General features: G+C 41.2%; 1 protein-coding gene across 1 annotated transcript; it reads right to left on the bottom strand.

The window, feature by feature from the left end:
* Positions 1 to 22,749: 22,749 nt before the first annotated feature.
* LOC145400835 (tyrosine-protein kinase fyna-like) lies at positions 22,750 to 103,623 on the bottom strand. Its single transcript, XM_080273271.1, has 13 exons — positions 103,568 to 103,623; positions 89,928 to 90,071; positions 74,602 to 74,667; positions 64,859 to 64,900; positions 58,041 to 58,167; positions 54,990 to 55,088; positions 52,389 to 52,515; positions 50,957 to 51,083; positions 50,186 to 50,350; positions 48,986 to 49,245; positions 44,840 to 44,993; positions 43,126 to 43,257; positions 22,750 to 22,973 (listed from the first exon to the last, which is right to left on the bottom strand). Exons 1-13 carry the CDS (start codon positions 103,620 to 103,622, stop codon positions 22,750 to 22,752), a joined length of 1,722 nt encoding a protein of 573 aa, XP_080129397.1. The 5' UTR covers position 103,623.
* Between the last annotated feature and the right edge of the window lie 15,514 nt (positions 103,624 to 119,137).

Raw genomic sequence — 119,137 nt, 5'->3', positions numbered from 1 at the left:
TCGGCATTCAAGATAGAGATATGACAATTTTGGGCCAAGTTAAAGAATGGAATAATAAAGATCTAGACCAGGCCAGAAAATGGCTGTCTGGAGCTAAGGTAGAAAGAAGTTGAGTCGATGTTGACAGTCGGCACTGATAGATGCGACGTTTGTACAAAGTCGATGTGGATGGAGTCAGCGCGCTGTCTGGCGCTGATAGCGTCGATAAAGTCGACGTTGACAGAGTTGGCGTTGATAGATCGCTGTTGGGAGAATCGGGGTCCATAGTGTCTGCGTTGGCAGAGTCGACGTCGAAAGAGTTGGCGTTGATAGACTCATTGTTGGTAGATGTTATGCTAGGTGTTTTTAGGGCGACGTCTCGTCCCTGAAACAACAGCGATAGAGCCGGGGTCTTCTTTCGAGACCGGAGCTAGAATACACGAGAAGAGCAGGACATAAAAACTCTGGGCAATAACCTTTCACGTGTATGAAACCTTCGCTCAGCATGGATGGGAGTTGTACACGATGCACTGTTTATTATCAGCTGTGCTGGACAGTGGTTTCTGGGTATCACGCAGGATACTAGCCAGTCAGAAGGACGCTGGACGGACACTGCACAATAAAGGATATTAGATTTCACACAGTTTGTTACTTGGGCAGATATCAGACTGATTATAAATGTCTTACCATATATCACACAGTGGTAAAAGCACTGGTACAACACAGTACACACGCAGACACATAAGCATACTACATAGTCACTAGGACACTAGTTCGACACTATACAAGTATATATATCACGAGCACTATAGTCACGACAGGTCTGGACAGTCAGTATTACACTGGGCAGGCCGGAGGACTCTGGCTAAGCTGCAGGAGCCGGGTGGTCTCAGGTGGTGTCCCTTCCCTCAAGGGCCACGTGATGACCCTCAAAGGTGGCTTCGTCTGCTGGGAGCTGCGGTTGGCCGTGGTGGGAGGTCCTCTACTTGTGGGCCCTGGCGGGGTAGTCAGATCCTCGGGGCTCGAGCCAAACAGCGCGATAAGGCGCGCTTGTCTGCGCCTACCCTGGGGAGGAGGTTAATGCCGTCGTCTAGGGCTGGAGAGGTTGCGCCCCGGGGTTGTAGAGGCGCCGCAGGGAGTCTGGCGCCTGTGGTCTCCCTTCCGTCGGGCCGCCTTCAGGGTCGGACTGTGGCGTTGCCTCCGGCAGGAGTCCATCAGTTGGTTGTCTCCCACAGGCGCCGGCTGGATGTCACACACTCCCGGGGACAGCCCAGGACCTCGCTGCATTTCTTTCAGGCAGGAAGGTTCCTCCTGAGGGCTGCCTTGGTAGAGAGTGGCTGAGGAACATCCCGCTCGGCTACAGGAGGGGTTAGCAGAGCAAGGGTCGTCCTTCGCTGGGGAAGTCTCAGGGGTTGAGAGGCTTTGGTGGTGATGCCTCTCCCTGGCGCCTCTGGAGGTCGTTGCCGAGGTCCCGTAGGCAACAGGAGGAGGGCAGCTAGAGGCTGTCCCTTCCCTGTCAGAGTAGCTGGAGGCCATCACCGAGGCCCGACTTCCTAGCAGGACTGTGGGCAAGGTGCGGGCAGAGGCCGCCACCTGACCACGGGTGCAGCTGGAGGCCGTCACCTGTGTCCTGCAAGGGGAGTGACATGCAGTCGAGGTGCAGGCGGGGACCGTCACCTGCTTGCTGGTGCGGCTAGAGGCCGTCACTGGTGTCTTACTCCTGCAGGCAGCTGCAGAAGGAGAGGGGGTGTACCTTGCTCTCCCCGAGCGCAGCTGGAGGCCGTCACTAGTTTCTGCAGGAGAGGGGGGGGGGTCAAGCAGCACCTGAGCAACTGGAGGCCGTCTCTAGAGTTGTGGGGCTGGAGGCCATCACATTTTTGGTGTGTGGCTGGAGGCCGTCACGTTTGGTATGCGGCTGGAGACCGTCATGTTTGGTGTGCGGCTGGAGACCGTCATGTTTGGTGTGCGGCTGGAAGCCGTCACTAATTTGGAGCGGGGATGAGGTTGGGATTCTCCCTGTGACTGGGGCGCCAGTGGGTGGGGTGCGCCCTAGGCAGACTGGGTGCTGGGATGGGGCTGGTGGGGGGCATAGGCGGACGTAGCTTGACTGGGGGAGCCGGAATATTCGTGGGAAACTTTTTTACCACCTTGATTTGCTGGGGTGAATGGCGGGAGGTCAGGAGGCGGCGTATCAGTTGGATATTTTTATCCATGTCTCCGGTAGGGTCATGGACTGTAAAGTGCTCCTTGAACATGCTGGGGAGCACTCTCAGGAGAGTATTAAGGGTGTGTTGCTCCCGGGTTTCATCATCTGCCTCCGGGTAGGCAGCGCTGACCGGGCGACTAGCCTGGATTAGAGTATCATCCAAATTGCCATCAAAAATTAGGCTATCCAATTGGGATAGCACCACAACTTTACCTAGTGATGGAGTGATGGCTTGAATCACGAGTTTCGTGAAATTCTGCCAGGTGAGCCCCGGAACGATCTTGGGTGCTATATTAGCTGCTGCTTTGCCCAGTAGCTGGAGTGTGACTACAATTTTTTGCTTGTTATCCTTGAACCTGGTTTCTTGCAAAGGTTTAATAATTGCCAGGTATGTGTGAACATCATACTGTTCAGGGTCGAATTTAGGTAATTGCACATGCGGCTTGGTTGTCATTTTTCCGGTATTTCCTGATTACCTCTCTCGTATGCCCGGGTCTAGAACCACCGCTGTCCACCAGTGTAATGCTAGGTGTTTTAGGGTCGGCTTCCCATCCCTCTAACGCCTAGTGTGTAGCTGGGTTCTCTTTCTAGACCGGAGCTTAGACAAATAGGAGAGAGGCAGGACACAAAAACTCAAGGCGACAACCTTACATGTGTATTACTAAATTCTACGGCGGAACGGGTAGATGTCACGAATACAGATATACTGGACAATTATAATTCTTAGGCCTAGATATGGGTCGTTAGTATCGGGCAGGATACTACTCAGGTCAAGGTCGGGTAAGGTGAATATCACTTAGGGCAGAGGGGTTATGCACTATTATTGCAGGAAGTCCAAGCTTTATATATTGGTGGAACTGGTGGTACTATCTCACTGTGGGTAATTATTACTTTAACACTGGGGCCTGCATATGATCTTAGTGTGGTGCAGCGTTATTATTTGGTAGCGTATTCACTGTGATAGACCCATATTTCACTGCCTTGCCTTGTTCACTGTTACCTTACTTATTCCACCACTCTTTTATATTGTCACTGATGCTTTTCTCACTGACTTCCTTTATATTGTTAATTCACTGTTCTGCCTTTACTTCACAATGTCACGGACACAGTGCTTTCACTGTCACTCCTTCCGGGTCTGGGTGTCATGGCGGTCAGGTACAAGGGCGGCGGAGGTGACTCTGCCTCACTACTGTCGGGGCTGGTTCCGCCGGGGGCCTCTGTGTTTAGGGGCCACGGGAGCACGTGTAGGGGTGTCCTCTCTCGCCCGGGGCTGCTGGTGGTGAAGGGTCCAGCGCTTTTGGAACTTGGGGCGGGAGTCTAGCCCTCGGGGCTGGAGCTGAATAGCTGCCTGAACTTCTCGCTCAGGCGCCTGACGGAGGACGAAGATCTCTGGAGTCTGAGTGTAGAGAGGTCCCACCCGGGGGTCCTGGGGACGGTCTGGAGGTCCCAAGGGCTGCGGTCCCCGGTGCTCGGAGACGCCGTCAGGAGGGGGCTGCGGCGTCGGCCTATGTCGGGGTCTGTCAGGCGAGTCCTCTCAGGATCCGGCTGCAGGAAGAAGAGCCCGGTGGTAGTCATGGGGCCTCTCCAGTACTCCTCCAGGCTAGGGGCTCCCTCTGGGTCGTAGGTTGGTGAACAGGAGTCAGCACCTGATGGAAGAGCAGCTACCGGCTGTCTCCTGCCGTAGGGCCCGGTTACTGGCTGTGGCCTTCTGGGGGCGCGGCTATTGGCCGTGGCCTGGGGGAGGGAGCGGCTACAGGCTGACTCAGGGGCACCTTCAGAGTGGCTACAGGCCATCTCCTGATGAAGGCGGGAGCGGCTACCGGCCATCTCCTGGTTCCCTCTGGAGCGGCTGCAGGCTGTTTCCTCTAGGAGGGTCGAGCGGCTACAGGTCGTCTCTCGAGAAGCACCTTCAGAGCAGCTACCAGCTGTCTCCTGACGAAGGGAGGAGCGGCTACAGGCCATCTCCCGTTTGCCGCCGCAGCGGCTGCAGACCGTCTCCTGTAGGAGGGTCAAGCAGCTACAGGCTGTCTCGTTAGGGGCTCCTTAAGAGCGGCTTCTGGCCGTCTCCTGATGAAGGCAGGAGCGGCTACAGGCCGTCTCCTGTTTGCCTCCAGAGCGGCTGCAGGCCGTCTCCTGTAGGAGGGTTGAGCAGCTACTGGCCGCCTCTGGGGTGCTGACTGGAGCTGGAGTAACAGCTTCACCCCATGGTTGTTGGTGGTCGGCTCGCCCAGAAGGTAGTCTCATATTCCTGCTATGGTGACAGCGGGCGAGCTCCGGGTCATAGGGGTGCGCGGCCCGGGTGGAATTATGTCCTTGTCGCCCGGAGTCCAAGCACGCTGTATATGCTCCTCGGTGGGCTCCTTCTGGGGGCGTTAGGTTGCCCTCCGTGACATTATTCTGCATTTTTGTTATCATTACAGTATTTTATTCTATTTTATGCTTAATTTTCAATTTTTACTCGTGGGAAGGTGTTTAGGATAGAGGGTCAAGACGTATAGTAATGCAATATCCAGCTCGACGCTAAATATTGAGCCAATTAGGGATACTGTGCAATATGCAGCATTTCATGTTATTCGGCATAGGGCTTGGATGAATTATGCTGGATAATTGAGAGTTTACTGTATTGTTAGGGCTGCCTCCGAGTCTTTGTGAAGCATGTTCAGTGCAGTGCTCCATTATGTGTGTTGTTGCATGGGGCATTCCTGCAAGGGTGGACATTATAGTCTGTGATCCACCCACCCCAAATCAAAGTTGGTAACTGAGGAGGGCTGGGGGTGTCCTGACCGATGCCTAGCTGAACTCAATTATCTCTAGTTAAGGATGTCTCAGATATGTGAATGTTGGGAGGGAAGTAAAATACTCCACTGCAGCAGGAATTTCTACTTCCAACAGATTATTTTATTAAGCTCTGTTGAGACCTTTCATATCAAAACGATGATAACACATTGTGCTATAAAGAAAACAATCTGAACAGACAGAGCACATTTTATTGTTTCAATACAATAATGTATTAATTACTATGAAACAGACATAAATAGCAGCAATGTGTGTACTGTTATCATATGTCTTGCTTACAATATAAAAAAGTTCAAAAGTATAAAAGTTTCTCTCAATCACATACTATGACCTGAAACAAAAGTAAGAGAGCATTTTATTTTTCTCTACAGAATAAAATTAAACATAACCACGGGGCTGGAGGTATCTGGTAAGTAGAGTAGAGTGTTGCCAGACTCGGATCAAGTTCATTTCCTGAATCGGTCTGTTAAGGCGACTAAATGCATGCTTAAAGGTGACAGCTCGGAAAAGTTACGAAGTGCACATAAGAGCGGACAGTATCTTGGATCTGAACATGATTTAAAAAGAAAAAAAAAATCCACACAAACTCTTCTTTTCCTAAACTGCTTCTACAATTACAAGATTTTTTTTTTACAAACTCCCTAAATATTTAAAGACTTGGACATTAGTTCACATGCAATCACCTCATATATGAACACCTTTCAGCAGGGAATTTATCAACAACACCTTTCAGCAGGTAAACTAATGCCAGGATGCTTTGGTTCGACCCCCATGACAAAACATTTCTGGATCCGCCCCTATACGTGAAACAGCAGTGATATGACTGATGTCACTACCTTAGCTTAACCCTTAAACTTTGGGTATTGGTCATTTCTTCTCTTTGTAGTAGTAGTAGTATTAGTAGTAGTAGTAGTAGTAGTAGTAGTAGTAGTAGTAGTAGTAGTAGTAGTAGTAGTAGTAGCAGCAGCAGTAGTAACGAGGTTCAACTGAAATGCGAACCCAGTGAATTGCAGGCTGATGCTGCCCTTCTCCTGCAATCCACCATCCACCTTCTCAGGTACAGGGAGGGAGTTGAGAGATGTTTGTAAAACTGAGCAGCACATACATACCCAGCTATACTGGTGCCAGCACACAAAGGCACCCCTCTTCAGCATCCCTTCCCTTCATATTCCTGCTAAGCACATGACAGCCTTGCAACAGTCAGGGATGTGTTCCAAGAAAATTACACCTTTTTCTATGAACAATTACTGTAAATTTGGGGATACCAGCTAATCAGCATTACAGGTAGCAATGGAGGATTGGTAGACATTTTTTATATTTTACTATGTATATAACAGGAGAGAAAAAAGAGAAAAAACATGAACTACAACATGTAAAACAAGTATCTACTATAACTGGTATTCAGCAACCATAGTTTATTTCTATAATTTCCAGTCAGAAATCTGCAACACTTGCTTAGATTATGGCTGTAAGTACTTTCAAAACAACTTCAGTCACATAAGAGAAAGTACAGAGGTAATTAACACTGAATCACCACTAACAGATCTACTGTACCATGGTTAGGATTTCAAGTTTTTGATAGGGAAGTCAGACCTGAAGAGTTACCAGCCAAAGTTTAAGGGTTAAGATGAGAGACAATGGATGAGAGGATGAGATGTAACAAAGACAACAAACAGTTACCTCCTTGACTCACACTGAATGACTTTTTGTAAACAATACAGACTCATGGATGAAGAAACTCAACAGAATACAATATTTGTGTAACATCTTGAGAGTGAAGACATGAACGATCCTCAGGTCCACGCACAAAGACCCAAGTGTCTGTTAAGTGTGACCATTCAATTGGCCAAGTAAACATGTCTGAAGCATCTGACTAGTTATCAGTGTGGAATCACTGTCAGTTCACTAGTGACCTACAAGAGAGAGAGAGCAAGAGAGCCAAAGGCTTATGGCCCTTTTGTCGGACCTTTATTTATTTACAATGACCTTAGTTTGCTGACAAAAGTAAGTGACCCTCACAGATGGGTCCTTTTGCTCACTCACAAAACATTGCAAGTTGAATCACCCGCAGGTAACAACTCTTGTAAAGTGGCTCGACACTGTGTGGTTTGATCTCATGATAAAAGCATGTACTGTACTCTGTGTGTGTGTGTGTGTGTGTGTGTCTATATATGTATCTAAGTGTATTTAAATGTGTGTGTGTGTGTGTGTGTGTGTGTGTGTGTGTGTAAGAGTTCTCCTGTGTATATTTATGTATGTGTGGCTTAAACAAGCAGCCTGGCTGGCAGTGTTATTGCACTCCAGGTACACAAATTCTCATAACACAAAACCTCAAATACAGAAACACCTACACTCATTACCACCATCCCAGTAATCATCAATAATGGCCCAATAAACCCCTACCACTGAATGACGTACTTTAATATTCAATTTGCCATCACCAGATTATTTTATTTAGTTTAGGAGAGACTTTTTGATCAAGTAGGTTAGGTACAGGTTTCTCTGATCTCTTTTACTATACTCCCTTTAGTCTAATTTGGCTGCAACTTATTTCACATAACTAGATGGCAGATCATGACACTACAGCTTTACATCCTTTCCACAGCACTTCTTGCCCAACACCATACTCTAATGTTAATCTCTTGTTGCTGTCCAGCATTTAAGATGGGAGAGATCGTGATTTTAGGCCAAGTTAGAGCAAAGAGAGTATACAAAAGGTCTCCTCTAAGATGGATAAAAGCATTTAAAGGCAGTAAGAATAAACCAACAAAACAGCTGTTAGACCTGAAGGGTCAGGTGATGGCTACAACGGAGTATAACCTCAACTTTTAACCTGCTGAGCCTGGGGATGCCTTTCATTTTATTCTTATCATTTCTGGATGAATTTATTCAGCTTTGAAAGGTATTTGGAACTGCATGGGATTGATATAGCCTACCTTTAATGAACCCCTTCAATACAAGAGACCTTGCACAAGATGAAAAAATTGCCTGGAAAAAGAAAAAATAACCCTAAAAGAACATTACCTGGATTTAAGGAGTTAAGTCCAACTTCCCATACTTGAAGATTATATACTTAAAGCCTTGTTATATAGCAAATAGATTTACAAAGGTGCAAATGCCTAATTGTTCCTTAGGTTTAATAGTTATGAATGGCACACCAGGGTCTCTATTCTTGTCGATTAAGGAGGACCCCCAATGCCTCTTCCTTGCATCTTCATTCTGTATATGGTCCATTAATACAGTATTTTTCTGTATGTTACTTTTGTCTAATATGTTACCTACAATTTACACAAAAGGCAAACAAGAGAATAATAATGAGTAATAAGCAAACTAAATCACTACTGAACAGTGGTAGAAGTAACTCCTGAACTCATAAATATAGCCCCAGATGTAAAAACAAATAAACTTTAATGCACCTTCATTTCATAAGACAGATTTACCTATTTCAACATGAACTTTCTTCAATATACACCGGTTACATTGTCATCAAAACCAAATTTCCCAAGTTCTGTGGTTACACAAAAAAAAATAAAGTAGCCTGGTTTCATTTTATTTTTATACTCTTTAGGGAAAAATATTAATGCCTAATGTAAAAATTTAACTTACCACTTCATTACCACATGGCAGTACCGTACTGTACAGTACATAAAATACTCATTTCCTTTTTAAGCACAAACATCATTTTGTCATCCAGCATTTGAAAACAGATGAGCTAGTGAGTGTGACCTCTTCATTTCCTGATACAGGACTTGTGAGAAATGAAAATGAATTTATTCCTTGACTTGAACCTTCCTTTTATGCATAAACATAATTCTGTAACACAGTATTTCAAAACCAATGATCCACTGAGCATAACCTTTCTGTTTCCATGTGCAGGTAAGTTCGAGAAAAGACTATGTACTGTACTGTATTTATTTCTTGATCTGAACCTGTCTAACGTGGCTGAGACACACCACAGTGCAAAACCAGATTACTCTACAAAACCCAAGTATAAAACCTTAATCTACATTAAAACAGTGGCTGCTTGTGAAGACTGTGAGGGCAGCATGTATACAAAACCAGACAAGAATTGAATGAACCCACAGAGCCTGTATTCTCATCAAGTCAGGAGACTCTGTAGCACCTCTTCCTTAACAGGTTATTTCTGAACATACAAGAAGCAACAGGATGGATGGTATAAGCACTGTAACAGAGAAATTTATGAGTTTTTTAGAAAAGAAATAATGAGAGGAGTGAGGTGTAGAATTACCGAATGGATAAAAGGAAACACTGAGATGGTACAAATATATTCAAATAATGCACATACACAGGATGCCAAAGAAAAATTTTGAAAGTGAGATTGTGGGTAGTGCTAGAAGAGGCATACCATTTGCGATACAGAAGAGAAAGAAGCAGTATGCTGGAGAGAAGAGAGGAAGAGGAGTGTATGAGAAAGAGAGGTATGTGAGAACAAAGCAGCCTCGAGGCAGTTCTGTAATGGCCATTCTCTGTTGGGGTTCTCAAAAGGAAGCAAGGCACTGGAAATAATGATGAAACCACTATGGAAACAGGGCTATGAAATCTCTTGAGCCAATGAAATACAAACCCATACATCACAATTCTGCTCCTGTTGCAGTCCAGTCCTTCCATTACCAAACTCCAGTTGTACAAACTCCCCCAGTTCCACATTTACAGGTAGCCTTCTAGCTTCGAGCAACGTGGCAGTGCTGTGTTTGTTTGATCTGAGTGGATGTATATTATGCCATCTAGGTAGCCAAGATTTCACTGAACATGGTTTCTTGACTAAGAAATTACTCAAAACTTGATGTTTGTCTGTAAGTGTGAAACTATAGTGGACTGCACACCTGGCAATACAAGTCTTGTTGCCTCTCCTGCTTCTCTGGACTTCACATCAGCCTCATAAATCCTAATCAATCAACAGTGATGGATATTTTTGGCCACTGATCACTGTCATTATTGCTGTTTGCTTAAGATTCACCAGGCTAGGTTTCAAAGTTCAAGGAGAGAAAAGCAGAAGAGTAACATGACTCTTGTTGCCAACAGTGTACTTAATAAGAGCAGATCCTTACAAAGACGTGCTGCTCTGTTCATTACCCTTTCACTGTACTCAACTCCTAATATCAGAACTTTATCCACCTGACGCTACATGATATGAAGAACTAAACTCAAACTACAGGCTCTTTCATTTCCACAGATGCACTTAAGTAATGTACTGTATTCAGTTTTACACAAGGAAGTTCTGTCAGGCTGAGAGAGATCCCTGCAATCAAAGACTTTAAAAAACAACCTTAATAAATCCTTTCATTAACATGGCTGCACTTACGTATTTCGTTCAGGCTAAAAGCAGACAACTCTATTCAGCTGAGATATTCGTGCAATAAAAGAATGTGAAAATTATTTTGACCTGTCATTTTACTACGATGGATGCACGAGTAATTTGTTAGGAATGACACACACCTGTCTTCAGCATCTACAAATATTTGCATCTGAAGGTTTAACGAATATAAACATACACTCAGCTGGATATGACATGTTCAGCCAAGTTAGCCACCAATACACAATGAGCTCTGCACTACGATGATGCAATATACATATTTTCTTACTACCTTCAGATGATTCTATTCATACTGAGAGCCTTTACAGACTGGAGGGGTTACATGTACCTTTCATTAACTCTTTCACAACCAGATGTCTCCCCTAAACTGAAAGAAATATGATTGCAAATAAGAAGAACAAAATGGAAACCTACATCGCTGGACTGAAGATGTTAAGTTCCATTCTCTTGACACTACTATGGCTGACACAGTAAAACCCTCACTTATATCCAACCACTGACAACTGCTCTGGTGAAGTCCAATGTCATGAGAATAAATTATGATAAATATCATAATTTTCTTTCAGGAGTCTCTGAGAGGTCATTACCATACATGGGTTGCAATAATCACAGTCATCATCTTAAACCAATTTCCCACTATTGGTTTAACAGCTGAACAGGATCTAGATGCTGGAAATGAAAATCTCTGAATTAGGGGATGCTAATACAAAACATGTTTCTCCACACAGTCTTTTAAATACAAGAGCAGCTCATTCATTACATTCAACAATCATCAGTCAAAGATAACAGCACCACACAAACTTTCAAATGATTAGAATATTACCAGTACATGTTTGTGATGCAATATGCTCATACAGAAGAGCAAAGACTGGGTACTGATTTGTAATGAACTGCAGTACAGTACTGTACTGTGCTGTTATGAAAATTTTTATAAATGGAGATGAGTACATAATGTGTACAGTATAAGGATTTACAGCTTGTGAATACCAGTGATGAAATAAAATACAAAAAAACTTCATAAAAATTACTGAAGTTCTAAATGCGTTTGACATATCACTGAAAAAACGCACAATACTGCCACTCATTACCAGAGTATAATACAGTCAGTCCTACATATACATCAGGGATGAGTTCCAAAATATCAACATTTATAATATAAAATGGTACTGTAAATTGAGGGAACTGGCATGAGTTCTACAGGTAGCTTTATATATATATATATATATATATATATATATATATATATATATATATATATATATATATATATATATATATATATATATATATAACAAGGACATTCTACATATTATAATCCAGAGAACCCCAATCCTTCATCAATGAGCATCCAGATCTGGCCTTCACACAAGCAGCTGTCAGTCAAGGTTATCCACATTATACAAAAAGTACATTCCGGTATTTTCCACAGCAAAATGAAGTAGGTCCTCATCAGGTGCTATCACAAGCAGAGGTTTGCTGATCATCCCCTACATGAATTGTGTCCTGTCTTCAATATTTCTCCATCCCTGAATATAAGAGGGTATGCTGCCTTCTCACACTCTAGCTGTGTGCCTCATGCTTCATATTGCTATCACATAAAAATACTCCATGCAACACCCTCTTCCTTCTCACACTCTTTTGTCATGCACTTAAAACACCATCATATAGAAATATTTCATACAACACTTTCCATCGCCACCACAGCTAGCAGGAATAAGTCAGCAAACTTTTAATCTTGATGGTACTAAAGAAAGAGCATCCCTGTATTTTCTCACAACAAAATGAGGTACAAGTTCCTCATCATGTACTTAACAGCTATTGTTCTCACATTTCAGTAAACTATTTCCACATTTTTACAGACTAACATAAATGTGTAAATTCAGAGCACCAATCTGATAATCAGACCTATTGTATGAATGAGTACAATATGTATGTATATGTGTGTATGTGTGTGTGTGTGTGTGTGTGTGTGTGTATATATATATATATATATATATATATATATATATATATATATATATCTATCTATCTATATATATGGTGTGTGTGTGTATGTGTGTGTGAACATTTACTTTATTGAGTAGAATTATGTGCGTGAGTATTAGTGTTGTCCAGTACTGTTTTACACTTTACACTGGCAAGGACTAAAGCAAAACCTACTTAATGATAAAAACAAAATAAAACATAAATCAGAGAGGTAATTTGAGCACTGAAATGACATGATATTATACACAGGCTGAGATTCACAGACCATGACCGACGACTACAGTGCCAACACGCTACACTCAAATACAAAACTGCTCTTAAAAGGGGCCAGGGTTAATGTGTAGAAAATGGCATAGTACAACCAGATTTTTAAAAATATTATATTCAAGGACAGAAAAAATGTACTTTCTTCTTACCTGTCCTTCACTGGCTGTGCATAAAAAATATGTTAGATATGATTTGGCTAGAATGGAGGGAACACTTTATTTTGTCTCCCCTGTAAAAAAAAAAAAAAAAAAAAAAAAAAAGGACACTATTCTACAGCTGAAAATATACCTGTGAAAGCTAAGTATTAAATATCTTATAAGCCAAGCCAAATTAATAAAATTTCTAAACTGGCCATGAAAAAAAAAAAAAAAAAAAAAAAAAAAAAAAAAAAAGGACTAATAGGCTTGGTTAAAAACTAAGACATGCTTTGCATCTGCAAACTCAGACAATATTTCACAAAGCTAAAAAATTATGAATACTGTAAATTAGAAGCTGAATTTAATTATACTAAAATACATGAGTCTGGCAGTGTTGTCACTAAAACTTTCATCTCCTGTCATGTCTGGGCTGAAGGAGTGTGAGAGAGAGAGCACCTACAAGTTCAGAACAAAGTCTCCACATGATAATAATAATAAAAAAAGAAACTCCTCTCATACACTTTCTGACTAAATGCACGTCACCACCTACCATTGGGAAACTTATGGTTATTATTTACAAGTGGGTGGGTGGGTGGTAAGTCTTTCAAGGGATCTGAGGGACAAGGGACAGTCCACAGTGCATTTATCATACGACTAACTTTCAGCAGCAACGAGGTGTGCTTGACCTAATGGGATCGGATAATGAAGACTGGATAATGACGTATTTTCTGAATTGGGGTAAGCAGGGAACACCACAAGTAGAAATGGACAGCAATACCTTTACTGCCAACTATAGTCTGTCCACCTTAACTTGGGAGAAATTTTCATCCTTTTGCAACTTACTTCCCACTGCTCTACTGTACATCCTTTCCCTAGCACTTCTTTATGACTAGCACTGTGTTCTGGTGTTAATCCTTTGTTAACAGTTCAGCACTGAAGATGGAGAGATGGCAAGTTAAACTGAAGAGAGTATAGGTATAATGGTTTTACTGTTCACCTCTACTCCAGCTGTTCTCCTCCTACCATGATTTATATTCCCCAGGAGCATTCCCATATTGGATTATCTGAATTAGCTTCACCCTTGAACCTTCCTCCGAGGGGAAAATCCTACAAGCTATTCTCCACAAGGAACGTACCTTTTCAGGTTACTTAAAGTATTTTCAACTTACATATTGTACAAGACAGCAACCACTCCATCTGGTTAGCTTCAGACCTCATTCTTGGTACATAATAATCTAACCATTAGATTTATACAACTGGTCAGTTGGCCTTACACTCTAATGACTCAAACGCATCATTTTCTTCAAAGGAACAAACTAAAAGCAAGTACAATAAAAGAAATGTGGTAGCTAATTATTTAAAAAAAAAAAAAAAAGTTATAAACTAAAATTCATATATAAAGAACTGGTGATCAGAAACAGAGATGCAAATACTGTCAAACTGGGGGGAAAAAAAAAAAAAAAAAAAAAAAAAAAAAAAAAAAGCAGAACATAACAAGACTGCAATGTAAACAAATGAGTGACACGTGACTCTGACTTTCACAAAACAATCTAAAATATAATACTACATGAACAAGGTATATGAAAGCATCTGAGGATCACTGAGCTCTGCAAGTTCATACATACACCTCAATCAAATGTTTCTCTGTGGTAAAAAGTAAGAAAATGTACGGAGTGGGAGAGACGGCCCGGTGGGATGAAGGAAAGGAACCACCAGACCCTACAATTCAATAGCCCTCATTCTTGTCAATTGGGAAGGATTGCCCACACCTCTTCCTTAATGACTAACCTCTGCATATGGCACTTAATATTCTCTTGCATGTTCTGTTTTTGTTTTGTCTTTGTTCTTTACAGTACATGATGGTAGAGGTGTCACTCCATATGGGACAAGCTAACCACTACATCACTAGGTATAGTCTGTCATTAAACAACACATTAATAACATACAAAAGAGCAGTAAGGAGTAGTATACGAAACAAATCACTAAGGAAGAGGTGCAAGAAACCCTCCTTGTTGGACCAGAATGCGACCCCAGAATCGGCAGCACATGTAACTTATGAATAACTGCCTCTCTGGCCTCACTCCCATGTGGCATACGATTGCTACTGTATCTCTCAAATGTATAAACAATGACACCTTTGGTAGTTATGACTTAAATGTACAAACTAGTGATATACTTTACACAGGCTGGCAACCCCTCCAATCCAATGACCTCATTCTTATTTCATTCTTGCTACCTCCAAACGATTTTATTTGGTTTAAGGAAAGACTTTCTGAAACGGAGGGATTGGATAAAGTCTTCCCTAACTCCATGCATGAGAGATCTTTCTTAGCATGAATAAATGTCTGGAGGCAACAAGAATAGAGAGCAAAAAATCATCATTGGATTCCTGGGGTTACAAAGGAGGAGCAAAAAGAGAAGTCATGCAGGTTTCACCATCCTTCAACCCTAATGTGAGTGCACCATTTCGAGGTTCAACACTAGCAGCTCCTATAGGGGTTCAGTCTTGCCGTTACCTTGTCCTGAAGAAGTCTCCTTGATGATGAGTTCCACCCTGTGTTGCTCCTTACAATTACAACCGACACGAATGACTGAACACCCCTTGCTCAAAGATACAGACTGAGTGAGGGCAGGTGGCCTAGAGAGGGATGCAATGCTATATGTATAATATATATATATATATATATATATATATGTATAATTTGTTATTTTTTTTTAATATATATCATCCTGACCTCTGTTCCACCGAGGGATGGGGTGGGGTCATTATGGATGAGGTGTATTTTTTTTAACAATCTTTTTTTTTTTTTTCCATGTGCAGTGATAAGAACGTTGAGCTGTACAGATTCCCTACACTCTGGGTTTAAAGCAACCAATGAGATCAGTACCCACTCTACATAAACACTCACTGTCCTTCCATTATATCGCTTACTGTACAATGCAGTCTCGCTAGGCAGGTAAGGAAGACTCGCAATTAAAAATAGTACAGCTGTGATGAAACTTCCCTATGCACCTATGGTCCTAAATGCTGCCTACTTGTGCACAGAAAGCAATCATTTTACTGAAGTTTATGTTCCAAAATTTCACAACTTTCTCCATGTAACTCATACTGTCAATCTGGAGAAACTGGCAGTTTGGCTTTACTAGTACCAATTGAGCATCAATACGCATTCCTTCTGTAATTTACTGACAACTTAACAGATGAAAAGACTGTTGAAAAAGGCCAGTTATAATAAAGACTTGCTGCAGCTACTAAAAAATATTGGTAAAACTCAATTTTTAAATGCAATTTTCACTCAGTGATGCTATGAGTATTCTGAGTTGTAAAAAAAAAAAATAATAATTAAAAAAAAAAAAAATAATAATAATAATAACCATCACCATCTATTCCTATGTTGCCTCATGAGGAGCGTACGAGCCTGTGGCTAGGTAAGTTGGTCCTGACATTTAAGATAGGAGTGAACAGCCTCACTCATCCCCGAGTGGCATTAAGTGAGCAATAAACCCCAACAATCCCTTGGATATAAACCTTCTCTGGCTCAATCCGACTGGAGCGCCTTAATTACCCCCTAAACCACCAGGTGCCATAATGTGGTTATATGGTTACTACCCAGCGTAGTAAATAGTTTCCACATGTACAGGAAACCATTTGGCTTGTCACTCAGTGTAGTGTCACCTGTAGACAGGAGGAGGAGGAGAGAATGAAGGAAAGAAAGAAGGAAGAGAGGAAAGGGCTGTCACGCGAGAACAGCACTACACGAGTGAGTTGATGGTGAGCTTACTAATAATAAATCAATCCCATATTAACCCTCTCGGGAATGATGATGACAAATTGTGTCATATCAGATTTGAGCTGATGAGTAACTGATGACGCAATTTGCATCATTATCAGTTTTGGGCTGGAGAGATACTGATTAGGCAATTTTTGACAGACATATTCACCAAAAATTAAGTTTTTGCATGAGGTACATCAAACCTTGGTGAGTCATAGGGGAGGGTGTCTATTTCAAGGCCAACACTCTCAAATAGTCGGTGTCCTCAGGTTTCGGTGGTGGTGGTGGGGGGTGTGCACATGATTTTTGGTGATTTACTCAAAAACTACTGGTTGTATCGAAAGTCCGAAAAACACCACAACAAATCTCGTAAAATTCTGAATCTAGACGCATAATTTGCTCTTGCACAGTGTGGACAAAATTTTGTGCTAGGAGGTTCAGAAGCTATTTTTACTCTGGAACTAGTTTATTCTCACTGCATTTCGGTACTTTTACTCATCAGTTTTTTGCATTTTTATTAGCTTATCTTATAGTACACTGTACAGTATAAACATCAGCAAAGATGATGGTATACAATACCAATATAACCAATTTCTGGGGCAAATAAAATCCATGGGAATGTTTTCCTTTGTGGACGGTCAGAGGTTTGCCTTCACTCAATTCTCTCTGATCATGTCATAGACACTTACAGAAACTTATGGTTCCTGAGAGGGTTAACCCTTTGAGGTGTAGGTTGCTGATGTCCAGTACTGTTAAGGGTAGATCATCAGCCTGCCTCCCTTAATGGCAATACCTGGCTGAAAAATACCGCTGTACTCTTATTACTCTAACTTGGTTCACATTTTGTCCCTTGACAGCTTATTTCATGTAGCTCATTGGCAGAAAAAGACATTACTACGGATCTATGTCCTTCCCATGCCGTACTTCGTGACAAACATCACGTTCCTGAGTTACTGTATTTTTACAACTCAGCATTCATAATAAAGATGACAATTTTAGACCAAGTTAGTGTCAAGAGAGGACACCAAACCCTTGGGGATCAAATCTGTATATCAACATTACTCTATCTGGGTCATTTTAACCACTAAACCACCAGGAACTTATAAAAACAGAATTCCAATGATGATGCACAAGTAGGCAGCATATAAAGCTAAGGATGCAAGAGGAATTCCAGCCACAACTTAACGTAAATGAAGCACACTGGTAACCCTGGTGTCCCATCCAAGTGCCATGCCGCAGGGTGGGTGCAGGGTTGGGTGGATAAGATGAACACCACTGATAGCACTGTGTGAGTCTTAATGTCTAACTTCTTCCTGTGAGATTACTTAATGACAACAACCTCCAGAGCCGTACTGCAAATGGAAAACAATAAGCAATAACTATTTGGTGTAACATAAAGTGCTGTTCCACTGCATCTTGCACACATACGTTTCATGCCATTTAAGATTTTGAAATGCATTGCAATGATCCACTGAGGCCAATTTTTCACATACCCTACTGATAACATGTTCTACGTATCCATATCAGATGACTTGTTTCCACATGTTCCGTGTATCCACATCAAGTGACTTACTTCCACATCCTCACACATAAATATCCTTAAGTGACACTTTCACAGTCCTGTATCAGAAATAATCACATTGGCAGACACACAATTTTTAACTATCAACACAAGAATAACTCCAAAGTTTCTCAAGAGATACGCACTGGGAGCTAAGTTTCACACACCGAACAAGACCCCTTGGGCTAGTTCTGCGTCCATTCCACAGTTCTCAGCCCCGCCAAGCTAAATCAAGAGTTTGTGTCCTTCCACTTCGTCGATAACTGCACCCTTTGTGGGAAAAACGAGTAAAAGCTCCTCAAAGATTTTAAACAGGATACACTCTAGGTGGACAACACTAGAAAGGAGGCAGAGTTGATTATGATACCTAGGGTCGATTGACAGTCGGAAGTTTGTTATTGTTGTTGTCGGTGAAGTGGGTTTCCGAGGGTACTCACTGGGGTGCAATTCCAATCTCTTGCTTGCTTTTATTTAACCCCTTCAGCCTGAGGATACCTTTTGTAACTAGTTCTTGCTACCTTCAAAATGGTTTTGCAAAGCTTTGGAGACACCACCTGTGGCAACATGGTTAGAAAATCTGAATAATTATATGTCTGAACCAGTCTCCATTAACTCCTTCGCAACCTGATGTGTCTGTCTCTCCCTAGTGCTGGAGAAGGACACCTGTATATGGTGGCAATGATATAACTGGACAGCTCCACTGCCCAGTTATACAAACACCCCTCAGTTCCTTCGCTATCCCCCCAAAAGAAGGAAGGTGGACTGCAGGAGGAAGTGACCTTTAGCTTACAGTCCACTGGGTCCACATTTTAAATGAACCAGGGAGTACAGCTACCACTGTGTCTCTCCTTAAGTTTAATAAAATCATCTGAAGGTAGCATGAATAAATTATTCATCACCAAATTCAGAAGTTATTATACTTGGCTTTAAAAAAAATAAAAAAATAAAAATAAATAAATAAAAGCTTAATCTTTACCGTAAAAACATCTACCCTCTTTACACTTCACTTCAATCAATGTATCATAAAAATTTCACTAATATTATGAGATTACAGTACTTTACGCTACTTATTTTACATTATAAAATCTTTAAACTCCCCCTCGTGCAAGTCATTATACAACCCAGGTTCAGAACACATGACTGAATGCAAGAAACTCATCATCCAATTGTTATATACAGTATAAACAGGATTTTATTTATTATAAACTTTTTTTAATATGAATTCACAAGTTATCAATATCCTAAGTCAAATAACATAAATGCAACTTTAACTTCAATAACTATAAGCACCACTGACCACTTAAGTTGACTCATTGGATGGTGATGAGAATATTACGCTCAGTCTACATGAAACCAGACCGACTGTGAACTCTGACAAGAAGAGGGTCACAGCCGGCTCACTAGACATGGTAAACTTCACCACAATTCAAGTTCTCAATCCACCACACTTGCCAAGGTCTGTGATTTAATTCTCACAACACTGATGTTCATTCATGCCCAAATGTTCCCTCCAAACTGAAGAAGATAAGGAAGAAGGCTTAGATTTATTGCCTATTGACTGAACAAGGGTCACAATTTTTGCTAAGTCCTAATCTTCCCCTTGAATATAACCTGTAATAGTCAATGTTAAATTAAATCCCCAACTGTACTCTAAGGATATCAGGAAGAAGGCTGAGCATTATTAACTCTCAAATGAACAAAGGCCACTGAAGCATGCAATCAAATTATTTCTAAGTTCCAATTTTTCCCTAGAAATGGACCTGCAAGTCAATGTTACATCAAGGTCCCCAACTCTACTGCTGGGTGAAGAGAACAGGAGGAAAAAAGCTTTACTGATGAATCTGACTGGTCCTTGAATTGAACCTGGATTCTTCTGTTGGAAGCTGGGCATCTATACTGCTTTTACCTTAACCTGGCCCAGCTTTGTCTTTTTGCTGATTATTTCACACAGCCCAGTGGCATAATATGCTCATACTATGGCTCTACATTCTTTCCATTGCACATCTTTGCAACTAGCATCATATTCTATCATTAATCTTTTGTTATAACTCAATATTCAAGGAGGGATGGCAATTTTAGGCCACCTTAGAGGGAAAAAAAAAAGAAAAAAAAAAGGGGGGGGGGGATAACCAATAACACCATCAGCTCCCCTCTCAAATCTTTCATCATACAAAAGTTCTGCACACCTCCTGGCAAATTGGGTGGACTAAGAACTGATTAAGGACAAGTCTGCCAGATGCTTCTATAAAAGGGGATTATATTCTGTATATCAGAGCACCAGAAAACTTTGGGAATGTTGACCAGCTAACTCTAAAAACCAAAACTTATTTCTCATACATATTCTTCTGACAGTTACAACATACATACACAGTCTTCACACACATGCATGCATCCACACACACACACTTACAACATACATACACAGTCTTTACATGCACATAATTTTAGTGTACATATGACACTGCACATTACACTGAACAAGCACATACATAACACAACTTACAGCATACATAGGCAACATGGTACTTCTCACATATAAACAGCCTCTGCAGTCACATAAAACTTTCAGCATAAATAAAAAACAATGCCTTCTAATACATACATGGACAATCCACACACATATATATACACACAGTCAGTACCAGCATGCACAACATCATTCACGTTTGTTACTATACTCTATTTACATTAACTTGGCCCTGATTTTTGTCCTTTTGCTGTTTATTTCTTGTAACTCAATCACAAAATGACATTCTTGCACTCTACAGCCTTTCCATAGCGCTTCCTCATGATTAATGCCATGTCCTAGTGCTGATCAACCATTACACCCCAGCATATATGATGGCGAGATAACAATTTTAGCAACATCCATTACAATTAGTGGAATGCTTATTAACATTTATATTCCCTCCCTGCTATTTCATCCTTGGTAAACTTTTAACTCGGGTGTAGATGTATTAACTTGGTCTGGTACTGGGGATGGATGTCTTCATGTGACAGTACTTGTTATGATGGGGTGGCTCTGCTGCCTGGTTATACAAATGTCCCTCATGTCTCTTCTTGTCCCTCAAATGAAGAATGGTGGACCACATGAGAGGGATAACTTCAGCAGTGTAAGACAGACTTTTTGAAATGGAGGGGTTAGGTGCAGCTTTAGTAGTAGTTGCAACCCACGGCTCATCTGCATGTGAACCCAGTGGACTACAGGCTTAAACTGCCCTTCTGTGGTCCACCATCCTCCTTTTGGGGATAGAGAGAGAACTGAGGGATGTTTGTATAACTGGACAGCTCCACCACCCAGTTACATTAGTGAGACTGCATGAAGGCTTCCCTCTCCAGCACAACAGCCTTAGTAAACCCTTTCAGTAAGAGGGGCTTTTCCCCAAAAATCACTCAGACAGAAGTTAAGGACTGAGTAATTCTGCTATTTTCTACCATACTTCTCTACATATGCTGTAACTTAGGAGACACAAACACATACATACAAATATAAGCACAAACACACAACACAAACATTTATGCAAGTAAACATATATATAAATATACAGCACACACACACACACACACACACACACACAAACCCTCCATATGGGCAAATACAAGCACAAACACACACATTCAAGCACATACACATATACAAAACAGCACACACACACACACACACACACACACACACACACACACACACACACACACAAACTAACCTCCACCTTGGCTGAGTCTGAGCTCACAGTAAAACTCTTGAGACCATACACCCACTTACTCAGGCATCTTCCTAGTCCCTCTTCTTTAAAAGTTTATTCCCTGTATGTAATTTATGCAATCTGTGTTAATACTGAAATCATACAAATAACATACATGTGGATATTAGCCCTCCCATGGTCAGTACAACTTTAGTAATTCACCGCAACCGATGTGATTATTCAGCTGAGATTGGGTTATAGGAACCTGAGTATTAATTTTTTCACCATTAACCCTCTCAAAATCAGGACAACTCTAATTATTCCAGCTGTTGCCAGATGGTCTTATTAAGCTACAAGTGAGTCCCAGGAGCCTGAGAGTAAGGTGAGAGGCATATTTTAGGTGGCATGACAGGCCTCGTACCACCTCATAATCAGCCATTTATTTTGCATATTACACCTTAAAATTCTCTTGTATTTTACTTATATCACTTTAATATCTACTGTTTGCCTTATGAATGTATAAGAGGCTACTGAGGTGTCCTGTGCAGAATAAATCACTAAAGAGGAGGTATTAAGAAATCTCTAAAGCCACTTAGAATACAAGAATGAGGCCCTTAACTCACAGAGCCACACATCATCTCGTGTCTGTTGAGTTTACTGTGACCTATCTTACAGTCTCAGCCTTATTACCAGTGACTTGTGGACTAATACAAGACACTGTACCATCACTACTATGATAAAAAACAAATCTTGAAAATAATGTTTGCTCTCTACAAGCTTCAGAAAATCTTATCTAAGTCTGCTGCAACATTACAAAAGATCAACCTTGTTATTTATACACATAAAAAAAAAAAATCTCTTGAAATGTGCACATGTTTGTATAAAGATTCCCTGTACATCCATACATTAAGTCTAACAAGTGTGCACACAAAACCAGAAGGAGGAAGGATTGGTTTCCAGAACCTGTATGCGACGTAACCACCCGCCAGTGAGTACCCTCGGGCTGAACAACATGGATCCAGTCTTCTAGTAGCCAAGGGCTGCCTCGGCTGGGGCGTACTCCCGTTCGGTGGCTATGTCAAAGTCCGAGAGGATGTCACAGAGAGAGTCAAAGGTTGGGCGACGTGCTGGCTCCACTTGCCAGCAGTCACACATGATTTCATAGAGCTGATCTGGGCAGTTGTGGTTCGAAGGCTTGCCCATTCGGAACCCGCTAGGCACCAGCTCTGCAACCTCTCGATTGGTCATCCCTGCAAATACAGAGGACAGAGAGTATCGTTAGAGACCGAGGAGTTAGCTGGATGTTCACAAGGAGATCTGTGTAGCAATAAACCCTCCAGTATTAAAAATTTAGCAATTCTTTTATGTCTTATTCACTAATACCATGGCCTCGGCCTCCCAGGAGTGAACCATTGTAATCCAACGATGTTTACTCAACTCTGGGGATACTTTCTGAAGAGGAGTGGTTAGACAGAGCCTTCGCTGACCCCTTCAATAAAAGATGCCTTTCCTAAGTCAAAATAACATAACTCTGAAGCTGCAAGAATAAACCAATAAAATACACCACTGGACTGAAGGAATAAACTGAGCTCACTTTTCTATTACAGCTGTATTTTCACTTCATTGTCCTGTCACATCCATATGTAAGGATACACATGTACAGCAGTCATGTTGTCTACTGTGCACTGGACTGACGGAGTAAACTGAGCTCACTTTTCTATTACAGCTGTATTTTCATTTCACTGTACTGTCACATCCATGAGTAAGGATACACATGTACAGTAGTCATGCTGTCTACTGTGCTTCCCAATGGTGGTTGGATACAGAACTATTTCACTTACTGCCTGGTCTACTTATCTTCAGTGCATCAAGGAGTATATGGAAAGGCTCCATATTACAATGGCAGAGAGCACTATAATAAGACAATATCACCACATACGTATCATTACTTATGAACACGACCGTAAATGGAGTATTGGCAGGAACGTAAATTTGCTACTACTAGAGGGTTTAATGTACAGTCAGGCTCTGTGAAATTATCCGGTCTTCAATATGGATATCTGAACCCACATTACTGAAAAGTCCTCAGGGTGATGTACAGCTAAGGAAGAAAGTTCACCTAATATTCCACTTTATTTCTCACCTTCCTCTGATGGCTAACAGATCCTAAACTCAGTTGTTGTTTATGTGGCCCCTGCCTCAATTGAAAATGAACCTGGTGGACTGCAAGCTATACCTGCTTTTCACCTTCAGTCTACCATCACCTTTTGGGGGGACTGGAAGGGAGATGAGGGACATTTATACAAACAGGCAATGAAATTACCAGGGTATACTGACCTCATCACGTGAAGGCATCCCTCTCCAGCACCAATCCTATTCTACGAGAGGCTTATTATGTTTCTCTGCCCAGAGATAATTCTCTCCAGTGCGTTGCATTAGGGAGGAAAGTGATGAACATACCCTGAAGTGTAAAGCTGATGTAGTGGAATAGTAAGTGAACTTATGTCCCTGACTGTGCATGCATCTTTGACCATTCAGCTATTGGGGTTGCAGATGAGACATGTTCATCTATAACTAACACCATCATCATCACATACATGTATAGTACTTGTGAGACGTATGATGCCCTGTCTTATAGGGGATTGAGGGGATAAACAATTTCACTGAAGGAGGCTGTGTGGTTTGACACTGAATACTAATAAACCAACATCAGGGGAAGAAATGCATGATTATATAGCCAAAAAATCAGATAATCAATGGTGCAGAAGAAATTTTTGGGGAAAGTTCGATTTATTTAAAGGAGGTTGTGTGGTTTGACATCAAATACAGCACCGGTAGTGAAAAACCAACATCAGGAGAAGAAACAGGAAATTATACAGCCAGACAATGAAATAATACTTGGGAAAATCTACTTACAGTACCTTACCAGTTTAACCCCAACAGTATAATGATGCCTTTTTCTACTTTATTCTTGCTATCTTCCATTTTATTTAAACAGAGTCCTATTGTTGTAAATGGTCAAAATAAGGTTTTGCCAGTCTCCTTATGTTCATAAAAATGTCTTCTACACTAAATAAGATAGTCTTAAAATAGAAGGAATAAAATACCAAAGAAGTCTTTGGAATCAAGGGGCTAACCTACTCCTGAAACACAAAAACTGACTCTCAACCTGATAAGCTTGAAAATGCACAATCTGCCTTTCAACCCGCAAAACCAATGGCACAAAACATGCATACCCACACACACACAGTACATTCCATCTGCATATCTTCAATCCCTTCAGTCTGATGACATATTCTACTTGTTTTCAATACTGGTGATGGAGTGAAACACCTTCATGTGATGGCACTGATATGACTGGGTGGTGGAGCTGCCTGGTCATACATACATCCCTCATTCCTCTCCCTATCCCCTAAAAGGAGGATAGTGAACTGCAGGAGAAGGATGGCTTCAGCCTGCAGGCCACTAGGTTCACATTTCAGATGAACCTGGAGTTACAGCTACTACTACAGCACAGTGCTACCTCTAGCTAATCTTGTTCATCCTGGTTAAGACCCTTTTAATGAAAGGGTTGGTGAAAGCTAAATTCAGCCCCAAAAGTTTGAAAATTCTATCATATCCCAAAGAAAATTGTGTTGAGGCAGCATGAGGTGTAGAGGCAGTAGTAGCTACGGCCCCAGGTTCATCTGAATGCGAACCCAATGGATTGCAGGGTGAAGGCCTTTTGCAGTTCATCATCCTCTTTTCAGGGGATAGGGAGGGAGCTGAAGGACATTCTACAACCAGGCAAGGAGCTGCTCAGTTATATCAGTACCACCACATGAAGGCATCCCTCTCCAGCACCAGCAGTTAAATAAAGAGTAACTAAAGAGGTTTATCCTTCAGACAGAGGATACTTTTGTTTTCCTATCTTCTGGCTAGCAAACAGATTATTTAATACAGCTTAGGAGTGACCTTTTGTAGTGAAGGAGTTAATGAAAGCTACATCAAACCTCTCCAGAGCAGGATATGGATGCAGCACTGATGTAAATGGGCAGCTCAGTTGTCTGGTTATACAGCCGTCCCTCAACTACAGTACTTCCCTATCCCCCCAATGGAGGATGATGGACTGCAGGAGGTTGCAGCCTAAACATGCTGTCCACCAGGTTAACATTTCACACGAGCCTGGGGTCACACCAACAACAGCAACTACTGTAGTTTCTCCCAGTTTTCAATACCAACATAAATAGAAAAACTTGTGATATTCTGGATCATATCCCTCACTTATGATGACTTACTGTTTTATTAACTTAACTATCAATGTCTCATATGAAATTACTTATAACCAAAGGGGAAAACCTAACTTTGTTCTCCATTTAATCATCACCATTAATCTATCTATCTATCTATCAATTGCCAGATGCCTTAATCCCATATGGGGTGGCCACAAACAAATTACCTCCATGTCACCCTGTCCCCCACCACTTCACTGCCCTGCTCCCAACTCACATCCCCCTCTCCCATATACCTCTCGACTCCATCCATCCATCTCATCCTTGGCCTCCCCCTCCCCCTCCACCTCACTCACATACACTCTCCTTGTCAGTCTCTCACTCTCCATCCTCTCCCCATGGCCAAACCACCTCAATGTGTTTCTCCTAATGCTTCCTATCACATCCACATCCACACCATAATGCTCTCTCACATCCTCATTTGTCAATCTGTCTCTCCATGTGACTCCACATGCTCCTATCAAATAACTCATTTCCTCAGCTCTCACTCTTGACTTCTGTCCCTCCAACAAGGTCCAAGTTTCACTTCCATACATTAGAGTTAGTATCACAATACTGTCATGTAGTAACTTTTTCACTTCCATAAATGAGATGCAGTTTGGGTTTATGCCAGGTAGGGGGACCACTGATGCCATATTCATTGTTCGGCAGCTTCAGGAAAAATATACTGTATTTGGAAGAAAAGGGATCTGTATTTTGTTTTAGTTGATTTGGAAAAGGCCTTTGACAGAGTCCCTAGAAAGGTGATAAAGTGGACAATGAGAAAGCTTGGCTTGGAAGAGTGGCTGGTTAGGATGTTTATGGCTGTCTGTGGGTGCTCGCACCCAGGTAAGAGTGAATGGAGATTTGAGTGATGAGTTTTCCATGAACGTTGGTGTGCATCAGGGCTAAGTTTTGAGTCCTGTGTTGTTTATCATGGTACTTGAAGCCCTCTCACATGACTTCAGAAACGGACTCCCGTGGGAGATGTTGTATGCTGATGACTTGGTGTTTGTTGTTTATCATGGTACTTGAAGCCCTCTTACATGACTTCAGAAACGGACTCCCGTGGGAGATGTTGTATGCTGATGACTTGGTGTTGACTGCAGAGAATGAAAGGGAGGCGGAGGAAAAGTTTAGGAAGTGGAGAGATGGTATGGAGCACAAGGGCTTAAGGGTAAATGCAGATGAAACAAAAGTGACGATATCTAGGGTTGGTGGCGGTACTGTCAAAGACGAGGGAGAGTGGCCATGTGCAGTTCGCCACAAGGGCGTAGGAAGTAATTCCATCTTGTGCGGTGTTTGTGATACATGGGTGCACAAGAGATGTAGTGGTATCAGAGGTAGACTGTGAGATAATGCTGATTATATGTGTGCGGCGTGCCGGGGTGAGCAGGTGGAGATTGTCAGGTGTGAAAGAATTGAACTTGCTGCCGAATCTCTTGAGTGTGTGGAAGAGTTTTGTTATTTGGGAGACATGTTGTGTGCTGGAGGTGGGGCTGGAGCTAGCTCTGTGGCGAGGGTGAGAAGTGGTTGGAAGAAGTTCAGGAAGCTCTTGCCTCTCCTGACATTGAGAGGACTCTCCCTATGTGCTAAGGGGTCTTTGTATGCAGCATGTGCTAGGAGTGTAATGCTGTATGGTAGTGAGACCTGGGCAGTAAAGGAGGAGGATATTCGCAGGCCCATATGTACAGAAATGACAATGACTAGGTGGATGTGTAGTGTGTCCCTGCATCCAAGGTCTGGGGGGGGGAGGGTTATGATGGAAGAGTTGAGAGGTAAGATGGGACTGGAGTGTATTGGTGTTGTGATGAGGAGAGGTAAATTGAGATGGTTTGGGCATGTGGAGAGGATGGGGGATGATAACTGGGTGAGGAAGGTGAGAAGTGTTAATATTGAGGGTGGGGCTATGAGGGGTAGACCGAGAAAGACATGGGATGAGGTCATAAGTGTGACCTCAGGGTTATGGGACTGAACAGGGAGGCTGCAATAGATCGTGCAGCATGGAGAGCCACCATTAGGTGACCAAGGCTGATGCATGCAAGCATGTTGGAGCCTTTAAAAACGAAACGAATGCTCACTTCCCCGCTTCTTATCACTGCTTTCAATGAACCAGCAACCTTTCTTCCTTGTTGTACCCTTTTAAGCATTTCACCCTCCAAACTTCCATCCTTACTCATTATGCTACCCAAGTACTTAAACATACTCACATTTTCCATTTCCTCCTCATCCAACCTCACTGTACATTCAATGACTTCACTTCTCTCAAAGACCACAACTTTACTCTTCCCTACATTCACATTTAGATTCTGTTTCTTGCACACTATGCCAAACTCATCCACCAAGCCTTGAAGCTTCCCTTCGTCTTCACTTAACAACACAGTATCATCTACAAACAACAGTACAGGGATTTTCCAAACACTGCTCTCTCTTATTAGGGCCATTCCAACATCCACTGCCCTACCTTGTAACTCTTTTATAACCCCATCCATATACAGATTGAACAACCATGGAGACATGCCATATCCCTGTTTCAACCCAACCTTCAAATAGAAAAATTAACTCAATTCACTATCCACATGCACTGCAGCCTTAGCACCCTCATACATACTCTTCACAGCAATTCAACAACTTCCCATCTACTCCATATATTCTTAATACTTTCCACAATCCTTGTCTATCCACCCTGTCATATGCTTTCTCCAAATCCATGAAGACTGCATACAATTTCTTTCCCTTCTCTAGAAACTTTTCCACTAAAAATCTAAAAATGAATATCTGATTGACACAACCCCTCCCCTTCCTAAAACCTCCCTGTTCTTCTCCAACTAATTCCTCTATCTTTTTTTTTTTGTTTTTTTTTTAAATAACAGAACGGAGCAAGGAAAAACAAATGAAAAAAAAAAATAATAATCCATACACCAGATTACTGGTGTCCTCTGTCCATAAAATATCTGTAACAGTTAGACTTGAACAGCTGTAGGTTGAAATTTGGAGGGAAACAACTCTGAGGAAGTGAGTTCCAGAGAGATGCAGTTCAGGGAATGAAAGAATTCTGATAGGCAGAAGTTCTGCATTATGGCTGAGTGACATTCCAGTCATGAGCGCTACCAGATGCCCGTGTAGCACGAGGGAAGGCATGGAGAGGTGGCACTATGGATGCAACTTCGTCTGAGCATTTGCCAAAAAAATATCTATAAAATAATGCAAGGGAGGCAACATGTCTTCTTACATGCAGGGGAGGTAGTTTATTTGTAATGGCAGGGTTGTTAATAATTCTAACAGCTTTGTTCTGAATTTTGTCTAGTTGTTTTCATGCAACCTCTCCACATCCATTCCACAAGGGTGAGCAATATTCAAGCTGAGAGCACACACATGACTCTTATAAATTATAGCTAACTGCTCATCAGCGAAGAACTTACGGACTCTGTACAATAATCCAAGTTTCTTTGAGGCGGTTTTAGCACGTGATCTAACATGACAGGTCCAGCTGAGGGTATTGTTCAATGAGATGCCCAGAATTTCAATACTTTTGGAGATGGGAATACGGTATTAGTAGCATGATGGTAATGTACGAATCTGGCAATATCTGTCTATTAGTAAATTGTTGGAAGGACACAAGTCAAGAGTGAGAGCAGTGGAAATGAGTTATTTAAAAGGAGCCTGTGGAGTCACATGGAGAGACAGGCTGACGAATGAGAATATAAAGGAGCGTTGTGGTGTTGATGTGGATGTGATAGGAAGCGTTATGAGGAACACAATGAGGTGGTTTGGCCATGTGGAGAGGATGGAGGGTCAAAGACTGACGAAGAGAGTGTATGTGAGTGAGGTGGAGGGGGAAAGAGGGAGGGGGAGGCCGAGGATGAGATGGAGGGATGGGGTGGAGTGGTATATGAGAGAGGGGGGTGTGAGTTGGGAGCAGGGCAGTGAAATGGCGGGGGACAGGGCGACTTGGAGGCAATTTGTTTGTGGCCACCCCAAATGGGATTGAGGCGTCTGGCAATAGATAGATAGAAAAGAGACAAGGTTGTTTTGTCACAATTCACTGATTGTAGATAGGACTTGATTTATGGAGATGGCTGTCTAACTCCACCTCTTTCCAGAGCATTTCCTTAACTCTGTCAGTAAGTATCCTACCATATACTTTTCCTATTACACCATGAAGACAAGTGCCCCTATGATTACCACACACTTCTTTTTCCCCTTTCCCTTTGTACAAGGGAATAATTATACCTGACTTCCAATCCTCCAGGACTCTTACTCCTCCCAGGCCAATCTGCACATCTTCCACATCCATTCTACTACTATCACTCCCCCATGCTTCAGCATTTCACCACACACTCCATCAATTCGTAGGGCTTTCCCCATTTTGACTTTCTTCATTGCTTCCACAACTTCTATCCTACTGATTTCTTCCTGTCTTCTCACCTCCCTCCTTCTCCCTGCCATTCCCCAGCCACTTATACTCACATTACTTTCTTTCTCTATGTTCAACAATTCCTTGAAGTGTTCTCTCCATCTGCTCACTTTTCTCCCTTCTCCACTAGTAATCTACCATTTTTATCTTTCACTCCCCTACTAACTTCATTGCCACCCTATTTAACTCTACCTCTTTCCAGAACATTTTCTTACATTCCCTCCACTTTACAAATTCCTTCCAAATTTCTCATCCACTCTCTTCTTACTAATCTTTTCACCTCTCTCTTCCTTTCTACATATAACTCTCTCTCCTGTCTCTCAACTTCTTCCACGCCCCTGTTTCTCATCCATTCATTAAATCTTTCTTCTTTTCTGCCACAGCCTGTCTCACTTCTTCATTCCACCATGCTGTTCCTTGCACCCCCTTTCGTCTTCTCTTCACCCCACACACCATCTCAAATGCTGCACATATTTCTGTGAATATCTTGCACACACCTTCCACATCCCCCATCTGCTCCAATTCATATTTACCCGATCATTCCTCCACTTCTCTCTTATATTCTGCCTTTTTTTCATCCTCCTGTAACTTTTCCACTCTCCTTACGTCTGCTCCTTCCTCCCATCTTTCCCTTCTTCTATTCCTTCATTTTACTTGGACCTTGATTCTGACCACCACTTGGTGGTGGTCAGAAAGTCCACTCCCCCAACCTCTATATACGCCAGAAAGTCCACTCCCCCAACCTCTATATACTCTTGCATCCACTATGCACCTTTGCATCCTTTCATCCACATACACATAATCAATCACTGCTTTCCTTTCATTCAGTTCACAACCCACCCCTCTCATCACTCACCATGTATACCTGTGGATCATTTTGTGCCTGAAGAGGGTATTGGCTATCACCAACCCCCTCCCGGCACAAATGTCCACTAAAGCACTGCAATTCTTATCTATCCCAGCAGACACACCCCACTCACCAACTACTCCATCCACCTTCACATTCCCTACTTTACCATTCACATCACCAATCAAAAACTCTCTCTTTCCTTTCAAACTTTTCCATACACACTTCCACATTTGTCCAGAACTCTTCTCTCACTCTGCTTGCACGATCTTGCATTGGCACATACAAACATACAATCGCCTACATTTGTAGTCTAACTTTCAATTTTACTCACACAATCCCTCAGTCAACTGATTCATATGCTGTTACATTCTCCTTCCACCTGTTACTCACAACAATAAACACTCCTTCTTTTGCCCTCTCATTCTTACCTACTCCTGCACATATACGCCACCCATACTCCCATTCTCTCACTCTCTCCTCTCCACTTAGTTTCAGTTACTCCACATACATTAACTTTTGTACCCTCAAGCACCTGGATAATCTCCCTCTCTTTCACCTCATCATTTGCACCCCTTACATTCCATGTTGCCATCCGTATCGTGTCCTTTGTTTGGTCACCATTAATAATAATAATAATAATAATAATAACAATAATAATAATAATCATCTATAATACAATCATCTGATTTCTGTATGTTTGTTGGTTTGTCCGTCTGTGACCGTAACACAGCAAAAATGGCACATTGAAGTGCAATTTTTGTTAGAGCAAGGTAATACTGAAATGTTCTAACTTGAAGAATAAAACACTTTCCAATCCAATTGGGCCACCGGTTCCCGAGTTATGACTCATTTCTGGCCTTGTATTCAGCGGCCTTTAGGCAGATCACTTTCTAATTGGGCAATGAAGTTACTGTACCACAGCTGAAAGGGCAGAATGTAGTGCAATTTTTTTCATCGGACGGTATCATTAAAATGCTAACAGTTGAAGAATAAAACATTTTCCAGTCTAATTGGGCCACCACCAGTTCTCGATTTATGACTCATTTCTGGCCTTTTGACATTGAGTGGAAAGGCCACCGAAGGCGACCTTTAAGCGAGTAATAGTAATTGTAATAATAATAATAATAATAATAATAATAGTAATAATAATAATCATCATCATCATCATCATTATTCTTATCATTCTTAACTCAAGCCTCCATTATTTCAAAGGGATGGGTGGGATTCCAAATGAGGAAAATGTAAATACAAAACATGCTATCAAAAGTGTACCCAGTACATCCATTCACTCCTAAATCATACCTATAAGCTATATTTCTTAACCTCTTCAACCAAATGACATGTTTTCTTCTTTATACTTCCTACCTTGTTTCCTATTGCATTCTTCCTATCTTGTTTCCTACTGTATTTTTCCTATTTTGTTTCCTACTGCATTTTATCTATCTTACATCCAACTGTATTCTATCTTGTTTCCTACTGTATTTCCCTGTCTTGTTTCCTACTGCATTTTATCAATCTTGATTCCTATTGTATTTTTCCTATCTTCTTTCCCACTTTCTTCCTATGTCCAAACAATTTACTTAGGTGATGAGAGCCCCTGAGTAGCCAACGGGGTTAATGAAGGCTATTTTATCGAGGTTCGAAGAGCACCACAGCAGCAGAGGTTAATGAAAGCTGTATCTAATCCTTCCAGTATTGAAAGTCTATCCTGAGGTGAATGAAATTGACTGGAAACAGCTTAAAAAGGAGAGAGAGAGAGAGAGAGAGAGGAAAAAAAAAAGTGAGGATGGGGGGGGGGAATGTTAATCACTTCACTATGACAGACTTCTACATTCTATACATATTTGGTACCTCCAGATGATTTTACTCGGCTTAGGAGAGACTTTTTGAACAAGAGCACTTAGATTTAATTGTTATTAGTCTCTTAGGTATGAAAGACTTATCCTGTGTAGAATACAAGTGCCTGGAGGTAGCTAAAAATTACCTTAAGAAAAAAAAAACAAAAAAAACATAGGCGTCAAACTGAAGGAGTTAAATTTCAAACTCCACACAATCACATTTTCTACACTTTCCCACCAAGAATCTTAATTATCATTAATCAGTGACCACTCGCATAACATGGGAATATTGTTCCCTGAAGCTGCTGCTTCATAGGGCTATACTTTTACATGTTAAAGGGTTTCATGGTACCCAACCCAGCCTCAGGTTCACCTTTTGGGGCAATTTTCAGTTTTTTCCCCAAGACATTTACCTACCTAGTAAAGACTTCATTACATACAGACACTAAAGATTCCCCATCTTGAATGGAAGAGGTTGTGGGCTTGCTGGGGAGAGGTGAAGGGGAGTTCCATGGCCAAAAAAAATAAAAAGAGCAAAGATCACACAGTGCACATGTGCAGTCAGAGCAGAGAGAGAGGGTAGGCTCAACTGGGGCAGGAATGTTCAGTGGATCATGACGACACCCCGCACAGGCACGTGACAGCCATCCGTCATTGGCTAATGCAACCCGCGCTATGACTATCACTGGCCGCGGTATGTCTGTTCCCACTGCTTCATGACCATATTTTTCCAAGTTACGACTGGCTGAACCATAATCTGGGGCCTCTGGACACGGTATCTCTGTCACCGCAGCGTAGTACGGTTTTCTAAAAAATGGCCAGCATCCTTCACCCGTGTTGTCTTATCATTTTCGTGTTGTGACCATTTTTTGGCCTAAAATTTTGCTTTCCGTGTTATGTGAGTTTTGCACAGCAGGATCGCGCATTGAGCAAGCGGTGACTGTATATTTTAAAGTTACCATGCTCAAGTAGGTCATCCCTTCATTTCACACTGCTTTGTTTATAAATGCCCCAACGTGCTTGGATGCATCGGCCTTGGTCACCTAATGGCATCACGTTACTTATCTCTATTAGCCTCTCTATTCAGTCCTGCAACCTTGAGGTTACACTCTATGACCTCATCCCAAGTCTTTTCCAGTCTGCCTCTTGCAATTCTACCCTCAATATTTGTGCTGATCTCTCTCCATACCCAGCTGTTACACACCATCCTCTCCAACTGCCCAAACTATCTCAATATACTCCTTCCCAATACAACACTACATACATTCAAGTCTTCTTCCTCTCAATGCTTCATGCACAGTCCTAATCCCCCAGGCATACATTCCAGGATGCCCTATGCATTCATCTTATTATTCTTATTGCTGTGTGTTTGAGTCTACTAATATCCCCCTCCTGTGCTGCCCAAGTTTCACTACAATATGGTACTGCACACCTAACACATGCTGTATACAAGGACCCCTTAGCATAAAGGGAGAACCCACTCACACATCAGGACAGGCAACAGCTCCCTGAACTTCTTCCAACCACTCCTTACCCATGCTACAGAGCTAGCTCCAGCCACACCTCCAGCACATAACATGTCCCCAAAATAACAAAACTCCTCCATCCATTCAAGAGACTCTCCAGCAGGATTAATGACCCTGATTTGTTAAAAATCTTATTCTTGCTGTTTCCAGACAATCTTATTTATCCCCAGCAATAACTTTTCAAACTATAAGGGTTATATGTAGTCTTCCCTCACCCTCTACTTCTTGGGTGCTCTCCTAATGTAAGTGAAATTGTCTGGCAGATGTAAAAATAAAATGAAAGTGTCATCATAATAAAAGTTAACACAAATCATAGAAAATTATCAATGTCCGACGATCAGCCTGAAAAGGAATACACCTTATTATTCAAATTTTTGGAAAAACTTGCTAAATAAATCCAAGGCCAATATTCCTCAACCAGAAAATCAGTCACATGGCAAACACTAGAAGAGACACCAAACAGAGGCAAGTCAGGAAAGAAAACTAAGACTCATTTTCTGCAAGGCGGAGAAAATTAGTCTTGTGCCTCTGTGCTGGGACGTTCAGCTGGAAAATAAAACTGGAGGTCAAAACACAAAACTGATAATATATAAGCAACTACAGAGAATATCTAAAAAAGAGAGAGAAAAAAATGAAACAGTGTTGAAATGGCCCTGAAGCATGTGCAAGCAAAAACCATAAAGCATACATTACATGGAAAATGGTAGATAAACACAAATGAAATGAGTGATGGGTGTGGAAACCTCACTGAGTCTGAGGATGTCCTTTCCATTTACGTCTTGCCATCTCCTGATATAATTTCACTTAATTCAGATATACTTCTCAAACTGGGGAGGTTAAATACAGCACCAGCAGACCTACTGTATGTTGAGTAGTATTTGTAGTATTAGCAGCAGTAGTTGTTGTAGTCCTATGTTCACCTGAAATGTGAGCCTGATGGACTGTAGGCTTATGCTGTCTTTCTCCTGCAGTCCATCCTCCTCCGTTTGAGGGACAGGGAGGCTGTCATGGGACATTATATAACCAGACAGGTATGCTGCCTTGTTATATCAATGCCACCACATGAAAGCATCCCTCTCCAGCACCAACTTGAGTACAATTATGTGGTAGCAGCAAGAACTTACTAAAAATGACATCATCCAGATTCATGAAGTTAAGAATAGCATTACAGGAATAGCAAGGACAGGAAGATAGAAGGATGGGATGTGGCTGTGAAAGGAGAGGTGATAAGGGATGGGAATGGGTTGAGAGGGAACCAGGGGGAGGGGGGAACTAATGCTACTTCTGAACCCCATTTTTCTTAAGCATGGGGATGGCACAGCAAGCAGCCACACCCAGTCGAGTCAGCTGCCTCTGAGGGATGGTATACATGATGTGGATTTTTGGCTCGTATTGCAGTAAGCTTTCAAACCAGTATTGTGCGTGTTCAGAACTGATCACTGATTGTAATGCAAAAAGCTTTCTCAACAGTACTGTGTGTATTATGATTTTTAAAAATAATTCACTGATACCTAGACATCTGAGTCTTCAAGTTACACAAGGGATAAAAGAAGTAAATGCAATACCTTCCTTGGCAGCAAACATAATTAAACTGTTAAGTCCTTCCTCTTTCAAAGAATATTAGCAGAGCTATATAATTACCATCATTGTAGCCCTTTTTCCCACCTAAGGATGACATGAGGCAAAATTCAGAAACAGGGCAAGAGAAAGTACAAAAGCAGGAAAACTCCCAACAGCATGTCCAGTGGAATGGGCCACACAATCATTCACACATCGTACATGTCCCCAGTCGTAGCCCAACCTCACAAGTTTAACATCATCAAAATTTTGTTCTTTATTCTGTGTTATAAATGCAGTTCATCTATACCTGTACTGTACTTGCCTGGTAATAATTCTATCAACTAAGAAGTTAAAATGAAGGGTGTCAAACCCTTGTCATTTGCTTCTCTATACATACTTTGATCAGCCAACTTAATCTTTGTTCCTCATCAACTGTCTCTGCTGACAGGGCTACATGTTCTTACATAGCCAGTTAACGTATTCATCTACATTCTTCTTGGATGACCACGCTTCCTTCCACCATCCAACTAATTCACACATGCCTGTTTCACCAGCCGACCTATATCCATCGCTTCAATATAGCCACAGCATCAAACCACACACTCTCCTACTCTGCTACCAACAGATTTCCTTCCTTCACATCTTTGTAAGTCAGTTTCTTGTCCTATCCACTCTATACTAGTTCCTCAAGTCCCATTTCCATTATTTTCACTTGCATTTTCCACACTATGTCATACCAGTCTTACCTCCATAAGTAAATGCAGGCACTTGCATACTGTCATGAAATCTTCCTCCACATTCAGACCTGTTTCATATCAAAACTTTCATAGGAAGTCACTTTCTTCCTCTGCACCACTATACCATCCAATTTCTCCGCACATTTACTGCTCTTTTTCTATTACTGTACTGTGGTATTTATATTTCTCCATCAATTCAAGTTGCTCTCCATTCCCAATTACAGTAATCCCTTGGTTATTGTTCATAACTGGCACCAAGCCGTGTCCATGATAACGAAATTGTGTGATAGTGAAAGCACAGAACCTATTGGATTTATCTTAGCTGGTACCAGGCATCCCAAATGCAAGCACAAAATTTCCCTCTTACAATAACTTAGACCAACTACAGTATATACATACAAACTGTACTGGTATCAGAAACACACACAGCCATAGTTACGTTAATGAAAAGTGATAAAAAAGGCACAATAAGGAAGAATCACATACTTGAGATGGGCTTGATGTGAGTGGTTTTGAGACTAGGGGGTGGAGAGTTAGCGGTCTCCACCACCTGAGATTAACTCCTTGAGTAGGGCCTCATCTTTGAATCCCTCAAAGCCATCAGAAATCACAGATACTGCACCATTATTATCAGCAGAAACCAGCTCAGGTGTGCAATAACAATATTTTTGAGCCAAAAAATGTGAGATAATGGCAGGAGTGAAGATTTTCATCTTGCAGTGATAACAAAAACTGCTATAACCAAGGGATTACTGTACATCATGCTAATTTACCTTCTCCAATGACCATCACTTTACTATTACCTACATTTTAAGTATTATATAATGCTGCAAATAAAGGCAAGAGCGATATAAAGGGGTTCTACTATGTAGCTATTCCACATCACACTGTATTGGTATGGTGTTTGAAAATTTCTGTTAGAAGTACAGAACAGAAACATTTTCAGGAGCCTTCTTTCATTCTGCTCACTGAACCCACATGTATTAGTTTAAGTTTGCTTTGTTTCATTTACTGAGGCTCCAAAGTGACTGCATAAGTCAGCCTTGTGCTGCTCAATCATGTGTACAGGAATTTAGTGCAATGACAAAACTGCAGTGGAGAACAAGCTATCAACCATATACAGTAATGGAAACAGTCATAATCTCATTTCCTTTACCGTACAGTTTAACTGCACTTGTCCACTAATAACTTTTTCCAATAATCAATAGTGTAATGTAATTTCCCTATCAATCTACATATGGTGCAGTATCTTTTTAATGTTAAATTCTGAGGTTTCATCCAAAACTCACTATCCCTAGCATTCTCTTCTTCATCAATTCTCAATCACTCACATAAAAGCAATACACTCTCCCACTGCATGTCACACACTCATATTCATGACTCCTTATTTGTAGATCATTTTTAAGCTCCACTAGCAAAGTAACACCAAGGGAATAAAATGACTACCTAGAAACAAAGTGTAAAACAAAACAATGATCCCTTGTACTAAAGATCATTCACTTGGGAGTACTGGTATACATACTGTACATACATCAAGGGCATTTCAATCCTTACCTGAATGAATCTTTAAGTGTAGAATTCACAGGTGATCTCTTATATGGTGAACATCATCATCACCAAAATTCTGACACTTTTTCCTACCTGAATAGTAAGTGAGATAACACCTGCACAATACTGAGGGGGGTTTTCCATATGAAATGAACACTTTATGCCAGACCATTCCCTCTATCATCTCCCAGAGCAACTGAGACGAGATCCCAGGCAACTGCTTCAACATACGCAGGCTGCTGTGGCCATCCTATTGCTTAAGAAAAGTGAGCCTGTGTATGTGTGTTCACTGTTTGTATCTCCAATTGGGCTTCTGATAAGTTTTACAATATCTTTAATTTACAATATCTTTACTTCCAATTAATGAACTGACTTGTAAAATAAACTCTAGGGGGTAGTTAGTTGTCAGTAGCTTGCAAGACTTACAGGTTATTTTGCTAGTTAAATTATTCTGTGGGGTCAGCAATAAATATGATAAAGTTAAATTAGCTAAATTAGAAGGGTTAAATTTATTACTGTACTTAAAACTTATGGGACTTACAAATTAGTAATACTACTGAGCAAGGGTCAGTTACTTGGATACTTAATTCACTAAGGGCCAAAAAAGCTTTCTCTTTACTGATAATTTAGTGGGTTAGTGATGTGAGGGGGCTACTACTTGAGAGCAGAGCCAGTAAGAGCTGATGCAGGACTGAAGCCGTTCACAGCAACAACTACACCATGGGTCGGGAGATCTTGCGTGTGTTTCTAGATACCGCTACCCTCCACCAGAGAGTTAATAAAAAGAGTTAACTTTGACTTTTCGTTTTTTTTAAGAGGTTCTGCAAAATTTTACTGAACCACAACCCAGCTACATTATTCTGGGTTTGACCAATCTTTTGGTTTTTAGTTCAATCTTCAACCAAGAACTTACTGACTGACGCCACCAACCCTGGCCAGGCAGTTGTGAATTAGAGGGTGGAGGTCGGGCGGGGGGGTACTGTTGTTGTTGTTGTTGATGTATTAGTCGTGGATGTCGCGATAGGGTATTTCGGAGGAGACCTGGAAGTCATCGAAGAAGTGGTGGAGGAAGTCGAAAGTGGGGCGGTGGTCGGGGTCCTTGTCCCAGCAGTGCAGCATGGCCTTGTAGAGCTCATCCGGGCAGCGAGGAGGCTTGGCCATCCTGTGACCCTGTTGCACCCGCTCTATCACCTCTCGGTTGTTCATCCCTGTAACGCAACAAGGCTAGCAACACAAGCAACAGCACAGTGGGAAAGAAGTGCTTATTTTGGGACTGGTATAAGCACTGCTTGAATATTGTAGCCTGAGCCTTGTCTGGATAGCTGTAGGCGCTTTTTGAATAATATAAAGCCTTTCTGAAGTGATGTATGCAAGTTCTGGAGCAAGGTAGGCAATTTCTGGGGCAGTCTGAGCTATATTTGGGGTGGTATATAAATTTTTTTAAAAGTGTTGTATGAAAGTTTAAAGCAGTGTAAGCAGTTTCTGGAGTGGCATGACCAATTTCTGAAGTAATGTAAGCAAGTTACAGAGTAACATTATTACAAAGCATACAGTACTGTAGTGTTGGCAATTACCTTAGTGGTGTATGGAATTTCTTGAATGGTGACAACTGGTGTGGGAATGTTTTTGGACTAATGTAAGCAAGTCTAGGATGGAATAAGCATTTTCTGGAGTAGTGTAATCATGTTCTCGAAAAGTCTAAACAGTTGGTGGAATACTGTAATAGCTTGAAGCTAGCATAAGCAGATTTCTTGAGTCTAATGATCCAGCAAGATACTGGATGTCATGTGAATGACACTGTTGTATGTGTAAATAATTACATCACTGTATAATCAACTGAATTTCCACACATTATAAGGACAGAAAACAGAGAAACCCTCATCTGTATGTGTGATATTAAAGATTAGTGCAGTGACTCTCTCCTTCCCTCTCTCTCTCTCTCACGATTTGCATTTACTTATTGGTATTTCAGGACAGTATCTGTGGTATGCTAACAAGTGTAAATATATTATCCTGAAGCATTAGTTCTGAAATATAATCTTCTTAAATAAAATTACAAAATAATATCATCAGTAACAGCAAACACAGCTGGCTTTTGTTTTTAAATTATGAACCTAAGCAAGCATAGATAAATTCTATGTTCTGCACTTCATGATAAGCATAAATGTAATCAAAATTTTCTGAGCATGGTAATTTCTGTGACAGGAAAGATAGTTATGAATGGCACTACTTGACTAAATGATGCCGGCTTACTTAACCCCTAAAGTACTAAGCTCGTCGATCGAGCATTTTGCGCAGTTTCTTAAAAGGATGAGCAACGCTGATCATGCAACATCTACAAAAAACTGGCGGCAGCTGGTTCCACCCCAGCTGTGACGAAGATGGGTTCTAACCAATCGGAACTAAGTGCTGGACACACCAGAGGGGGACACCCAGGCCTGTACCCAGGAAGTGGGGAGTGTACCCCCCACCTCCTTCTCGCCACATCCCTCTACCCTACTACCTTGTTACTACCCCACCTCCCACCATTCCTGCCACCACCACCACCCCTCCCACACCCTCCTCATGCATCCCCCCCCTCTCATGTGGATCCCCCCCATGTCCTCCCCCCAGTCATCTTGGGAGAGGGTATTTCCCCCCTACCCTCCCTCCATGTCTTTGTACTCCACTGGGGCCCTTCCTTTGTGTCTGGTGGTAGTCTCCTCCCATCCCTCCATCCCCATACACCCCCTCCTGGCTTTACCACCTCCCACCAAAACCCCCCAACCCCCAACCCCACCCCCACCTCCTAGCATGCAGTATCTTTACCTCCCCAGCCTCAAATATTTTGTGTATTTTTTAAGCTTTATGGCGCGTTTTTGAATCATTACCTGTAATTTATTCATATCTTTGCATACAGATATGCACACCACAATTATTGTATGTTTTATTTTGTGTGTGTGTGTGTGTGTGTGTGTGTGTGTGTGTGTGTGTGTTTTGGGGAAAATATCCTTGTTATCTGCCTACTTTACCTGCCTATGGATATAATTGCTTTTTACTATTTATCATATTTATTGGGGGGGGTTTGTCACCATTTTATTTTTTTCTAAGCACATTACAATGGTTTATAACATCTATTTTTGTGAAGAAAACAGGTGTGAATGGCGTATTTTCTTTCTCGCCGGGGCTGTGACGGGTAACTATTATCAACTTTGACGGGCCATAGCTCAGTAACTATCGGGTCTAGGAGGGTGGGGTTTGCACTTTCAGGTGTGTAAATTCAAGCTCTATAAATTAGGCATAAAACTTTTAACCTTTGAGAAAGTCAAAAAATAGGCCTGTTTTTATGTCCTGGGGGGTAGTCGAGGCTGGAGAATTGCATACCGTACCCTAGGGGTTAAGTAAAAATAATTAAATAACTAAATAATAATAATAATCACAGCACTGAGTATGGGACCATCTTTAATATGTTACTTCTGCCATTTCCTGATGATTTTATTCAGCTTAGGACACTCTTTGTGCCGAAGGGGTTAGATAATATTGTACTCCCTTCAGTATGAGAGGCCTTTCTTTAGTTGAATAAAACTGTCTGGTTCCTGCACAAACTAACACCAATGGATAGCCTGTATTCATGAGGTTAGTAATCTCCAGAAGCAAGGAAGCATACAGAGAAGATCAGATACATTTTCCACACCTGACATACAACGACAACTTACTGTAGGTTGGATTCTTCTATTAATTCAGAATCCCAAAGATGTAGGGTAATTACTGTGCATGACTGTACTGTACCTGGGTTACGTGGTGGTGCTGTAGATAATGACCTCCATGATAACAATAAACAAAATTTTAATCCGTGGGCACAATTCCTCTGTTCCTTACATCATTCGTTTAAAACCCTCAATATATAAATTAATTCTTGAGTGAGACTTCTTGGGCAAGAAATACAAAAGCATAATAATAACAACAAAATAATAACAACAACAATAATCATCATCATCATCATGACCATTTTTTCTCATCCACAGATGAGGTAAAACACGAATAAAATTACTTGAAATATTACAAAACAATAGCTCTTTCACCTTAACTATCTATCTATCTATTGCCAGACCCCTCAATCCCGTTTGGGGTGGCCACAAACAAATCTCCTCCATATCGTCCTGTCCCCTGCCATTTCACTGCCCTGCTCCCAACTCACACCTTAACCTGGGCCAAAATTCATCCTTTTGCAGTTTTTTCCACACAGCTCAGTGGGAGAAAGACACAATCCTATGACTCTACATCCACTTTATAGGGCTTCTTTGTGACTAGAACCATGGGCTAGTGTTAATCTTTTGTTACAACTCAACACTCACGATGAACAGATGGTTATTTTATGCCAAATTAATGTGAAAAGCATGCAGTTAAGATTTCCAGATATGCAGAGTAGTTACTGAGCATACCTGGACAGTTCCTGGGTAAGAGATTCCATTACCGGCCAAGTTAAAGTGAATGGAGTATAGTGCGAATTCTGCAATGTAGGGTAGTTAGTGAATGTTGTACAGTACCTGGCAATGGGTTGGTGCCACAGGTGATGACCTGTTACAATTCAACATTCAAGATGGAGAGATAGCAATTTTAGGCCATGTTAAAGTGAAAAGAGTACAATATAGAATTCCAGACTGATACAGAAATTACTAAGTGTGCCTATACAGTACCTGGGTAAGGGTTGGCGCCGTATGTGATGACCTCCATGAGAAGGACACCGAAAGACCACACGTCAGACTTGATGGTGAAGCGGTTGTACAGCATCGCCTCTGGGGCCGTCCACTTCACAGGGAACTTGTTACCTGATGAAGTATCACACTCTTAAATCTGTCACTACCGTGATAATATATTTAAACTTAAGTACCTACAACTGGCCCATTAGAGTGGGCAAACTTAGGCTGTCTGGATGTTGCTACTCCTCACCCTGCCCTAGGGTGGGAAAGGAGGTCTGGATGATGATGATGACCTACAGCTGATTTTGACACTGCAGAGGGATGCTTTCATATGGTGGCAACGATTCTGACTGGACAATCAAGCTGTCCTGTTGCACAGATGTTTTTCAAACCCCTCTCTATCTCCGTAAAAGAGTATGGTGGTCTGCAGCAGAAGAGCTACCTCAGCCTACAATCCATTGTGTTCATGTTCAGATGAACCTGGGGTAGTAAATGCTACCTTTTCTACTACTAATACTAAAATTTCTACTACAACTTCTACTACTACTGCTACCACACTACTACTCTATTACTACCACTACAACTGATTTCACTCAATTCCTCACTCTGGGTGTCTGAACCTCAGGCAGGAACCACCTACTGAAAACTCTTTATGCTTATTTTTGTTTCTATATCTTACTTTGCATGACAAACCATGACATTTCATTTAAAAGTTATCATTTAATGTAAAAGAAAAAAAGACAATTCTAACCATCATCATCATCATCCTAGCCTTGTTTCCCACCTAAAGCTGGAGCAAGACAAAATCCAGAAAACATGGAAAGTACAAAAGAGTGAGAACTACCAACAGCGAGCCCAGTTCTTGTTATGGTTGTTGATCAACTCCCAATCTGTCTGGCTGAGTGGACAAATCAACCACATGCAAAAAACTGCCCCTGCAGTGAACCAATGTTCATTTGCGGTTGAAAGCACCTCCGTGGGAAAAGTGTGGAGGTTTGGTTCCTGGTTGGATGTCACATTTGTGTTTCTCCACCACAGTAGGCTCCACTTCGCCCCGTGAAATAGATCAAACACTTATTCACACACCACTTGAGTCCTCAGTATACTGGCTCTTAATCCCAAGACAAAGAATCTGAATTTTTTTTCCTTTTTAACAGACGCATTCCACCTTAACTGCCAGACAGTGAATATCAGCCATCAGGATATGAAAAGGCTGCCAAATCCTTGAACTGTGCTTTTCTCTACATAATTAATTCAACTTGATCCCCTGTTAGTTCCTTTGTCCCATAAATTCCTTATCATGCTTTCTTACATATTTCCTTATCACGCTTTCTTACATATTTACCACATCCATCCCCCTACTTGGCCTAACAAGCCTCCTCTCACCAAGGCACTGATATACCTGGGTAGCTGAAGTACCAGGTTATACAAATGTCCCTCCACTGATTACTCATCCCCCCACCCCCAAGGAGGATGGTGAACTGTAGATGGGCAATTTAAGCCCACAGACCATCGCGTTCAGATTTCTGATGAGCTATGAGCAGAAACAAAAACAACAACAACAACCCTATCTGCATCCATTCTCTCCATGCCATCTAAGCACTTTCTCTTCTCCTTTACTTTCAACAGCAATGATAATAAATAATGAATCAAGCAAACTGTCTTCTACCCTACTATTAACAGAAATGATAATCAATAAAAAGTGTCTTACATGTACTAGGGCAGTAGTCCTCCCCCTCAACTATCCTGGCCAGTCCAAAGTCCGCCACCTTACACAGCAGGGACTCCCCAACCAAGACATTACGTGCCGCCAGGTCCCGATGCAGAAGCTGCTGGCTCTCCAGGTACGCCATACCCGCTGCTACCTGTATGTACAAGGAAAAATATAAAATGAACAGATGTCTTGATTTCTGTGCTGCATATTGTAGAAATGAAAGGGTAACTCCCTCCTCTGTCTTTCTTTCCTTCATTCTTTCTCCTTCCTTCTGCCTATGGGTGACTCTACACTGAGTGACAAGCCAAATGGTTTCCTGTACACTGGGAAACCATTTACTATGGTGGGTGGTAACCATATAACCAAATTACAGTACCTGGTGGTTTTGTGGATTATTAAGGTGCTCCTATCAGACTGAGCCTGTGTAGGTATATATCCAAGGGATGGTTGGGTTTATTGATCACATAATGCCACTCAGGGATGAGTGAGACTGGCCACTCTCATCTTAAATGTCAGGACCAACTTGCCTAACCCCGGGCTCCTCGCTCCTCATGGGGCAATGTAGGATTGGATGATTGTCGCGTGGCGCCGAACAGCTGGTTTACACCACGGCCCCCTCACCCCTTCCTTCCTCCCCCCTTCCCCCTCCCCTCTCAGGGATGCCATTTGGTATTTTTCATTACCAATTATGGGCCAATTTGGTAATGAAAAATTCGTTTGGTAATGAATCAGAATAATGCATTACCAAACGGATTTTTCACATGTATGAGGATACACAGGATGGAGATGGTGGATTGTTTGCTCTCTCTGATTAATCTGCTAGGCAACATAGCATGAAAATAATCAACATGCTGTTAATTATGAGAAGAGTGATAACATGTATTTCAACCTGTATATATAATTAGTGAAGAATAAATGCTAGCTTTATGAATTTGGTAATGAAAACTGAGGAGTTTGGTAATGTGGCCGTTGCGATTTGGCAACTCTGTTTCCCCGTCATCAACACTCCAACAATTACTGCCTAACTTCGATGGCGAGTAGATGCCTATTGCAATGGAAGCCACATGTGCTCATTTTTTGAGAATAAACAGTGAATAAACTGCAATACCTCGCCACTAGACCACATGGGAATTTACAGTGTTAAGAAATTAGAATTTAGAGTGCAAAGGATTAACTGTGGAGTGCAACTTGGCGATTGAAACTGGCATGGTGCAGTTAAGAACAATGTGCAGTGTTAAACAATTATAACTCACAGCGCAAAGAACTAAGTGCAGCACAACACTGGATTACTGTAAGTGCTTCAAGAGCATTTTAACCACTGCCAAAACCTTAGAAAAGCCGGCCATAAACGTGCTGTAAGTACCCTGGCTGAGGTACAGTCACTTCTAATTCCTCATTCTTTGGTTCCTTTTCATTTATATCATGCTTTATGTCCATTATTGGTGTGAATAGGGTCTTAAACAGGTTTAAATAGGTGCTATGCATGTCCTGTAGGGAGTTATTTAGGTGGCTTTTAAAGTTAGGCTGGGTTAGGGTCCTTAAGTACCAGTCCAGGAGCTAGGGGCCCACTTTCCGGACATGTCTTTGGTTCTATTATTTTGGATAGTAGAGGGATTACTGTATATCGAGAAAAGTCCAAGGGTGACGAGCAATAAGTGAAATTTACAGAGAAAGTGAACATCTTTAGTTTCTAAGATGGTAAACAATAAGGTGTATAAAGTGTACAGTACAGTATTTGAAAAGTGTTTAAAACAAAGCTGTAACAATAAAGTATTTTCTAAGTGCTTCCCCTCTCCCTAGGTTAGAAACGAGTGCATCTGTACGGAGATGTGGTGATGTATGCAGCTCTCCTGGTCCTCCCTCCAACCCTTCTCTTCTCCCCCCATCCTTCCTCCATCCCAGCTATGGAGGCTTCTGCCCAGGCACAAAAAAAAAAAAAAAAAAAAAAAAAAAAAAATCCACAGACAAATTTGCCCCTAAAAATTGGATACAGTGGTATTTGTATACCATCATCTTTGGTGGTGTTCATACTATAAGATAAGCTAATAATAACACACAAAACTGATGAATAAAAGTACAGAAATGCAGTGACAATAAAAGATGTTTGAGTGCAATAATAACTTCAAATAAAGTCCCAACATCCTAGCCCAAAACTTTACCCACACCGTGCAAGAGCAAAGCATTTGTCTACATGCAGAATTTCTCGAGCCTTCTTGTGGGGTTTTCGCAATTTCAATACGACCAATAGTTTTCAAGTAAATCGCCAAAAACTAAGAAGAAAATCGCTGAGCATGGTGGGGGATGGAGGAGAGATGAGGGGAGAAGAGGGAGGGATGGAGGGGATATGTGTGTGTATTTACCTATTTGTAGTATACAGGAATTGAGCAATGCTCGTGTTGTCCTGTCTCCATATCCACATTTATTTGGTCTACCTTTACACACATGAATGTTTTTCTCATGCACCACCTCTTTGTCTAAGTCGTTTCAAATATTTAAGTATTTAACTAATATACCTAATTGTGATATACACGGAATGTACTACGCTCGTGGGTTTCCGTCGCTGTTTCTCAATAAGTCAAATTTAGCTTTAAGTTTTTAGACTGGACGATCTCTTTGTCCAGGTTATTGCATAAGTCTATACTTCTGTAAGGAAAGCTATGTTTCTTGATATCCTTCAAGCAGCTTGACTTTTTCAATTTCATTCCGTGTCCTATTGTTGCTCTCTTATCCAATAAAAACAGATCTTCTTTGTCAATTTTATCTACTCCCACCACGGTCCTGAACACCGCAATCATGTCTCCCCTCTTTCTCCTTTCCTCTAAGGAAGGCAAATCCAGCCTCTCTCTGTATGACAGGTCTGTGTGTGTGAGAGAAAGAGAGAGAGAGAGAGAGAGAGAGAGAGAGAGAGAGAAAATGAGTGTGACAAAGAGTGAGTGAGATGGGGGGGGGGGGAATAGTAGGACAGTTTGGTTTTCATGTCTCCCTCCCAGTTCCCCCACCCTCCTCCACTCCTGCTTACCTCCCTCCCCATCCCCCTGCCCTCCCTCACCCCCACCTGTCTCCCTCCCTGCCATCCCCCACCCCTACTTGTAACCCTCCCTGTCCCCTCCCCCTCTCCCACCCCTGCTTGTCTCCCGCCTGTCCCCCTGCCCTCCCCCGCCCCCACGTAGCTCGCTGCCGTCTGCCTGGTTGTAACCTGTCTGTTGCACTCCCACCGCCTCACCTACCTGCATGTGATGTTTGCTGTCTCAACTTTTAGCAATAGTACTGTTTATCAGGATAATAATACTGTATTACCTACGATGTTTCTGTGTGTATGAGAAACTATTAACTCCTTCAATCAGTGCAGCTTTATCTTATTCTTACTTGTACTAGATGATCTTTTTCAGCGTAGGAAAGGTCAACTGTAATGAAGGGAATAATGGAGGCTATATCTGAACCATCCTTCTTGAAAAGTCTATCCGAGCTGAATGAAATTATCTAGAGACAGCAAGAACTATGCTGTAAACCTTCCACTGCAATGAAATGTTGGAACTTTTTTCACACAGCTCAATGGCAGGAAAAGACAATAATATGGTTTTACATTCTTTCCACCATACTTTCTCATGACTAGTGCCACATTCTACTGTGTTGTTTGTACACTGAGCATTTAAGATGGAGGGATGGCAATTTTAGGCCAGTTTACAATAAAAGTAGTATGTGTCATCGAAAGGAAAGGAAAAATATAACAGCCAAAGAAATCATGCATCCACTGATTCACCAATCAAGCCTTCAAAATTTCTGATTCATCACACAAGCTCATGTAGCTTCACTGTCACTTCACACTCCCAAGATTCTCTTAGCTGAATACGTTGCCTACCATATATAATGCTACAGTTGTTTTGGCAAAAAATAAAAAATAAAATAAATAAATAAATATGCAATATTTACATTTTCTGACTCTTAGGACTCATTCTCAGATGAATAAAGTCATCTGATGTATGCTGAAATAGAATACAAGATTTATCCCATCCATGATAATGTTAATGGTAACAGAATTAACACTCACAGGCTCTTAGTTGAATAAACCTGTCTGGCAATAGCTAGAATAGAAAGAATAGATATCCTGACCATGAGAGGATTACAATAATAAATTGCACCCACCTGTGAAGCAACATATATGAGGTCGTTAAGCTTGAGAGTGCGTTCCCCTTCGTTCCTGAGCAAATCGAGGAGCGCCCCATTGCACATGTACTCCGTGACAATGAGTATGGGCTCCTCCTTGGTGCAGACCGCATACAAGACCAGGATGTTGCGGTGCCGAAGTTTCTTCATGATCCGCGCCTCCTCCAGGAACGCGGAGGGGCTCATGGCACCCTGCTTTAATGTCTTGATTGCCACTTCCGTTGAGTTGTTCCACATACCTGAAAATCAAGTTTTGTTTAGCCAACAGACAGCTGGCATTTCTCTCAGCTGACAAGAATCATCTGCTGTTAGTCAAATATCTCTCTGCTGACAAAAATAATCAGCAGTTACAGGTAACTGAATTTCCCTCTGCTGACAAAAATCATCTGCTGTTAGTTGAATTTCTCTCTGCTGACAAAAATCATCTGCTGTTAGTTGAATTTCCCTCTGCTGACAAAAATCGTCTGCTGTTAGTTGAATTTCCCTCTGCTGACAAAAATCATCTGCTGTTAGTTGAATTTCTCTCTGCTGACAAAAATCATCTGCTGTTAGTTGAATTTCTCTCTGCTGACAAAAATCATCTGCTGTTAGTTGAATTTCTCTCTGCTGACAAAAATCATCTGCTGTTAGTTGAATTTCTCTCTGCTGACAAAAATCATCTGCTGTTAGTTGAATTTCCCTCTGCTGACAAAAATCATCTGCTGTTAGTTGAATTTCCCTCTGCTGACAAAAATCATCTGCTGTTAGTTGAATTTCTCTCTGCTGACAAAAATCATCTGCTGTTAGTTGAATTTCTGTCTGCTGACAAAAATCATCTGCTGTTAGTTGAATTTCCCTCTGCTGACAAAAATCATCTGCTGTTAGTTCAACTTCTCTAAACTGACAAAAAACATTTAATGTTTGTCCAATTTTTCTCTGCTAATAAAAATATTGTCAGTTAGTTGGATTTCTCTTCACGGACAAAAATGATCAACAATACCACCATCGTTCAAATCAACTTTAAAAAATTACATGAAAAAATCATCATCATCATCATTCCAATCTTAATTCCACTTAAAAGGTTGGGGTGAGTTAGGATCAATACCACATTTTTCATAACATTCTTGCAACAAGCAAACATCATTATTTTTAGGAAAGAAGTTTTATAGTACAAGGACTACAAAATCAAATGCAACTCACCATACCACACCTCTCCAAATGAGCCCTGACCCAGTTTCTTCATCATGGAGAGTGCAGATCGATCTATCTCCCACTGGTCCTTGGTCTCCCTTGACAAGTCCCACTTCTGAGGTGGTGGGCGTCGACAAGGATACTGCAGCAGGCATGCTAGACCATAGTTGTTTTCTGGGGTGGGGACAGATGGGTTTTCATATTTAGTATCATTACTGGTATCACACACGAACTACAATCATTCCGCATCACTTGAAGTTTCTCTATCACTGCTCCTTCCTGCCACTCCAAGCCTTTTTATCACCACTCTCTGCCACCACTCCAAGCCTCTATATCACAACTCCGGATCACCACTCTAAGCTTCTGTTTCAGCACTTCGAGTCTCACTATCACCCCTCCCTGCCACTGCTCCAAATATCAATATCACCATCCAAGCCTCGCTATTATCATTCCAAGCCTCTGGATCACCACTCCAAGCCTCTCTATCACCACTCAAAACCAGGACTCTCTATCATCACTCCTTCCCCCCACTCAAAACCAGGTCTCTCTATCATCACTCATTCCCACCACACCAAACCTCTCTATCATCATTCCAACTGCTCTAAACCTCAATCTCCACTCCCTTCCATCACTCCAAGCCTCTGCATTAACATCTTTCGATCTCATCCTCAGTCCTCTTCTCATTCCTTCACTAGCAAAAGGAGCAAGGCAAATAAAAATCATGACTCTATGCACCAGATATTCCCTTATGAGCCCCTCTGCTAAATCCATCTCACTCACTCTTGTAAGCATCGACGAGATCATTGAGGGTACGGAAGGCCTGAGAGGAGGTGATGTAGTAGCAGCCAGCATCGGTGACCTTGATGCGGTAGTGCTTCACGTGCTCTCCCTTGTGTTGGTCCCAGTCCTGCAGAAAATGAACAGATATTTAGTCTCACCTGAGTTTTCATGGCAGTACAGTGCAATTATTAAAACCCCAATTCCAAATCTGTGATAATACCAGTTTTCTGAAATAATTCTGGATATGGAGAACAAAACAAAAAAAACTATTAACAAGGTGCCAAATGACAAGGGTCACTCAACAATTCCCCCTTTATTCAAGCCTTCAATTCAAATATCATCATCATCCAGATCTTTTTTTACCTTTTAAGGATGGGGTGTGGTGGGGCCTGGACAGCAAGAAAAAATCTGACAGGAAAAATAGCCAAAACCTACCATATTAAATGAGACACAGCCATTCACTCACCATTCAAACCCCTAGAATCCTGACTCCAATTCATGGACATAAATAACCATACTTCAGTGTTTAATATCACTCACTGGCTTAAGTCAAATCCACTGACCATCACATCACTGAGAAAAAACACAGGTCTGAAACCCTTGTCATATAGGCCTACTCCTTCAAAAAAAATACTTCCAACCAGATTTAATTTTCATCACCTCATTATCATCTAATCCTGTGTTGCCCCATGAGGATCATAGGAGGCCAGGGCAAGGCAAGTTGGTCAATAAGTAAGTTATACACCGGAAAATGGAATTTATCCGTATATTTTGTATAGAGCAATACTTTATTTTACCTGATATTTCAAGAACGTTGCATCCGTTCATCATAGGTACATATATTTTTGGAAAGCAGTTTTTCATGCTTCACTCTCTCTCTCGCTCTCTACCTGATGGCTACCTTCTAAGTTGCATAGTCTCCTGCATCATCCCCAAGCAAATGATAATAGGTACACGAATCCTGAGCTTGTACATCACAAATGCATATGGTGTAGCGTTCACTCTGAAACCTAGGTATATTGTAGTTCTATTTGTGGGGGATATGCTTGGGATTGATGTGGAAACAATGATGCAAGCAATCTGGATGAGCATGTTGATGAATTATGCTGTTGCAATGTGTATCGACCTTGGTGCAGAGACAGTAACAACTTAATGAGCATGGTAATGCTGTGGGAGGTGTGTATATTACTGACTATGATGCATAACATAAACACTAGGACTACCTCATTCAGGATTGGTGTGCTGCTCTTAGCAGGGGTATTTTTATGACACGCAGGTGAGTCTTGAGGAAGATCTGCAAAATCTGCTTTAATAAAATTCACATCATACTGTTTCCTACCTCAGCCTTGGCTTGAACTTGCACCCTTTCAAACAGCTGACCAATTCTCTAACCACTAACCTCCCCCAGCGACCCACTTTTCTACCCACTGACCCTGATGCTGAGAGAGTAACCGTGGCTGGACTGCTCTGACATACGGATGAGGAAGGTCCCCCTCTGGTTGCCTTGGGTCATTAGCAACTTCTCCGCCTCCTTCCTCGCTATCTTCCCAAAGTACCAGCTGTTGGGGAGGGCAGCATTGATCAGAAAGGGCTGGGTGGTTTGTGTACAAGAACATAACAGGTTGTATTCTTATAAGCAATGAAGGCTCCCTAGAATTTCTTCCTTATTAATGTGTTTCTCCATACAACACATCAATATTCTCCTGTTTAGCATCCATGCAAAATCTATCACAATTATGAGGTTATAAATGCCATGCAAGAGAATAATGAATTGTAATAAACAAATGAATCACTAAGGAAGAGATTCTAGAAAGCCTCCCAAGCTAATAAAAATATAATCCAGAGAGAGGAAGTGGTTTAAACATACTATCTATCTATCTATATACCTAGGCTGCTTCCCCCCCACAAAAGAAAGCATGGTACAGATAGTCCTTATTATTATGTTACCTTTTCATTATATTTTTACTGTTATGTCAATAATAATTTAAAAATTGCATATTATAATTCTACAGCTAATTATACAGTTGATCTGCCTTCTCTCAATTTACAGTATTAGTTGTAGGGAAAATTACAATATTTTGGTAAACATCACCAATGTATAACAGAGGCTTTCTGTAGTTATCACAGAAATTTTTAAATATAAAGCTCTTAACTCAGCTCTGGCATTCCAATGATCGCTACTTCAGTAACATATATCTATGAAGGTAAATAATACTTTCTGATATTTATTAAAAAAGAAAAACTATTAAATAAAGTCATTTTGCTGTTGCTGAGGCACCAGGCTAATCTGACTGTGGATCTGGTGGACTGCAGGCTTAAGGTGCCCTTCTGCAGTTCACTATCATCCTATTGGGAGACAGGGAAAGAGCTGAGAAACATTATATTAAAAAGCAAATATGAAACTCAGCAATAAATGATCCATTACTTATTTTGAGAAATATAAGAGGCAGTAAAATATAAATATTAAAGTGATTATTGAGTAAAAAAGCATATAAATCCATCCACCCATCATCCAATCCAACGTTGCCCCATGAGGAGCGTAGAAGCCCAGGGCTCGGCAGTTGGTCCTGACATTTAAGATGAGAGTGACCAACCTCACTCATCCCTGAGTGGCATTACGTGAGCTATAAACCCCAATCACCCCTTGGATATAAACCTTCAACGGCTCAATTCAATTGGAGCACAAAAATTACCCACTAAACCACCAGGCGCCAAAATTTGGTTATATGGTTACCACCCAGCGTAGTAAATGGTTTCCTGGTGTACAGGAAACCATTTGGCTTGTCACTCAGTGTAGAGTCACCCACAGGCAGAAAGAAGAGGAAAGAATGAAGGAATGAAAGACAGAAGAGGGAGTGTAAAGTCACCTGCAGGCAGAAAGACATGGAAGGAATGAAGGAAAGAAAGACAGAAGAAGATGGAAGGAAAGACGGATGGAGGAGAGGACAGGGCAGACACCCGAGAGCAGCACTACATTGAATGAGTGGATGGTGGGCGCCCCCACCTACCACAAAAAAGCATATGAAACTGCCAGTAAAAAATATTCATTAATAAAAAAAAGAAAGAAAAAAAAAAAATTGCTATTGTTGTGGCCCAAGAACATGAACTCAGTGGACTGCAAGAAACCAGCCATTTCAGCTGAGTGCTCTTGGAGATTATTTGGTTTGGTTTTATGGATGCAGTGTGGCAGCTGACTTGCACATACCAGACAAGGGTTACCAGCTATACTGTGTACAACTTTGACATGTTTTACACGTTCTGAAAAGCAACTGGGCTGCAGGGCATGGAACACTACTTTCTGCTACTAGACAAGTGACCTGTCACCACCCAAGGCTTCACAGACAGGTTTAAGTATAGAAGGCTTATGGAGTGCAAGGATAAGAAGTCTATCTATCTATCTACAGCCAGACACCAGAATCCCATATGGGATGGTCATTTATCTTTGAGTTATATGTTTTACAGGGAAAGGCACTAACCCTCCACCAACCCACTTGTTGACAGACAGGGAACACGTATGGACTGGTTATATGGTTACCACCCAGCACTGTAAATAGTTTCCCGGCTTACAGGAAACCATTTGGCTTGTCACTCAATGTAAAGCCACCTGAAATGTAAAGAATAATAATAAAAAGTGACAGGAAAGTTGGGAGAAATAGGAAGAGAGAGGACAGACAAAGAAAAAAGAGTGATAAGGGTGAAGGAAGAAGTAGGCAGCACTACATCAACTGAGTGGATGATGGTTGCCACCACCTAGGGTAAGAAGTACACGTGGTAATTTGCCTTGGAGTGCCCATGTTCTTGTTATACCCCATGCTTATATGAATGTGAACATACTGGACTAAGGACTCTTCTCTTGCAGTCTATCTTCCTCCTCTCAAGGATGGGGATGGAACAAAGGGACAGTTATATAATTAGGCAGTGGAGCAGCCCAGTTATATCAATGCTACAACATGAAAGCATCCCTCCCCAGCACTGAAATTACACTACAAAAGCAATACACAAATTAAATCACAGTACAAAACTAGTGACTCACTCCTGGCATTCTAACGAAGATGCAGATGCAACGTAGTTCTTGGGGATGTAGCCTTCAGTGCCTCGTGTCAGGTGCCGCGCCAACCACCAGTCCGCGTCACTGCAGGGAAAGGGTAAAGGTCAGGATATTACTGAACGGCGTAAGGTGTTAATTGGGAAATATGGTAGGATAACTCCCAAAAGTTTAAGGCATCATTTATGAAATATGGTAGATGCAGGAACAAGCTAAAATAGATATCAAACAGATTGACAATGTTAAAGCATCAGTGAAGAGGTATGGTAGGTCAAGAGCCTGTACTGTGTGTAACTGTGTCATGATATCACAGAGCTGTAAAATGTTCAAATGAAAAAAAAAAAAAAAAAACTCACATAGAAACATTCTTCAAATATTTCTAGTGGTATGACTTCAAACTGTGTGTAACTGCCTGAATCCCTAGTGTAATATGCTGAATCTCTTGCACAACTGCTTCAATCCCTTGTGGAACTGTCTCAATCCCTCATGTACTGAATAAATTGTGTAACCATTTTATTTCTTTCTATGACTAAATCACATATGCACCTGTTTGAATCCTTTATGCAACTGCTTTAATTCCTCGTAAAATTATTAACCCCACGTGTAGAGTAACTAACTGAATCTCTTGTTGAAATGTCTGATACTGTACCTTGTGTTGAATTTGTCAGAAGCCCCTGAATAAATGTTTCAGTGAATTTCACACACAAACTGGAAGCTTGCTGACACTTTTTAGGATCTGTTTTAAGGATACACAGGAAAATTCTGTGTGTGCAAAATGCAATAATACGACTCTCGTGAAAACTTTATAATGTCTATATACAGTACTGTACTGATAATTACTAAGTGCATCCTTATTTTGAGCTGGAATGAAATTCTCACTATAGTCACGGTGCGCGACTCTGAGGTTGTTATTATCATGCCCTGGCAACCTACCCCTCAACAGTGCATCTGATTTCATGTATAATATGAGATGCATGTGATTTGTGTATGTTTGTGTATAAAAATATTCATGTATAATGTATTCATGCATAATAATATGCTTCATGTATACAATGATACCAGGGTACAATAATGACAAGCTCAGAGTTGTGCACCGTGACTATAGCAACTATCATGTCTAACTTTTTGTATGACTATCAGATCAAAATACAGTTATCAATGACTAGACCACATTATAGTCAGGGACAAAAGTTCATCAAATATTTCATCTCTTCTTTTTCTTTTTTCTAGACTTTCCTCTGCTGGGTATATTCCAAAACAATAAGAGGCTTGGTATATTTCTCTGGTCATAAATGATTCTCTTAGTTATGAGGCACAAGGAGGAAACTAACGGACATGCCCGCATTTTACAGTACATACAGTGGAATGGTAGGCACACTTATGACCCCAACTATATCTATTAGATGGATGACAGATGCAATTGGTACAGTACATTTTTTCAAATCTCACAAAGATCCTTGACCCTTCTTAGTTCAATAGATGGCCAAGTGTAGTGAGACTGGTGGAGGGGGGGTGGGGGTAATCTAACAACAGCAATAACTTACAGGTCTCATTCCTACCTAAAAACTAAGGCCCATAATTTTGTGTAATCAGAACTTGGCATTTATGTCAAGTCAGTGGTCATGTTCTATCAGATGAAAATAAACCTGCCATAACTATCAAAAATCAAATACTTTAGTACTGTACCTGCAGGAGTGTGTGATGCCTGCAACAACCTGCCTAACAAAAGCCAAAAGAGGCAGTATATTCATTGGCTGTGGCATTTCCCTGGCAGCTTCTCCTGACTGTACTCTGTTCACTTCTACGTGTAAAACTGTAATCTCTCTATCTTGCACACTGAACTATAACACAAGATTAATACTACAATATAGTCCTGGTCATGAAAAAATGCTATGAAAAGGATACAGAACAACAACAGAGAGAGAGAGAGAGAGAGAGAGAGAGAGAGAGAGAGAGAGAGTCGTGTTCAATGCTTCCCACGCTTCCCATTTGAGTGCCGCCATTGGCATAGATGTAAGCATTTATTCGTCACGACAAGCACTCTTTGATTATACAGTATACAGTATCATAATTAAAGCATACAGACTGATATCTTGTTGAACAGCAGAAAAGATTAAATATATTCTTTGTGTTTTTGATGAACAGCTTAGTATTTTATTCCCAGGAATACAAAAGGAAAGTATAAAAAAATAAATATTATTGATCATCTAGCGTCTGCTGCAATGACAATTAATGGCCAATCAGCAGCCGCAAATCAAACACACCCTACTTGCCCCATACATCTCAAGTGCATAAATCAATCAAGTAGGGTACGGTAGTTGTATTCTGTAATGGTATGTACTGTAGGAGGTGGTGGTGGTGCAAGATGAACCAGGTTTGTGGAGGTAAAACCAGAGTTATCAATTGCACTAGTACACTATAGTTGTGGTAATGATGGTAGATGGGACAATGCTATTCCTGTGAGTGTTGAATGATTTTTTTTTTTTTTCCCCTTAGCCCTAATTTTGAACAATGGTGAAAAGGCTTTATAAGTTAGGCTTCCATATGTGACCTTGTACAATGCATCCAACCTAATCAATCAACTCTAATGAAATGATAAACCAATCTATCTAAATTAAAAATAAGATTAATCCAGCATAATCAAACCAAACCTCACAACTTGAACCCAGCCTCCTTCAATTTACCTAAAAACTAATCAAAGCTTACGTAACTATGTAATTCCTTTTGCCTCAGGATGTATTATAATCTGCTGATACCAAGGGATTTTAATTAGCCCAGGAGGAACTTTTCAAACTGTACGGGTTATATATAGTCCTCAATGACCCATTCATTGATGGAGTATTTGTAAGCTTAACAAAATCATGTGGTACCAGCAAGAATACAAGAAATAAATGCAAAATACAATCATCCAGTTGGATAAAAAACAGGATACAAATTATATCTCTGGACTGAACGGGAAGGGCAAAGTTACACAGGGTTTGGGATAAGGATAGGAGGATTACCTTTACCTCCATCAACCTCAACTCTGAAGGCACTTACGCATCGTTGATGATCTCCATGCGGTCGGCCTTTTCAAAGCTGAGTTCACCCGCACTCCGGCCTCTGAAGGAGTACATGGCCACCACAATGCGACCACCACGAGAGGGAGTCGATGGGGTGACCGGCTCTGTAACAATGTGAGATTTGTAAGTTAAACTTGGGGTAGAAGAACTGTGTGATTTATGTGGTAAAGATTCTTATTGTTTAATAATTGGCAGGGAAGGCATAGCTCCCTCTCTCTCTCTATCTTAGTGGTAGAAATTTATTCAAGAATTACTAGTATTTTGTGCGTCATGGTGCCTGGGTCTGCAGGAATATGTAGGGAAGTGTTTGTTCTGAAGTTCAATTCAGGAAAAAAAAAAAATAAATAAATAAATAAATTACTTCCTGGGGGCTGGTGGGGTTAACCTTAGTATGGTGTAGGACTGTGCTGGTGAATTGGAGAAGGAGGAGTTGGTTACTGTGATGCTTTTGTTGGTTATTGTTATTGCTGTTGGTTATTGTTGTTGCTGCTGGTTATTTTTGTTGTTCTTGCTGTTTTGGGTTATTGCTGTCATGGTTCGTTAATGCTGTTGCTTACTGATGTGGTCAGTTATTGTTATTGTTGATTTTGTTGTTGGTCACTTGTGGCCACAGGCTCATCTGGATGTGGATTCATTGGACTACAGGAAACCAGCCACTCTCATCAAGCACTCTGAGAGATCTTCTACAAAGGCTATGCCAAAGGTCTGTTGTGTTGTGGGAGTGAGATGAAGTGGGTAAGTATTTTGTGGTGTGGGGGACAGAAATACAGTGAAGGAAGATTGGCCAGTCTGTGAAATACATTTTGAGTTGGTACTGAAGCACGGAAGGGTGGTGACCACATCGTGTTTCACTAGAAGGGGCAATTTCTTTGAGATATATACCTAGTGGAGTTCTGGAAGGAAGCTGTTTAGTTGAAGGTTCTGGATGCCATGTTGTGGTGTCCCCTGCAATATTACAATCAGGCAGAGGAATGCCTTCATGTGGTGGCACTGATATAACTAAGTGCATCAACTGCCTGGATATATAAATGTCCCTCAGCTACTTCCCTATCTCCCCCAAAAGAGGATGGTGACCTTCAGGGTGAGGGGTACCTTTCAGCCTGGAGTCCAGGGGGTTCATGTTTCAGATGAGCCTGGGGTTGCAACTACAGTAATCCCTGTACTTTCCGGACACCCCACTTACCGGACATTGTGGGCCTGGACCTTCGCCTCCCCCCCCCCCAATCCGATTTCCCCCCCCCCACCCGTAATTTGAAATTGCCATGTGGCACCGAACAGCTGTTACACCACGGACCCTTCACCCCTTCCTTCCTCCCCCCTCCCCTGTCAGGGTTGCCATTTGGTATTTTTTATTACCAAATGTGGGCCAATTTGGTAATTAAAAATTCATTTGGTAATGAATCAGAATAATGCATTACCAAATGGATTTTTCGCACGTATGAGGATACACAGGATGGAGATGGTGGATTGTCTGCTCTCTCTGATTAATCTGCTAGCCTACATAGCGTAAAAATAATCAACATGCTCTTAATTATAAGGAGAGTGATTACATGTATTTCCACTTGTATATATAATTAGTGAAGAATAAATGCTTCCTTTAAGAATTTGGTAATGAAAACTGAGGAGTTTGGTAATGTGGCCGAGTTCAGATCTGGCAACCCTGTTCCCAGTTACTGCCTAACCTTCGTTCAGGGAAGATGTCCATCGTAATCGATGCTGCATGTGCTTGTTTTTTGTGAATAAACAGTGAATAAATCACAGTACCATGCCACTAGACCACATGGGAATTTACAGTGTTGTGCAATGTTATGAAATTAGAATTTAGAGTGAAAAGGATTAAGTGTGGAGTGAGTGTGGAGTGCAAAGTGGCGGTTGAAACTGGTGTGGTTCAGTTAAGAAGAATGTGCAGTGTTAAACAATTATAACTCACAGTCCAAAGAATTAAGTGTAGCACAACACTGGATTACTGTATGTGCTTCAAGAGCATTTTCACAACTATCAGAGCCTTAGACAGTTAGAGGAGGCGGCCACTGATGTGCTGTAAGTACAGTATGCTGCTAGGCCTAAGTATTTTCCATACTCACTTCTAATTCCTCATTCTCTGGTTCCTTTTCATTTATTTCATGCTTTATGTCCCTTATTGTGTGAACAGGGTCTTAAATAGGTTTAAATAAGTACTATGCATGTCTGGTGGGGAGTTATTTAGGTGGCTTTCAAAGTTAGGCTGGGTTAGGGTCCATAAGTACCAGTCCAGCAGTCAAAGGCCCACTTTCCGGACATGCCTTTGGCTCTATTACATCGGACAGTGGAGGGATTACTGTAGTACTATTATGGTGAAGACGGTGAAAACAGAGTGGGTTGTGTGTGACTTGTGTTATGTATCAGTACAGGGGTAAAATGGCATTAAAAAGAAATGGAGAGAATAGGTGTAGTGGTGGACAATCCCTTTAAGTCATGGCAGTGACATAACCAGGTCACTCCATTATACAAACCTTCCTTGGCTACTTCCCTATCCCCCAAAAGGATGATGATGAATTGCAAGAGGTGACCAACATTTCAGATGAACCTGGGGCTATAACTACTTGTGCTACTGTATAGGTGTAGAGTGGCATGGAAGGGGACAATGTAAAGTTAATTCACTTCTCTATTAATAAAAGTATCTACCTATTGCCAGGCATGTAAACAGGCATCTTTAATGTATAAGGAGCAACAGTAAATAGTGTGTGCAGTGAAATTAAACAAACTGCCTTCTAGATGGCCATGAGAAAATCCATACTTATCTTTGCATTTTTGTTTTTCCCTAATAATGGTATCATGACTCTGGTGAAAACTATGACCTTCAGGGATCTCACTTTTTTTTTTTTTTTTAAATACTTTCCCAACAAGTTTTTACACTATCATACTATGTTGCAACAGATCTTTTACTTTCAGCAAGTCCTCACAGCATCTTCAGTCTCCTTTCTGGACCTCCTTTTTTGGTCTGGATGTACCTGCTAAGCTTCCATGCTGACTTCACACTTGCATAATGACAAACAAGAGTGTCAGCTGTGCTCAATACATCAAAATCATTTTTTTTTTTTTTTTAATAGCAATGCCAGAGACAGCCAGTGTATAGTGCTGTACTATCTTTCTTGTAATACTCAAACACAAACTACAGAATCAAATGTTAATCTACAATACATGTTTGCAGTTAGTAATTACCACCTATAAAACTTTCAACAATACACGTCAGGCATCTAACAGTTATTACCAGTAAAACTTTACCACTTATACAGGACTGTACATTAAGCAAAATCTATTGTCAATCTACTTTGTTTATAAGTACTACAGGGTGTAAGTCCCTTAAATATGGAGACATTGTACAGCAATCCCAGTTGAGCCACTGTAACTCTATTATTCTGCTCTTGAACTCTGGGTAGTCACATTTTTCCTGTACCTTCTCAAAAACTGTAATTGACAAATTTATTTAGACTGCAATTTACCTTTAGTATATTTCACACAAATATAAAAATACACATGAAAGTAGATTACATGAAAAAGTGATAAATAGCCAAAGTAAGTTTTTTTTTTTGTTTTTTGTTTTTTTAGAAACTAGGGGATTCCATAATGCCAACAGAAACTCCGTCTTGTACTGTATGTTGATGTAAAACTATGCCCCAGGTAAGTACAGTGGCAACAATACTAGGTGGCCGGTTAATAGTGCCCAATTATAGTTAGTTCGTTTTCATCTGACAAAGATCCATAACCCCTTTCAGCTCAGTTGATGGCCAAATGTACATTAAATGGAGGGTTGATTTGGCTACTAACCAAGAAGGCTCATGCCAATGTGGCCAAGTTCCTTCAGATGAAAACAAACAGACTAGAGAAATTAATGTGGTGATATCAAGTATATTGTGAGAATGGATAAATCTGCTGGTGTGGGTATGGGTGTAGCAGTAGGAGTAGGAAATGAATAAATACTACAGGGTAGACTGATAATGCTGATGGAGCTCTCCATGGAGCACACACAAGAAATCAACTGGTGGAGTACAAAAGAGGGGTATTATATATATATGCACCACCCTGTAGGCGAGCACACATGCACACACGAACGCACACACACACACATACACACAGTCTTATCAATTTAGAAGACTCTTAGCACCTCTTCCTAACTACTTTATTTTTGCATACAGCATATAAACCCTCTGGAACTGGATGATGTCCTTTTTACTTTATTCTTGCTGCTACCAGACATTTACACTCAACTCAGGAAAGTTGTCTGGTAACCATATAACCAAACTATGGCACCTGGTGGTTTAGTGGGTAATTAAGGTGCTCCAGATGGATTAAGCCTCTGTAGGTTTATGTTCAAGGGGTGGTTAGGGTTTATTGCTCACATAATGCCACTCAGGGATGAGTGAGGCTGGTCAATCTTAACTTCAATGTCAGGACCAACTTGCCTAGCCCTGGGCTCCTACACTCCTCATGGGGCAACAGAGGATTAGATGATGATGATGATGATGAAGAAAGTTGTCTCGTACTGAGAGGAATTATTAAGGCTGTATATGCTGGTAATCATTCTCTACTCTGGAGCTGGAGAGGGATGCCTTCCTGTGATGGCACTGATATAACTGGGTGGCTCCTCTGCCAGGTTATACAAATGTCTCTCAGTTCCCTCTCTATCCCCCATAAGGAGGATAATGGACTGCAGAGACAGTTTCAGCCTGCAGTCCACTGGGCTCACATTTCAGATGAACCTGGGGCTAAAGCTGCTACTACTACTGTACTGCTAATCACTCTAGTTCAGAAAGTCTACCTTTGTCTGACAGAATCATCAGCTAGTGGGGTAAAAAAGAAATTAATACTCTCATGTGATAATTTTGCAAACTATATCAATAACTGAAAATCTAAAAATAATGGAAAGAATATCTGTATAAATTCCTCCAAACACAAGACAATGTTGGGCAAATTCTTCCTATTTCCTGATCATATCATGCAGTTTTGGAAAGATCTCTTGTAATAAAAGTTTAAATGATGACTGCATCCACACATTCCAGTTTAAAAAGTCTCTCCTATGTTGGTCTGGAGGTAGGAAGACTAACATAATATACAGGGTGGTCCATACACAACTCTTCTCTTCCAGTGACAAGTGATTTCTAGCATTTTTGTGGGGACAGTTTGGCCACTGTCATAAATATTCATCCTGCATCACAACCACATTCACATCCACACCAGCAGACTGAGACATCCCAACAACACAAACAATACAACCAGGTGAGTTATCCTGCATCACATACAGTATTAGTTTCCTACTCCCAGAACCGCACCAACAGACACAGCCATCCCCAACACATAACATATGGCCAGTCTAGTTAACTTTCATCATACAGTTTATTCATTTCTTATTTCTAGAACCGAATTATACCTACACAAGCAGACTAAGCCATCCCCATGACACACGCTACTGGAAGATGAGTTTCTAGTGGGGTGTTAATTATGGACAGACCATCCTACACATCACCACAATGAGGTGACTAAGCTGCAATATGCATGATATGTCACTTTGGAAGATGTGATAAAGCCTTATTAACTCCACAAGAATAAGGCTGGTTTATTTTCATCAGGGCTGGACCACTCTCACAAGAATACCGTACTAAGCCGAGACAACATGAAATTTAACGGACCTAAGTTACAAGGTACAATGAGTCTTCTTGGTTACTAGTCAAATTTAAGGTTACCAGTCAAATTTATACTCCAGTTTGAATACACCTGACCATCACATGAACTGAACGGGGTTATAGATCTTTGACAGGTGAAAACAAACAGACTATATTCAGTGTCGTTACACCAGTTTACATAAGCTATTGTCAAGCGTTACTGGTGTTAATACAGTATCATAAGAAAATGCAAATCATCTTCATCCCTTGGCATGTTTCCTTACACAGCAACATATGTACAGTACACTAGTTTGGTTACGTAGCAAGAGATGAGATTCAGAGTGGTGAGCACAAACTGACATTAAACCACAAAAAAAAAATAAATAAATAAAACAGGAAATTCGAACAAACTGTGACAAACAAATCCAAATGCAAAATAATCAAGCATAGTGACAAAAAATGTCTACAAACACATACAAAAGGAGCATGTGTTAAAGAATGAGGCACACACAACAAACAAAGACTGAATATGTTCCCAATGCTAGTGACACCCTCAATATATATATATATGGGTGCTGCTTTTATTTATTTATTTATTTTTCCCAGAGTACAGTACAAAATGATTACAAACTACACCTCCACTGCTATCTATGAAGCTGATTTGTAATACTCTGTTCTAACTTGGCCTAAAATTACCATCTCTCCAACTTAAATGCTGAGTTGTAAGAATAAGTAACACTAGACTATGATGTTATTCATGAAGAAGTGCTATGGAAAGGATGCTGACTTTCCTTCTCATTCTGCCTTTGAGTTAAGCGAAATAAAGAATGAAATTTTTGGCCAAGTTAAGGTGAAGAAAGTATATGGTATTCCCTAATTCACAGTCCCAGCTATATGGGAAAAGTTGCATTATTCTGAAACATATCCTCTACTTAACTTATAAGGAGCACTCTCTATACACGCAGAGGTTGCCACTTGTTACAGGAATACATCACATGAAACACAGCAAAAATACAAAAATGAAACAAAGATCTCAAGCCAAGCAGAAAGCAACAGGCAGGCATGCAAGCGAGGAAACCAAACCAAATGCGAGTAGTGCCGACCCCAAAAGGTGAATACCGTGCGATACTGCCGACCCTAGTGAAGCCAACCTTACCTGGGGTGTTGGCCCGGGGCGTCCATCGATGGGAACACCTAACTGTACCCACCAACACCAGAAGAATAACACATGTAAAAAAAAATAATAAAAATGAGTAAACAGAGGGGGTAACATAAATAAAAAATAGCAGGAGAACATTCAAAGGGTCATTCCTACAAAATGGCTATACTGTACTCAGTCCACCTTAACTTGGCCTAACACTGCCATGCCGTCTCCCTAGCTTGAATGCTAAGCTGTAACGAGACTGACATCAGAATATGATAATATACTCTTTTACTCTAACTTGGCCTAAAACTGACTTCTCTTTATCTTGAATGTTGAGTTGTAGCCATAGATTAACCTGAGAAAATGATACTATTAAGTCATGAAGTGCTGTGGGAAGAATACAGAGCCATGGTACTGTCATTTTTTGTCACTGCGACATGCCAGAGGAGCTATAAAAGGCTAAAAAAATCTAGGCCAAATTAAAGTGCAAGGACTCTGGTAACAAGACAAGTGCTGTGGCATGGATGTATAGCCACAGTATTGTTTTAGTATGTCGCTGAGATACAGGAAAATGAATTGCAAAAGGACAAAAATCTTCACCAAGTTAAGGTGGACGGACAATAAGGGGTAAAAGGGCTATGAACATGTGGAAAACGAGCAGTAATGAACAATATAAAGACTTGTAATAAATTATTTTACTTCAGTCCAAGGATGATTTTTTTATATATTTTTTTTCTTTGCTACTGTCAGACAATTTTATTCAGCTTAAGGGTTGGCTGCTGGCTGTGGAAAGGATAATGGACAATACAACTAACTTCTTCATTACAAAGGTTACATTTTAAGCTGAATATATGTTGTCTGAAAGGAGGAAAAAGAAAATAATAAATAAAATGAAGACAACATTGGACTAAAGCTGTTACCACTACAGGGCTGAAAGGTACAGAACTATGCAGAGTGAACCAGAAGATGCAGGAGAGAGAGAGAGAGAGAGAGAGAGAGAGAGAGAGAGATAAGGGTAGTTAGATATTCATTTTGTCTATCCATACATGGTTTCTGATGATATCATCATGCAAGAGGAGGATAAACAATAGATAGATAAATAAAACAAAAAAATAAATAATAAAAGAGGTGCCCAAACATGATCTAGGCTTTGACAGCAACCCTGCCAATAAAAATATATCTTTCCCATCTTATTCTTCATGCACCACAGAAAAGACCCTCTCATTGTGAATAGTTGAACTATGCTATTCTCACTCTAACCTAAACAAAAACTGCCTCTTGAACACTGAACTGTAACAATAAATTAACACAAGAATATGAACTTGTCATGAAGTGCCAAGGAAAGGATGTGCAGCCATAGTACAGCTTTTTCTACTACTGAGCTGGGTGAAATAAGCTGCAAATGGACACAAATCTGTGCCACCTTAATGTAAAAAGGACTGTAGAAGCTGCAACCCCATGCTCAAGTGAACCCAGTGGACTGCAGATCAAAGCTACTGCTCTCCTTCAGTTCACTAGCTTCTTATCAGGGGATACAGGGGGGACTAAGGGACATCTGTACAATCGGGCAGGTCCACCACCCAGTCATATCAGTGCTCCACTTGAAGGCATCCTTCTGCAGCACCCATCTTACTGTTAAGGGGGTAGAACAAGACCACTAACCTCTTCACTACAATGACCCTTTCTCTGTTTTATTCCTGCTTCCACACGACAAATATATTCACCACAGGAGATCCCCCATCTAACTGAATAGGGCAGAAACACCCATCTTCAACCCCTTACCAGTTCTTCAACACCCTTACTACAATGGAAATTTTTCTATTATATTCTTGCTGTCACCAGACACATTCGAAGACCTGTATTATTAGCACAACGAACAATAATTAATATCACTCCCTGCCACTACACTGACCACTGGCATTGTAGCACTTAACAGAGGGGCTTTCACCAAATGAATAAAACTGTCATCTCCTGTTGCCTAAACATAATTCCCAGGTATATCAAATGCAAAGAAACATCTAAATGAAAATTCCCTCTCTCATTTACTGTACATTTGACTCCCAGGTTTTCTCTCAATTACGCAAAATCTTCCAATAACAGCTCAATAAAATACACATCAGCAGCACAAAGAGTAACGTAAAACTAGCATAAAATTAACAAATTTTCAATTCACTGTTGTGGGAGCTGCAGTGGCCAAATGGGTAGAAGATTCATTTCACATTGCGTGTGTCCAAGTCTGGGGTTCGAACCCAAGATATGGTGAGTATCTGAAGAGGGTGTTAATTGTATGCCCTTTCATATGCCTGTGTATGTTTGCACACTGCCACTTAAAAAGACGGCATATACCTGCAGAGACTCTAACACAATACAGCAATTACGACTCTGACACATGCATCACTCTTCCTACACATGCCCCTTCCCACTCCTACTATGCCAGTATGGGGAAAGGTTGATTCTATCACTCTTCCACTGAGAAGGAGGTCCAGCCACGAAGTAAACCTAATATGAACTGTTAGAGGAACCGATTACACACATAATAATTAGGATACAATACTGTATATTACTGGAGAAGAAAAAAGGAGAGAAGAGTGAAGAATCTTTCCATGTCTCTCATTCTTCCCTCAGATGGCTGGCTTTAGAGTGTAATTGTAAATATGCAGAAGGTGAGGGGTGATGCTCTGGAAAGAGGAAATTCTAGAGGCATAAGGCTTTTGGCCCAGATAATGAAGGTAATGGAGAAAGTTCTAGAAGGTATGATTAGAAAAGAGTGATTACTGATGAGACACAGTTTGGGTTTATGCCAGGCAAAGGGGACCATCGATGCCATATTCATTGTTTGATAGCTTTGGGAAAAATGTGTATGAAAGAAAAGGAAACTGTAATTTGTTTTTGTTGATTTGGAGAAGGCCTATGACACAATCCCTTGAGAGATTGTAGAGTGGGCAATGAGAAAACTTGGGATAGAGGAGTGGCTGGTTATGACCACGTATGTGCATGTTCACACCTACGTAAGGATGAATAGAGATTTGAGTGAGGAGTTCTCTACGAACACTGATGTGCATCAGGGGTCAGTCTTGAGCCCCTTGTTGTTTATTACGGTACCTGAAGCCCTCTCACGTGACTTCAGAAATGGACTGCTGTGGGTGATGTTGTATGCTGATGATTTGGTGTTGATTTGAGAGAATGAAAGGGAGGCGGAGGAAAGATTTAGGAAGTGGAGAGATGGTATGGGGCACAAGGGCTTAAGAGTAAATGAAGATACACCAAAAGTGATGGTATCTAGGGCTGGGGGCAGTACTGTCAAAGCAAAGGGAAACTGGCCATGTGATCTGCAACAACGGCATGGGAAGTAATTCCATTTTGTGCAGTGTTTGTGATAAGTGAGTGCATAAGAGACGTAGTGGTATTAGAGGTAGACTGTGAGATGATGCTGATTTCATGTATGTGGTGTGTCGGGTAGACATGAGGAGATTGCCAGGTGTGAAAGAAGTGAACTTGCTGGTGAGTGTGTGGAAGAGTTTTGTTACTTGGGAGACACGTTATGTGCTCGAGGTGGGGTTGGAGTGTGGTGTAGTTGGAAGAAGTTCAGGGAGTTGTTTTCGAGGGCTCTCCCTCTGTACTAAGGGATCTTTGTAAATGGCATGTGTTAAGAGCATAATGCTGTATGGTAGTGAGACCTGGGCAGTAAAGGAAGAGGACAATTACATCCCTGAGTGCGAGGCCTGGGGGGGGGGGGGCTAGGTATACAATAGAAGAGTTGAGGTAGGATCGGACTGGAGTGTATTGGTGCTGTGATGAGGAGAGGCAGAATGAGATGATCTGGGCATGTGGAAAGGATGGGGAATGATAATCTGGTGCAGAAAGTGAGAAGTGTTAATGTTGGAGGTAGGGTACCGAGAGGTTGACCAAAAAAGACTGGGACAAGGTCATTGAGTGTGACCTCAGGAATAAGGGACTAAACAGGGAAGCTGCCAGAGATCGAGCAGCATAAACAGCCTCCGTTAGGTGATCAAGGCCGATGAATGCAAGTATGTTGAAGCCTTCAAAAACTAAATGAAATGAATTAATAATAAATTTGTCTGTGAACACACAACCTGTTTTGAATGACGCAAATGGCTTAAACTCCAACCACTCATCCATGAATAATTTCAATGGCTAACTCCTTCAATGTGAGTTCTTTCCTATATTGAACACTAACTTCTGGAGGTTGCAGGAATAATACAAAATTTTAAGTTATAGTAATACATGGGTTGCTGGAGACTGCTTAACCCCTTGAGTAGTAAAGGTCATATTTATTATCATCATCATCATCATCATCATTACTGAACTTCTGATGTTTTGTTCCCTCCTGGGCACCTCCACATAGCAGATGGCTATGCCAGAACTGCCTCCAAGCTAATTTATCCTCATATGACTTTTCACGCTCTCCAAAACTCGTTCCAAATAAGTGAATAAAAATATCTGGAGGAAGTAAAAATAAAAATGAGTGTCATCATACCAACACAGTTAAGATTTGTTTCTCACGGGTTTAGCAAAAAGGCTTCAAGTTCATCCTATGTATCTGAGGTAGCTACATGAGTCAAGATACTTCATACTTTGACAATACATACAACAGGTTAGCTGAAAGACACACGTGCAGAGTTTATCTATATATTGTGAAATCTTTATACAGCAAAAGGAAGTTTATCTGATAAAGCACAGTGTGACAAAATTACAGTACAGCAAGTGCTCGCATAAGACACGATCACAGAGCGTGATCCTCACATAACACGGAAGGTGCCATTTTGTGTCCCAAAAATGTCACAACACGTGAAAAAACAGATATACAGTAATGCGGTCGGAGGGAGCTGATAATTTTTTACAGCAACTGAGTATGTGGTGACAATGGATGTAACATGGTGGGAGGCCCCAATTTATGTTTCAAAGCCATACTATGCGGCCTACACAGAACACGGCATGAAGCATAAAATTACAGCTGGAATTCACATGATGCAACAAGTGATGGACAGAGTGCTGATTGCATCAGCCAATGATGTACTGCTATCAAGTGTATGCGTGGGATGTCGTCACAGTCCACTGAGCATTCCTGTCCCAGTTAAGCCTACCCTCTCTCCGCGCTCTGGCTGTACACGTGCTCTGTGTGATCTTTGCTCTTTTTTTTTGGCCACCTGACCAAGACTGACCAAATGAACTGTGACCCTGCCAAACATCGGAAGTCTGCGACGCAGGAACAGAAGGTGGATGTCATCAAGAAGAAGGAGGACAGCGGAATTGTGACGCTGTGAAATTTTACAAAGTTAACGAGTCCACCATTTGCACGATTCTCAGCAAGAAGGAAGCCATTCTGAAGACAGCTCAGGAATATGGAGGATGACCCATGGAAAAGAGGATATGAGTGTCTGACCCTGCTCTCGTAATAAAGGAGAGGTTTCTGCTGATGTACTGCAACCAGAAGGAAAGGGAGGGTGTGCCAATTGACTCGTTATTAGGTAGGCAAATGTCTTGGAAAAAAAAAAACTGAAAATTGCCCCAAAGTCTGAACTTGGGGCTGGCTTAGGTACCATGAACCCTTGAACGTGTAAACATATGGGGCTATAACGCAGAATTCCCACTAAGCAGGAGCTTCAGGGTACAATATTCCCACGTTATGCAAGCGCTCACTGTATAGGCATTCCTCACTCAAAACTGCTTTTTGTACTGAGATTCATACATTATGCTGCTATGAATTAAGTCATTTTCACTTAAAAGTTGCTATGCTCACAATGATGCAGTTTATAAAGGGATCAGATAGGAATGTTATATGTGTTTATCCAAACAGGTACTTTATCTGTGAATCACAAGCAACAGTTTCATTTTTTAATTCAGGTTTGCGCTCCTTCACATAAGAGGAAAACTATCTATACTCTATATGTAATGACGACCAGTGCAAACTGGACCTACTACTTACACTGGGTTACAAAGTCTGTATATTTCATGCAGGTCCCAGTGACAAAAAGGAATAAATCTGAATCAATAACATTTAGAAATACAATGGGCATATATCAATGGAAAACGAATGTCTATAAAATGAAGTACATTTTTCAGTTTAAATTTACAGCCTGTTATTTTATTCAGCAGATGGACGATGTACCTTGGGGGGGGGGGGAAACAGGTAAGCAACAGCCTCTTTAGGGCTGTCTTACAGGTACAGTACAGAACATACACAGTGTAGGGATCCTACACCCTCTTGTGACAAACAGTGCCTCATCAATGTTGGACCAGGGTCCTTCCCCAAGGCAAGGTGCAGGTATATACGAGGAGATTTGGCTCCCAAGTGGTTGCCACAGCTGCACCACCCAGGGTGCACAGTGTCACCACATGCAGGTGCCCCATCAGTGCCCCCGATTTGTTTTTAGCAAGTAAGACTTCACTGCATCCAAATACACTTTAACAAGTCTGAGGAAAAGTCTATCTATCTACTGCCAAACATGTTACTCCCATAAGATGTAGCTACAAACAGGCTGCCTCCATGTCACCCTGTCCTCTGCCATATAGTTGCCCTTTCTCCAACACACACTCCACTCTCTCACATATCTCTCCACCCAATTGCACCACCTCATCCTGTCTCCCTCCCCTTTCCCCCTGGCTCACATACACTTTCTCAGTCAGTCTCTCATAATTTAGCATTTCTAAGTACTGTAAAATATCAATCCATAAAACCAAACCAAAAAATAGGCCCAAAGTTGTATGGTTTGAGATAAATTTGTCATAAGAAGAGTACATACCTGTTCTCAGGTTACCAATATTATTTAATTCCTTTTCTTTGTCAATATTAATGAATGTGAAAACTTTTTACTTATGCAGTACAGTAGAGTACTGGCACTGTATAAGTATGTCTATCTATCTATCTATTGCCAGACGCCTCAATCCTGTACAGGGTGGTCATAAACAAATCGCCTCCAAGTCGCCCTGTCCCCCGCCATTTCACTCCCCTGCTCCCAACTCACACCCCCCTCTCTCATATACCTCTCCACTCCATCCCTCCATCTCATCCTCGGCCTCCCCCTCCCTCTCCCCCCCTCCACCTCACTCACATACACTATCCTCGTCAGTCTCTCACCCTCCATCCTCTCTACATGGCCAAACCACCTCACTGTGTTCCTCCTATGTTTCCTATCACATCCACTGATGACAGAATGAAAGTAATTTTTCATAATACAGTACTGTACCTGTAAAACAGTCCAGTGACAATTAGTTCTTCAAATGTTGTTTCACTTGAATTCGTAGTATTTTGCCTGCTCATAATTTAGACATTAACCTCATCACTCAGAGGGCATCTTTTAACTTCTATTATGCTATCTTCAGACAGCTGAATCAAACTTACATTAAAAAAAAAAAAAAAAAGAAGGATTAGGTACTGTTTTCATTAACCATTTCAAAATATGAGAGGTTCTTCCTAAGCTCAGTTAGTCACGTGGTGGTAACAAACATAATGCAAAAATGTCATTGTAGTGAAGGGGTTAAGTGAGGAATGCTTGTCAAAGACATGCAGTAATGGCTGTAGCCACAGGTTCATCTGAAACATGAACGCAATGGACTGCAGGTTGAAGCTGTCCTTCTCCCGCAAGCCATCATCCTCATTTTTGGGGTTACAGAAGAAAATGATGGACACTGGTATAACTGGGCAGTGGAGCCGCCCAGCTATACTGTAGCCACCCCATGAAGGTGTCCCTCCCCAGCACTCAAATGTTAGCAAAGAGAAGAAACAAAAGGAATAAAGGCATTCTGAAACAAAAAACAGCCAGTTCAGAAAACAAACAAAAAGTCAAAATAAACATGTTAAACATACATAACATCATAATCCACTGTTAATATTTAAATATGCATTCCAGATACCATCAATAAACACATTCATTATACCACATAAACACATATCCAAGTCCAGTAAGTCAACAGGTACCCTTGAGAAAAGTTTTACATTATACATTTTTTTTTTAATAGTTTCCAATTCAAACCAATCACTGTGAAATATGTTCTAGCGAAGCAGTAGCTTGACACTCCCTTACCTGGCAACTGTGCTTGTGAGATGGTTGTGAATAGGAGAAGGAGGGACAGAAACCATTAGTTCTCCCTAACATTCCTCCTCCCATTACCTCACCCCTCTCATACACAGTTACTAGATTGGTGGGCACTTGGTTCTGCTTCACTGGCACCTATCTCACTTTTAGAAGTTCAAAGTGGCGGGTAACTGTACAATGCAGAACCTTCCTCATGTGTACCTACAGCGTCTGCCTCTTTTCCTTATGCAATTAATACAAATAACATTAGCCCTCCTGCGATGGTCACAGTCAGGGAATCTCTATTGTTCAATTTCAACAGTCACCAGATGATGTTACACAGCTGAGAGTTAGCCAACTCAGTCAACCATGAAATAACAATGTCAGTGTAGGTACCAATTAATGCAGATGAAGAAATATATGTATAGACAGAAAAACACTACAGATGACGAAAGCCATATATATAGTCATAATGTATTTTTATCATGATGTAGAGAAATGTCATATGATAGGTTTTCATGTTTCTAAGTTATGTCTGAGGTCGGCAGGCAAACTCAGTCACTATTGAAGTCAGAATCTAAACTCAGCCAATCTAAAGTGAGAAAACACGTACAGTCAGTCTGTAAGGTTGGAATATGTGTTCAGCTGATGACTGGGATCTGAGAATTAATCTAATCAATCCACAAGGACACAAGGTAAACACAGACAATCTCAGGGGTAAAAAATATAGGATGTCACTCTAACAGGCTAGACAGAAAGTTCTGTTAGTCTATGCAGTAATTAAATCTTTGAGGTCAGAGGGCAACCTTGAAATACTTCTGGGGTCTGATGAAGATTATGGTTGTAGTAATAGTAGAAGCAGTTGCAGCCCCAGGTTCATCTGAAACATGAATCACAATGGACTGGAAACTGCACTCCTCCTGCAGCTCGCCATCCTCCTTTCGAAGGACAGGGAAGTTGCTGAGGGATGTTTGTATAACTAGAGAGCTCCATCACCCAGATATATTGGTGCCACCACATAATGGCATCCCTCTCAGGCATCAAGAGCAAGGTAAAATTACAAAACTGGACTTGAAAGTCAGCTTAGAAAACAGAAGGCAGTTGGCAGTATGAACAGAGCACTCAAAATGAATCTGTCTTAATCTAAGTTACAACTCGAGCATCCACACAACCACAACAGCAAACATTCAATTATGGCATAAACAAGAGGCAGATGACAAGAAAAACACAGCACTCAAAAAAGTCAACTACCCTAAGTCATAATGCAAGCATCCACACCACCACAACACCAAACATTCAATCATATAACACAGACAAATACAGGCCCATACTCTTGCCAGTTTAGGAGGCTTCCGAGCACCTCTTCCTTACGTATTTCTGTATCTGGCAATTTATTACTTTCTTGCAGGTTACTTAAACAATCAATTTCACTAGTAAGAATGATATACAGCACACAAAAGAGTAAAGATGGCTGTTGTTATATGCCAAGTATGTGTTGCAAAATATCAAAGTTTTCTCCATATAACTGGTGCTGTAAACTGGGGGAAAGGGCAGAACAGCTTAAAAAAAAAAAAAAAAAAAAAAAAAAAAAAAAAACTATAATGGTGAAAAATGAAAAACTACTTTGAAAGACATACTAGAGTGCCTCCTAAACCAACAATTATACAGGTCACAGAGTCGAGCAGTCAGGAGGTACACACTGCCTTGGACACTACTTACCCGACTCCTTACGCATCCGCATGTGGCTGCCATGGTGCTGCTGGACCCACCCGTGAGCCGGCAGACCTGGCGAGAAATTGGAATATACACACCAGCACATGACACCATCCTCTGTCCACTTTACCTTAGGCCTAAAACTGCCATCTTTTCAGCCTGAATGCTGAGATATAACAAGAGGTTAAAATAAGCACGTGATAATATGTATTTTGAAATACATAGATATAGTATATGTACTAAGCTACAGTCAGTTCATTTTCATCTCATGATTTATAATGACCTTAAGCTCAGGTGATGGCCAGGTATAGTCAGACTGGAAGAAAAATGATACTATTAACCATGTGTTCAGATTGGAGGGTAAATTTTATTATTAACCAAGGAGACTCATCCTTATCTCATAACTAAAAAACTTCATATCAACCACAACTCAGTATTCATATTGTAAGAGTAGTCCAGTTCCCTTAAACAAAAATAAACTGACTACTGTAAAATAGCCGGTATTGCAACAGAGATGATGTCACTTCATTTCACTACTGGAAAGAAGTTCAAGACAGCAGTATCTGGAAATATATAGCTATCCATTTATCTACCTAAGGTACACCCAGATGGTTTAATCCCCAAGAGGTTGGCCACAAACATAACACTTCCACATCACCATGTCCTCTGCCATCAGACAGCCCTACTTCCATTCCAACTACTCTCATTCATAGATTTCTCCACCTCATCCCCCAACTTTATCCTTAGTCTCTCTCTCTCTCTCTCTCTCTTCTCCTCTCCCCTTCTACCTCACATACACTCTCTTATGTCAGCCAGATTTAAAATACTCTACATCTTCCTCACCCCATTTCACACCAGTTATCCTCTCTTTTACAAGCATCTGTAGATATACAGTACTGAATTACCACACTGACATCACAACAAACGCATCTGTCCCACTCATCTGATAATGATCCACTCATTTAAATATTTTCCATCCTTACACTTAGTTTATTATAAAGCTTCTTTTCAGCATTCATCTTCTTTAAAGACACCTTAATCCTACAAGGGGTGGCCACAAATGCATCACCTCCACACATCCCAATCCTCTGCCATCAGACTGCCCTCTTTCCAACTCACAAATCCCTCTCTCATATGGTTCTCCATCCCATCCCTCCACCTCATTCACATACACTCTCCAAGTCAGTCTCTCAATCTCCATATTCTCCACAAGCCTGACCATCTCAAGGTATTTCTTCTAATACTGTCCAGCACATTCACAACATTCACCATATGCACAATCAACAAAAAAGTATCAACAGCCCTGCATATGATAAAATAAACCTGAGTGTTATATCTCTTTCTGTTTTGGCATCTGGTAACTCCCAGGGTTAATGGCAACCAACCATTTACTGCCTTCATATGGTCATCCATCTACATAACTACATTACATGATCAAAGACTGTGGCAGGTGGCCACCATCCACTTATTTAATGTAGTGCTTGCTACTTCGTACATGACTCTACACTAAGTGACAAGCATAATGGTTTTCTGTAACCCAGGAAACCATACACAGCAATGGGTGGTAATCATGCAGCAAAATAATAATGGGGTGATGTGAAGCCTACTGTGGTGCCCCTGTTAACTTGGTGGATATGCAATTGCTGCATCCATCTAGGAACCAACCTCCACACTTTTCCCCATGCCTTGCTGTGGCAAGGCACTGTCCACCACAGGAGAATATCAGTTCTCTGCATGAGACAGCCCTGTAGGGGCAACTGCTTGCCTGCATTGATGAGTCAGCTTGGCCAGACAGACCTGGGTTACTCTGCTACTACTACTACTACTACTTGATCAAAGACCTCCCAGTCACCTCTTGGGAATAGAATCCATAAAGCTGAGGGAAGAATAATTCTGACTGGGGCATTCAAACCACTAAGCCATCATGAACAAAAAATCCAGCAGCCAAAGGCCCAACTAAGAGCCACTCATCAGGCTGCTCGGTCTCAGTCCTTTCACCAGCCTCAACAATGGTGTTATGACTGACATATCAAGGGAGGGAAGAACAATCACAAAGGCTGACCCACAACACTCAAACCTCCAACACACAAAGAGGAATCCTTTCAACAACACCCTTTTACGATGACTCCCTGTTTACATTGAATGGCTCCATCCAATATACTCTGTGTGTGTGGATTATTTAGCTTCTAAGGGGGAACCTGATGGTTACATATAATGGCTCCATCCAACAAACATCATGAAATGCCATACTGTGTGGACTATTTGGCTTGTGAGGTGGAACCAAGAATTTTGAAGGTTTGAATAATGAACAAATGGAGGTGTGACAGTTCTTCAGTTTTTATATTTTTCTCTTCCTGCTTCTGGAACACTTCTAGCATTTTTTCTTTTTTTTCCCTCCTTAACACAGAGAAGGAACACAAGCCCAGTGGGAAAATGGGTTAACACATCAGATACAGAGTAAACTGACAACCAGGCAGCTAAAATGATATCTACTGGTGCTAATTTGCAAAGCAAAACTTCAGATGACCTGGGCCAGGATGCACAAAACTCCCTCAGATGGCAGCCTTTAGGCTAGCCTTACGTTAAATATTTCAGGTGGTCCTATGACTGCCTCCAGGCCTGTGCATGACGTCTGGTCTTATTTTCAAGACTGACTTATCTTCTTCCTGTCAGCTTTACTTAAGGGAATGTTTGGGGAGAAAGTTCATGCACTAAGTGAGACCCTCTTGACCAATTGGGCAGCAGAATGCAGAAACACTGGACCAATTACAAGAGCTTCAAGTATCAATTGGGAGTCAGTGTGAGCTACAAGTGCCTATGCCATTGTCAAGTAAATTATTAAAAACAATGTTGGACACAAGGAAAAGACATCCCAACTTTGGTGACAAAGAACTGTATATAATTATCAGGGGAAAAGAGAGAGAGAGAGAGAGAGAGAGAGAGAGAGAGAGAATCACCACTACTTTTCCTAGCTCAAGGGTTCCCATTCCCCCTAAAAGATTCCAGTTGGGCCCAAATCATATTGAATCTAAACACTCTGACCAGGTATATCGAACAAAGGCCTTCCCCATGGTCACAACAGAGTCGGTTTGCTGGCATCTTCAAACAGTCCTGGGTTGCATCCCTAGATCTCCTTGATGCATACTGATGTGTCCTAATAGCTAAGTGATACAGGAAAGTGTCACTGGTGTAGTTATCTCAGTAGTGAACGGGTAAAACAGAAGATAAGGTGATAATGCAAGGAGACAGGTGAGCTGCCAAGATCAATAAATCTCTTTTTCCTATCAGTTTTGCTGGCTGTAAGGGTAACCCTAGACCTCAGCTGTATTTACTCAGCGGTCAACTTTGCCTTCTGGACTGACAACACACAAGTTGTTTTTCCCATAAATTGCACAGAAATCCCTTATGTCCTTGAACACAGCGGGTGTAACTTATAGTGTGGGAGGAGCAAAATGAGAGTACAGTACCTGTATTTGCCAACAGAAGTCTGAACAACGCTTTCTTGGCTTTCTTGATGGCACGCCATTGGTTTTGTGTAATATGTGTATGACTCCCATTGGTAGCAGGTGCCTCTAATGTCTGCAAGTGGCTGGAGATTGCACTTAAGACAGCCTAGTGGTTAGTTAGCCAAGAGAGGTGGAGTAAGTCTGCTTTATAAGCTCAAGGACAATGTGAGAGAGACACATTTGTTCACATACTGTCGTTTGTCACATTTTGTCACATTTTTTGTCACTTACTGTCACATTACACGTTTGTCACATTCTGTTGCACTTTTCCTCATATTTTCACACATTACTCAATACATTACTTTGATTACAAAACACACTGTTTGTGCACCATTTCCCATTTTTAGTTCACTCCTCCATTTACACTAGTGTGTGATTTTTATCTGGATTATATCATCGAAGTCTCCAAGTTTCCTTGAGCTTTGTAAGTACTTAGCCTCCACTGAGTGTATTCTAGTTAGGTAAGAAATAACTCGTTTTTATATTTGTATTCTGAGGCTTATATGAATTCCTTTTTTGTAAAACGAATCCTGGTTTCTTCCTTGGTGTATGTTATAGTGTACAGTAAAGTTAAGTTAGTTTTCTTGTAAGCTTTTCCTTATCCTTTTTGGTGATTAATTAAGGGTTAAGAGTGCACCATAATATACCCCCCCATAACAAAAGTTTCTGGTCTTTCGAGTAAGAAGGCAAAGTTATCTGTCTTGCAAACTACCTTTCAGCGCCAACACCATTACACAGGAGCTCCAGTCTAGTAAACTACCTTTCAGTGTAAACATCACCCTACAGGATTTCACAATACAGTAGCGATAAAAGTATGTTTTTCTTGTGGCAACCAACCAGGGAGGTCAGTATGTTAGCATATTTCAATGACTGGCTTGCAGTGACTCCAACATAGCTGTAATGCAGTCGGTTGGTGGAGAGGGTGATCGCTATTCCCTAGATAAGATTTTGAACCAGCTGAACAAAGGCACACTCCAGACCATCCCAACAGCTTCAGTAGTTCAGGATGGTCTCAGGATCATCTAAGAAGTGAAATTTGTGACCTTTCACTCATCCCCACACAACATACAATCCCCAATAAATATCAAACATCAAGATGCCTCCTTGTCTGCATGAAAGAACTTGGACAACTGGTAGGCTCACTGAATTTCACTGCCCCAGGCCTTTCAGATTAGGTCATCTAAACTTAATAGGCAATGCACTGTTTTGCCATCATCAATGAAACCTACCAGTCCCATAAGCACCACCTATCCACAGAGTACAGTATTAGACTAATGGTTACAACCAGTTTTGTGAGACATTAGTTCTGCAGGTTTCTCTTGCTCTCACTTTGGCAATTCTCATGGACACTTCATATTCAGCTTAGAGATACCAATTCTAGTGCAGCATCATGGCCAAGGATGCTGGGACACACAGGACTGAGACTTACATCAATGAAACCTACCAGTCCCATAAGCACCACCTATCCACAGAGTATTAGACTAATGATTACAACCAGTTTTGTGAGACATTAGTTCTGCGGGTTTCTCCCACTTTCACTTTGGCAATTCTCATGGACACTTCATACTCAGCTTAGAGATACCAATTCTTGTGCAGCATCATGGCCAAGGATGCTGGGACACACAGGACTGAGACTTACATATCAATGTCAAGGAACTGTGCATTATAAGGATAATCATTTGAAACCACAGCCAGCACCCTCAAAGATGATCAATGATCTTCAAGATGGCTTCCCAGGTGGTAGTATACAGTATATGATTTTAAAAATAGCATCATTAAATCAAGCCTTGGAGTCCGGGGGGAGCATAAATTCCATCTGCCCCTCTCCCAGTGACGACTCGGAGAGATGTCTGGAACTACTGTCTGACTCACTTCTTCATTTCTGCATCATTCGAGGCCTTTCCCGTAACTTTCTCTTTGTCGAACACCAGCTCTCCTCCTCTATACCTCACCTTCTCTTCTGGACAAAGACTCAGCTGTCTGATGCAACTGACAGCAAACCCTTTTCTGTTTCCTCCTACTTTCTTTACACTCATTTCAAAGCCAAAGGTGGCTGCTGTGTATATGTACGCAACAATTTATCTTGCTCTTGTGTTCCTGAATTTGATTCTTCTGAATTCTCTACTCTCTAGCTTCGGCTTTCCTGTCATTCTATGACTAAATATTTCTGCGCTGTTTACTTATCACCTAATTCAACTGAGTATGAAAAATTCTTTGACCATCTTACTTCTACGATGGAACACATTCTATCCATTTCTCCTTTCTCTGAAATCTCCATTCTAGGAGGCTTCAATGTTCACCACCCCCTCTGGCTCTTCTCTCCTTTCACTGATCCACCTGGTGAACAAGCCTACATCTTTTCTATCCTTAATGACCTAGAGCAGCTTGTACAGCACCCTACCCGTATCCCTGACCACCTTGGAGAGAGCTCCAACATACTTGACCCCTTCCTTACAACTACTCCTTCTGCTTACACTGTTAATCTTTCCTCTCCATTGAGCTCCTCCGATCACAACCTTATTACCTTAATCTGTCCTATCGCTCCGGTGCAGCCTGTGGACCCTCCAAAGAAATGTCGTCTGTGGCACTTTGGAGTTGAAGATTGGGAGGCCCTCAGGCAGTACTTCCTTGCTTTTCCCTGGAATGATTATTGCTTCCATGACCGGGAGCCATCTGAGTATGCCTTGCGCATTACAGAGGTCATTCTCACGGGCATGGAAGCATACATTCCCTTCTCATATCCTTTTTACTAATGCAAGAAAGCCTTGGTTTAATCACACTTGTTCTAATGTTGTCTGCAACAAGGAGAGGGCCTATAAAAGGTACCAGAGCCAACCCACCCCAGAATCACATCTTCCTTATGTTTCTGCCTGGAATCGTGCTAAGTCTGTTTTTCGCTCTGCTAAAAGTAATTTCATCCGTACTAAATGCTTTCAACTCTCCAACTCGAATTCTTCCCGCTCCTTCTGGCACCTTGCCAAAAAACCTTTCTAACAACTTTACCTCATCATCCTTCCCCCCTCTTTTCTGCTCTGATGGCTTTGTAACTATTTCTTCTACTGATAAAGCAGATCTCTTCACACAGATTTTCTCCTCCAATTCCACCTTAGACGATTCCGGTGCTGTTCCTCCATCACTTCCCCCCTCTAACTTCCTCATGGCTGACATTAAAATTTCTTCAGCCAATGTATTTTCCGCCATCACTGGCCTCAATACTAACAAGGCATATGGGCCTGATGGAGTCCCTCCTGTTGTCCTCAAAAACTGTGCTTCAGTGCCTACCCCCTGCCTAAGTAACTTTTTCGTCTTTGTCTTTCAACTTGTACCTTTCCTTCTTGCTGGAAGTTTGCTCTCATTCAGCCAGTCCCAAAGAAGGGTGACCATTCCCAACCCTCTAACTATTGTCCAATTGCTTTAACATCCTGTGTCTCAAAAGTTTTCAAGTCAATTCTTAATAGAAAAATTTTACAGCATCCTTCCTATCACAACCTTCTATCTGATCGTCGGTATGGGTTCCGTCAGGGACGCTCCACTGGCAATCTTCTCACCTACCTTTCAGACTCCTGGCCATCCTCCTTTCGGGACTTTGGCAAAAGCTTTGCCATTGCACTTGACATCTCAAAGGCTTTCGATCAAGTCTGGCATAAATCTTTAATTTCCAAACTGCCCTCTTACGGTTTCTATCCTCCTACCTGTGCCTTCATCTACAGCTTCCTTTCTGGTCATTCTATGGCCGCTGTTGTAGACGGCCATCGTTCTTCTCCTAGATCTATCAACAGTGGTGTTCCTCAGGGCTCTGTCCTATCACCAACTCTCTTCCTTTTATTCAACAATGACCTTCTACGCTGTACATCTAACCCTATCCACTCGTACGCTGATTATTCCATTTTAGTGGTAGATGGTGGCGACCATCATCCATTCACTTGATGTAGTGCTGCCTACTTCTTCCTCAGCCTTTATCATTCTTTTTCTGTACCTGCCCTCCTCTCTTCCTATTTCTCCCATCTTTCCTGTCACTTCTTATTGCTTTTCTTTCCATTACAGGTGGCTTTACATTGAGTGACAAGCCAAATCGTTTCCTGTAAGCCAAGAAACCATTTACAACGCTGGGTGGTAACCATATAACCAAACCATACGTGCTCCCTACGTGTCAACAAGTGGGTTGGTGGAGGGTTAGTGCCCCTCCCTGTAAAACAAATAACTCAGAGTCAAATGGCCACCCCTGACGGGATTATGGCGTCTGGCAATAGATAGATAGATAGATAGACCTTTCCATTCGGTTCCCACAACGTCCATCTTGGCAGTTACTTCAACAAACAAGGGATGCGGCTATGGCACACATAATGTCTGACTTGGCTTGTACCTCTGACTGGGGTAAAAATAATCTTGTTGTTTTTAACGCATCAAAAACACAGTTATTACACCTAACAACTCGACACAATCTTCCACAGGAGCACCCACTAATGTTTAACAATATCCAGCTCAATCCTGCATCATCCTTGAACCTGCTTGGGGTTTCATTCACTTGGGACTTATCTTGGAAAGATCATATTGCATCTCTTGTAAAATCTTTCATTCACTCGGAACTTATCTTGGAAAGATCATATTGCATCTCTTGTAAAATCTGCTTCCAAGAGACTGGATGTGCTTAGCCAACTCCATACCTTCTTTACCTCTGCACAGTTGTTGACTTTATACACTGGTTTTATTCACCCCTGTTTAGAGTACAACTCTCATGTGTGGGGAGGCTTCCCACATACAGCTCTTCTCAAAAGGATGGAGTCAAAGGCTTTTCATCTCATCAACTCTCCTCCTCTTACTGGCTCCCTTCAACCTCTGTCTCTTCACCGCCCTGCTGCATCTTCATCTCTTTTCTATCGCTACTTCAATGGTCACTGCTCCTCTGAACTGTCTGCTTGCATCCCTCCACCACTACGATGGGTGCGTAGCACCCATCTAGCAACAGATTCTCATCCCTTTTCTGTCCAACTCTCTAATGCAAGAGTTAACCATTACTCACAGTCCTTCATTTATGCAACAGGTCAACTCTGGAACTGTCTGTATTTCCTACTTCCAATGATCTCCAGTCTTGCAAGCACAGTGTGACCAGGCATCATGAAATTAATGGATCTTGACTTTGGCTCTCTTTTGTATTGTTTTTATTTTTTCTTGGGAGGAACGGTTTGCAGGCTCCAGCCTTCGAATCCTTCTTTCCTGCATTTAAAAAAAAAAAAGAAAAGAAAAAAAAAAGGCAGAGCTCCTCTAGGTTCAATGCCCTCCTCACTATAGCAGAACAGCTGTTGCACCATGCAGTCTCTGGACACTCACTTATAAGCAGCTGACTTACTGAGAAAGACTAACATATGGGCAGATACCTTATCAAGAAACAAGTATCTATATCTATCTATAGCCCGACGCCCCAATCCCGCAAAGGGTGGCCGCAGACAAAACGCCTCCAAGTCACTCTGCCACCCACCATTTGACTCCCCTCCCCCCAACTCACCCCCCCCTCCCTCATATACCTCTCAAATCCATCCCTCCACCTCATCCTCGGTCTAACCAGCAGTAAATTGGCTGATTACTCACACCATGCATTTCAAATTCTGTTTCAACACATACCACAACCACAGACTGTCCTCTTTACCTTAGTCATCATTCAAAAACCTCAGTTTTTCTTATTGAGCAACAAGAGAACCACATCAAAGGGGGACTGAACACCACCACTGTCAATTGGAATAAGTGGCGGTAAGTATACTTCTCTCTCCCCTCCCCCTGCCCACCCAGCAATCCTTCTCAAAGTCATTCAAAGCTAAGACAATTTTAGGATCATATACTGCTAACTGTACCTCCGTGGTTGACGCAATCTTGGTACACAAAACTTTAGTTGTGTTGCTACCTTGTTATCAGGAAACTCCTCCAGTGGGTCTTATTGCAACCTTGCTGAATCTTGTATGGAGCTTTTATGCAATACACATTCCAAAATCTAACCACAATGAGCAGCCCAAGTCCTCTCCTCCATCCCTCAACAGCTATGCAATATGAGTGTTGGTGGAAATCATGGATCCAATACTTTCAACTAAGAAATTTTCACCTTTCTCGGTCTGTGTCTTCTTAAAATGCCTCACCCAGTTATTCTTTGAGAAGAGGTACATCCAGGCTTGGTGTATACACACAGCAGTGCCCTTAAGGACTCCATGAACCTGGCCTTCAATGTCAATGTTATCATCCTAGATTGCATGGTCTCCCTGTCACATACAGGCCTGAACTTACAAACAACTCCTCTGACTTCAACACCTCAATGGGCCTTCCAAAGCATTCTTAACATTCTTAGTTCTTCTTCAATCCCATGTCCATCCATCTCACTTTACTTGTGGCTCTTGTATAAAGTACTTTTCAAGTGCTCGAGTATCAGGCCTAAACTACATGAAAAGTCTGGATAAACACACAAAATTTAATTCAAAGATCCTTAGCCAGAAGGATTCTTACATGAAAACAGTGTCAGAATCATTCATGCTAAACTGATTAAGATTCCATCCCTAAAATCTGGGAATAACTATCAACCTCTTTGCCCAGTCCAGCTTCTCCATGTTTCTTTCCAAACAGACTACATGATCAGAGCCTGTGGCCTTCATTTAACATTTTTTTTTTAAGACCTATATCTTAATCCTTTGATAGCAGCTATAGCCTATGTGGCACTATTATTATTATCATTATCATTATTATTATTATCATTATTAATATTATTACTATTATCATTATTATAAAAAAGGCCAAAGAATCAATGGCTTAAAGCAGGGGTGGGGAACGCCTGGCCTCCGGGCCGTATAAGGCCCGCAAGACCATTTCATCAGGCCCGCAAGGCAATTCATAAATGCAATTTCATAAACTCATGAACGAATATGTATGTGTATATATATATATATATATATATATATATATATATATATATATAATGTACTGGGCAGCAGTTGATTTTAAGTTGATAATTTTGTATGGCCCACGAATGATGTTAAAAACATCCTAAATGGCACTTAATAGGAGAAAGGTTCCCACCCCTGCTCTAAAGAAAGTTAGCTTCTTTTGTGATGTCATGCAATTCTCTGATGCATCACACTTGCTTTTCAGTCTATGTACATATATCACACAGCTTAACCTTTAAATTTATCTTACCCAAGTGCATCTTCAGAAAGAAATCTAGGAACCCCCACATTCTTTCTGACTCTATGCCCCATAAAGGGAGGGAGTGGGAGGAGCCTAAATGGCAACATAAGTAGTGGACGAGTATTTATTCATAATGCAAGTCACTATGAGTCCAAGGTCATTTCATTACAAAGCAAGCTGCAAATATTCATAACATTTATGGTAAGTTTCCCCTCAGCTCCCACTGAATGCTAGGTGACTAGTTTCCAGTCTCTCTATTTGAATATCTCAGAAGTCTCCACAACCTCTTTTTATCTAAGTGCCATTTTGAGCACCTGAATAATTTATGTCTTACAAACTCTTAGAATTCAGATCAACACAGTGTTTGCCTATGGACCTTCAGCCAGCATCTATGTGCTTCTGTGATTTATAGGCCAAGGTTTGAAACACATCTGTCATATAACTGTATGGTTTTAGAATCTAATTCTGTTTATTTGTATACTCATTTGTACGGCTAATAGGACTAAAACCTACAAAGAGATTTCTCCCTTTATTCCCCCCCCCCTTCTCTTGATAAACTATAAAGACAATGCCCTTCTATAGAGATAATGCCCATCTCACAATATTGAGTTATCTCTATACTTCACTCCCAGTGTTTTGGGGAGAGCAGGGCACCTAATACCATTCTGAGCCTGTATGGTCTTATGCAGGTGGTATTCAAAGCTATAAGGGCTTGCACTGACAGGTCTTGTAAACAGACAGATTTTAGAATAAAACCTCCTTGCTAGCCCGAGGAATATAGTTCCCTCTTACTGTCCTCTCAAATGTCCCATCTTTCCCACCCACCTTCATGCTCCCTTATTTCTCTACTCATACCATCCAGTGGATTTTCAGTAATTCAGATGCAAACGAACAACTGACGTTCAGCCAACATAGGAGTGCTAAACAACACTCAGGCTGGTAACCCTAAGGAGGTATCAGGAGGTCCACTCTATGCAGGTTCCTACTGCTGGTTAATTCATCAATGTTCTTCTCTCTGCTGCACAAATTACATTATCTGATATCACAAGGTGGCCTGGCATGGATTAGTGCACTTTACTCCAATGGCTCAAAAACAGTGGTTTCATTCTAAACCACCCATTTTAGAACACATCCCTGACTGCTGTAAATTTTGGGAAAGTCAAATCCAACATGTCTGACCTGAAGAAAGATGTGGAGCATCCATCCATCCATCATCCAATCCTATATTGCCCCATGTGGAGCATAGGAGCCCGGGGCTAGGCAAGTTGGTCCTGACATTTAAGATGACAGCGACCTGCCTCACTCATCCCTGGGAGTGTGGCATTACGTGAGCAATAAACTCCAACCACCCCTTGGATATAAACCTTCAAAGGCTCAATCCGACTGGAGCGCCATAATTACTAACTGAACCACCAGGTGCCAAAACCTGGTTATATGGTTACCACCCTGCACAGTAAATGGTTTCCTGCTGTACAGGAAACTACTTGGTTTGTAACTCAGTGTAGGGTTACCAACAGGCAGAACAAAGAGGAAAGAATGACGGAAAGAGAGAAGAGGGAGTGTAAAGTCACCCGTAGGCAGAAGGATGAACAAAGAATGATGGAAAGACAGAAGAGGATAGAAGAAAAGAAGGATGGAGGAGAGGAAAGGGCAGACACCTGAGAGCAGCACTACATCATGTGAGTGGATGGTGAGTGCCCCCACCGACCATATCACTTCCTAGAATTCCATAATGGTGCATCAGTGACAGCCAATCCCATTTTACCCCCTTTGAGGTGTAGGTGCCCAAGGCTAGATTACTACAATCCAGTACATTTAAGGGCAGATGACAAGCCTACTCTCCTTGATGGCAAAAAAAAAAAAAAAAACAAAAAAAAAAAAAAAAGAAAAAAAAAATCAAATCAAATCACCTCTTGAGAACTAAACATAAGCACGTCTTCTATATACACTAGAGTACCCAGTGCCCAACCCCTGAAATCCAAAAACACTTACCAAAAAGTAAATGTACATCTCCAAGTTACTTATAGTATATTGTTGTTAACATAAGGTCACCTTACATGCTAGCACAGTGAACCACTTTCCTTCATGAAGTCCTTTTCAAAATGCAATCTAAGTACCAAGCATTAAACAGAAAACACTGTAACTGTGGTGAGGGAGTTTAAATTATGAATGTCAAATAATAATAATAATAATAATAATTTTTAATATAATACAATAATAATAATAATAATAATAATAAAATAATAATAATAATACTCTATTTATCTATCTATTGCCAGACTCCACAATCCCACAACGGGTGGCCACAAACAAATCACCTTCGTGTCACCCTGTCCCCTGCCATCTCATTGCCCTCCTCCCAACTCTCATCGCCCTCTCTCATATACCTCTCCACTCCATCCCTCCATCTCATCCTTGGCCTCCCCCTCCCTCCTCCCCCATCCACCTCACTCACACACACACTCCTTGTTAGTCTCTTGCTCTTCATCCTCTCCACAAGGCCAAACCACCTCAGTGTATTTCTCCTAATGCTTTCTTATCACATCCACATCCACACCACAATACTCCTTCACATCTTCATTTGTCAGTCTCTTTCTCCATGTAAATCCGCATGTTCCTCTCAAAAACTTATAATAATAATAATAATGTTTCAATATTCATTCATTCATTCATTGCCAGACGCCATGTATCCCAAACGGGGTGGCCAAGGGCTTAGAGTTAATTGTTTTACAGGGAGGGGCACTAATCCTCCACCAACCCCACTTGACATGTAAGGATGCCAACAGCATCTGGTGTTCCCAGGCAGTCACCCATCCAAGTACTAACCAGACCCAACGTTGCTTAACATAATAATTATAATAACAACAACAATAACAACAATAATAATAGTAATAATAATAATAATAATAATAATAATAATAATAATACCAATATATTATCATTCTGATCTTTTTTCCCACCCGAGAATGGAGTGAGACAAAATTAAGAAATAAGGGAGGCGAAAACACGAAAGTAGACAACTACGGTATCAACAGCAATTATCCATATCATTATTAGAGTATAGCCTTAATTCCTAATGAAGAATACTTACATGTGGATCTGTCATCAAATTATCGCAAGTACTGTGCTCTTTCTCTGTGTGGGTGGAGGAAGATGAATTAGGTTAAACATAAATCTGGTTTCAACCCAATATGAGGGAATGAGTACTAATAACAAACTAAATACCATCCTTGAAAGAAAAGTGCCTGTAAAAAGTGGTTAATTATGTGTTAAGTCTACTGTACAATAAGCCTCACAACAACATCCATGCACATCTGACTATGATATGGAGTAGTTTCCATGAGTTTCCATGAATGACAGCTACTGAAAGAACACACATAATAAGCAAACAAAGCAGGACTAATCTCTGTAGAAGAATGTGGGATGGAAATGACTGTGAGGGGAGGAGGTTATTGGAACAGGATAACTAAAGGAGAAGGTAATAATAACCAGGGCTCCCAAAGTACGAACTGTGAGCAGATCGAATCGAAGATTACTGGGAAGACTCCAAGCTCAGGTCCAGGCAAACATAAGTTCATATATCTACACCACTGTCAAAAAAAGCAGCTCAGCCCCATGAATCTGTTTTTTTTTTTTTTTTTTTTTTTTTTTTTTTTTTTTTTTTAAAGTTCTGAGAGGTCTCTCATACTGAAGAGTTAAACTCTTCCACACGACGATGCATTCTTCAATTTACTCTTGCCACCTTCAGACAATGATACTGAACTTAGGATGGTCTTTCTGAAATGAAGGGGCCAGATATAGCCTTCATTAGATCCTTCGGTACTCAGTTTTGCTCTCAGTTTAATAAATTTGCCTGGAGATGACAAGAATAAAGTACAGTACTGTATGTATCAGACCGAAGAGGTTAATGAAGGTTACATCTAACCCGTCCAGTATGAAGTCTCTCCTAAAAAAAAGTGCCTGAAAGAAGCAAAAATAAAATACAGATTTTGTTGCACTGAAGTGGTTATGGAAGAATTGCTCCTACATAAAAGATACGCCAGTTTTATGCAGACTCGGACTCTAGTACAATCCTCTCCTTCTGCAAGTTCATATTATGTTAAGTCATTGGTGTGCTTATTTTTTTATCCCAAATTTATCTTATACAAAAGGATTTACCACTTTTCATTTTGCTCATTAATCATATATATGTTTTTCAAAGCACAGATTTAGTCCTTTTTTTCGCTACAGTCATTTGCTGTTTACTTTTCCTTCAGTAATTTGTTTTGTTTACTTTTTTTTTTTCAGTAATCTGTTTTATGTACACATTCCCTGGAACACACCTGTTACTTGGAGGGTGGCCTGTACCATCTCCTGTTAAAAATGAATTATTTCTTACCAATGTACTTATGAACCACATCATCTTTTCCAACTACTGTGTTTCTCTTCGTCTTGCATATTTAAGAATTTTGTCTGTGCTATACATTAACACTTGGACTGGGCATGACGACCCTTGGTGCTGGGCAAGACATTTATTTATCTACAGTACTTATTTTTCTTATGTGGATGTCAATTTCTCTACCTGAGCATGGAGCTTCCTTCATTATCTTACACTCACAAGAGTTCCCAATACAGTAGTAGGTGTGTGAGATTATTGTACAAGAGTGAGCAGTTGCGGCCACCCACCTTGTCCTGAGTTAGACCGGATGACATCAACTCCATGTTGCTGCGAGTTATACGCAGCCCTGGCTCTGGATGGATCAGGGTAATATCGAGGGTTGCCCGGCGCGCCATGGGGCGGCGTCATGGAGCTTGTGCCATCCGGCTTACCTGCAAACACACCCAACACCCACTGCAGTTATTAAGAGCCCCTGCACTCTACAAACAAGACTCTTACTTAGCAATGTGGGGGTCAGGAGGTCACTCAAGGTTCCTAATTCATCCGGGAACCTTCAATCAAATCTCATGAGGCATATGTGATTCCCGGGGTGCTGAGCCTCTTTCAGCCTCAGCAAAACTCCTAGTCAAGCAAGGCAGCAAAGGCAGATCACTGAAGAGCAGTTCTCTTGCCCTTCTTGGCACAGTGGCCATCAGCAAAAGCAGAGTACCATATATCGCTTCATGGTGCCATATCAGCTTCAGTCAAGTCAGATGCATATAACTTTTATAAAATAAAGTAATTTAAAATATATTTAGGTTTAGGAACAATAAAAATAATAAAATGAACAAATGACTGAAACAACAATATGTGCACCAGACCAGACTAAACATGGCACAACTATAATCTCCGGACCTGCCAGATTTTGCATACTCTTGGTTCTGAAAACAAGCAGGTTGATTCCAGGCTTATGGCGCATAATGAGTAAAGGTATTTGAATAAGCGAGCCTGCTGCATGGGCGATGACGAGAACGAGGCCAGATTTAACCTTCAACGGGCTCAGGCTGGATATGGGCCTGGGCTTGGGCTTGGGCCATAGCCTCCCTGGGTGCGAAGTACTGTGGTGGGGAGAGGTCGCCATCAGTTTCCCCACGTTGCTGCGCATAACTTGTACCGTAATACCCACCATTCCCCAAGTACATGCCAGATTCATGTGGTGCCTCATGGCCCCCTGGAACTGGAGAGTGAGGAGTGTGACTTTGTTAATTCTAAATGGCACAACAAATCCACCTTGAGTTCTTAATTTGCAGTAAAGAATCAGAGATCCCCTTCCTGTGCTCTTTGATTTGCAATAATGATTTCATGATCTTCTTTCCTTGTTATTTCCAATCTGCAAAAAAAAACTCAAGAACACTTTCCCTACTCTCTTTAACATACAATAATAATAATTCAAAGTCCTCTGTCCTTGCTCTATTAAATTTGACATAATCATGAATTCGAGACTGCCTGTTTTCCATTCTACACTGCACATTTTCCAACTGCAAAATCTGACAGCTATACCCTTTTCACACTACTGTAACTTGGTGTAAAACTGACATCTCTTCATTTCAAATAATGAGCTATAACAAGAACTTAGTACTGGAATATGATGCAGTCATGAAGAAGTGTTATGGAACAGATACAAAGCTTCAGCATTGTCTTTTTCTAACACTGAGCAATGTAATAAAAAGCTGCAGAAGAATGAATATCCAGGCCAAGTTAAGGTGAAAGAACTATAGAGATTAAGTATCATGGTACTGCATTATGTGTGAACTTCTGGGCCTCTGAAATGGGTGTTCTACCATACATTCAGAATGAAATACAGTGGGCTCGCCGTTTACGCATTCATTGTTTGCACTATTCACTGGTAACTGCATGTTGAGCATATACGTGGAAAATTTTTGCAGTACACATGATACACAGACAGCAATGAATTGGGAGCCGACACTGTGACCTGGGGACATGCAGACACTGCTCTTGGCAACTTTCCCCAATCCCCAACCCTTCCCTTCCAAGTGAATAATTACTCATCATTGGCTTGTTAATAATAACATACAGTGTAGGTACGTGGTCATGTTGTGGTAACATTAAAAAAAATATATATATACTGTATAATTATAAAATAGTAAAGCCGGCATGAGTCACAGCTGAAGTATACTGTACAGTCACCTCCCTGTTGACACTTTTGTCAATGTTGGTTACTGATGTATGTGGTCATATCTCTGCCTCTCATATTTTTTAGCTGTTATGCATTATTTTCTCTTATGCTGGCTCTTGTCACCAAGCATAATTACTTTCTGTGAAAGTTGAGCTACATAATGCAATTAATTTTTTATCTATACCCTCTTGATCGAAGTCATTATCCACTATGTGAGGACCATCTGTCCTGGTTTATGTCTGATAGCACATAAACATTTTGTTGTAAAAGAATGAACACACAGAATGCACATACCTGGCACCTGCACAAATGTTCTGTGGATGTCTTTATTAAACTGATTTTCAATATTACAGTGCCCATAAATAATGTTAAGTGTGACATACGATGCTGCTTTTTCATGTGTTGTTTCTGGCGGAAGGTAGATCAGGTCTGAGTTGTAATTTCCAAAGAAAGGACACACAGAATATGCATAGCTGATGCATGTACAACCATTCACTCAATGTGTTTGTTTAATTCGCCTAAATGTTATGCTGTCCATACATAATGCAATATGTGATGCTGTTTTTCACATGTTGTCATGGTGGGGGATAGATCAGGAATGAGTTGTAAAAGATAGGCTAGACATAATTGACACAGCTGATACCTGCACTATTATTCACTTGGTCTCATTATACATCTCATAATTCCATTCATTTTTCATGTCACTATGTATAACTTGAAATATGAGATGCAGACCTTTATGTGTAATGGCAGGGCTAGGTGGGACTAAACATTATCGCCTTCATCCTTGACCCACGTGAGGCAAATTCCTCGAACGAGTCAACAGCTGTCACAATACACTCTATTAACAGTGCAACTTACATGTTACTTTTATCCTTTCTTTGCTTACTTTTGAAAAGCAAAATTTTGATGTAAATATGAATATCATACAAGTGTAATTTGAATCAGTTCCAGGCTTTTATAATGTTGGAAATCTGAATCGTTGCAAAAGAGCCATCATAACTTGGATTCCCTCCTCGCAACACAACTAAGTCATCTCTGCTAGTCTGAAGGTAGGTTAAGAAATCTGCTGTTATTACCATTATACTTGTGCAATTGATATTTGATACAGAACACCTAATGAGGATCAGTGAGTGTGTATGTATATTTGGTGATGGTGCAGCTTTGAACTGGCCCATAATAAGGACTTTGTAGAAATACAAAAAAATAAATAAATACATAAATAAATAAATGAACAAAATAAAAAATCTCCCTCACTCCATTAGCCATTTTATAATGGGTCATGGTGTTGTTTACATGGTTGTTGTTCACGTGACTTGTCTATCCCCACCCCAATTAACTGCATCAACAGTGAGTCCACTGTACGTTAAAAATAATGATAATAATAATAACAATAATAATGTTTAGTACGAAGAACTGAAAGCTTTAACTGTTCATAATCTTCAGATAAACTGATCAAGTACATAAAGGCTGCTTCCATACTATAGTTCTTTCACCTTCACTGGGGTCAAAATTTCATCCTTTTGCAGCTCATTTCCTATAGCCCAATGGAAGAAGAAAAAAATTCTATGGCTCTATCTCCTTTCCATAGCATTCCTTTGTGATTGGTATCATAGTCTAGTGTTAATCTGTTGTTACAGCTCGGCATTTAAGATGGAGATACGGCAATTTTAGGCTAACTCAAGGCAGTACATGTATAGATTTGTCACCAATGAGGAGAATCTCCATTATGGTAAGAGTCACAGGGGATGACTGGAGCTCACTAGGGGTTCAAAGGTTCCAGTACTGCTCATATTAATGGTTCATACACCTGTCATTATGTTAAGCTTAACTGGGAAGGTATGGAGATAGGGATTCCATGTAATTTCTAATAATCCTCACATTTATGGTTCACGTGCTCACCAACAAGGTAAGCTTCTTTGGCAAGGTATGGAGCTCACATGATAACTTCTACTAATGCTCTCATTAATGGTTCGTTTGCTCTCCAACACGTAAGTTTCATTGAAGAAGTATGGATCTCAATGAGGATTCTATGGCAACTGCCAATAACGCTCATGTTAATGGTCTGTATACTCACTGGCACCACCACCAAAGGCAACTGTGGGAGTGGAAACAGGAGTAAATGTTTCCTTGGCCACCATCAAAAAAAAACTTGTGAAACCTGTCTTTAGATACTGGTAACACAGTGATCAATGGGACCAGAATTGTATTGTTTTTGGTTATAAACTGTTCTGTCAACATCAGTGCTCAAGAATGCCTAATAAGCAATCCAGGCATCAAGGCAACTTGTCCATAAAAATACTGGCAACAGTGCTTGGGAATGCCAAATAAACATTTTTGGCAACTTATATATAAAAACTAAGGATTGGCCAGGTAAGGATGGGTCAGGATTTGATGACAAATGACGTAACTGCTCCTACCGTATGTTAAAACTGAACAATAGGTGCTCCTCAATTAAAGTGGATTCACTCAGTGTTTTACTGCTATCACATTCAGCCCAAGGACATCATTTATATATATGTTTTTACCAGATCTTTTTTTTTTTTTTTTTTAAAGATAACACACTAGAAGTGAACGGTTAATCAAAGGCTGTATCTAACTCCTCTGTTTCAAAAAGTCTCTCCAATGCTGAATAAAAATAATCTGAGGAAGGCAAGAATGATATAGAGACATCCTCGTACTGAAGGAGTAAAATTGCTCCACTCATAGAAGCATTTTTTTCTGCAGACACCCAAGACTTTAAGTGAGGAGGGCCTGTAGTGGGTAAGTCCTGTAAAAGATGGTGGGGGGGGGGGGACGGTAGGTTAATGTAGGGGGTGGCTGTAAGGTAAAAGGCTGGACGTGATTAACCCTTAAACTTTGGCCGGCATCAGTTTGTGTCCGTTTTCCTTGCCAAAAATTTGACTTTCTGAACTTGGTAAACTGCTTGTAATGGTCTGTTTTCTGCAGTCCACTGTTATTTTTTTTTTTTTTTTTTACAAACTAGAACTTACAATTTAGCATTCCAGTAAAAGTGCTTTTGTGTTTGCACTGGTTCTACAACAATTGGGTTATATTCAAACTAAATCAAACTGAAATTTAATGGCAGTAATCTGCATCCTTAGTGTAATTACTGACTTGGTAATTATATTAATTCCTGGCAGAACACAGATGAAAAGTGATTTCCGGTATACCAAAGTTTCATGGGTAAAGTGAGCCTGAGGTAAATATGTAAGGTCAAAAAGATAAGTGCATGGGTTTACATTATAGTGCATTAATTTTAAATGTGCTAAATTAAAATCTAAGCTTAAAATTAAATCTAAGCTAATTATTGGGGAATGCTAGGTAAACTTATAACATGATTCTGCTGTAATTAAGGAAGGATTATATCTGTAATGACAACTTAGTTATTATAAAGAATCAGTTAGGATATGACTATTTAGGTAACACAAGAAATGTCAAGTTACACACTCAAATAAAGCACACAAAATTTTAATGGTATTATATAAGTCATCAAAGTCCTTGAAAAAATTTTAAATGAAAAACTAAGATACTTTCAAGGTACAGCAAGTCCTCATTATATATAAATATATATATATATATATATATATACTGTATGTATTTTCTTAAGTTTTAGAAATATTACCAATTAAAGTTTCATATACAGTACTGTATCCCAAAAGCTGATTCTCTAATTTACAATATCAATTACTGTATATGGGAAAAAAAAAAAAACATGTGCTATTTTGGAACACACAATGAGGACCATCTGTATCAACTAATATAAAGCAACTAAGGTAATTTTCACAGCAACAAATTTTGGCAATCATTAAAGTAAAACAGCTCTAGTTCATATGTTCCTAGGCAACTTGAAGGTATTGGGCATATTTAGTAAGAGTATTAACTTCTAAAGCATGAAATTTATATAGGTTACACACAGAATTTCAGGATAATGGGAAGACACAAGAAAACTAAGACAAACATAAGGAATGAAAAGGCACTATGATGATCAAAAGTATAACAACATTTCCCTGCCAGCATGGTAATGGAAGGTATTCATCAACATCACCAACCAATCCCATTCTGCTCCACAAAGACAGAAGCATATGGAGCCTGGGGCTAGGCTACTCAGTCTCAACATTTATGAGATCTGTCCAAAAAGAAATCAGACTTTTTAAATAGCGCGTCAACTATAGCAGCCGGCATAGTGTGATTGCGACAGGAGTGCTGTATAGCGGCAACTTTGAGCTTTAGTCTAACACTAGATGCATCACACCACATCACTTAGTTACTGAAGCACACGCGCTTGAGTGAATGTGTGTTTAGTGCACTTGGTGATTTGTTGCAAGTTGAACAATGAAGGATCGTGAAGAGCAACATGTTTGTGTGAAATTTTGTTTCAGATTGGGAAAAACTTTTATGGAGATTTTTCAGATATTGCAACAGGCTTATGGGAGGATTGCTTGAGTCATATGCATTGTCAAAAGTGGTTCCAACAGTTCAGTTTGGGAAAAACATACACTAAAGACAATCCCAAATCTGAACAGCCTTCCATGTCAAAAGATGATGATCACATTGAGAAAGTGCATGCTGCGATTCGTGAAAATTGTCATCTGACTGTACGCGGAGAGACCAAAGAAGTAGGCATTGTAAAAGTTCGTGCCACACGATTTTAACCAAAATACTGAAGATGCACCATGTTGCCACAAAATTTGTGCCACATATGCTGAAAAATGAGCAAAAAGGGAACTGTGTCGGTCAGTCAGGAGTTGTTTGACTGTTCCAATACTGGTGAAAACTAAAATGCCACTACAGGTGATGAAACATGGGCGTACAGCAGTCACAACAAAAAGGCAGTCATTGCAGTCAGCCGGAACATCATCAACATGACCAAGAGAAGCATGTCAGAGTCGCTCAAATATGAAGGTAAAGTTGGCTCCCCCCCCCCCCTGGAAGGGGGGCGTTCATCGTGAGTTTGTTCCACGTGGTCGGACAGACAATAAAGAGTTTTACTTGATGTCCTGAAACATCTGCAGGAAGGAATGTAAAGGACGAGACCTGTGGCATGGACAAACATAACCTGGATGCTGCACCATGACAATGCACCTGCTCACGTATCACTCCTTATCTGTGACTTTTTGATGAAGCATGAGACAACTGTCATTCCCTAGCTGCCCTACTCTCCAGAATTGGCCCCTGTGGACTCCCCCCTCCCCCCACATGCTGAAATTCACCCTGACAGGCTGCCAGTTATGATGACAGAAGAGACAGAAGAAAATTCACCAAGTGCCCTAAACACACAGTCACTCAAGCGTGTGTACCTTGATGACCAAGTGATGTGGCATGACATGGCTAGTATTAGACTAAAGCTCAAAGTTGCTGCTGCACAAGAACTCTTATTGCAATCACGGTATGCTGGCTACTTGGTGTACTATTTAAAAAGTTTGGTGGTTTCTTTTTGGACAGACCTTTTTAATGCAAAGGTGGCCAGCCTCACTAACCCCTGAGTGGCATTATCACAGCAAAAAAAAAACACCCACCGATGGAATCCTTACAGACCCAAATCGGAGGAGCAACATAAAGCACAATAATAAACTAAGGGAAGGAAAGATTTTCCTATAACATTTAGCAATGAATGAGAAATATAGAAAGCAGGGCATAATACTGGCAGACGACTGTTGTTGAACTTCTGTTCATGACTGTACAGCACACTTCAATCAATACACAAAAAAACGGCTTACAAATATTAATGAGCATGAGGCTATGAGTCTCATGAATGAATCTGCACAGGCAATGGTATATGAATATGATAAGAGAACATAATAACAAACTAGATGAGTGTGAAAGAGGATGCAGTGCAAACTGAAATAAATATTGAATGTAAGATATGAAATGAATAAGATAACTTGGGTGGGTGAACTTGGAAGTGCAAAGTAAAATGAAAACAGCAGATAAAAAACAAGCACAAACCAAAATGAATACAGCAGATTTATGACAGACACAGACTGATATGAATACAGCACCGAAGACAAGATATGACAGAAACAAACTGAATGACGTCAGATAAGTTATGACAGGATTAAAATAAGTCGGATGGATGAATCTACAGGTGTAACAGATGAATACAGCAAGACATTGGATGCATCACGTGAAAAAGTAAGGAGCAGCAGACCCACATGGAGGGGGGGAGAGGCCCAGAGGGTTGAGTCAAAATTAATAAATGAATAAAGTATGCACTGAAGACACTGAAAAAACACTGAGAAAAAGCTTCCTATATATATAAAAAACAGATAAGAAAATAATTAACACTTGCACCAGGGGTGAGGGACTAGTACAGGAAATCACATAGGACAACACATGGGTCAGTGTGGAGGTGGGATAACAATAGGAGGTGAATACAGAAAGGATGTAGAACATTTTAGGTTGATAAATGTGATGGATGGTGCTGGATAAGGATGTCTTGTTATGATGCAGAAATATAACCTAGCAGTGGTTATACAAATGTCTCTCGACTTCCTCCTTATCTCCCAAAAGGAGGATGGTGGACCACTGGAGATGGGTAACTGCAGCCTATGGTCCACTATGTTTCAATCCATAAGAGCATGAGACAACAACAACAAAAACAATAACAACAACAACTACTACTAAACAACAACAACTCTATAAAGCATGAGCAACAGATAAATATGGTACAGTGGGGCACCACGTTTCGCGACATCTAGTTTGGCGAAACACACTTTCGTGGCAACCATCAAATGTTCATGTGACTGAGCATTTTCAGCACCACGAGTTCTGAATTCTCACCATGGTGACGCCAGTCCCAACAATCAGATTCAGCCTGTTTTCCCGCATGTGTTCTTTGTGTCTGCAAGTTGTGTGTTACACTCTCGCATCCTTGATTAGTAACTGACGGAAATATGTCATCTTGTGCTTCAGGTGGAGCCGGAGGTGGACCAGCTGATAGTGGAAATGGTGTAAGAAGGCGTGTACACAGACCAGCAGGCGGTAGAGGGAAGCCCAAATGACTACAGCACCACCTCAAGGGGGGTGAAAAAACGTAAGTATGATGACGAGTTAAAAAATAAAATCATGGTGGAAATGGAAAAAGGCGCTTGTATCTCTGAAATATACACAATGTATACTGTAATGTGCCAGAGTTGACTGTGTGTACTATGAGAAAACAGCTAAGTAAACTGAAAGCCAATCAATATTTGGATGTCCTGTACTTTGATCTGACAATTTAAATATAGTTATCCTAAAGTTATATTGGTCCAGTGATCAAGAAAAAATGTAATTTCATTGTGAAATTTATATTTTTTATACTTATACCAACTTATATTTCTTGTCAAAATTTACAGGTTGGTATCTCCATGACTACCATCCCGGAAATTTTGACAGGAACAGAATTCAGTATAAATAAAAAAAAAAAATGAATTGCACATCAAAATCATATTTTTTTCTTGATCACTGGACCAATATAAATTTAGGAAGAATACGTTTAAATTGGAAGATCAGTACAGGACATCCGAATATTAAACTCCAATCTAACCCTTACGAAGAAGTATTTTGAACCAGGCGCCGGAGGTAGACAAGTGAAAGCAGTGACCAAGCACAGCTCAATTATGCCAATGGCTGAACATTATTTGTTACACTGGTTGCATAGGACGACCCAGGAAGGCATTAGTGTGTCGGGGACTGAATTTGAAGACCAGGCCAGTCTATTTTATGATGCAGTTGCAAAGAAATGTAACACTGTGTCATCCTCAGAGTTCACTGCTTCATGGGGTTGGCTACAGAGGTTCAAAGGCAGGTTAATAACAACAGTTCAGGTGACTTTAGGATGTATTTAAAGTAGGAAGTACACAAGGGGGGGAGGGTTTTTTCTTATGGGTCTGGCCCCTAATAGCTTATTTCCCATAAGGTCAATGCCCCAACTTTGGTGGAATCATCTTTGGTGGCACTTTTCACAGTCCCTATTAGGCACAAAACCTGGTGTCCTACTGTAGATGAAATATATCACATACACAAGGAGAAGCGATGGATGAAAATGGCAAACTTGCATCCACACATGGGATGGTGTTAAAGGGAAGATACTGTGGTGGCACCGATGTAACTGGGTGGCTTCACTAGCTGATTATACAAATATCCCTCAGTTCCCTCCCTATCTCCCCAAAAGAGGATGGTACTGTAGACTGCATGAAGAGGGGAACTTCATCCTGCAGTTCACAGGGTTCACATTTCAGATGAAACTGGGCTACAACTACTCCATACAACACTTTGAGCATGGCCTAGATGCACAGAGACTGAACATATAAGTGTATACAGGGTGGTTTGTCAATACCAGCTCACCTGGCAGTATGTTTTGTGTTGCAGGGACAGCTCAATCCGCTGGTGTGGGTGTGGGTGTGGGTGTGGCAGTGGGAGAAAGAAATTAACACATGATGAAGGACAGACACTGATAACGCTGACTGAGCCAGCCCCACAACACATGAGATATTGCCCAACAGAGTGGACAAGCATAGTTATATATGGACCACCCTGCACTGTACAAGGCAAGGTGAGGAGGACAGACAGAGAAGGAGGAGGAGGAAGAGTAGTTTAATCCCAAGATCATCTGAAATGTGAACCAAGTAGCCGGCAGACTGAAGATGACCCCTCCTGTAGTCCACCATCCTCATTTTGGGGATAGGGAAGTACGTGAAGGATGTTTATATAACACTTCCCTATCCAGCACCATGGAGAGGAGTATGGAGGGAGGGACGCAGCGGCAAGGATGACCATGTCAGATACAATGTTTTTTAAAGCAATGAACTGATGGGAGATGACTGGAAAACAAAAAGATCTCATGGTTTAAATACGCCTCATAATAGACGAGAAGGAAGAATGAATGGCTGTATGGGTCACATCACTGGACTCTTCACGCCATCTCGTACTTAAGCTCCTATGACTCAGCAGAACACTTAATTAGAAACTGAATATTGGAGTGGTATCTTCATGTGATGACAATGATATACTGTAAACGGCTGGCTCAAATGCCTGGTTCTACAAATGTCCTTCATCTACTTCCCTATCTCTTGAACGGAGGATGGTGGGCTGCAGGAAAAGAGAAACTTCAGCGTTCAGTCCACTGGGTTTAATAATACAGTATAAAAAGAACATCACTCATAACTCTCTCATGATCATGACAACTCAAATATTCAAAGCCCCAGATGATTTTATTCGGCTGGGAGTAATTACATGAGCCTGAGAGTGTTGATACCACCATCATTAACCATCTCATGGTTGGAACAATTCTTGTACTGCATCCTATTTTTTTCTTGGAGGGAACAACTTTGCAGGCTTCAAGCCTTTGGTTTCTTCTCTGCATTTCGAATATACCAGATGACTAAATTCTGCTGAATGAGTTATATGAGCATCAATGTTGATGGACTAAATGAGTCAAGCTGATAATGCAAGCAACAAAAAACAAACTGCAATGAATAAACTAGCAACTGATGAGTCAAAATGAGTAACCAAGCTGAGAAAGGTTACTAAATAAGTCAAATATTAGTCTGTATGTAAAGAAACTGAAAAAATTAAACAAAATGAGTAAGATGAAGATGAATATATAGAGACACTCTTCAAGTTACATAAATTTCAAGTGTTACAAATTTAACTTTATGGAAAGTCTTGAAGTGTGTTCAGTATGTACAGGTAAATTTTCATTATCAGTGTGCTCAGTATACATACAGTACTCTTATTACTGCAGTGTGAACAGTTTGAGTACAGTATCCATTATTACAGTGTGTGAGGTGCAGGAGAGGGACACCTTCAAGTGGTGGCACTGATACAACCATGCCACTTAACTGCCTGGTTATACAAATGTCCCTCAGCTACTTTCGTCCCCCAAAAGGAAGATGTTGGACTGAGATTATCATTAAGCCTGCGGTCCACTGAGTTCACATTCCAGATGAATCGAAGGTCACAATAACAACAACCACAACGGCACATTTATTTCTATTACCGTGGTGTGTATAGTATGTGTACTCATTATTACGGTACTGTACAGTGTGTAGCACTGGCAACAACAGACCAGTCACCTCTCCTGTTATTCTCTCCATGCACTCTGAATGTTAGTCTCTTGATTCTGAAGCATACAGCACTGATGAGAATGATCCAAGACCAAACAGTCTTCAGTGTTAGTTGCTGGGGATTCACCAGATGAGTTTCAAAGTCCATGGAAAGTGATGCTGGAGAGGTAAAAGGGCTTGTTGCTGATGTGTTTACTAATCATGCACACATACCAAAGGGTTAAATCTGAATACTGTAATAATTGCTGACAAATAAAACTACTACACACTCACTGTTTGGTTGCTTGTATTTAGCTATCCTGACAGTGTAAAATGTACGAGTTATGGCTGAATTTTCTTACGAACCCGTGGCTCTGGCTGGCTGATATATAAAAATGTGTGTATAAATAACCAAAAAAGTATTGTAAGATGTAAGTGCCACTAGCCAAACGGTGGGAGTGTGGTAGGTTCAGTTGTTCCAACTGCACATTTTGACCTATGAAAAGCTTTTTGAAATGGACCCTATGCATAACCTGGGGAATGTCTAAATGTGCCAAAGGTTGGTAAATGTGCTCTGTAAATAGTGAAGGCATGTAATATAATAAATGAGGGAAGGAATATATCACAATAAATGTGGGAAGGAAATAACACAATAAAGAGGGAAGGAAAATAACAATAAATGAGGGAAGCTGAGTAACACATAATAAATGAGGAAAGGGAAGTAACAAATTCAATGAGGGAAAATAAATAATACAGAAGGCAGGTAATACACAGTAAATGAGATGGCAAGCAACATAATAAACAGGTGAGTAGGCCCTGGATAAGTAAATATGCTCTAAAGACAGTAGTGGAGGGAAAAAAAAAAATGGGGAAAATGCATCCCGGATGAATGAAGGTAAGGCAACAATCCAGAATTGTGCAGTGTATGACTAAATGCACCCTGGATGAAAAGACACAACAATTGACTCAGTGTGCCTTGAAATTTAAGTGATTCTTGATGAGTGAGGAACAAGTGCAACGAACGAGTGTGTCCTGGATGTGACACTATGAAACATAAATGAAGATATGCACCCTAGATAAGCAAAGTTCTTAGACTGGAGATGACAAGGCAACAAATGAGGGAGACTTGTATGAATAAAGGTGCTCTTTATGAGTGATGACAAGACAGCAAATAAGCACATGTACCCTGAATGAAGACATACGCCTCAAATGAATGAAGACAAGACAAAGAACATGGGAATATGCAATGGACTGGGTCCATATGGCTCAGATAAGGGGAGACAAGGCACAGGCAAAGAGACAATGCAATCTAGGTAAGTTAGCCCCTTCAGTCTGATGAAATATTGTCTAGTTTACTCTTGCACTGTCAGACAACTACATTTAGCCTTAGAAGCCCAAAAATGAGTAGAGGAGTTAATGAAGGCAATATCTAACCCCCCTAAGATGGCTAAAATCATCTTGTTGTAGCAAGAAATTAAAAAAAAAATACATCATCATACTGAATGGCTAAAGTGTCCTGCATGACTAAAGACACAACACAGCAAATTTTAAAATCTGTCTCAGGCACACATTTCCAAGACGGAAAAAAAAATAGTACCTGAGAAAATGCACCTCAATAAGTGAATGTGTGCTACAGGAATCTAAACATGACACAGGAAATGTGACGTATTTTAAATGAAGCGATGTGCCCCTGATGAGTAAACACAAATAAAATGGGACTCACCGATGTTATCAAAGTGCTCAGGGGGGGGCTGACGCGCCTCCTTAGGGCAGCACATAAACTGACCCATCCTCAACTGCAGTCAGCCACCTGTAACATCAACAAAAACATTACCAAACCTGAAACTGGGAAAGGTTAGGCAAATCCCCCCCCCCCCAATTTTTTAAATACTGTATCATTATTGTGGAAAAATCACAAAACCTAGCCTTTCCAGCTCACGGCTATACCTTTGTTTTTACTTTAACTTGGATTAAAATTACTAACTCTCCATCTTCAATGTTGGGGTGTAGCAACAAACTAACCCTGAAATACTGTGCTAGTCATGAAGAAGTGATATGAAAATGCTGTTCAGCCATAACACTGTATTCTGTTGTTGTTGCTGTTCAACTCCAGCTTATCTGATCAAGCAGACCCATCAACTGCAGGTTAAAAAAAAAAAAAAAAAAAAAAAAAAAAAAAAAAAGGAGGAATAATCCCCCGAGCTAGACGATATTAGATCATACAGCCCTGCTAGGGTGATGGAAGAGCGCTACCCCTCCCAGCACAACAGCCACCCAGGCGGGGCATGAACTCTCAACCTCACAGTCTCGAGCCCAACACTGTACCACTGAGCTACTGCGCTCCCCCCAACTGGAGGTATGCATGTTACAGGTTTGTCTCACAGGTCCCCTACACCAATGATGCTGTGTCGGCATCTTAGTGTGACATGTGCTGTGCAGTGGTCCATTATGTATGTCATCATGCTGTGTGGGCCTAATCTACAAGCTGGGCACATATCATGTGTGATTCCACCCAACCCAAATCTAAGCTAGCAGCTGAAAAGGGCTGGGCAATGTCCTGATCTAAGACTATATAGATGAACTCAATCACCTTTAACTAAGGACACCTCCGATGGGCGAATGTCAGGAGGGGGCCTTGTAATATAGTGTTCTGATTGAGGTGTTGTACTGCCTTGAGCGTGAAGTATGGAGGTGTTTCTTCATTGCTAGTGCTGGAATGTCTGGAGGTGGGATACAGCTGTAAAGGGTTTTATAATATTTGTGTGGTGATTGCTTTATATGCCTAGGTGCATTGTGTGTCTGTTATGTAATGACAATGGTGTTGTGTACTAGCACAGGCTGCAGTAATAAATTGTGTGCCTCTCATATCAAGGTAGTCTATGACAGAGAGGACTTTAGTTTCTGAGTATACGTGAGCTGTGGGGAGCAGTTTTGGTGCAGCCACTTGCAATGCATGACAGTGTTCTCTTAGATCTGTAAGGTGTTGTTGTGAGCTATTGTTGAGTAATCCCAGTCTGTCTGACCAAGCACACCCAAACCACAAGCAAGCACTTGCCCCAGTAGGGCTGAACCCTATTCAGGGATCCCAAGCCAGGGTGGCATGGGATATCACTGATCTACTGAACTGTTTGTAGGGTTGGGAGAGTGTTTCTTTCTGTTGCCCAAGGTCTGTCCCTGTAAGTGTCCTAATCACAGTGAAGCTGGGGGTGCACTGTCTCTTGATGTCTTGTACATGGTCTTTGAACATGAGTCTGGTGTCGTATGTTACTCCAAGGATCTTAGTGCAGGATATGCGTGGCACAAGTAAATCAGGCACATACAGGGATTGATCCCAACTGATGCTTCAGCATCTGCCCAACTGCCCTGTTTGAGAGAAATGCCTTTTTTAAAGCAAAATTTGCTTTAAGGGTTTGAACATGGCAAATGCCATTTCTGTGCCACTGCATTAGCTAATTAGTTCTTCTCTTACTTAGTGAAGCATGCAGAAGCAGAACAATACCATACGTAGCCAAGTCCAATCACTTCAAATCTGCCTTAATCTTCTCCTGAAGACCCCTTATGAACAATATTGAAGTTAGTGAAAAATGCAGAACATGGTTCCCCATATGACTACTGTTGCTGTAACATTGACATCCCCCCCCCTCCCCCTGAAAGTACCAGAAAGAGAGGGTCAAATATATTTTCTAACTATTGAAGAATATTGTACATTTAATAGCCATGTTTCAAAATACTTTTTTGGGGGGGTGGGGGTGGGGGGTGGGGGTGGGGTTCCAGGGGTATTGGGAATAACTGGGTGTGTTATGTGTAGATCAGAAGATGTCATCTGTTAAATCTGTTATCATCATCATCACCATCACTAGGACTGTCTTCCCCACCAAAGGATGTGGTGAGGAAAGGTCCACAAAACAAGGAATGAAAGCATGAACAAGAGAGAACTATTAACAGTATGTCCGATGAAATGGGTCAGACTCCCAGTCACACACCAATCAAGCCATGAGAATCCTGACTCCATTTCACAGGATTAACTTTGTACAAGTACTGAATTAGAATTTCCATTATAGATGCAGTTTGTATACAGAGACAATCCGTTGAACATCAAGTTGGAAAAGGGTGCCAAGCTCATGTCATGTTTACCTCTTTACTCTCGCTCTCTCTCTCTCATCCAGCCAATTGTCCTCCTACCACATCCCAAAGCTTATGAACTTCCATATCTCATTTTCATACACTCTTATTTACTGTATTCATCCATCTTCTCGGCCTGTCACACTCCCTCCTACCATCAGACTCACTCATATATTCTTTTTCCTCCCCTCTGTTCAAAATCATTCACTCTATCTGACCATACCATCTAAGCACACTCTTCTCTATATATCCTGTTATCAACAGACTTTTTTACTCCACATCTTTTGCACTTTGCTTTTTTTTCTATCCTAACCCATCTATGTATTATGCTCTCATTCCTCAGTAATCTCATTTCCAGTGCTCTCACTGTTAACTTTTTGTTCATATGTCATATCAGTATCTCATGGCCACTAACATACTGTGCCTTCACAGTATATCACAATACAGTAAATAAATGTTTATAATCTCATTTAAGTCTTTGCTCTAATCCTCAGCACATACAATATGCCTTCTTACTGTCTGAGCATAAGTCCCCCTGAATGTCTGTGCACATTACTGATGAACATTGTGAGGTGAGTACCTGTGTTTCTGTTTATTGCTGGTGATGTTGTAAAAACACAGAGTACTACAAACACAACCTACTGTGTGAGAACTGCCATCTGTCACAGCATCTGGTGCAAATGGGCCAATCCCCTATTAATTAATCATGCAGGCCACTGAAATGTAGTCATTACTCACTGGTGAGCCATGAGTTTTTCATTGAATTCCAGTATTACTAAACACGGTTCTCCGCAATATTCCGTCAGGGGTGGCCATGACAAAAGGATTTCTAAGATATCTATGTACCTTCTCAACATGACTTTCTCCCATGACATACCACCCTCCCTCAAATATTCCCTACTTTCTCCCTTCACCTTTATTTATGGTCTGCCTCTCCTTTATCACAGAATTACCCTACACACTGAAATGTAGTGAAGGAATAATCATTGCAATAATAAATACAAAACATAAACATCTATATTGTGTTGCTAATCCTGTCAATGCAGGAGGTCCCTTCTGAGATGGTATGGTAAATGGTAACTGTTAATCTCATTTTGTCCCCTTCGGAGTGTGGGGGCCAAAGGTAACTACCATATTCCAGGAAATTTATGGGAAGGAGACTGACCTGTCCCCTAAGTAGTTTTTAAGGGGCAGAAAAATCTCTAAAACCACCAGGCAGTAAAAAAAAATAAAACAGATGAACAGCCATCACACAAAGAAGGGATCTATCTACCTATCTATTTATTGCCAGACGCCTTAATCCTGTAAGGGGTGACCACAAACAAATCGCCTCCATGTTGACCTTTACCCCGCCACTTCACTGCCATGCTCCCAGCTCACACCCCCCTCTCTCATATACCTCTCCACTCCATCCCTCCATCTCATCCTTGGCCTCCCCCTCCCTCTTCCCCCCCTCCACCTCACTCACATACACTCTCCTCGTCAATCTCTCGCTCTCCATCCTCTTCACATGGCCAAACCACCTCATGTATTTCTCCTAACACTTCCTGTCACATCCACATCCACATCATAACGCTCCTTCACTTCCTCACCTGTCACTCTGTTTCTATATGTGACTCCACATGCTCCTCTTAAATAATTCATTTCCAATGCTCCCACTCTTGACTTGTGTCCCTCCAACAAGATCCAAGCTTCACTTCCACACATTAGAGTTGGTATCACAGTACTGTCATGCAGTACTTTTCACTTCCATGCTCACTTCCCTGTTTCATATCACTGCTTTCAAAGAACCAGCAACCTTTCTTCCTTGTTGTACCCTGTCAAGCGCTTCATCCTCTAAACTTCCATCTTTACTCATCACGCTACGCAAGTACTTAAACACACGCAACATTTTACATTTCCTCCTCATCCGTACATTTACTGGCTTCATTACTCGCAAAGACCATACCTTTACTCTTCCCTACAGTCACCTTTAGATTCCGTTTCATACTCACTCTCCCAAACTTATCCACCAAACCTTGCTGCTCCCCTTCAACTTCACTTAACAACACAGTATCATCTGCAAACAACAGTACATGGAGTTTCCAAATGAGTCCCTGTCACAGAAAGGATTTGCAACCACGCTGAGATGAGTGAAACTGACCAACAATGGCAGAAAGACATAAAGACACAAATAAGCAAAGACTGAGAAGCATGACAACGGACCAGCTGCAGTACATACCGAGCATCTTACAGTAGACCAGTGCAGAAGCAGTGAAATGGCACAGGAGGCTGGGGCATTGAAATGGCTGACAACCCTGCCTCTCAAGGCAAAAGGGTTCCATTTCAACAAACAAGAATTTATTAATGCCACAGCCTTGAGATTTGTTTGCAATTAACATGATGAAGTACAGAACCTCACTGCAAAAATCCTGGAGGAAATATGCCATGTTGTCACCACTGAGCCAGCTCCGCTACCTCTAGACGGTGAGCACTTCATCCACAGATCAGCAAATACATCAACTAATGGAAGAGTGGATGTCAGTGCTCTAGGTTTCTGGACACGTGGGCAGAGGGCTTTCTTCGGTATTAGGATATTTGATCCTATGGCAGCTGGTCATCATGAACTGTCTCTCGAGGCTTCACACAAGATGAATGAAGAGGAAAAAAACAGAAACTGCTGCACACAAGAGGAATGAACAGGTAAAAAACAGAAACCACTAAGAAAGCATCCAACATGTGGACCAGTCGATTCACTCCCCTTGTGTTCACAACATCTGATGGGATGGGTCTAGAGGTGGGAAGATTCTACTCAAGACTGGCAGAGGCTCTTTCAGAGATGAAATGTCAACCTCAGAGTTCTGCTATGGCCTGGATGAGATGTTAACTATCATTCTCCCCCGTGAGGTCTGCACCCCAATGCCTCGGGGGCACAAGACTGTCAGCCCTCAGGCCTGTCTCTCTGGCGGGTATGGATTACAAAGCTACTGTGGTCGAGAGTCGCATAGACCAGCGACTCCAACAGATTAATGTCTTTGTTAACACTGGACTGTTAATGAATTAAAAAAGAGGTTAATGTTAATGAATAAAAATAAAGTAATAAAAGTAGTAGTACAGTACAGTAGATGGTTGGTAACCACAGCCATTAGCGTGCTTGGGGCCAACGGACTGTAATATATGAGGGTTAGTGTTAATCTTCACATTACAACTCCAAATGGTGAACTGAATTATGAAGGTTGGTTTTGAGCTTCATAATATAATTCCCCAAGGGATAGAGGTGATAAAAAAAATAGTAGTAGTAGTAGTAGTAGTTAGTAATAGTATGGTAGTAGTAGTAGTAGTAGTTAGTAATAGTATGGTAGTAGTAGTAGCTGTTGCCCCAGGTTCACATGAAATGAGAATCTGGCAGACTGCAAGCCTGAAGTTGCTCTCATCCTGCAGTTTACCATCCTCATTTCAAAGGATAAGGAAGGAGCTGAGGGGCGCCTGTATGACCGGGCAGAAGAGCCACTCGATTATATTGCCGGTGCAACCATGTGAAGGTGTCCCTCTCCAGCACCCACAGGGGTGATAGCAGCTCCAATCAATTACTCCACTATGGAAGATCTCCCAGCAGTTTTAATAAAATCATTAGGTGACAGAATGAGTAAAATGAAAAATACATTCTCAGACTGACTGGCTTAAACATCTCAGTTGTTACTGTATACGGTACAGTATACAGTACCGGTATATATACAAGTACACATACATATATATAACAACCTAACAATACCGTTCATTTCCATTAAATATGCTTTACTCATTTCTTTTTCAAGTTGTTGGTATTCGCTGGTGACCAGTTTGATGGGGGTAAGGGGGCTACTTTTCTTTGATGACAGACCCATATGTAATTTCCCCCATCAGGTTAGTTATTTGTAACTCGCAGAATTCTCAAATCTTGGCGTGTGCTCAGTCTCACAAAGCCATGATTTAGGAGATTCCACTGTACAGTACCAGTGCACCCACAGACCCAAAACCTCCCCAGTGCAGTACTGCACTGCCTAACTTACAATGGTTATCTTCACCTCACCACCCACTGATATCCCAGACCACCCTCATCACACATCAAAGCCATTTTCTTTCCTTCATCTCATTACATACAATTCCTAGGTTAAAACTAATATACAGTACACTGAAATTCCTCCCACTTCTAAAACCATCCAACAAAAATAACATAATGTTCAGTTTCACAACCTGCCACCATCACAGAACACTCCACCCACTCCTCGCCAACCAATACATTTTTTTTCACCCATCAGTGAATTTCTATTACTTAATCATGAGACTTACACCTTATTGGCCAAATCTAAATGTCCATCTTCATGGGGTCTCTCTCTCTCTCTCTCTCTCTCGTGTGTGTGTGTGTGTGTGTGTGTGTGTGTGTGTGTGTGTGTGTGTGTGTGTGTGTGTGTGTGTGTGTAACAATACCTTATGCAGCACTGATGCACACCCACCCCTCACCTGAAACAGAAAGTATATATCACTAATACTACTACCACTAATAACAATAATAATAATAATAATAACTATCAACAACAACAACAACAACAATAATAATAATAATAATAATAATAATAATAATAATAACTACCAACCACCACCACCACCACCACCACCACCACAACAACAACAATAATAATAATAATAATAATAACAACCAACATTTACTACCATTGTTGCTGACACATCAACCTACGGTCTCCAGGACTGACAAATTCTGACACACACACACCTGCTGATCCACTATGCACTCGGCTGACTGCAGTGCGGCCTTATCGTGGAACTAGGAGGCTCCCTGTTAGCTCTTGCTTACCAGTCAGTACATTTAGGCATCCGGCATGTTATGTTTGTTTATTCTGTCTACCATCCTCCTTTTGGGGGATAGGGAGTGACTGAGGGACGTTTGTGTAACCAGGCACCGCCACCGCCCACTCATATTGATGCCACCACATGAAGGCATCCCACTACACCACAATTATATTCATGTAATCTAGATCAGTCAACTACTGCTCTTGTAGCTCCAGGCTCATCTGATGTGTGAACCCGGTGGAGTAAATGCTGAAGCTGTCGTTTTCCTGCCATCCATCCACCATATTTCGCTGGATAGGGATGTATTTGAGGGACGTTCGTATAAGCAGGCAGCTGAGCCACCGGGTTATATCTGTGCCATCACATGAAGGAGTCCCTCTCCAGCACCAATATTAAAAAGACATACTGTGGATAACATACGAGAATAATCCACTGTGTAGTTTGCAAAATGATGAGCTAAGGCAAGTTTGTCAGAAATCCTCCTACACTTGGCAAATTCCGCTCTCTCTCTCTCTCTTTCCATTCATATATTTTCTACCACTCCTTAACTCCTTGAATCCGCCATGGAGGTTATGTTTTTGCCTATATTGGTCTGTTTGTTTGCTAGCGGGATTACTCAAAAAGTTTCGAACGGATTTTGCAGATTTTTTTTTGGAGGGGTAGGGTATGGCCCAGGGAACAATCCATTAGATTTTGATGGTGATCCGGATCCAGGAATTTTTAAAAAGGATTCTTTACTATTGCGGGATGGTGGCAATTCTAATATTTTTTTTTATTTTTTTCATTTAACTCGATAATTAATGCCTTGGCGGAGGTTTGCACTCTCGGATCGCTTCTTTTTTTTTTCCTTGTTGCTCCCACGATTTAACTTTCTCTCTCTCTCTCTCTCTCTCTCACACACACACACACACACACACACACACACACACACAAATTGACCTTAAAAGAGCGGGAAATGCCTTCTTAGAGCGGAGGGGAAAGAGGTGTGTGTGTGTGTGTGTGTGTGTGTGTGTGTGTGTGTGTGTACATCCCTACCTGACACACCTATACACCCACACTCAAACCTACACCGCACTACACCCACACTTCAATCCTACACCTTCATCTACACACACACACACACATACACACACACACACATTCATTCCCATTCCCTCATTCACTAAGCATATTTTTTATTCACCTAAATATACCTACCTTTATCAACACCATCGCTTATCTACAAATCTTATCTTTTAATCAAGTATAATTTCAGATTTCTTATCACAGTGTTTGGCCATAAGGAGAGATGGAGGATGAGAGACTGACTAGGAGTGAAGGGGTGGGTGGGGAAGGAGGAGGGGGAGGCCGTGACTGAGATGGAGGTGCGGGGAGAGAGAGAGAGAGAGAGAGAGAGAGAGAGAGAGAGAGAGAGAGAGAGCGTGTGAGTTGGAGACAAGGCAGTCAGATGGCGGACAGGGTGACATGGAGGCGATTTGTTTGTGGCCGTCCCTCTCTATCGATAAATCTGTGCAACTTTATCTATACACATCTATATACATCCATCATTTATTTCTTACTTGATAATGTGTATGTACCTGTCTACAGCCTGCATTTGTATTGGCTTCATCTATTCAATTTATTACGGGTCTATCTATCTATCTGCATTTCTAGTGACTGTCTATTCACCTATCTATCTATTTATTCATCCATCCAACCATTCATTCATCCATCAATCTACATATCCATCCTTCTAACCCTGCATTCATCCATCTACCTATCCATTCATCTATCTATCTACCTATCCATCCATCTACCTATTCATCATTCTAACCCTGCATTCATCCATCTATCTACCTATCCATCCTTCTAACCCTGCATTCATCCATCTATCTACCTATCCATCCATCTATCTACCTATCCATCCTTCTAGGCCTGCATTCATTCATCTATCTACCTATCATCCATCCATCTATCTACCTATCCATCCTTCTAACCCTGCATTCATCCATCTATCTACCTATCCATCCTTCTAGCCCTGCATTCATCCATCTATCTACCTATCCATCCTTCTAGCCCTGCATTCATCCATCTATCTACCTATCCATCCTTCTAGCCCTGCATTCATCCATCTATCTACCTATCCATCTATCTATCTACCTATCCATCCTTCTAGCCCTGCATTCATCCATCTATCTACTGAACCATCCATCCATCAATATCTATCCGTCACAGAGAATTCCTTGAGCACTTTCTCAACCTCATTCACACACCATATATCTTGACTTTCTCACACTATCGCACTTTCTCTCGCCAGCTACCTCTGTCCAACTTTTATCCATCTATCTATCTATCTATCCATGTCAGTCTATTGCATCTATCTATCTGTCTGTCTGTAGTTATATCCATTTATGTCTATTTCATCAACCTCTATTTAATCCCAAAGACCAATAGCAACATTATACTGCACCTTTACCCCTTGACTATGTGATGGAGGGACGCCTTCACGCGATGGCACTGATAAAGCCTGAAGGATCCACTGCCCGGTTGTAGAAACGTTCCTTAGCTACTTCCCTACCCCCCCAAAGGAAGATGGTGGACTGCAGGAGAGCAACACAAGCCTGCAGTCCATCGAGTTCACATATTTTTACTCTTGCTATAAACCCCAACCAACCTCCAAATGGAAAATCTTACGGGCCCAGTTCGGCTGAAGCGCCTTAACCCATTGACCACCAGGCGTCCATTTAGTTATATGGTTACCACCCGACATAGCGAGTGGTTCCCTGGATTACAAGATGCCCCTTTATCATTACGTCTAGTCATCTGAAGGTTTGCTACATCGAGTGAATGGTCGGTGGGGCATCTAGAAATTAAAAACTAAATACATGTAAGTAAATAAATAAATAAACATGATTAAGGGAGCCGTACAAAACATCCAATCATAATCCAGTCTCCATCCTTCCAATCAACCCGGGAGCCAATGGTAACGCAGCGCTACAAATTCACACCAGCCAATCAGAACGCTCCATCCACCGTGAACGTTACCAAAATAAACTGTTCAATGTAATCACCACTATCACGCTCAACACCGCCTTGTCCTAACACTTCGATCACTGTAATCATAAATGAATATCACTCAGTTTATCCTTCAATCTGACGTTTTGTTTTTTTCTTGCTATCCCTGACGATTTTTATTCAATCTGGGAGAGCGCGTCTGATGTGAAAGATAAACAGACGATTAACTCCTCCAGTTTGAAATGTCTCCTGAGTAAAATCGTCTTTAAAATGCATAAATATGGTGGAAATGAGTCAATGTCTAAAGCGGCAACCATATATTTAAGGTGTTCAAAACCTTACATAAGAAATCCTTAAATGTTTTGGAAATAAATAAACCAAATTCGAAACCAACCGATAAAAATCAATAATTAATAAATACAAATTGCAATACCAAATAAATTATTTTTATAAGCAGCTCCAAACGGCATTTCCGCGAATCCAACTTTTCCGCTCTCTCTCTCTCTCTCTCTCTCTCTCTCACTCAAAATACAACGGTTTTGAGTTGCAGAGTAACGTTTTTTTTTTTCTTTAGTCTCACCTTTTGATTTATTCTCTCTCTCTCTCTCTCTCTCTCTCTCAGAAAAAAAATAAAAAGGAAGGCACAGACCCACAAAGCCATCGATTCTTAAATTCTTTCCTTCATTTCTCAAAGCAATTTTAACTATGAAGGGAAGTTCTAGGCTGGAGGGGTTAGATCTTGCTTTGATCACCCCCTCAGTATCTCGTGTCGTTCCTGAGCTGAATATAATCGTCTGTCTGTAGCAAAATAAGCAAAACTAACGTCACAGGGGTGAATGAGAGAGAGAGAGAGAACACATGACTCTCTCTCTCTCTCTCTCTCTCTCAACAAAGCAGTTATTTTACGTTACTCATTTCAGAGCTATTTGTGTGCTGTCTGGCTGCCTGTCTGTTTCTATCTGTCAGTCTGTTACTGAGATATTTATGTGCTCTCTCTCTCTCTCTCTCTTTCTCTCTCTCTCTCTCTCTCTCTCTCTCGGATGTCCCATTTCCTTAACAAAGGAAAACAAAGCAATAGCCCTGTCTATTGATTTTTTTTTTTTTTTTTAAGATTAAAAGGAAAACAGTAATAGCCCTATCTACTACTCTCTCTCTCTCTCATTCTGTCCTTACTATCGCCACACCATAATCAGCTTAGGAACGAATTCTGATATAGAACGTGGTAGAAAGTCGATTATAGAGAGGTGGTCCGCAGTCCTGATGGCAGGTTCGAATCCCGGCTGGGGAACGGAACAGTTTATGGATTTGAATATCACTAAAGCAGATTTAACTGATCTACCAGAAAGTCACCGACATGTACAAATAACCCCGCTAATACCAATACACCAATCCTGTATGAGACAGCCCCAACGTGTAATCAATATGGACGGTGGATGTTAGCGCCGAAGTGGTGACATGTGGAGGTGTAGGAGGACTACTGGGCCCCAAGGAGGACTTCTGGGACTTGGGGATAGGCCCTAAAGCCTTTGGCCAGAGTTGGAGACGTAAAAAAACAAAAAAACAAAAACAAAACTAAGACGTCATTTTTATTTGAATTCTTGCTCGAACCGTTATTAATTTCACAACTTGCTATATTCAGTTTTATTCAGCCCAAAACAAATTTCTCGGGCTGGAGGGGTTAGTCTTAAACCTCTTCTACACGAGAGGCCTTTCAAAAAATTATATAAAATCGTCTGGTAGTCAAAATAAAATCGGCGTCACCCTGAGCTGAGAAGTCTGACGGGGAAAAGAATATACCGGTAACAGAAAACACAGCGCGTCAATGGCCAAGAAGTTACTTGATTAATGGCACAACTTTTCTCTCTTCCTTCCTTTCTTTCCTTCTTTCCTCCTCCTCTTCTTTCTTTCCGTCTTTCCTCCTCCCTTCCTTCCTTCCTTGCCTTCTTCCTTCCTTTCTCACCTTTATTCCGTCAAGCATCGAAATATTTTAACCTTGAAAGATATCCTAAGAGGGAAATAAGGTGTGTGGATACCGTAGATTATTTATTTGTTCATGAATGCATACTGTTATGTATGTACTGTATATTACGTAGCACTGGAAGTTATTCGAAGGTTTATGTATACCGTATATATTATGTATGAGGGGTGGATACTAAACCTATTCAGCTCGAGGACATCATCATCCAAGTCAAAATGTATTCTGGCCAAAAGTCACCATCACCACCGTCACCTTATCCACATTACGATTGAGTGGGGGCGTCAGGTACATATTATTCTTCCTAATAACAGACGATTTCTCTCACCTAAGGAGACAAGCCAGTAACAGAAGGGTTAATGAAGGCTATATCCAACCCCTCCATTTACTTGAGCTGAAGAAAACCGCAGGAAAAAAGGAACAATTATGATGAAAGACGTAGGGAGTGAAATGAGAAATTCCCCCCCTCCTTTTCTCTCGTGTAAGTATTGGTGTCGTTTTTTTACATTTCAGACAAATGTAACAGGCTGTACGAGTCTGAGAGAGAGAGAGAGAGAGAGAGAGAGAGAGAGAGAGAGAGAGAGAGAGAGAGAGACTAGTATCGACCAGACCACCACATCCCTGCTTACTACTATAGCTACCCTGCCCTTTACTACTATCGTTACTACTACTACTATTACAACTACTACTACTACTCCCACTACTCCTGTACTATAACAACTACTACTACTGCTGCTGCTATTACTATTACAAAAAAATTAATATTACTACTACTAATACACTACTTCTACCACTACTACTACTACTACTACTGTCACTACTGCTGTTACTACTACTGCTACTACTATAAGTACACCACCACCAACAACAACAGCAATAACTAGTACTACCACCAGTACCATTACCACTACCACTACTACCATTACTACTAACAGTACACCACCACCACCAACAACAACTATAAAAACTGACAACAACAACAACACCTACTACTACTACTACCACCACCACTACTGTCATTCTACTACTACTGTCATTCTACTACTACTACTGTAATTCTACTACTACTACTACTGTAATTCTACTACTACTACTACTACTGTAATTCTACTACCACCACTACTGTAATTCTACTACTACTACTACTGTAATTCTACTACTACTACTACTACTGCCTGATCCACTGAAATATAAAGCTTCCCGCGGCAGTAAGAGAATGCCAGCTTGAATCTCTCTCTCTCTCTCTCTCTCTCTCTCCAGGGATGATGCTGGATTGGTTTTGTGGATGGATGATACGCTGGTGGCATAGAAAATAGACAGACATAGACTTTCATCCATCCATCTATCAATCCAACCAACCATCCACACCATCTAGCCATCAATCCACTCCTTCATCCATCAATCAGTCTATCAATCCATCCACTCATATCTTTCTATCTATCTACCTCTTCATTCGTCCATTCATCCATCCAACTATATTCATCAATCTGTCCACTCACATCCATCCATCCACCTGCTCTTAACCCCATCCATCCACTGACGCATCCATCCATCAATGAATTCAACAATACAATAATACAATCCATCCATTCATTCATCAATTCATCTACTCATTCATTCCTTCATCCATTCAACTATCACACACACACACACACACACACACACACACACACACACACACACACACAATTCATCCATTCATTCATTTATCTATCGACTCGTTGCAGTAAAGGTCATTGTAGTAGTTGCTGAAGTATTATGTAGTAGTAGTGGCAGTAGTGGTAGCAGAAGTGGTAGTAGTAGCAGTAAGTCGTGGTGGTGGTGGTAGTAACAACCACAAGCTCATAAGTCCATGAACCCAGTGGACTGAAGGCTAGAACCACCTTTTTTCCCCAGTCCACCATCCTCCTTACATGGAATAGGGCGGGATACTGAGGGACGTTTGTATTACCAGGCAGCTCCACCACCCTGCCATATCGGTGCCACCACGTGAAGGCGTACCTCTCCTGCACACACTATTCTGTATCAGTCCATATTAAGATCACAACAGGACGAGATTTTCAACTGACGGAGAGTGATGGCCAGAATTAACCCTTTGCCAAGCTGGTGAAGTACGAAGAGGGATCATCTATGGGAGCGATGCGTGTGAAAGAAGTGTTGTATTTCTATGAACGTAGGTCTGTATAAACCAGGGGCGGGGACCCTTTCTCCTATTAAAGGCCATTAGGATATTTTTAACATCATTAGCGGGCCATACAAAATTATCAACTTAAAATCAACTGTAGCCCAGTACATTATATATATATATATAATTGCATTTATGAACTGCCTCGCGGGCTTGATCAAATGGTCTTGCGGGCCTTATACGGCCCGGAGGCCGGACGTTCCCCAACCCTGGTATAAACCATCCGTATACCCAATGTGAGAATGAGAGACTGACTAGAAGAGTGTGTGAGGGAGGCGGAATGAGAGGTGGAGGGGGAGACCGAGGATGCGATGGACGTATGGGGTGGAGAGGGGGCAGCCTAATGTCGAGGAACAAGATATGGAAGCATGTGGTCACCCCTTCCAGGATTATGGCGTCTGGCTATAGACAGATAGATGGGTAGATATGACAGATAGATAGAATCATGTAACCAACAGCCTGCCAATAGATACAAGCATATGAAAGGACAGCCCACCAGCCTTCACATTAAATGTTTATTATTATTATTATTATTATTATCATCATCATCATCATCACCTTTACCTTCCTCTTACCTGACCAACCTATTCTGCCTAAAGGTAATCCCCCATTCTCTCTCTCTCTCTCTCTCTCTCTCTCGCTCCCTCTGTCTGTCTGTCTGTCTGTCTCTCTCTCCCCCTGTCTGTCTGTCTGTCTATCTGTCTCCTCTCTCTCTCTCTCTTTGTCTCTGTCTGTCTGTCTGTCTGTCTCTCTCTCTCTCTCTCTCTCTCTCTCTCTCTCTCTCTCTCACCACTCCATTTGGCCCATACCATTCATTACCATTTTCATTACAACCCATTCTCTCTCCCTTCCTCTCTCTCTCTCTCTCTCCTAGCCACCCCATTTTGCTTTAAACACCCTCCCCTCCCCTCCCCACCACCCTCCCTCATAATCGTTTTACCCTAATCAACTTCCCCTTCCCTCCCCTCCCCTCCCTTGCCCTTTCCTTCCCCTCCATTCTCCCTCCCCCACATTATCAAACCCACATCCTTCACTCCACCATTTCCTTTCAGCTCTCTCTCTCTCTCTCTCTCCAGTTCTTATCCTCCTTTCTCTTCCTCCCTCTTCCATTCCCTCACCATTTTCTCTTCTCCTTCTCCTCCTTCCTCCTATCCTTCTTCGTTCACTCTCTCTTGTCTTCTCCTCTTCCT

Source organism: Coenobita brevimanus, chromosome 53 (assembly GCF_032717465.1).
Source record: "Coenobita brevimanus isolate Jiangsu-jjx chromosome 53, ASM3271746v2, whole genome shotgun sequence".
Lineage (NCBI taxonomy): Eukaryota > Metazoa > Arthropoda > Malacostraca > Decapoda > Coenobitidae > Coenobita > Coenobita brevimanus.
This window is presented reverse-complemented; position numbering and strand designations above follow the sequence as displayed.

Coding starts and splice junctions, on each gene's coding strand:
- LOC145400835 (XM_080273271.1), bottom strand. CDS start 103,622: ATGTGCTGCCCTAAGGAGGCGCGTCAGCCCCCCCCTGAGCACTTTGAT. Junction 64,901..74,601: donor GCGGATGCGTAAGGAGTCGG/GTAAGTAGTGTC, acceptor TGGTGGGTACAG/TTAGGTGTTCCCATCGATGG. Junction 43,258..44,839: donor GGACTACTGCCCTAGTACAT/GTAAGACACTTT, acceptor ATACTTCATCAG/GTAACAAGTTCCCTGTGAAG.